We start from the raw sequence: 144179 nt of genomic DNA on the forward strand, positions 1-144179 counted from the left end.
TCGTTGCTAAGCAACGTGATCAACAAATCCTCCGTGCAACTATTAATTCACCGAGAGCTACAAAACTGCTTTCGGAGCGAAGAAGTGAACGTGTGGGTTAAGTGCCTGAAGTGGAAGGATACAACCTTATAGTGATAAGAGATCCCTCAAATTAAGAACATAACACTAGGAGGATATGGTAAAACGATACATTAACAACTCTAGGTATCCATAATGAAACTAGATCGGCTGGAGCATACTGAACTCATCTATCAAGTGCACATATTATGCATGCAGTGTCAGTGAAACTTCAAAAAACAATCCCCAACACAATGTTTCCAACCAAACCTAGAGAGGATACCCAGATCTATAAAAATGTGTTCAATAAACCATAAAATACATGTTAGTATGCATCTGACTTAATCACATGATTACATCATTATAATCCACAATATGGTGTCCTGCATATATTACTATAAACTTAATATTACTCTTGTGGTTTATGTAGCAGAACATATCCTACACCTCTACTCTGTACTAAGGCCATGCTAATGGGAATATACCTCTCATAATAAAAGAATTATATTTATAAGGTGGGAATCGGTAGTGAATCTATCTTATCACAGATTAGGGGTCCAACGTACTAACCCCAATCTAACAATCACCAACCAGCGTATATAGACTAAAGAACCAGATGGACAGGTCTTGAAAAACCATAATAATAATATCTAGTGATATACGAACTATTATCGACTTATGAGAGCTAAACTCTAAACCTCCAATGCACTGGTATATAACAATGTCACAGGAACATCGAATAGGTGTTGTATTCATTAAGACCTCTGGGCGTGACTGTATCCAGAGTGAAGATCCAGTAAGCTTCCCTTTGAAGTAGTGCTCTAGACCTGTCACCCCCACGGGGTAACGGGGGGACATGATCTATGGCCATGAACTTCAATGTGGGGAGTCTATGTGAGACTGCGAGATAATGTTTAGCTACTGGTTTGTCTGTTCTGGAATCTCTGAATGCTGTCATGATGCCAGACCTATGACCTCGGATGCGGTCCCGAAGGGTGAGGTCTGTTTTCCCTACATAGGATAGTCCGCATGGGCAAGTGATCAGGTAAATGACGTGATCCGTCATGCATGTAATATGGTGTGCAATTTTGATTCTTTTCCCACTATGTGGGTGAGCAAATGAATTTCCTGGCATCATGTGACTGCAAGTTACGCAGCCACTGCATTTGTAACATCCCGGTTTCTTAAGGATGGTTTTCTTCTGGTAGCTTTGTATGGGGTCATTGCGAATAAGGATGTCCCTTAAATTCTGACTTCTTCTGTAACTGATGGTGGGTTTTGTATGGAAAACGGTAGGTAATGATTTATCGGAGTGAAGAATATCCCAATGTTTTTCAATTGAATTCCGAATTTGTGTAGTACCGGTGTGGAAAGTAAGTGGTAAATAGATCTTTGGTGTATCTATGTTGGGTCTACCCTGTGTATTTGTTTTCTCCTGTGTCCATTTCTCAATCGCCCATGCTTTAGCTTTATTCAATGTTTGAATCCGGTATCCTCTCTCTTGAAACCTGAGGGTCATTTCTTGTAATTGTGCGTCTCGCTTCTTCTCATCGCTGTTGTACCGAAGTACCCGCATGAATTGGGATATGGGTAACGTGTCTTTAAAATGCTGGGGATGATAGCTGGTGCTAGCCAGGAGAGTGTTTCTATCTGTGCTCTTCCGGTGCAGTGTGTGTCCAAATTTATTGCCATCTTTATATATGGTGATGTCCAAAAATGGTATTTCTTTCTCACTGTAAACCAAAGTGAGTTTAACTGGTGTTGCGAGGTTATTAATACGGATTATCAAATCTTCTAGTTCTTTAGATGTACCTTTCCATATCAAGAGGACATCGTCAACAAACCGGTAGTAAGCCACAATCTTGTCACGATAAGATTTCAAAATGTGTTGCTGTTCAAATTGAAACATGTAGGCATTGGCATATGAGGGTGCCATGGCTGCCCCCATCGCTGTCCCCTCCAATTGTAAATAAAATACTTCTTCGAATTTGAAATAATTACAAGTTAATGCAATGTTCAGAAATTCAAGGAGATATTCTATCGGTGGTCCGTGATATTTATCAGATGTCATAAGTATGTCTCTGAGGGCTTCTATGCCTCCCGTATGGGGTATGATGGTATACAGGCTTTGTACGTCTAAAGTGGCCATTATTATACTATCTGGTTCGTCAAACGAGATATCGTGCAGTTTATTCAGTAAATCTGAGGTATCCCGAATACATGTAGGTAGTTGTTGGACGCTGTCCTTAATGTAGAAATCTACAAATTTTGCTATAGGTTCTAGCAAACTTCCTCTGGCAGACACAATAGGTCTGCCAGGGGGATTCTTGGTGTCTTTGTGAATTTTCGGGATGGTATATAGTACTGGGTATACTGGATGTTCAACAAAAAGATATTTAGATGTAGATATATCAACGTATCCCATTTGAAGTCCTATGGTGATCTGTTCTTTGATTCTCTTTTGAAATTTTATGGTAGGGTTAAACGTTAATCTTTGATACGTCGTAGTATCAGTAATATTAAGTTTATAGTAATATATGCAGGACACCATATTGTGGATTATAATGATGTAATCATGTGATTAAGTCAGATGCATACTAACATGTATTTTATGGTTTATTGAACACATTTTTATAGATCTGGGTATCCTCTCTAGGTTTGGTTGGAAACATTGTGTTGGGGATTGTTTTTTGAAGTTTCACTGACACTGCATGCATAATATGTGCACTTGATAGATGAGTTCAGTATGCTCCAGCCGATCTAGTTTCATTATGGATACCTAGAGTTGTTAATGTATCGTTTTACCATATCCTCCTAGTGTTATGTTCTTAATTTGAGGGATCTCTTATCACTATAAGGTTGTATCCTTCCACTTCAGGCACTTAACCCACACGTTCACTTCTTCGCTCCGAAAGCAGTTTTGTAGCTCTCGGTGAATTAATAGTTGCACGGAGGATTTGTTGATCACGTTGCTTAGCAACGACGCACAGCACCCGCGTCATCACGCCCATTCACGTGACTACACGAGCGCACTTCCGGGTTTCGGATGGCCGGGCGGGAGTTTGTCCTCACACACCGGTAAGTAAGTTCACTTCATTTAGTTACCTATATATTCACATTGATTTCACAGTTAGTTTGATCTTGAAAAAGACCCGAGATGGGGTCGAAACGTTGATTTATTTTATTACACTTGTAAACTACAACTAAGAATAAAAATACCACTTGGATGAAGACCTGTGAGTGCACCTTTTTTCCATTTTTTCCATTTTTTCTATATATATATATATATATATATATATATATATATAGTAAAAGCAATATTTGTAATAACAGTAGCAGTAACAATACTTAGTAGCCAGAGTATGAGGCTGTGTTAAGACCTAACCTAATGCATAGAGTTCTGACTTAGAACATGAATTTGGAAGTGGTGAGAGGACCACCTAGCAGTGTGAGTAGGGCTGATTCTGATGTTGTGCAAATATGCGTCCAGGACTTTAACAGGGTACCAATTATTCTCAGTAGGGTAGAAGGGGACTCATTTACTTTCTTTATGTCTTTGATGGTCAGACACAGATTAATAGCTGTGCTACCACCGTGAATTCTCTAGGTCTTAATAAACTGTAGAAGGAAAGATAAAGGGCTGTTTTGAGGACCATATTTGTAAGGGGGTCGAATGGTTGGGTGTCCAGCATATTTGATAGGGCTCTGAATTTCTCCCCTTCTATAGGTAATCTTTTCTGGGTAATGGAATGATCTGGTTTATTAATGCCTTTTAAGATGTTTTTAATAGGATATAAGGCTAAGAAAGGGTTGTGATTTGGCGTTGAGGTCAATATGAAATGTTGTACACCCGTTAAATAACGTTTGATGGAATTGTATGATAGTTTGAGGTGACGGTGGCAAAATGTGGCAGATGGTACCATGGTTTGAACAGAAAAGTCGTTGGTGTTAAATTCTGCTGATAAGCGATTGGTTATGACTCTGTTATAGGTTTTTGAAGTATTGGTGGATAAGGCCATTTGTGTCCTGCCGTGGGCCAATAATCGGGTCAATCCAGGATTAGATTGTGCAATACCGAGGTGCAGGTTTGGTATCTGTTGGCAGTTGGATGGAATACATAAATTTAGGTTTTATTTTGGGTTTATTTTTAATGACTTTTTCTTTTTCCCCTCTATTGGTCACTTGATCTTTGATGAAAATCAACATTTAATGACAGCCCCCATCGGTCACTTTTTTTTTTGTGCCACAGGTGGAATTCAGAATTCTGAGAGCCCCCTCCTCTCCATGTTCAGCATTGCTTGGTTCGGTTAGATTATGGTCATAAAATCAGGAATTCTGACTAATCAGCCAGTTTAGCTGAATTGCAGTTCGGTCCAAAACGAATCTCCACGTTTCGTTGATATTGTTTGTTTTCACTTGTTTATCAGAAATGTAGGTGGTGAATGGTTTAAAACACTGGGTCACATGATATACGTATGATACCAGCTCGAATGGGTTGATTGTAAGTGGTTTCATAGTGTTTACATTGAACTGGCTGTACCCCCCGAAGTTACCCTACTCCTCTGTACCCCAACATTTGACCCTGCACTCTAGTGAATGTAGAATTATTGCAACAGTGATTGCAGTTTGGACTAATGAACATTTGTCAATGGCAGACTTACATGTGATTAACAGTTTAGTGGGTTTCCCCCCCCTCACTTTCAGGTTATAATAAAAAATACAATAATAAAGTTGGTCCAAGGATCTTTGCTTTGTCATTGAATTTAGTGGCACTGGACAGATTGTATTTGTTGCCTTTTCATTTGAATTGGTCTACATTTGGGGTGATTAATATTTTACTGTGCTTGTATCCTGTTTTAATTCGACACATAACTTCGCTCTGTGTAATACACTCTGGATGGCTCACCAGTAACTTTGTGTGAAAGCAATAAATGAATGCAGACGGGTGCATCGTGTACATTCGAACCGCTTTAAAACCTCATTATAGCAACATCAAAATGTCAAAAACACAACAGTGCCATTACTGCAACAGTTATAGCTGGTGTTTTCACAGCACCGGGTATACTGCTGTATGAGGACCCAGAATACTACAACATACAGCTGTATACCCCCATGATGTAGGGGTGGGGGGTAGTTAGGAAAGTTAAGTTAAAGAGAGATGTTGCTTCAGGATACTGCGAAATGTAACTAGTGTCTCCCCCTGCAGGTTACTTTCTACAAAACCTCATAACAGTATGATCAACCTCAAAATTATACCTTGGCGTTCCAGGGGTGTATTAATAGTTAGAGTCTGTACTTGCACCACATTGTGACAATCCATCTCTAATGCGGACAATTTACAAATCTTGCCAGACTGCAAATGATCCCACAATTATGAAATAAACACAGACGTGAAGATAGTGGATTTATTTTCCAGTTAATGCCATTCATGTTGTCAGACAGGCATAATATCCAACACTACACAAAATAAATACATTTGCAGAATTACATACATCTGGTTACCCACAAACGGATATAAAATTTTCGGCAACACAACACATTCCATTAAGCAGGGCAACAATGTTTTATTAAAATTACAGAATTAGAAATTGGATTTGGGTTAAAGAAGGAAAAAATCCCACTCAAACAGGTTATTGATCAAACTATCAAATTATGCTTAATTCTCAATTGAAATCAGTACTGAAATGAGTGATCTGGGCATTATCGGAAATATCATCAATATATCGTTCTTTCCCTTTTTGATTACTGATGTGTACGTACCTATAATTAGTTTTATAACTTTACCTAGCCCTCAGATAAGAGTTAGGCTTTTCACAACAAGTGAACCATTTTTACTTTTTAAACATTTAAAATGTATTCTGTGACTATATACAAGTAGGACAAACAGGTTAAATAAAATTAATAAAAAAACTTAATGACATTGTATACGTTTCAACAGCTAAACTAGGTTTATGAAGAACTGAAAACCAAATCTGGCAATATTTACCATTATGTTTCAAATTCATTGCACAAAAATAAATAAATGACCTCAGATCTGTTGGTCAGACAATTTTCCAAAAAGATTGAGATTTGTGTTGATGACATAACATAAGTTTTTTTTTTTCCGTTTTTTTTGGGGGGGGGGGGGGAGGAGGAGGAGGAGGGGAGGGTGGGCAGAGAGATAACTATAAAATCTAGGATGAAATGAAAAATACAATTTTCAAACAGAACACATGCAAATTATGTATATTTATAGATGCAGCAGATTCTCTTTAATTTTACAGAATTCAGTGGATCCAATTGTGGTAATGTTTCAAGATGTGATTTTTTTTTATTTCCTCAGGAGATTTTATAAAATCTTAGAGGTAAACAAGGTATACAAAACTCATTTTACAACAAGGTTTTATGTATCTTGTTTGAGGGAAATGAGTTAGACAAATATAATTTAAGGTGCTGTACTACTCTCTCGCTTATGAATATTTTTTTTTGTGTGAATGAGTAGATATTACGAACCAAATCCTCCTTATTAGTGCTGAATATTTATACCTTGCCCAGGAATAATCAAAATCACATTGAATTCATATTTCTGCCATGGGGGTTAATGTAGCCTCGGAGTCATGTAACACCAGGAGATTTCATTGATCCGTTATTCAACATCTATTGCCAAAGCAGCGGATACTACATTAATTCTAAAAATTCAAACGAAGGAACAAATAAATTAACTTATTTTTAGAAGAACTGCACCTTCAACAAGTAAACCGATTGAATGTTTCGATTAGTTCATATTCAAGTGTGACAAGGCCAATAGGTTTTTTACTTCGTTTAACCCCTTAAGGACCAAACTTCTGGAATAAAAGGGAATCATGACATGTCAGACATGCCATGTGTCCTTAAGGGGTAAGGCAAAGGAAAGGTTTTTTTACTGTAAGAACAATCAGGATGTGGAGATCTCTGCCTGAAGAAGTGGTTTTATCAGAGTCCATACAGATGTTCAAACAGCTACTAGATGCATACTTGCAAAAACAGAATATTCAAGGATATAATCTTTCAATGTAGGGTAATAACTGCTTGATCCAAGGATAAATCTGACTGCCATTCTGGGGTCAAGAAGGAATTTTTTTCCTAGCTTGTTGCAAAATTGGAAGCGCTTCAAACTGGGTGTTTTTGCCTTTTTTGGATCAACAGCAAAAAACAAATGTGAGGAAGGCTGAACTTGATGGACGCAAGTCTCTTTTCAGCTATGTAACTATGTAACTGTGTAACTATGTAACTTCAAATGATGCAACAAACATTTTGGTTCTAAACCACATGCGTATTAGTAGGTATTGAATATCTTCTGTATAATCACTGTTTCCCACAGTCCAGGATCCAGGATTCACATGTTATAATCCCTGATCACAGTATTTATATTACATTTTAATGGTTTAACTACGACACATTTTTATACATATTTCAAGTCCTTAAAGTAACAAGCTGGAAAATAAAAATATATTAAGACACCCTTAAAATGGTAAACATCATATGCATCCTTAGCAAATGAAAAAGCTCCAACTTCCCCAAATTAGAAACCTCTTCCTCGTGTTCGGTCAGTAAACTATATTCAGCCAGGGATGTCCGTGTTCCTTCTGTTAATTGAGAAGTGCTATTTGAAATAAAGTTGGCGATGGTTGAGTACCTTCGAGGTTTAGAACTGGTACCCCACGTTAAAAGAAAGAGGGTGTTCTAGATATCATGAAATCTTTATTACGGTATTTCTCAGTGCGCTGTCCATAATTATTAACCTTTCCTTCCAAGTGACTAAAGTATTTTATTTGTTTCCCTTTATCCAGTTTGTTACAATAGCCTCTACAGTACAAATGTATGGCCATTTAAATGTCCCTGGAGACAGATACAAGTAATATTCCCTTTTGCGTGTTTTATTACAGATCAAAATATTTGTAATTTTTTTTTTTTTTTTTTTTTTATCCTTTGGTTGGAAACACCACTTATCTGACCAAATACCATGCAATTAAGTATTTGCTTTTATATATTACAATAATACCATGGATGCTATAATACATGATTTTATTTTAATAAAACAATATCAATTGATTGATCTAACCATGGCAGTATTGACTGATGGGCAGCCCCCCTCCTCACAGCAGGAAAGGGAATAAAACGACTACCATTTACCATCAGGTTAACGTTTCCCCCAATCTTCAATAAACTAAATTGAATATTAAATAGTAATATATAAAGTGCTATATTTGTAAAAAATATTAGTGTTGCTTAAATATTATTAGTGTTACTTAATAAGTGTTTTAGTTGGTTATATTTACATATCTAATTTTTTATTTTATTAAACAAGCAAAATTAATTTTGAATCATTTTTGGAACCTTTCACAGACTATCATGTAATTTCCAAATTAGTGACTCTTTCCTCTCCTAGGAGGGTCAGCTCGGGGAGAGCGTTGCCCCACAAACGTACAAGCAGAAGCTAAATGATTCTTTTATTGAAACGTAAATCTATTATGTAGAGATGCTTTCAAACCAGCGTATTTTCCTTTATATATAAAAAAAAGAAAAAAGGCGAACAGACTATATAGTCCATTAGGCATCGAACCTTTCTTCTTGGAGTAGATGGGGACTTTTTGCATAAAATTTAACTTTTTATTGATTTATATTTTCTCTCTGGGTAACCAACGTTTGGCCACAGTGAGGGGATCATTCACTAAACACGGTTTAACCCCTTAAGGTCCAAACTTCTGGGATAAAAGGGAATCATGACATGCCACACATGTCATGTGTCCTTATGGGGTTAAATGTAATAAATAAACTGCACAATTCAGTTGTGGTGATGGTGTGTTATTGTGGATGCTGACGGGGGTCTGTAGAACAAGCAATTCTGAGTCAATTCTAAAAACGAATCATCTACAGGAATTTTCCATTTGTCTTCACAGTGAGTTAGTTCCACTTTGAGAACAAAATCGCTGTATAATTGCTTGTTATGCAGGAACCCCTGAGTTTTAAATTAGTGGTAACAATAAAATAAATTGGATTTGTGTTTCTATGGCACAATGTGTCCTGTGGTATCTTTAGTTACTTGACAATATTATGAATATCTAAAGCTGGGTTTATAATAGAGAATGGACACACAGAACAACAAAAATAAAATATTGTATAGATGTTTATACGGTATGTAAATAACTTAAAGAATTAACCCAGGATACTCTTTTTGGCACATCGGGTCAGATATATTGGGACATTTAAATATATATTTTCATATTAGTAACTTTTCGATAGAAGCTTTAGGGAGATTTCAGGACTGGCCACAAAGTCACTTTCATATTTTAATGTATTTATTCATTTTGCAAACTCTGCTTTTAGCTCCTTAACAAGTCTGCATATTGTGTTTTGGGTCATGTTAAAAATAAAAATAAATTAATTGTTTTACATTTATTTCTCTTGAATATGTTTTACTTTAGCCTTTACTATTTATTTAATACTAAATAATTAGATCTCCATTGAATTTTATTTAATGTTCTAATAAGACTAGTCCTGTCTACTATGCGAGTGGGGAGTGGTTTGTGAGACAGGAGTATAATAAACAATTAACTGTTTTTTTGTTTTCATTTTCACCTCAAAATATAAATTTTAGTATAAGTGACTTTATTTACTCACTATGGGTTTTGCCAGATTATAGTGTCAGTACAATGCAGGTTTCTGTGCAAGTTATGGTACCTGCGCCATTTGTTTTTAGAAAATCTCTTGAGCCCTGGCCGTGCCACGCTGGCTATCCAGTTACTGGGATCATGTAGATGCTAGATTGTCTCTTAATGTAGGAAGAAGATGACAAGTGAGGCCGAAACTAAGAGGTTTTTTGCAATTTTAGATAATTTTTTTTGTTGCAAACTCTCTGCGTTGAACGGAATAAACTAATTTGTAAAGGAGAAAGTAAAAACAAATTTATCAAAGCTCCATAAACCTGGAATGATCAAAATACAAAACAAAAAAATTTGATCTTTCAATCCCCCTCCCCCCCCCCCCCCAAATTAAAGTGACTCAAGTTCTGAGAGCGTGGGGCACGCAGGGCTTATCCCACAGCAGGACAACTCGGACTTTGCGTTCTGATCCCATCTGAATCTTTCATCGATGTTCAAGCAGGTTATTGATCCGTATTATTAGAATCCCATTTGTAATTTGCATCTGTTTATGGAAATTTATGGCCAGCTGAATTTGCAAATAAGCAAAGCTTGTTCTTTTAGTCAAATGACATCACCCCGGCTTGTTTCGTTTTTTTAACCCTTAACGCTGTTATTCTTTGTTTTTGGCAAATGAAACGCATTTCGCAGAACATATTCCCCTTGTGGTTCTAAACTCTCAGGCGACCAGAGTCCAAAGAGCATGTAGTGTAGATTCTGTTTGTATGAGTTCTCTTACATCCATGAAATCCATTGATAAGTACATCGATACAAGTCATCTAAAGGTAGCCCAGGTTACGTTCATGGGTGGAGGTAAAACAATCCAAAAATGAACCCTGCTTTTTTTAAAACACTTTGCGTTCCTCGACCCACTAGGGAACGATTGTTAAGTGCCGAATGTCTTCGTCTTCCAGTGCCCAAAATCCAGTGTTGAAATCCCATGTTCCCTTTTTATCAAAGCAGCATTACGTATCAGTGTCTGCACAATCTAATTGTGCATCTCATAGTCTCCGTGTCAAGCTGAACTCCTTACCAAAGAGTTCGCCTCGCAAGAGGATCTAGGTGGTGAGTTTGGAGTAACTTGGAGGAGAGAACTTCCTTCTCAGGTATTTAAGAACATACAGCGGGAGACAGCTGACCAGTGTGATTACCGTGACCTTCCACAGGAATGAGAGCGTTGTTATAAAGTAAACATCTGGAATTAAAGGAAAAAGAATTAGATTTTAATGGGAAACTACACCAGAAAATAAAACATTGAATATCTACTAGAAGTTCTGTTAAGTTTTAAAATGTTACGAATTTAGCAGATTAGATCAGACTCCAGCTCAGTCCTGGCACAGTCAGGGCACACATTGCATTGGAGGTGGGGCAATTCTCCTCCTCTCTCTATGCTGATTGTTAGGTGCAAGGGGCGGAGTTTATAGCAATGATTGACAGTGAGCTAAGTTGGCAGATTTCTAATATTAAATGTTATTTTTCAGACCTCAAACATATGGCTAAGTAAACACAACCTCCCAATGTTGGCAAATTTCAATTGCAAAATGTAAGTAAAAACAGCTGATATGGGGGTAAATTCTCAGAAAATGTCATTTTTAGCCTCAGTATCACCATTGGGTTATTTAAATATTAAATAATCCTGATAATATTAAAAATCTTGGAAAGTGAAAGCTCCCCTTTATTAGGTTTTAACAATGTTAACAAAAACACACTTATTTTACCAAGTTAAAGATGTATAAAGCGGGAGTTTCCCCCTGTACACCTTGGGAAGGGGGATCATGACTGCTGCCCATGTATTAAATGGGGGCTGGGCTAAAGTGTATACAATGTTGCAAAGTTATGGGGTTTGGGGAAAGGAGTGGGGAGGAGACTTACCAGTCAGCAGAGACTCTGAAGGAAACTGGTAAAAAATTCCCACCCACCCTCCCCTTGGTTATGTATGTGTTGGTTTGTTTGTTTTGGTGTCTGGCTGTTGTTTCTTGTTTTGTCACAGCTTGGCGGGATCCCTGGACAGTGCAACTGGGAGTAAAGGAGAAAGACACGGAGTCGAGTTGGGGAGACGACAGACCGCACAAGGGCTGATGGCAAGTGCCGGCTGTTGAGGCTCTTGGATAAAAGAGGTGGAGAACTGTCTGTTGGGTTAACCGCCCAACAGCTGACAGGTTATGGTTATTGGTTTTGAATTTTATTTAATAAAGCTGTGGCCGTTGCCCTTATCCACAAGAAAAGTGTGTGGTGTTTTATTGGGAGGGCAACGGGAAGGTATAAGGAGAATGGGTCAGCAGTCATGAGGTTTTATGGTTGTCCTTCTGCAAAACAGAGAACTTTTTCCAATATTTTGTTTTTAGGAAGAGAACGCGTCCCCCATATTTTCCATGGACTGGTAGTATCTGACTCACACCCTTCCCAGGGTTTCCCAGGGGTAAGATGTATGAAGCTGTGGATAGCTGCTGTGTTACATGATGAGCCGTGACAGCACACCGTTATCGTGTAATGTGAGCAAGAAAATTCATTTCTCTCCTGTCGGTGACGCTTTGAGTGATATTTATTCACAATGTGTGAACTTTCACCCAAAGTCGGTAGCAGAAATGATTGGAAATTAAACCTATTGTCTTTTTATGAAGATAATTTTTTTATTTTTTATTTTCCCATTTTTCTGCAGATCTCTTCTGCACAATATTACATCATTACCAAATACCTGCTATTATGTTTATACAAAAAAATAAATTCGCCTTTATTCATATTAAAAAGAAGAGTGAGTATTGTAAAATATAGACTTTTTTCTAGGTTAAATGCTTGTGAATTTATTAATATTTGTCTTTTCCCAGATTGTCTTCTAGTAAAAGTATTGAGGTGTCTGCCTATACAATAAACACAATGTTGTTGGGAGACAAGAACAGATTTGTACGTTTGCAAGCTGTACTCGATTCACAACTTTACGTTTAGGGGAATATACAAATATATTTATTGTTTTACTAATTTTGCCTTACTTAAGCAGCGCTGGGATGTGGAATTAAATCCATTAGCATAAGAACTCCCTAAAATATGGCATAGATCGTCTAGGAAACACGGTTGCCCCTTTTGTACAGCATGCTTCCAATTGCAGGGTTTTGCATTGGCAAAAGCACTAACAGCAGAATTAGGAAGGAAAATTTTAGGAGCCAGCAGTGACTTGCAATGTTCCTAAACACTTCCTGTAAAGTGAGATTTAATGCTTACACTTGCTTTATTGCACAGTCGGTTTAATTTAGAATTTATTTTCTACTGCTATGTACACAGCTTGCTAGACCCTTAAGGAGCCTCCTGTGTGTGATTAAAATTCAGTTTACAGAGCAGGAGATAACTCTAGAGTAAGTTACATCTAATTACAAAATGAACCCATTTTGTTTCATGCAGGCTGTGTCAGTCAGTGTGACTAGGTCTGTATAAATAAAACGGTTTCACTCCTAAATGGCAGAGAATTGAGCAATGAGACCTCAGATGAATGATCTATACTCCAAAACCGCTTCATTAATCTAAAGTTGTTTTGGTGACTAGAATGTCCTTTTAAAACACAATTTATATGCAATGCCCCGGTTTGATCCCTGCCCTGACACTCTACCTCCTTTTGCAGTACGAGTACCATTACAGGAGATCTGTTTCTGGGTTTTAACATAATAGTAAACATTTTGCAATGGAAGCAGTAAAGCGTGCGCCTATGATGGCTCATGGCTACGCGCTATGACATCATATTATGGCAGATTCTAGCACTAGAGGGGTACATTATCAGAGTTCCAGAAGATGGGGGTAAAACCTGCACCCTTGGTCCCAGCTGATCCTTCATCCCACCATATTGTCCGTGTGCTCAATCTGCACCATGCCAACACTCGCACACTCTTACCAATAAATTCATGTAAGAAGACCAGAGACGTGATGTAGCAGGACAAACTCAGCAGCTCCGCTACAATCATGAGCCAATGCCACGTCTGGATGGTCAGCGCCACCATGAGCAGCTCTGTGAGAATCAGAGACGTGAACGAAATCGCTACAATGTGGACGAATTCTGACTCAAACAGCAGCAAGGCTCCATACATGATGATGCTTCCTGTACAGAGAAATAGTAAAACCACGTTACAACTACATCAACGAGTTCATCCAAACACAGCTCCCTTTTACTTCGGGCTGTTAAAGAAGAGATGGGTGTGGATCAGGTTTGTTTATTGTGGGAGAGAATCAATGTGTTGGGTCTAGTCCTAATGATACACAGAGTTACAATAAAAACACAGAATAAATAAAATGAAGGAGATGTGGCCGAGGAAAATCATTTCTGGTTTCTGTATAAACTGTAAAGAAAATGACTGTTACAGCTAACAGATATTGGGATTAGTTCCGTAAACAGTGAATTAAGAACCCGGTAACAAATATCTCACTCTATAGTAAAATCTCGGCTGTCTTAGTCTGAATTTTGCACTTCAAGTTACAATTCAATTTGTAAATATATGGTTCAATACATTAGTTACAATTACTTTGCATTGTTTGGTTTTAACTATATTTTTAAACATTTATGAAACATGCCAAGCTGTAGTGGTTATGGTGCCCCTCCCCCTCCATGTAAGGAGTGAGACGGTTTTAGAAAAGTTTGCTTAACATGGTGTCCATAGCAGGCCGCTCCATGCCTCCACTACTTTATAAGGACAGCTAGAAACACGTAAACGAGAGCTTATTAGCCACCACGAGCCAAGCATTGAAATGCAGGACGAGCTGTGTGTGCATTTTACATTTCCCAAACTGGCTACTGGTAAAAGTATTGAGGGGCCTATACAATAAACACTGTGTTAGAAAATTTGCGAGCTGTATTTGAAAATGTCAGCTGATCGCTCCGCCAGGTAAGAAGTGAAACAGTTCTATTGACTACTTATAATGAAGGGGAGGGGAGACTAGGCACTCCTACAGTGGTTATGGTGTTTTGCCTGTTCCTTAATTACATAGTTCTTCTGTGAACATTCTTACCTTGGTAGATACTGATTAGGACCCAGATTAAAAATGTTTTGTATGACAAAGGTCGACCCTAAAATAAATAAAAACAATATAAAAGGGAATTTACTAAATTACATAAAATCCATATATTTTTCTTAGAAACCAATTCAGTAAGCGATTTATCGGACATGATCACGTTACTTTTCATGCAACATGCTACGAACGGTTACTTCAAGACAAGTGGCATTGCGGATTCAAAATATATCGATCTCCCTGTGTTAATAAAGCCGCAAAGGTAAAAACAGAACATCGCTGGCATTCCAGGTAAATAACAAATATTTAAAAAAGAAAAACGTAATGTTTTTAAAATGTTAGTAAACTAAAAGCACAACGTGTAGCTAAGCTTTAGTTGGGGACTGGGCTTTGCATGGATCTCAGATGTAACAGTTCTGCTCTTAAACGCAGCAGTCACTTAATTAACATATACTGTATTGTTATTAAATTTACTTATTACTTGTTAAACAGACTGAAGAGAAAACAATGAGTTAACATAAACCATGTTTGTTCCTGATATGTAGAATGATTTGCCAGCAGTTATTTAAAGGGACAGTAATATATCAATATGTTTTTATAAAAAACAGAGAACATAAAATAGAAAAAAAATGTAAACCATGCTTTCCTACTTTATTTATTTATTTTTTATATGTGGGATTAACCCTTAGGGGGGAAACATCACTTCCAGCCATAAAAATATAACTTCTTCCTTCTCTATTAGTGCTTTGCAACAAATTAGCTCTAACTCAGCAAGATCCATTTCTTTGTCCAACGTCACACTGTGTAATGAATAAAGTTAATAACCTTTTTTTTCTGGGTGCTGTTAATTCAGGTAACTGAGAACTTACCTTAAGGAGGTCTTTATAGAGCTCGGGATACAACATGGCAACTTCCGACTTCACGTCTTTATCCAGAACCAAAGAAAACACGGGGAACATCGTGTAGATTGTGGAATAGCTGGAAGGACACAGAAAAATAGCCCATTCCAGTTATACGGAGAATTTAGACCAGAAATCAGAACTGAACTCTTAATGAGACATGCAAAAACTAGACATTGTAGAAAATGGATAGAATTTCTATATTATGTGTAAAGAAAACTTCCCCCGATTGCCCCATTTATTTATTTTTATTATTTTGCCGCTGAATTATCCTCTGTTAGCATCGGGGTGTGTTTGTACCCCCTTTCTACACATTTAGGACACCGCGATGCTTGGCTGCTATAAACACAAGTGTCCATAAAAAGGTGTAACACTCGAATCTTTTATTAGGCGCTGTGACTCACTCAATCAGCTTTTCCTGAAATTAATTCCCATAATAATGCCTTGTGTAATATAAAGAGTGCTTGGCGAGTGACCTAGTCTGTATCCTGATTACATTGCTCTGGCCCTCGGGGACCACCAATTCAAAGAGACCTGCACTTGTGCGTGGCGGGGTGGGGTGGCCTTACTCTGACTATGATACGGTCCAGGACCACGCAGGAAGGGTGGATAAAGAGATTTGAAAATAGCAAGCAGTCAGTCCTTTTATGGTTTTCCCGATTCTTCCTGACAAAGTGGCTGAAGAAGGTCCATGATAGATACTGTACTGTTATTACATTGTTACTATAGGAAAGCTCCCACTGAGGACTCAGCCATGGGAGACGGCTTGGTGACTAGTTATTGTATCAGGTTTCTAAGCACCCACAGCAAAGACCTGTTCCTAGAATGAAGTGGATCCATAGTAATGCTCTCCGGTACAGGTGGCAGAAACCGATTAATAGATTGAATACATTTACTATATTGAGGAAGAATAGAAAAAAAAAAAAGGTCCTTCAAGGGACAATTCAGACACCAGCACAGCCTTGCTAACCCCACTGCTGGTTTTCGACCTCATCCATTATAATACACGTCCTTTTTGCGGATTGCTGTACTTTCTGTCCCTACCGCTTTACCTGCAATCTCCGAGAACACAGTTGTACTTCCCATCATGAAGCACAGCAAGGGTTTCTGGGAGTTGTAGTTCAGCTAACTGCGTGCGTAAGTAGGAAGCAGATAACAGAATTATTAGTCCTAGAAATCCCAGCTCTGAGCAGAACGGAGTCAGTGGCTTCCGATACAATGTAACCCTCGCAATGCAGGATTAAACTCCGTAGACATAAATTAGAGGCTTGTGACTGACAAAGATTAGACTTTTTCGTGGGCAAAGCTCACGGCCGACGTTGTAATGTGTGAGGATTTGCATAACTTGTTCCCTGTTTGTCTCAATATTTACAGTGTGGCTACTGCAAGAGAAGGAGACTGATAGTGTGAGGAGGTTGTGGATAAACTTAGTGTTCCAATAATGCGAAGTGTCCTACCCGGATTGGTGGGACGTACGCAGGCAATATATTATAACAAAAACTACGTGGACAGTATCAATGCAACATATCGTGCAGCCAATGAGTGAAGCTGGCCAGCAACGGACATCTTCAATATGTAAATATTTACTTACCCGATGATAAGGAACCCTTGGTAGAGTGGGACCGAGGCGAAGTAAAATACTGAGGAAAACACAGCCTGTAAAATAGAACAAATGCAACTGAGTTATATCTGCAACATGTTAAAGAAATGAATATATTGTGGCTTGAAGAATGTATACACTGTATCCAGGAGCCAGAACAACTGCAGCCACAGGAGTACGATGGTGGGATGTGCCAAGCACGTCCTCCATCAGACAAAGTCATTTGTAATTTCAATGAAACTCTTACACAGTCAACATAAGCAAGTTTTTATCATTCTGAAAAACTGGTCTTTAGGTTGCCGCTTTAAGGTGGATGGGCTGCGGTTTATCTGAGGTCGATGTGAATAGGGAACGCTGCCCAGTGATTGTGTGGACACCTCTCTGGGGAGGAAGTATAGGTTAAAAATCTAAACTATTGAATAAAGAATATAATCGGGGAAATCCTGCTTTGTGGAATGTGATTTATGGAAAGCTCTCTCTGAAGTCCATGGCGTACGTTTAGTACTTTAAAAGCTGTGACTTTGGTGGAATTAAAAACAAAAGTTACAACCTAGCTGCGCTCCACCCCACGGCGCACTATAAAATAAGGTTCATGTGGGTTGAGAAAAATCAAATTACACAAAATCAAGTTACCAAAACTTCCAAAACTTAGACAATGTGTTTAGATGAGTGATTATCATCATATCCAAACTGTACAATAAAATGTTCACTTAAAATGTTTTTTAATCCTGTGAATTTGTATTGCATTAATTCACAAAGCATAAAGCTAGTCTGATTTTAAATGGTTCATTTGAAAGATGAAAGCTATTTGTATAAACTAATGAAACTTACATTCCCTTTTACTTGCATTGAGAACATATTCCCCAAGATGCACCTGGTCATTTTCTTCCTAACTAGCTATACCGCATATTGAATCTTTCTGAGATGGGCTTTAAGTGATACAGAACGTATAGCAGAGAAGGGAGCTATTTCTGTCATTTCACTGGGTAGATTAAAAGGGATTATCAAAATTCATAAATTCAATAAAATACATTTCATGACCTCGGTTTTAAAAATGGAAATATGCATGAAAATAAAAGAGTATTTGGAAAAAAAATTTGCAGGGGGGAGCAGATGAGAACACACACTGGGTTCTGGGGGTACAGGGCCCCCTCCAGCCTCATCTTTACTTGAAAGTCTAGAATTGGGAGCAAGGGATCTGTGTATGTCAGGCAGATACACCCCATAATCCTTGCTCCCTCTCCTCCAGTCTAATATAGTTTAGGTTAATGAGAGGATAGCCTTCTGCCCCACAGTCTCCACCTGAGAGGATAACCATAATGAAATGACCTTCAGAGCTCACGGACCTCTGCGGTTTTTGTAGACACTCGGGTCAGGTCTCCTGAAATCAACACACACTTTCCAAGGAATTGGGCGAGATACCAGGTGGTCTTATCAGGTCTCCAATCCCCTTTTATTATTTTTCCTCTTTCTGTATTAGATTGATTATAAAGACAAAAACTATAACTCATCCAGTTTAAACCTGGTAACTAGTTCAAACACTAAAATTATCCACAGCCCGGAGCAGGACAGCATCACTGCACAGAGCGATTCTATAAAACGCGGTGTAATTAGTCCTCTATTTTGTATTCATGGCCGTATCACGGACTGTTTGTTTATTTGGACTAACATTGTTTGAAGAAAGAATTTCCTTCTATTAAGCCGCATTAGTCATTATATGACGCTTTCTGTCAGCACTTCAATTGTACCGTTTCCTTCTGTTTACAAGCGCGGCTATTTACGGAGTGTTCGCATGGCCTCTCAGAATCCAGCCATTTCCATCTTTACAAAGAAAATATGTCATCGATATCAACACTTTAGTTTTTTTGTGTTTTAAAAGGTTTTATTGTATAATGTCCAATTGGTACATAGAATCACCAACAGGTTGGTTAGAAAATTAACGGTTAGAAGCCAATGGTTTTGCAGCGATTAACAGATATTATCGACAGTCGATGAACATACTGATACAATGTAAAGTGTAGCATAGGGAAAAGCTGATCCATAGCAATAATTGTTATGCTCCGTTTTAACTCTGCTTCGACTAAGACCCAAGGTCCCTGGATCATATACGAACGTGTTTTGTTAATTCCTTAAAATAACACCTATCTGACCACTGGACATTTCTCAGCCAATGCGACCGACAGCTGCGGACTACCCTTGTGAAACTGGGATATATAGGATAAATATAAACATGTTATCTCCCCCCTGCTCCTGAATGCCTGCTATAGATCAGACTCGCCCAACACCCGGTCTGACAGCCCTGCAACTTTGGTAGGGGAGCGATAGCCAGAAATGCCATGTATCTGCTTAAGTGGAGCCTTGTGATTAAGGTTGCATTGTGAGTGGCGCCCATGGTATATACACATGCCAAAGAAGGGGGTGAGGAGGTTTTCAGTGAGGCTGGGTTTCTGCCCCATGTAAGGCTGTCCATGTCCCCCATGTTTCTATACATTTCCTGCATTCTTTTGCCCTGTTGTGTGTGATCTCTTCCATTTGTTTTATACTCTCTACCCTTGCGATCCATTCCCTCACTGTAGGTGGGTTCGGCTGTTTCCACTTTGACGGAATTAGTTGATTCGCCGCTACGAGTAGGTAAGTGCATAGTATGTACCCTTGTCACTGTTGGTTTTGCGGGGGTAGTAAGAATAGCATGTGTTCTGGGGAGAATGGGAGCGTGGTGTAGGTAATGGTCTGTATAAGTGAGTGTATGCGTTTCCAGTACTTCTGAACCATGGGGTATTGCCACCAGATATGTGAGGAATTTGCGTTGGACTGAGGACACCTCCATCACGTATCAGGTGACGAGTTGTGGATCTTATGGATCTTTGCCGGTGTATTAGTTCCAACACGCAATGCGTTTATAATTACTCTCTTGGGATGTAAGGTTTGTGGATGCCTTGTGTGCATGCATAAAGATAGCTTTCCATTGACCTGGTGTGATTGTCAGCGCTAATTCATCCTGCCATTTCTCTGTGAAGTGAGGGAGCCCTGGATTTTGGACTGTGTGCAGTAAGTTATACATGGAGGATAGAAGCTTTCTTTTCAGTGGATGGTGTATGCATAGTTGCTCAAGCTGAGTAGGTTCCCCATTTCCCTCCGGTAGTAGGTTGGTACGTCGTATGAAGTGGGCCAGTTGTGTGTACTGGAGATGTTATATACCGGTGGCGGGCTGTGTCGAGATAATTTGAGTTACCGGTTTCATTCAGCTGCCTTGCGTGATCGTTTGTAGCATGAGAAACAGTGTGTCATGTATGACCTATATGTTGTGCCCGGTTGCCCTTCCGGAAAGAGAGGGTTGTGCGACAGTGAGTACAAGGGCGAGGGGTGGGGTGACAGGTGTTCGCTTTGTCTAATCGATTCCCAGAGTATGATCGTAGCTGTGATAGTCGGGTGGGATTTTTGTGTAATAAATGACCGGACAGATAAACGGGATACGGGATAGTGTGAATAGGTATCTCGAGGACAACTGCCTCAATCTTGACCCATTGTAACTTCCTATTAGTGTCGGTCCACTCGTATAACCTGGCCAGGTATGTGGCTTTCTGATATTGCACTATATCTGGTAACCCCAGTCCCCCCGATTCCCTGTGTTTTACCAGCAGGTTATAAGCTATGCGTGGGTGCTGATGTGACCAGAGAAAGGATGTTAAGATTGATCTTGAGGTTCTAAAAAACACCTGATGGATGGTGATCACCAGCGTGTTATGACAATGGGAGAGAGGTGGTGAGGGGGATGAGAATATGAGCCCCATCTCCCCTAGATCTTCATATTAGACAACCACATTGATATGTTTCCTGTACGCTACCAATCAGGGCGTACTGCTTGGGGACCATATAGTAATACCCTAACATTATAGCATATCATTAAAATCTGCAACATACGACCTGCCTGTTGTCATAAGTGGTTCAAGAGTTCAACTCTTAGCCTAGTGTTCATTGCGTTGTTAATACACCCAGGATCTTAGACCGGCATCCAGACGTCCTTGTGTATACGTCCCTAGGATTATGCAATGAGGTCCCGGAGATAGAGTTCTTGCTTGTCTGGTCATCGGCGAAGTGCTAAGGGGAATTTCGGGTAAGAATCCCAAATGCCATGGTCCATTCACCCAGTCCAGTTAAAGCAGGTTTGTAATCCCAGCAAATGGCGTGTATGTTTAGTGTCCCGTAGATGGGCCTTGGCATAAAGAGCCGGGTCGAGGTTCCGTTCTTTGTTTCTGCCATCTATGCTGCTGGGGAAGGCTCTGAGACCCAGAATCTGGTTAAGGGGAGTACCAGTCTGGGATGTGTGTATCCGGGAGGTCCAAAGCCTGCAGAAATGGCTTCACATCTAGATATGCAGAAATGTGTAGTACCCTTGTGGTTGACAATGAGTGCGAAGCAGAAGCCCCATCTGTACCTCAGGTCTCGGTTCCGTAGATGTTCCGTTATAGGCTTTAGTGTTCTTCTTGCTTGTAGTGTAAGCCAAGAGACATCCGGATAGATTTGGAGTGGGTGGCCACGGAACAATAAGGGTCATGTGGTATTTCTAAATTCTCGTATTTTTCGATCTTTCAGTGTGAAGTAGAGAATGCGGCAAATTACGTCTCTCGGCTCCTCATCGGTCGCGCCTCAGGGTCTGAGGGATCGGTGGACCCTGTCCAGTGCTATGCAAGTCTCACTGGGTTCCACCAATATAAAGTTAAAGAGTTCTGTGAGTGTTGGAAATAGGTCCTTGTGACAGCGATGAGCCTTCCAACGGAGCTAGGCTCTGTGGGGAGGAGGCCGTTGAAGCCTGTGTCGGCGCCATTTTTGTCTGAGGCATCTCCTTCACGGTCTCTGAAGATTTATGCGTGGGGGTTTTCCCTGAAGCGGTGTGAGGGTTATACTGCTTTTTCGGGTTACCCATGTCCTCTTCAAGTTTTCGATTGCAGAGGATTGCCTGTCCGAGTTGGAGGAGCTGAGCTAGTGCACTTCCATTCAGCTCCGCGGCAGGTCACTCCCTTCCGATATCAAGATTTTAACCTTTAAATTGGATCGGTCATCTTAACAAAAACTCTGTTCAGGAGAGTTCAGAAAACATTTAGCAGAATTGTTAATTTCAACTATTTTTAAATAATCATTGTTCTCAACTTGATTGTTTTAATTTATGTATTTATTTTATAGTTCTTACATGGAACACTTTAAAACCATGAATTTCAGTACTACTTCGGGAAGCCACGGTATTGCAGTTTTCTAATTCGAAGTCTGCTTTTTACTGTAATAATTATCTAAATTAAAATGTTATTCAATGCAGCCAAGTGATTTTTTTTCTTTCAGTTTTCTTTTCTTTAAAGTCTCGTGTTAAAAAAAAGGGGAATTTAAAAAAATAAAAATAAAATAAAAACAAGACAAAATCGAGGAACAAAAAAAAGGATACATTTCTAAACAAAGCCTGCAAAGGGAGTCGCTTTAAAGAAACAGCCGTGGTCAATGAGTAGGAAGTAAAAAGGTGTTGGCACGGCCAGATTAGTTTTTACCTGCATTGTGCTGATACACAGACTCCGGTGGATGACGAACTGGCTCAGGGCCGATGATCGCTTGTAGCTGTTCCTCCCATGCACCATAAGTAACCTTCCCAAATGTTTAAACTGTGTGACGGAGAAATCTGCAGCAAGCGATGCCTGCTTCCCTTCCTGAAATCAAACAAACCCACAACAGTAAAAAACTATAGATGCCTTCTATACGACTCAAAAACTTTCTCCCTCAAAACCATGACTGAGACTTTCCATACAACACATGGACTTAACCATTTAAAACGTCTCTGTCAGTAATTTGGGGGATGGGCCAAAGGTACCTCCCTATAGCCCTTTCCAACCATTTCATGCCCAGAGACAACTTACCTTTTCCAATGTTGTGCCAGTTCCACTGGGTCTGCTTTCATGGTGCCACCATCTTTGTTTCTGAGGTGGCTGATAATTTGATGTTCTGTCCTTCGTTGGGTTTGTAAGTCATTTGAAACCCAACGTCTTCCAAAGGAACTGTGCCGATGCCCGCAGTTGCGCAAGAGCCAACACAGTGACACGCCGCTCCCAAAAAATAAACTTAGTTTAAAAAAAAATTTTTTAAATGGGGCGGCAGAGGGTGGATTTGGGACATACCTATAGGGAATAAAAGGTGACAGAGCCACTTTAGGCCAACATGTATCTGCCATTAGTTAATTTTACTCTGTAGACCACGTTAGGCTATTTCTTTTTTTGGTCAATCTTTTTTTATGACTTGTCTCTTGTTTGTATGGAAAGTCTGAAATTCAAATGTTCCTATTACATTTCATTAAAATAAATGTAACTAATCTATTACACTACACTGTAACTCCCATTACTCTCCGTCAATAAATACTCACTTTTCCTTCCACTCCTACTCCGCAGTCAGCTTCTTGGATCATGCTCACATCGTTACCTCCGTCACCTGCAATGCACACAGTGATAATCAAACACAGTATTCATATTAATGAGGACTAGATTCATGACATCTCTGATATGTTTTGGGTACAACTAATAATACAATATGCCTAATTCTAGAATGACAAACGTGAGTGAGAGTCTTCCTAAAAGACAAGTTACCACCTTTCAAAAGGAAATAACGATATATATTTTTTGTGAATATTTTTTTGTGGCCTTGTGTTTACTTCTTAGAGGACAAAATTACATCAAAGGGTACAAACATAATGGCAAAAACAACAGTTAGAACTACGATGTTGTGCATCAGTGAACTGACCATTACCTACATTTAAATTGGAAAGACAACCACCATTACTTCCTGTAAAAACTAACTCTGTAGGAATCAACAAATGAGATATGGAATGTGTACAAGTCTAACACAGTAAAGGAATTTAAGAATGCTCGGGATGTGTATATGGCTAACGCAGTAAAGGAATTGAAGAATGCTCAGGATGTGTACACGGCTAACACAGTAAAGGAATTGAATGCTCGGGATGTGTATAAGGCTAACACAGTAAAGGAATTGAATGCTCGGGATGTGTATAAGGCTAACACAGTAAAGGAATTGAAGAATGCTCAGGATATGTATAAGGCTAACACAGTAAAGGAATTGAAGAATGCTCAGGATATGTATAAGGCTAACGCAGTAAAGGAATTGAAGAATGCTCGGGATGTGTATAAGGCTAACGCAGTAAAGGAATTGAACAATGCTCAGGATGTGTATAAGGCTAACACAGTAAAAGAATTGATGAATGTTCAGGATGTGTATAAGGCTAACACAGTAAATTAATTAAAGAATGCTCGGGATGTGTATAAGGCTAACACAGTAAATGAATTGAAGAATGCTCGGGATGTGTATAAGGCTAACACAGTAAAGGAATTGAAGAATGCTCAGGATGTGTATAAGGCTAACACAGTAATGGAATTAAGGAATGCTCGGGATGTGTATAAGGCTAACAGTAAATGAGTTGAAGAATGCTCGGGATGTGTATAAGGCTAACGCAATAAAGGAATTGAAGAATGTTCAGGATGTGTATAAGGGTAACGCAGTAAAGGAATTGAAGAATGCTCAGGATGTGTACAAGGCTAACACAGTAAAGGAATTGAAGAATACTTAGGATATGTATAAGGACATACAAGATGGGGAAACTGGATAAAATTTGCTGTCACAATTTACTGGTGTGTCTAATGCATTAATTTGATCTTCACGCCTACACATGCCTTAACGTATAAACAGAAAGTAAAGCAAAATACAACCACAACACTTGCAAAGCTACTTCTTGAAAGAGTTCAAGGTTTGTAAATATAATGGATATGGATCTCAAAAGGTGTACATCATCAAATTAACCACGTCTCAACAAACCTAGTTGACATTATCTCTATAATCAGAATTTTATTTTATTTTTAAACCAAAGACCAGAGTCCAAGTCACAGTTCCAAAAAATATATATGATGTGGAGGAAGAGCTGGTTTCAGCGAGCTCTCTTTTTTGACACCACGGGCCAATGCTCTTTGACCCGAGAAACATTCGCCACCCATGTTCGGGAGGTTGGACACATGCACTTCTGGCTACGGAAGGCACTGTACAAGGAGGTCTGCAAGCGGCTGAGATCAGAGTGCACTCCGGATAAGGTCGCCTATATCCCAGAATTTGACCAGATGATGCTGGCCTTCATTGCACGAGGGGCTAGAGACTCAAGGAAAAGAGTTGAGAAAGGGTGCAAGGGAGCCCAGGATAAGCCCCTCGATCATGTCGGGCCACTCGCCCGGGTTCTGACCCTAATAGATGAGGCATACACCCAGGCTCACTCCTTTCCACAGACAACGCACGCGACGGGGCGCACAATGTTCGTGAATGGCCCCAGAGATGTTTTGCTTCCTGGGCAACACAAATATGGCCCTCTTTTCGGAGAGACGCTGGGCAGCCTTATTCCGAATTGATGGCAAATTGGTAAACCTCGGGGCTAAAATCTTAGGCCCACAGGCACATGGAAATTATTTGGTGAGCCTTTCATGAAAGGTTGATGCTTTGTCAGAAGAATCTGCTCAACCCTTGGGGGTCACAGGTTCAATTCCCCAGCAGGGTAACTCAGCCCTTTTGAGGTAGATAAAATTAATACCATTAAATTGGGTAAAAGTTACATCAATAGGATGCACTTGGAAACCAGGAAATATCTGAATGTCTCTTTCCTGGTTAAACATTTTTACATACCACTATTTCAAGATGGAAGGTATCCATCTATTGCGGCACCTCCAGCAAGGAGGAGACTGGTTCACCTGCCTGGACTTAAAGACCACTACCTGCCTGACAATGGCAGTTGTCCCTCCTTACAGTTCCTCTGGAACGGTACACCATTGCATTTCACCTGCCTCCCCGTCGGGGCTCCGTTCGGCACCACAGTGCTTTGCGAAAGTTTCTGAAACCAGTGATGGCTTACTTACAGGGTCAATGCATACGATGGACAACATTCCTGGATGACATTCTACTCTCCGACCAGAATCATAACCACCCTTTTTCACTGGTACCCATGATGGTAAGAAATCAGACAAGAATTTTGATGGTGGCTCGACGGTATACATGTCTGGAATTGTTAGCAGGCGCCTCTGCTATCTGAAGTCTAACGAAAGGGAGATCCAATTGCTGTATCCTGCTATGCATGGACAATTTCTCCGCACTTTATCACATCAACCACTTAGGTGGCATTTGTTCTCAGAAACCAACGTACCTCACAAAGGAAATCTTCGACTATTGCCTACCACGCAATACCACATTGATGGTGGAACATCTTCCAGGGGAAACCTCTCGACACTGGAGGGACATCAATGATTGGCACCTAGCTCCACACACATTGGCAACACTGAACAACCTGAGAGGTCCGCTCACGATCGACTTTTCGCGTCTAGCACAAACCGCCAACTACCGATATTCTACAGCGGATTACCAGACCTGGAGGGTGCAGCGGTAGACACGTTCCTGCAGGCATGGCCATCAGAAGGGACTTATGCATTTCCACCCTTTGCAATGATTGCAAAAATGGTTCAACACATCAGATGGCTAGAAATGGCAAGCCCCCTGGTGACGCCCTGGTGGCAGAGTCAACCTTGGTCCCCAGATCTCCTCTCATTGTCATACCAGGACCCTCCACTATTAACAGACGATCAGATGATACTCATGGATTCCATGGGGAATCCTCATCCCATGCTACAAGAAGGACATCTCTCTTTAGTCGCCTCGAGTCTTTCGGGGGTGCTTGATGCACCGATGACTTATCATCAACGGCTAGAGATATACTCTGGGACGCATGGGCCCCTCTCAGCTTGGAATTCACAGGTCAATTGGTCAGATTTTGGACATTCGACCATTCCACGTGGACGCCTTCTCGTTTTCTCCGAAAGGTGTCCCTCTTCGGGTGTTTCGACGTACAAGATGGACTCAACATCGGCTTTTTACAAATTTTTTCCATCGGAACCCAACTTTTACGTGGTCCAGACACTGCAGGTCTATGTACGGCTGGTATCCTACGTTAAGCCACATGGGCAAATCTTGGTTACCACCATGACCCTCTGGGTACAATGGCTTTTATCTCTTTCCAGGATTGACCCTTCCTTCTGCGTGCACTCTGTTTGGGGTGCGGCTGCCTCTTCCGCCTTCACAGCGGGGGCCTCCTTATGAGATCTATTGCTCTCGGCAGCCTGGTGCCGAGAACCCACCTTTTGGATGATTTACTCTCACCCGTCCTCCATTACCGCTTTCTCTCTATTACCTTAGCGCTAATTCTAAATATAAAGCCTCCTGTCATGTGATAAAATTGAAGATTATGCTAGCTTTAGTGTACTAATAATCCTAATTATAATAACGACAGGAGGCGAGTATTCCCCCCCCCCCTATTGAATTTCCCTCCCATTCAGGTGGGTTCACATCTCCAGGTAGGTGATGTATGTTATCAATAGGGTACTGGTCGTTTTCTTGTGATTACGTAACTGACTCTATTCATTCTAAATGGAAAGTTGGGGTTGTTTTTCTTATATAGTTGATAAATGTATGGATATTCTATATTAGGTAGCTATATTATGGTACGTAGGTTCCATTTTATAGATCATGATAGATCGTGATAGTGCCGAATTATTGCGCACCTTTTATGTGAGGGTTACTCATATTGTTCAGGTTTACATTTCATATCAATAAAACGTGCTCGGTCTCTTTCAGCTTAAAAGACACAAAGGGATCTTCTACATCAAGCGTACAAGGATATTCGTTGTTCCCAGTTCCAACCTGAAATTTGAACTGTCTTCGTTATTCCGTATGGTTCTTCAGTTGATCGTGTGACTTGTGATGTTGCCGTTATTAAGAGAAAATGACTCAGTGGAAGGCGTATCTTATACTCTCTGCCTGTTTCTGATTGGTTCCTTTTTTCCTCTATATGTCTTTGCTGCTATTTAGTAGTAAAGGAAGATTATGCAAAATACTCGCCTCCTGTCATTATTAAAATTAAGATTATTCGTTACACTAAAGCTAAAGCATAATCTTCAGTTTGCATTGGTCAGTTTACAAAGAAATTAAAATCACTTGCGGTGTGTGTAGGACGTGGTAGGAAAAATCTAAACCAAACAAATTGCTCATTCAGATCTCTGGTCTATGTTGAGCTCATCAACCATTTAAAAAAAAAAAAAAAAAATAAGTTTTATAAAATGATTTGACTCCCCCTTTAATCACCTCCAGATTCTCCTGCATTTAACCCCTTAAGGACACATGTCATGATTCCCTTTTATTCCATAAGTTTGGTCCTTAAGGGGTTAAAGGCAGATCTGAAATCTTTGAGATATTTATTACTTTAAATGATGCTTTTGAAAAATATTAAAATATTTCTGTTTACCTCCCTTTTCTGTATTTTGAGCAGCAAACAAGTTCAAGAATTACAAAATAAAAAATAAAAAACAGAAGTTTAGAGAGAAACACATATAAAAACCAGGCATTGTGGGAAATCACAAAATTCAAGTTAGAGTCGAGCTGGAAGAACTCTCCAACCAAGTTGTTAATCTAGTTTATTCAGAGAGTAGATTTGGAGAATCAGTTTGGGCCGAACTGCAATTGATCTGCATTTGGGCCGTTCGGGAGATCACTTGAATTTCCTAAATCCGAGGCAAAGTGACGAACAAAACTTCTTCTGAATTCTGGCACCAAACCCCCACCCAAAATATGAAAGATTATTGATGGCTGGGGGACACATCATGTGAGAAGTGACCAATAGATTTAAAAAAATAAAATAAAAAAAATCTATATTTACATCTTATGTTTAATATATACAGGGAGTGCAGAATTATTAGGCAAATGAGTATTTTGACCACATCATCCTCTTTATGCATGTTGTCTTACTCCAAGCTGTATAGGCTCGAAAGCCTACTACTAATTAAGCATATTAGGTGATGTGCATCTCTGTAATGAGAAGGGGTGTGGTCTAATGACATCAACACCCTATATCAGGTGTGCATAATTATTAGGCAACTTCCTTTCCTTTGGCAAAATGGGTCAAAAGAAGGACTTAACAGGCTCAGAAAAGTCAAAAATAGTGAGATATCTTGCAGAGGGATGCAGCACTCTTAAAATTGCAAAGCTTCTGAAGCGTGATCATCGAACAATCAAGCGTTTCATTCAAAATAGTCAACAGGGTCGCAAGAAGCGTGTGGAGAAACCAAGGCGCAAAATAACTGCCCATGAACTGAGAAAAGTCAAGCGTGCAGCTGCCAAGATGCCACTTGCCACCAGTTTGGCCATATTTCAGAGCTGCAACATCACTGGAGTTCCCAAAAGCACAAGGTGTGCAATACTCAGAGACATGGCCAAGGTAAGAAAGGCTGAAAGGCGACCACCACTGAACAAGACACACAAGCTGAAACGTCAAGACTGGGCCAAGAAATATCTCAAGATTGATTTTTCTAAGGTTTTATGGACTGATGAAATGAGAGTGAGTCTTGATGGGCCAGATGGATGGATTGGTAAAGGGCAGAGAGCTCCAGTCCGACTCAGACGTCAGCAAGGTGGAGGTGGAGTACTGGTTTGGGCTGGTATCATCAAAGATGAGCTTGTGGGGCCTTTTCGGGTTGAGGATGGAGTCAAGCTCAACTCCCAGTCCTACTGCCAGTTTCTGGAAGACACCTTCTTCAAGCAGTGGTACAGGAAGAAGTCTGCATCCTTCAAGAAAAACATGATTTTCATGCAGGACAATGCTCCATCACACGCGTCCAAGTACTCCACAGCGTGGCTGGCAAGAAAGGGTATAAAAGAAGAAAATCTAATGACATGGCCTCCTTGTTCACCTGATCTGAACCCCATTGAGAACCTGTGGTCCATCATCAAATGTGAGATTTACAAGGAGGGAAAACAGTACACCTCTCTGAACAGTGTCTGGGAGGCTGTGGTTGCTTCTGCACGCAATGTTGATGGTGAACAGATCAAAACACTGACAGAATCCATAGATGGCAGGCTTTTGAGTGTCCTTGCAAAGAAAGGTGGCTATATTGGTCACTGATTTGTTTTTGTTTTGTTTTTGAATGTCAGAAATGTATATTTGTGAATGTTGAGATGTTATATTGGTTTCACTGGTAAAAATAAATAATTGAAATGGGTATATATTTGTTTTTTGTTAAGTTGCCTAATAATTCTGCACTCCCTGTATAGATTGATCGATTTTATGGAATAACTTCTAATAAAGGAATGCTTTTTATCTCCAAAGGACTGTGAGTGCAAGCCGTCCTTTACTATATTATATTTTCGGCTATGGCTTATCTTTCAACCGGCATTTTAATATTTGGGTCAGTCTGTGTGCAAGGACTTTTGTGCTTAGATATATATTATGTGTGTATTTCGCAGTACACAGATTGACCCATTTTTGCGCCCTTTTTGTTTGTCTATTTCAGTTCTCGGTACCACTTGGCAGTTCTCTATTCCCATTCGGAGAAAAAAAAATCAATCAGGAAGGATTTCAACAAACAGATAATCCTGCAACATTTCACTATTTTCGGGGGAACATTTCATACCGACAGCACAGGTGAGTTTCCCCGTCCGTTCCTGTAGTAATCGCACAATCTGAGCTTTCTGGGTCGGAGCGCAGCGGCAGCACACCACGGCGGGACACTGACACGCTAACTCCATGAATTCATACTCATAGTACTTCAGACAAACCTAAACAGGAAAACAGAGATTGAAACACCCATTGTGCAGCGCCACGGAATTTGCTAGCGCTATATTAATAATAAAAAAATAATAAGAATTCTGATTAGGAAGAAGAATGCTGATACACCAGCTCGGGCTGACATTTTACAATAAAAACAAAGGTTCAAATGAACAGTCTCATTAATTCCATGTATGAAAGGGACAGTATTGATAAAGACTGATAGGATTTACATATCACACCCTCCCACACATTTCCGTCACAAATACTTTGTTATTTTTGGCAGTGTTTGTAGACTTTGTTATGAATGTGTCTTTCCTGTAAACGGTAATAGTAAAGATTTTGCTTTTCAAACACAGATCTAGAGCATGCACACAATTCTACAATAGGAGGGGGTGAAAAGAAAGATAAATACAAAGTGTATACAACACTGCGGATATATTCTTGGTTCTGTACCCATAAATTAGAGTGTGTCTCCATCTTTTTACCGTATTTACTCGAATCTAATGTGCTCCTCAATGTTTGAAACCTGGAAACTGAAATTTTTTTTTTTTTTTTTTTTTGTTGGTGTATTTAATTTGCATTTATACACGATTCTACTATACAACATTGTGCTACCATGAAAATGTTTTTTTTTGCCTGGGTGAATTCGCCGGAATAAAATTCTCCTGTGTAAATTTGCCAGAATGCAATTCACCGAAAAACGTTCTAATTTTGCCCCGAATGTAATACGGATTCAAATAGTGGAATATTTACGAACGTAAATGCACGTTTTAATTTTAAATTTTCTAAAAAAAAAAAAAATGTAAGTGTCCATATCAAAAATGATACTATTTGTCAGATTATAATTATAGCATATCATTACATAATTGTCTAGGTTGATAAAAAGACAAAAGTCAATTAAGGTCAACTTTGAAACTCATTATTTATGCTGTTGATCCAAAATAAGGAAAACCCCTGATTGTAGCCATTTCTAATTATGCCACAAAAAGGGGGGAGAAAATCCTTCTTGACTCCATAATGGCAACCAGATTTCTCCTTGGATCAACAACCTGTTTACAGGTCTACCAACTATATCCTTGAATATTCTGTTCATGCAACAAAAGCAAGCAAGTCTGTTTAAGCAGTGACAAGAGTTATCACTGTAGCTCCAAGAACCAATGGGATCGAAAAGGTCTGGGGGGATTCTCACAAAGCTTTATACCTTCAGATTATAATTGTAGTAAACAAACCTTTTTCTAGAGGGGGACCGTAGCAAGTGTCATAACCACTTTAATAGTATTGGAAATAAATTAAATCAATCTCCCCCAAACAGTCTACCAGTTACATAAATACTCCGATCATGCACGGCATCCAATACGGCAAAATATATGTCCCACTTATAAACCGCCTCAATTAGAAAATATTCCAGTTAAAATACCCACCTCCAAGGAGTCCCCCGATATAACCAGAGCACAGTCATGCTTCCTCCGAAATGCATTTAATTCCAAGTGGGCTTCTCCTCTGTTCGTTACCTAAGAAAAACCAAACAAAATTAAGTCGAATCTACTGGACATTTTTACAAAATATTTATTGTTGTGGTTCAGGTTCCTCATTGAAATAAACCAATAAAAACACTTTTGTGTTGACTTAACACTTGGCACATCCAGGTAAAATTATAATATAACATATATATATCACTTTGTAATTAGAAAAAAAAATGTGTGCGTTACAACCTCCATAATCTAATAAAAACAAATTGTTTTGGATCTAGAAAATGAACCGTCGGGAAAATGGTTAAGATTTTTATTAATCAAACTCAAGCAAGTCCAACAGTTGGAGTTTAATAAAATACAAGATGGCTGCTCCCAGAGGCATTTATAATACTAACTTTGTTTTTATATATAAAACAATGGATTACAAAATAACATGTGAAAATGTTGGCTGGGAGAGGTTAACGAATGTTATCTGGGTAAACAGGCAGAGTATTGGTCTTCATTTTCACAGTAATCATTGCATGGGAGATCTCGTGTCACGCGGTGTGTACTCACAGATCGGAATGTATGGATGTCCTGGTTTCTGGTCACCAAATGGGCATTCTTTGCGGTGCAGGTGGCAGTTTCTAGCTTGTCTCCTGTTAGCATCCAAACCTACAGATTGCACAAATAAACCCTTCAATGTCACCGAATTAGAGCAATTCTACAAAGAATCAAGAGACACAAACTTTCTCTGCATGAAATACGGATATTCCGTTCTAGGGAGCTTTTGGTGATGGATGTTTCTGCCAAAGTCGATACAAGCAGTTAAGTTCAAGAAGGCCAATTACTTTTTCACACAGGGTCAGCGGATGTTGGATAACTTTTTTACATCAATAAAATAAACATTTAAAAACTGAATTTTGTGTTTACTTGGTTTATATTTTGTAGGAAGCCATTAAACCATTCAGTGTGACAAATATGTAAATATAGAGGAAATCGAGATGGGGCAAATACTTTTTCACAGCAACATCCTCCCTAGATAGCTCAGAGATTGTTCCCCTTATCTAGGATTTCCATGTTTAAGGATACCCAAATTAGAGATCCGTTAATTTTTAGATAGCACCCTAATTGGCAAACTAACGTGGGATTGCTATATTTAAAGATTCCAAATAATGGGGCTATCTACTAAATAGCTTTCTAATTTGTTATTCCTGGCAATCCCACACACGGTTACCAAATTAGGAGTTTATCTACTAAACAGTTGGAAAATCAAAATTAAGAAAAGATTGAGAATGCATAATTGGATTTGTATAAATAAACAAACTAAATTAATTTGGAGAAACGAAGCCGCTCACTGGACGTAATTCAGTGTAGCTGAACTTTTTATCTAATGTTTCACTCATGCACAAGTTTCCAGAGAGGACCGTTTGTTAAATGTAATCTCAGTAGCCTGCAGCCCAAGCTGAAAAATGAAAAATCAAGCTCCGGCAAGAGTTTGTGTTCAATTGTGAATGATCTAACAGAGGATGTGATGCGCTGTACCTTCATGCCAGCATTCCTTAACATTTCCAAGGTAGGGCGGACATCAGCTTGCAGCTGGTCTTCAACTCCCGTAAGACACAGTAACTCCATCTCCATTTCCAAACTCTCTATCACAGTCGCTACTTTCAGGGAACGATCGTGAACACTGAGCTTTGCCTGGACATATCGAGCCTGTAGCAAACAAACAGAATCCCGTAAATCCAAAATAATAATGAGTAGAGGTGGATCACTCACATTGTCTACGACTCTTACTGATCTAATTAGGAGACACTAAATATGGGCATGGATTGATGGACCTGAAGAATCAATGGTTTAAATCATATGGAAGCCCCAGATTCTGCTTCCTGTGCTCTCGGTCCTCTTTTCCTGACCTACTTTGAGGAAACCAGGAGAACAAATTCTGTTTAGGTGCAATGAGCAAGATCACATTGAAACAGACATTTGATAACAGTTTTTAGGCCTTTGTCTACTTTCTCTCTTTTGGTCGTTAGAGAAGCACCACTGCTGAGAAATGCATGTTTCGGGTGATCCTTTTCAGTTGAGCAGCCCGTACGGCCCCTTAGTTTCGGCCCATTTGGAAGTGACCTTATAAAAATTTCAGGAGGTTATGGATAGCCACTAAAGACACTTTTATAATTATAACTTTTTACAGTTATATTTTGTATTTGGTATAGAGCATATTTTGTATCTACATATTGTACAAAAAAACCAAGGTCTCCCTAGACACCCAACATGATTTTGTTTTCCTATTTTTAAAATAAAATCAGAATTTGCTTTCGAGAGAAAAGCCTAAAATGACGAACTTCTGTGTGAAATAAACCCATCTAAAAGCTGTATCTGTCCATCAACCTGATCTCTGTGCATTCAAATTTATTTGTTTCGTGTACCTTTTTCTCATTTTCAAAAAATGTTTTAAAAGCACTAATGTACCGAGATAGATCTAAACAACCTCACCTCAAAATCCTGGTACTGTTCTTCAGTGAGTGATTTTTTGGCCACGACTAGTACTCTTAGACCCTCCCGAGCCATATTCCCACACTGAAACATCAGAACATACATGTTTTAAGAATACCGAACGCAAGCGGCTATCACAGAGACCAATAAAATATTGCAAAAGGATTACATATTAAGAGGAAAGAAAACAAAAACACAATCTAAACACAAAGAAACATTGACAGGATTAAGGTTAATTTCAAATTTAATGTCAAATTAGCTGAACCGAATGTTTCCAGTCCAGATATATTTACCTTGAATTTGCAATACAGATTCGAATTCTCCCTTTACTAAAAAAAACCCTGACTTCTGCGTGTTAAAAAGCTTGCCAACCAGTAGATTGTTATTATTTATAAAAAGCCAACAAATTCTGCAGCGCTGTACAATGTCCTACAAGAGCTATTGGTCAGCCCAACTTTCTAATGATAATGATAATAAATGACAGCAAACGGTGCATGTCAGTCAGTGGAAGGCCTGGATCCAGGGCTGGTAAGATGCTGATTGATATCTGTTTTCTACACGCCTAGAACTGAACAATAATACACTCAAAGGAGTTGGCATTAGACTTGAGCATTCAGTTTTGCACGAACATGTTTTTGTCCGAACTTCAGCTATTCATCCGAAAGACAAAGAAACAAATTGGTCGTTGGATGAAATTTCACCCTGCAATTCGTTCTTTCGTTTGTTTTTCGTTTATTACAAGGAGGGAGCTACCGGCTCTTGTAATCTTATAATATTTAAAAATATAACTGCTCGGAACTTCCTAAATTGCCCCATGCTCCCCCTCACCCTATTGGGGTCAATATGACCACATATTACTATAAGGAAAGTTAAATTCTCCCTCCTGCCCCTACCACCATGTCGCGAGTTGGAGCATGTCTACTACAGCAAGCCATCAGTAGTTGCTCACTGTCATAAGAAAAAGACTAGCAACTGGACTGGGCCCCGCCTGTCAGTCTCACGATTTACCTGTCACGAAGACGGTTTTTTAAAGCAGCACACTCTCAGTCAAACATAGGTCCACCTCTCACTTTCTTTATTTTTTAGGGCCCCACGCACCACCAATGTGTAGGGGGCTGGGGGTCAATAGATACACATCCCCCATTATTATTTAAGGCCCCCACTCACAGAGGTCCCAACATTGCATTTAAGAGCTGGGTTGGGGCTGGAGGGGGACACTAGGTTCCCAGTTTAGTTTAATTGCCCTCATACTATATCGCACCCAGTTAATTATTTAAATAAGTGCCCACAATGGAGGCCTGGCGGACCTTTACCAGGCCCCCCTTTATTGGATTAGTGACTGGTCAGCAGTAGTTGCCCACTCGCTAGTCTTTTTTTTTGTCAATCTCTTTTTTATTGAGGCATAAAAGTATATGGGATACAGAATGAGAGAGGGGAGACGATAATGCTTCATACATAATGGGTATAATACAATGCAGTATATATCATCTGTGCTTAACTTTGAGCCTCATTTTTTATTAATAGGAGTTGGTCTAGTAAGTTTAACGTAGTAGTAAAGAGAGTAGTGGTTGGACTTAAGTGAGAAATTAGGCAGCGTCATAGCAATAACACTAAACAGGCAAATAAGGTAAGCATATGTTAAGCTACGTTACCACTTATAGTCGAGTCGTAAAAGTCTACAAGGTGTTAAAGTGAGTTAGAAATAATTCTTATTACTTGCTCTCGTGCCTACTATGTGATTAATACGGCTTAAACAGTGGAGATTAATACTCGAGTGCCAGTCAGTCTGGTTCAGCTCCTTTATATTGGTACATTAATAAACAGGCTTGTGGCGTTTGTCCAATTGAACGTCACTAAGGTTAAAGTGAGAGCAGGCATAAAACATTTAGCGATAGGGACCTCGCTTGGTACACGTTATCAGGAAAAACAAGATTAATAAGCAGATCTTAAACTTCAGCTGGCTGACCAGGCTAACCCATGATATGCAGGCATAATTCATGCTCCACTTGTTAGTGCTGGCTATAAAACTTGTTGGGAGCATTCAAGGCTTGGGAGTGGGGTTAGAGGAGGTAGCGACAGTAAAAAATGCCTGCCCCTTTCTGGGGCCTATCGGGCTACCGTGAAAACATGTGCAGAGTGAGACAGTAAACAATATGAGCCATTTAACAAAACTACAAAATCAATGTAACTCTTTCTCAGAGCTAAACTGTGGTATAACAGCAGTCCAACATTCAGACTTTACATGCTTGAGAACCGCCGTGGTTCGGGGCTGCTTGTATATTTGCCCTCTGCTCTCTGTGGGTGTCAGTCCCGGTCGTGCAGTCTGTCAGATGAAGCTGCTAGTTGGCGGGCCCGGCTGACCTTATAGAGGCTTTGTGTGGTGTGGCTCTTTCATCCGATGCCGTCTCTGTGGGAGCAGCTAGCGTTTGGTGGTGAGGTATTTGGGGCCGCTAGAGCAGTGGACAGTATGGCGGCATCCCTCCTGCCCCAGGCTGTTGTATGGGCCTGCATCTCTGTGCCACGAACTCTGCAGCTTCTGGAGCTCGAGTTTTCGCCCCGTTCGGGGGTAGTGGAGGGCCTGATGTACTTGGGCCACTTACGGCGCTGAAGCCTCCGTGGATGTGGGCGATGCTTCTGGGTCTTCACCCCTGTGGCCTCCAGCCCGGGTAGGCTCTGTGGTATGGGGTTGCGTGGGTTGTCTGTCGCTGTGCCCAAGGGTATGCCTCCCTGTCTCCGCTGCCGGCCGACCCGTTCACCCGCTGTTTGTGCAGGTCCCTGCCTGGGTTGCGTAGTTTGCTGGCGGTCTTTCAACCTTCGTCGGGAGGCCGCCCTGGGAGCTGCTGGTGGGTGTCTGCGTAGTTGGCGGCGGATGGTGGGGCGTATCCATGCCGCTGCTCGTTTCATAGCTAGCTGAAAGATCTGGCTTTTGGTGTGGAGTGCTGACCAGAGGCTTTCGCCAAGCCGGTCAAAGAACTCCAGAGTGTGTATAGGTGGTTTGATGCGGGTTTTCACCTGCACGGATTGCGTCCGAGCCGCCATTTTGGTTGGGCCCTGGCAGTTTTGCTTGTCTTCAGGCTCTATCGCTTGTTTGGGGGTAACCGTCCCCAGCGAGGACCGGGATGACCCCCGCCGGTCCAGGGGGGGGGGTAGCAGGGTTGAGTGTGTTTCTCTTGTGTGAGCGGGTCCCTTGCCGGGTGATCGGCCGCCTCCCCCATGCTGCAGGCTCCGCTCCGTTGTAGGCCGCATGGCCGATACAGGCTCTCTTAGTGCCAGTCTGTGCGGGACTGGTATCAATCTGGTCTCTGTAAGGTTCTGTGTCGTAATCCAAGCACCTTGTGTTGCTGGCTCCTGTGGTTTGGACAGGATTAGTGTAGTTGTGTCTGCCGGTGCTGGAGCTTTCAGATTGCACGTCCTGCCATCTTGGCTGTCAGGCCCCGCCCCCCAGAACAAATCTATTTGAATGTGGCAGCATGCACTTTTCTGTGTCTGGATCGGTTGTTCATGCAGCATGCATCCTTATCTAGTGCCAGGCAGTGGGTAGGTAACACGGACATGCAGCAGGTACAGCAGGACTTACTACCTAGCATAGCCGCTAGTCTTTTTTTTTATTTATTTTTTTATAACAGTCACTTGCTGCTTGCTGTTTAGTAGACATGCCCCTACTCGCAGCATTCTGGGTAGGTGTAAGAGAGGACACCCTCCCTCATTTACCAATACTTAGTATTATTTCTTAGTATTAGTATAGTTGTCTGAAAGCTTTCATCTTTTTAGTCGATAGCTCCCTCATCCTTGTGGGATTGCCATAAAGATACCAAAAATGATAGATATAATAAATAGAGCTCCCTTATCTGGCACCCTTGAAAATAGCAATCCCACAATGGTACCCGTTTAGGGAGTTATCTACTAAATGGCTGTAAGAAGCAGCTGTGGCCCGCAACACGGATTTGAATTTCATTAATCAAATGACATTTTGAAATAAAACATATTTTTTTCCAAATTTAGTCTAAAAACGAATGAACAAATGGACGAAATTCAGTTCAGATGAAGCTAATTTTTTTTTCTGCAGATGAAACTAAAATTTCGGTGGCACCAAAGTCTAGTTGCCAATTGCTAACTTTGGATTATTTTTATGTATAACTGTCTTACAGTGCCACCTAGTGTCCATCTAAACCAATTACAATAGGTTGTGTTACTTCTATAAAAATACAGCATCACATTCACTTTACCTCTTCTTCCAGCCAATCGTTATATTGCACAATTCCTGCCATTACCACATCGGCCCCTTTCATATAGAACGTGATGTCTCCCGTAGTGTCCTCCTAATGGACAAAGTACAGAAAGAAGGAAATGTTTTGGTTTTGCTTAATTTTGTAAATTTATAAAACAGGAGACATTCTGTACAAACGAACAAAAACAATGTAACTGGGGTCAAATAAATTGAGCAAAAAGGTATAGAAAGCCTCAGTCTTGTGGGTTGGATGATGAGAGTTGCAGTCTAACGGTAACCTTAAAGAACTACTGTAGGCACTATAACCATTTCATTGAAGTGGTTATAGTGTCTGGAGTCCCCTGGCTCTGTCCCTCCATTTACTGTTAAACACTTTTTGAGCCGTTTGACAGTGAACAAGGGTCCCTGACCACCCACAGCCTGGCCCCTACTGAAGGCGTGGTTAAGGCAGAGATTACACACTTCCGTCCTGCCATAGCGATTCATAGCAGGATTGGGCGTTGTGATAAATGAAGCTGCAATGCTTCCTTATTAACCCAAGCAGCACAAAGGGGATGGGCTGCTGGGAGATTTCATTTAGCATTAAAACATTTGAAATAGTTTAACCAGGAATGGAAGAACAGCGCCAGGGGACTCCAGACACTATAACTACTTCATTGAGATAATGCAGTAATTGTGCCTACAGTGTCCCTTTAAACCTGATTTCCACCGTTCTCAGCTTTCAGAGAGTGAGGTTTGTGTTTAATTGTTGACATTATTAAAGGTGTTTAAAGACATCTACATAGGAAATGGTGCACAGCCCTTACTTCCCGTGAATGAATACCGGCCAATCAAATCTTATAGCGTTGGGTCCAACATAAATACTATGTCAACTCTCTCAGTCATGAGTCATTTCCTTTGGAGTGGGTTCAGGAGAAGGTTAGGGCTTTCTCATATGGTGGATGAATCACAACATCAATCTGCTCAAAATCATTTAACCAACATGTATTGTTTGGACAGGACAGCCTTTCCACGCATGCTCCGAGATGGCCACCATCCAGGCGTTTGTCTGGAATTCAATTCTCAAAGCCCTCATCTCTCGACCACAAACAATTGTTGGGAGGTGGTTTGGAAGATGAAAGAATACATCGTGCTAGAACATCAAAGCCTCCAGGCATAGGACCGGACGTGTATTCTAAGACATCACAGTAAAGCCACCTTGTGACCAGAAAATACAAATGGGACTATTCTGAGGGAGGTAGCCACTTTCCAGTACAATAAAGTTAAAGAGAGCTGAATATGTGGATGCTGTGCAGTGGTTGTATTATTACTTTGTATAATGTGTGTTTATGGCAATGTGTTTTAATGGAGTAAAATAGTCTTTGCAAATATCTTAAAAATATTTCTAAAATAAAATAAAAAAACCTTTCCTTGCTCTTTAAACCCCTTAAGGACCAAACTTCTGGAATAAAAGGGAATCATGACATGTCACACATGTCATGTGTCCTTAAGGGGTTAAAACCGGGTTCTTGAAGATCGAGATCCATAAGAAAAAACAGGGAGGCTATCGCACATGCACCGATCGGATGGTCTTTCTAGAAATGGGTATTCCTAATGTTCTAGTGCTCTAGACACGGTTAGGAGACCAGGCCAGCACTGCCAGGGTTAAGAAACGGTAGTTAACGCCTGCTTTTCCCCCAGAGAGCGCCAGTTCCCTTGCTCAAACGCTGACTCTTTGGCCGAGATCACGGATCTCAGCCAATCCAATACTTTCCCAAAGGACAGCATTGGGAGGCTAGTGTGTCAATCAGTCTGCCTGAGACCATTTTAATCTGCTATTTTACTGAAGCGCCTCTAGTGGGCGTCTGTTTTATTGACAGCCATTAGAAGCAAGTTAACCCTGCGAGGAAAACATTGCCGGTCCTGCAGAATAGCTGTGAGTTAAATGGGGGAACATGGCATTCAGACCTTTTATTAGCGGGACACTCCAGACCCTTAAAGCAATTTATCTTGTTGAAGTGCTTTTTTTGTGAAGATTGTGTCCTCTTTTTTTTTTTTCCCATTTTAAAAAAAGTGCAGATTCCAATTGAAATTGACACTTTTAGAAATGAACCTTGTTCCACCCCCCTGTCTGTCAATCAGACACCCAGTCCTGTTACTTCCTGGTTTGTTTAGCTCAGTGGAGATAAACTCAAGAGGCAGCAATTGCCCAGAGCACCTGCCGTGCAAAGACTTCTCATTGAGCTGCATTGGGAAGTCTGTGATTGGACAGCCACAGAAAGTCTGGAGGGGGTTAGAAAGGGAGGGTTTGCAAAGGCAGAAGACAAGAGAGATCAGCGATGTGATGTTTACATACATTGGCCGGGAATGCTAGCTGACAATAGTGGGTTGTAGTGGTTATGGTGCTTAGAGTCCCTTTTTAAGGTATAAATCTGGAAGGCGCTCACTAACCACCAACTTCAAAGCTCACAGAATTTAATAGTTTATTTTTTTCTAAAAAGTTTGGGCAAAAAAAGATTGGAATTTAGCTACAATGTACGATGATGTATTGCATAAACCTGGGACAGAAAACGGTTTACCAACCTTGACAATTATACCCATCCGTTTGCTTTCATATGTGAAGGGGAAGATTTGCAAAATGGTGAAGTTTAGAATTTGGCCACTAGGTGTCCTCAGCTGCATGGAAGATTGATCTCTTCCAACCAGAGTCAAACCAACACTCTCCGTCCATTGCACAAGCGCCACCTGGGTCACAGAAAGCGTAACAGGTCATTAATGTACAGAGGAAACAAAAGATACATTGAAACACAACAATCCTAGTCATAGCTCCTCCATTGTACAGCGCTATGGAATCTGATGGCGCTATATAAATAAATAATAATTGTTATCTCCCCACAAGGTCCTATTACACTCAATGAAGCCTGGCAGACGTTGGCTTTTATTAAGGATAGCATACGTTGGCCAACTAAGGCCCTATGTATTTATTGAATTAAAATTCCCATCATTCTCAGAACGACCTGCTAGATAACAGAAGGGCAGGTGAAATGAGGCTTTTGGAGGCAGGAGAGCTCCAGGTTTTTTAATATCATTCCAACCGTCCAACCAAAAAAGGACCCAAACACTTCTGGCCCAATAATTACTATAATAAACTGAAATAGTTCAACAAACAGTAACGGTGCTTAGAGTGTCCCTTTAATTAGTGTATTCCAGTGTATATATATAGGGACAGTGAAAGGGGAATATCACCGACTGCTGGAGGAAGATTGCCCTAAAATATTGGTGTACATAGAGCCACACACACACCAACACACAGATTGGCCGCGCTGTCAATCAGCCTGATACTTTGTATATGTTAAGACACACGCTCCTGATTACAAGGGTGGGCTAATCACATCACTTAGTATAAAGGGGTCGCTTGTCAGAATGAGCCTTCTGCAGGCAATGTGAATTGGCTTCCTAAATACAGACATGTAGCCGGATTTGGACGTGGTCTCTGTACATGTTACGAACATGTGGGAACCCACACTCACTCCCTCCCTCTAAGAATAATTATTAGGATATATACATTAATGCATATTTTTAACATTTTGGTTTTCATGAATAGAAAACCCAACCGTGTCCTTTAAAAGGAAATGAAATTATCGAGAAAACACTTAATCATAGGATTTGGTCAGTCACCAGTTTCAAGCAGATATGACACTGCGACAGATACATATGATTTACTTTGTGGATAAATATTATAAGAGAACTTTAGAATAATTATAAAAATAATTTAAGTTTAAGTGAAACATAATAAAAATGATTAAATTGTGTATTGACTAAACCACGGTGCAGAATTGATAAAAAAAATGTTAGATTAAATAAAAATCTGGACTGGAAAAAAGTCCTGTTTGCTTAATTTGCCCTAAACATGGTTATTCCCTTGTGTCAGTTTAGTGATTAACCCAATATGCTCAGTCTATTTCCAGCCTTATATTCTTATTCTAACAGAGTCGTGTTAAGCAATGGGGATGGTGCTAGATATCTGAATGTCGTCTGAAAGAGCCACCAGGTCCCTTATCTGCAATCTGTTTATATCGATTTCACTCCCCTGATAGGTACCCCGGGGCCGTAACCGATACGGCAATGAGAAAGTATTTTGGAGGGAGGGAAAGCACAGGAAACCAATTTAGGAAATCCTGAGGTCTGTTTCAGGAAACAAATTGCAAACCGACTGGTAAAATATATTTAAAATTATTGTAAAGAAGTGAAAGAACAAACAATGCCCACTTAATTGATGGCAGTGACTTCCTGAACACAGAGAGATCTGATACAATTACACTGTAAAAACGCATTGCAGAGCCTGTATTGTCAGCACCAACGTGGACTTAGGAACGGGATAGTTACATCTAATATTCATTACATTCAGCTATTCGTAAAGAGAGCCGAAAAAACCCACTTTTAAATGATTTGCATAAATGGACAGAATGTTTAGGTAGAATGTGCGGATCTAGCTTTGTATTTAGCAGTATATGTTTCTGTGATATGTACAGATCCTTTCTCTATACATTGGATCAATTAATAAATCGATAGATTTCGGATTAAACCCGCCTGCAGTCATGTGATGTGTCTAAATGTGCCATGTAGTATGGATAGAATTTATAGCATTGTATGAAATGATATGTATTTACAATAATAAAACACATTTCGCGCTGTTGAATGCTTCCATTATGTGAGCACTTTGCACAATCCAATTTCATAGGTTTGTTACTTAATAAAAGCCAAAACTCTATCGAAGAAGCGTTTTCATTAATTAAAATAATACTTTACAAAAGTTACAAAACATTAATGGTTCCATCCTTTACAGCGGCACGGCCCCCTCCTTATGGACACACACTAACACAGTATACGGACACGCACTAACGCGGTATATGGACACGCACTAACACAATATACGGACACACGCACTAATACGATATACGGACACACACACTAACACGATATACGGACACGCACTAACGTGGTATAAGGACACGCACTAACACAATATACGGACACACGCACTAACACGATATACGGACACACACACTAACACGATATACGGACACGCACTAACGTGGTATAAGGACACGCACTAACACAATATACGGACACACGCACTAACACGATATACGGACACACGCACTAACACGATATACGGACACACACACTAACACGATATACGGACACGCACTAACGTGGTATAAGGACACGCACTAACGTGGTATAAGGACACGCACTAACACAATATATGGACACACGCACTAACACGATATACGGACACACGCACTAACACGATATACGGACACACACACTAACACGATATACGGACACACACACTAACACGATATACGGACACGCACTAACGTGGTATAAGGACACGCACTAACACAATATACGGACACACGCACTAACACGATATACGGACACACGCACTAACACGATATACGGACACACGCACTAACACGATACATGGACACACACGCACTAACACGATACATGGACACACACACACACTAACACAATATAGCGACACCCACTAACACAATATAGCGACACCCACTAACACAATATAGCGACACCCACTAACACAATATAGCGACACCCACTAACACAATATAGCGACACCCACTAACACAATATAGCGACACCCACTAACACAATATAGCGACACCCACTAACACAATATAGCGACACCCACTAACACAATATAGCGACTCCCACTAACACAATATAGCGACACCCACTAACACAATATAGCGACACCCACTAACACAATATAGCGACACTCACCAACACAATATAGCGACACTCACCAACACAATATAGCGACACACAATAACACGATACACGGACACACACTAACACAATATAGCGACACACACTAACACAATATAGCGACACACACTAACACAATATAGCGACACCCACTAACACAATATAGCGACACCCACTAACACAATATAGCGACACCCACTAACACAATATAGCGACACTCACTAACACAATATAGCGACACTCACTAACACAATATAGCGACACACAATAACACGATACACGGACACACACTAACACAATATAGCGACACCCACTAACACAATATAGCGACACCCACTAACACAATATAGCGACACCCACTAACACAATATAGCGACACCCACTAACACAATATAGCGACACCCACTAACACAATATAGCGACACTCACTAACACAATATAGCGACACACAATAACACGATACACGGACACACACTAACGCGGTATACGGACACACACTAACACAAGATAGCAACACACACTAACACAATATACCGACACACACTAACACAATATACCGACACACACTAACACAATATACCGACACACACTAACACAATATACCGACACACACTAACACAATATACCGACACACACTAACACAATATACCGACACACACTAACACAATAACACAATATACCAACACACACTAACACGGTATACGGACACACACTAACACAAGATAGCAACACACACTAACACAATATACCGACACACACTAACACAATATACCGACACACACACAATAACACAATATACCGTCACACACTATCACGGTATACGGACACACACTAACACAAGATAGCGACACACACTAACACAATATACTGACACACACTAACACAATATACCGACACACACTAACACGATACATGGACACACTAACACGATCGGACGTATAGTGACATGATCCACAGGATCGAGCATATAATCATAATTGTAAGTTTGTATCTATTGCTATAAAGCACGGAATATCAACATTTCATTAAATATTCACCCTACACGAGAAATATTATAGAAGCAGATTACCTAACTGTACAAACACATGGCATTCTCCAAGAAATGTCATAAATAATCCTGTGGGTTTTTACTTCGGGATGCAAGTCTTTTGAGGTTCCATATTCCAAAACCATTTACTTGGACAAATCACACAGGCCAAGATCAACTGGCACTCTCTGATGTTTTTTAAAGATATTGTAGGACTCAGACAATCTATGTCTTGGAGATTTCAACTCCAGCTAGGACCTCAGACTAAAAATGCCAAGTAGGTCTTACAGCCTCTACGGAGACACCAAGAATTAATTACCGTACATTCAAACGAGAGATCAGTACTCAGTCTCAGAGTATGATGGCTGTAAAACATTACATAATATTCTAGTGATCCACCATCACTACATCAAGACATTACACAATGAAGACAAAAAGCCCACTAATGTTTCTGTTCAGATACAGCGAATCTCTTGGCATTAGACTAACTATGAGGAGTTATTCTGACATACAAACTCACACAGGATATTTTATAATTGCAAACATCAGAACCCATGGTGTCTCTGTCTGAATACCTCATCAGGGCTTGAAGCCTGATACACTCTGCAGGAATCCTCAAACTGGCGTTCAGCCTCGGCCTGGTCAGTCACGCCATTAGATTCATAGGAAGGCGTCACATTGTGGCACAGAGCGATGCCCTTCACGGCCTCATACACCCGGCTGCTCATAGTTTTCCGTACTTTGGTGGTCAGGCCTTTCTGAGCAGGAGGGTCTTGAGAAGGCTGGAGGAAGACAGAGCAAAACACAATAAAAAACAAATGAGAAAATAAAATAAACATTCTGGCATTACACAATGAGTCCAAACGCTCAAACAAATATAGGCAAATATAACAAAGGACAGTCTAAATTTCATTGTAAATCTTATTGTATACGCACGTTTTAAAATATCCCGGCAATGTGTGAAACAATCTGGATATTTATGTTTAGATGTCTTTCCCAGGGACACTTACTGGCAATGTGGTCTGACCAGGATACGACCCTGGGGACACTGACATTACAACAGATAAGTCGGGAGACGAGCTGAAAGCGAGAGATTACATCTCTGTCTCCCCATTCCCTCTACCTGCATTACGCAACATGGAAAGGGTCAGAATTAACTTTAGCAGCTGCAAATTGAAATCACTGGCAGGTTGGGATAGATCTGTCCCAATGCCAGCAATCTGTGCCCGGGATACGTACGTCCCAATGCTAGCAATATCTGGCCAGAATATGTACGTCCCAATGCTAGCAATCTGTGCCCGGGATACGTACTGTATGTCTCAAAGCTAGCAATCTCTGGTCAGAATACATACGTCCCAATGCTCGCAATATCTGGCTGGAATACGTACGTCCCAATGCTAGCAATCTCTGGCCAGAATACGTACGTCCCAATGCTAGCAATATCTGGCTGGAATATGTACGTCCCAATGCTAGCAATCTCTGGCCAGACTAGGTACGTCCTAATGCTAGCAATCTCTGGCCAGAATACGAACGCCCCAATGCTAGCAATATCTGGCTGGAATATGTACGTCCCAATGCTAGCAATCTCTGGCAAGAATGCGTACGTTCCAATGCTAGCAATCTCTGGCCGGGATGTGTACATCCCAATGCTAGAAATCTCTGGCCGGGATGTGTACGTCCCAATGTTAGCAATCTCTGCCCGGAATACGTACGTCCCAATGCTAGCAATCTCTGGCCGGATTGTGGACGTCCCAATGCTAGCAATCTCTGGCCGGATTGTGGACGTCCCAATGCTGCAATCTCTGGCCAGATTGTGGACGTCCCAATGCTAGCAATCTCTGGCCAGATTGTGGATGTCCCAATGCTAGCAATCTCTGGCCAGATTGTGGACATCCCAATGCTAGCAATCTCTGGACAGATTGTGGACATCCCAATGCTAGCAATCTCTGGCCAGATTGTGGACATCCCAATGCTAGCAATCTCTGGCCAGATTGTGGACGTCCCAATGCTAGCAATCTCTGGCCGGATTGTGGACGTCCCAATGCTGCAATCTCTGGCCAGATTGTGGACGTCCCAATGCTAGCAATCTCTGGCCAGATTGTGGATGTCCCAATGCTAGCAATCTCTGGCCAGATTGTGGACATCCCAATGCTAGCAATCTCTGGACAGATTGTGGACATCCCAATGCTAGCAATCTCTGGACAGATTGTGGACATCCCAATGCTAGCAATCTCTGGACAGATTGTGGACATCCCAATGCTAGCAATCTCTGGCCAGATTGTGGACGTCCCAATGCTAGCAATCTCTGGCCAGATTGTGGACGTCCCAATGCTAGCAATCTCTGGCCAGATTGTGGACGTCCCAATGCTAGCAATCTCTGGCCAGATTGTGGACGTCCCAATGCTAGCAATCTCTGGCCAGATTGTGGACGTCCCAATGCTAGCAATCTCTGGCCAGATTGTGGACGTCCCAATGCTAGCAATCTCTGGCCAGATTGTGGACGTCCCAATGTTAGCAATCTCCGTTTGGGATTCGTACGGCCCAGTAGTCACTCACACCATACATTACAGTTTTTATTACGTGGTGTGATATTTCACCCTGTGTCTAGATCACGTCATATATATCTCACACACCTACACTCATAAATACCCATAAACGCTGCAGAGCATAATATTTTCATTATTAATTCTTTTCCCTATGAGTAACAGAAGCTGAATCACATATTTACAATAAGTTGTCCGGTTATGTGCTCCATTAAAAACACATTGAAATGAGTCAAAGACCAGGTGACCTTTTTCTTTGGAAAAGCTTGACCTTTATGGATAGGATTAATGTAAACGCATTCCAGATGGCACAATATGAGAAACTAGCCCACTCCTCTCCATTAAATAATACAGGACTATTTTTAGTATTGGCTTCCAACTCCTCATGTAATTAGGCAATTACTTAATTAGGCTGGTCACACAGCGGACAGAGAGACTATGTTTCCTGCTCTGTTAACCTCTCGTGTCAGAGCCACCAAAAAAAAGTTTCACTTCCAGATCACGGGGTCACAGAATGGAAATAATAATTGAAGTAATGAATCAGATCTACAGTTCCAATGAATTGGAATTGAACAAATGGTTCCAATTAAAAAAAAAAAAAAAAAATAGCCCATATTGTGGCCTTAATTGAGTTGCCACTGATGGCCCCTAGGCCGTGTCCCACCTGCAAATGATCAGAACGTACATCTACTTCATGATCTTTTCTAAATGGACACCAAAAATATTTCTACTTACGGGATTCTGTATCACAGCTACCAAATCATTCTCCCCACTCCCGCCCCATGTAACCAGTCTGACATATCCTCCCCCTCCTCAGCTCTTTAATTGAAAACACTTTAAAACATCCATTAATATTATTATTTTCCTTTGGAAGTCTTTTTTATTGTGGTGGAAAAAAATATTTATTGTCTATCTAACAATTCTTTCCTTGTGTGGCCAGAATGTCAGATGTCTGAATAGCATTGCGATGATGTCTTTATTGTAAGTAGTTCTCATTCGTAATGTACGTTCAAATTAAACATTAAATCTTAGAAGTAATTCTTGTTCAGTGCTTAATGCGGTTGTGTTGGAAAAACCCAAATCCAAAACAGTCTATCTAAACTGTCCAGCTTCTAGTCTTTAGGAGGAGACATAATCTATCCTTCTACAATGTATCTGTATGTCTAACTGAAAAACCCTAAGCGGGACTGACCAACTGCCTAGTTAAATATATTAACCTACCATGTTTTCTAGCGCATGTTTTATGTCATACAGAAAGATCATTTCACAGTCCAATCATCGTTGGAAATAGAGAATAGAGAAATAATTTTTCATATCATGTAGATTCCTAATCACCCATCCACGGATCTTGTTCAGTTCAAAACATTTATTTTATATGAGATATACACTATACATATTTTATTTTTTATTTTATATTTTTTTTAGAAATGGTTTGCCTTCACTAAAATGGAATTCTTTTACTCATTTAAATAATTTTAGCACATTTGTAGTAGGATAAAACATAAAATATAAGATCAGACCTGGGTGTAGATGCTGAAGATATGGCTCTGTACTTCGTCCATCGAGTCCATGCCGTAGGCCACCGTGCCCAAGTGGAGTCGCTTGAAAACCATTTCATTCTGAGTCAGAGTCCCTGAGAGAATAAACAGGTCATTCACTTCCTGCTGAATCCAACTCTAATCCCACTCTCCATCAGGTAAAAAAAAAAAAAAAAAAAAAATATATATATATAAAGTTGTAGTCTCAGGCCTGGGCCTTCAACCGCTTCTAAAAATAAAAAATAGATAAAAAAAAAAAAACCAAAAAAACAGAACTACAAAAACTATAATTGTATTCTTAGAATACGTGGAAGCTTGTAATCAGAGCAAAAACAAGCTCTTAACAAAAGTTGTAAAACGTGGATAGAGTCAGACTAGACTAGGAAATAAGCTTGGAAAACCAATTAGGATTAAAGCTTACTAAGGCAGCTAAAAAAAAAAAAAAAAAAAAAGCTAGTCCCTAGCTGCCAATGTGTAGAATTTATAGCCTGCACTACTAGAACGGAATTCAAGACTAATAGAAGTTACAAGTTACCGGTTTTATCGGTCAGTAAATAAGAAATACGCCCCAGTTGCTCTGGAATGGTGCTTGATCTAACCACCGTCCCCGGAATCTTCGAATCTCTACGGATCATCCAACTGTACACGATCTTCCCCATATCTAAATTTACTCGCAAACTGCAAAACAGAAGCAATATGTTTATAAATACAATTTAAAAAAAACCAAACAAACAAAAAAAACACAAATTTAAATTATATTACGAAAGGACCTGACACATGCAAGATCGAACTCTAAAAATGCTACAGTTCAACATCAATGCCCCATGACTTGGATATGGCTGCACAACCATATAACAAGTACTCCTGGCATGCTAGTTTGTAGCGTGATGCTTTTTATCTCAAAATAATATTTAGGATCATTTTCACATTTAAAAATTTTTTTTGCGTGATGCAAGGACGACATGGTGGGTTCTCCTGCTATAAGCATACATTTGATAGTGGGTCACTGCGGAATTCAGATATCACTTAGTTAGGGTGAAACGTCCATGTGTGGACACCAAATGCACTTTGTCTACAGCAGTACATCCGCAGATTTATTAATGTTCTTTTCGGGGAATGTTCGATTGGAAATCGGAAGTCTCTGGCCAGAATTCAGTAGTCCAGTTTTTGTGATCAGCAACATATACCTACCTTTCCGTCTGGTCCAGAAATTGTCACATTGTACATTTCGTGACATTTTTATTAACAAGTAGTTTGATTTAAATACTGCAGTGAATGCAAAGAATTGGTGTCTTCTTTAAATGTTAGGCTTAATAACATGTGCTGCATGCATGAAGAGCTATTTAGAGTTGGCATTCAAGTCCTTACGACAGGGATCTCAAACTCTGGACCTTCACATGTTGATAGCCACCAACCACCAGAATTCTTTGAATGTAATAGATAGCCAGAGAATCATAACAACAGCTCAGCAACATCTGGGGGGAAAGAGTTTGGGACACCTACCCTAATGACTTTATATGCAATCTAAGACTTACGTTGTAGAACCACAAAGTCAGCGTGAATTCCGTGGAGATATTTGTTGGTAGCACTTGTATCATAATTGCATTAATATAGTTTACAGCAGCAAAGCATTGTGTGGTGAGGTTGCTGGGCACAGTAGGTTAATGTCACACTTGCTGGGCACAATAACCCATCGGGCAGCCGTCAACAAACAGTAATGATGCACAGTGTAGGTGCCACTGAGAAGGCGCACGTGGCCATGGCACACTTGCTGGACACAGTTCTTTAAGAAAGGAGACTCTAGCAATGGATCCTCAAATTTCCGCACAGGACCGTAACAGTATATGTCCAACTTTACACAATGTTTGTGTGTTCCTTGCTACTAGGAACGGTCCATGACGGTTATCCATTTTTTTTGTGAGCAATCCATGAAAGTGTGCAGAGGAAATCGTGAACATTCTTTTGAATGATAATCCATAACTAAAATCCAGTAGACTCAAAATCATTTTGTAAAGGAAAAAAAGTGTGAACTCGAGTTTCGCTACAGACTCTAAATTGAGCTGAACGGCCAGTCACTGGATGCGATCACACCAGACTTGGTTTCCGAGATGCTCCATCCACTATATCCCACCACAACAACTTCAAATAATTCTAATTAAATTATCTGTAGAGTAATCAAGATTGCCGGCTATGGAGCGATAGAGAATGATTATTAGTGTTTAAAAACAAGATTCAACAAGTGTATCTGTCTGTCTGAGATCAATCACAGAGTATTGTTTGACCCTAGAATGCCTCTCTTCATTAGTGATGACATTGGTAAATTAAAAAAATGTTGTACAAAATGTTGTAGATTTGGGGTGATTTAATATTCTAAAAATTGATTGCAGGATCAAGATCGACTGGTTTCTCCCAGGGAAGCTCCTATAATGGCGGTCAGGAAGGCAGCCGCAAGAGGTGTATTTAGTACTGCAATGTAAATTGCAGGACCGCTGCATTGAGATGAAGTGATCCCGGTGACTCTGTGACTATTGGTCCTTTATATATTTCAACAAAACTCTCAATATATTAATATCGCTGATAAAGTCAGGTGCAGATTCTCATTATTTCGGACATTAACCCCCCGCACACACCTGATCGGGATGATGTTAGAGAAGAGGAGCAAGAATCGGATAATCTGCAGATACCATCGACCTGCGAAGTGCTGCAGCGCCACCATAACTAGAGACACGACAATGAGTGCGCTGAACAGGATCTTCGTCAGACAGTTCACCTCCAAGTCAAAGAGTCCGATCTATAAGGAGAGCGCCGGGAGAGGACATTATTATCACCATGCACACAGCCACACAGATAAATATTAACATCACGGATACCATCACCAGAATAAGCAGCACAGCAGAGGGGATTTGTTTCATGTAAACAAACAAAAAAAATGTATGCATTTTTTGTGGTGTAACAATATTATCCCAGAAATCCACAGCAATAAAACTCACATCCAAGTGAAGTGTCTATGATTGTATCTCAGAGCTCCACAGCAGTAAAACTCACAGTAAAGTAGTGTGTATGAGTGTATCACAGAGCTCCAAAAAAATAAAACTTACAGTAATGTGCAGTGTGTATCAGTGTATCACAGAGCTCCACAGCAATAAAACTCACAGTAATGGGCAGTGTGTACGAGTATCACAGTGTTAAAAAATTAAAGAGAAATAAAAGTGATCACAGTGCCTTACAGACAGCTTGGTAAATGTGACGGTTTTAGTCAGTCTGTACCTTGCTCCTTGGATTTGAGGCGTTCATTACACTGCGCTGTTCTCGACCAGTATATAAAACTACGCCAACAACGGTTCCTGAAAGGAAACGCGAATTACAGAATGTTACAGCGTGCTTAAAGCAAACACAAAAGATTCATCAACAGGAGTTTTGGAAACAGGAATTTTAAAAAAGGAGTTTAATAACTTGAACCAGGCAGTGTCCCTGGCACCATATGTGGCATAGTGTAAGTGCATGTGATTCCCAGCTACTGATTGGTTATTAACCTCTAGGGCATGGCATCATGCCAGCATTATGGAGCATTATGGGATATGTAGTCTGCAACAGCTGGAGTGCCCACGGTTGCCTACCCCTGGTCTAGGGGATTAAAAGCCAAGAAGAATAAGCAAAATGAGGTTATCCCTGCTCACTGGGATCAATAAATCAATAAACAGGGAATTGTAGTTACTTTAACATGTTGGCAAAAATGGCGGATTTGGGGGAGAATCCCCAGTTCAGCTCTAGTCACAGCTTAGCTAGGTTAGCCTGAACTGTGAACCCATTACACGTGGGAGGGAGCTGGTTTGGCCCAAGTGGATTATAATCCAAGATTTTACAACAACAGCTTCGGTAAGTGAGATTTGCAGTCCATTCTAAACTAATGCAGAATGTTTAACCCTTTATCACAAATATCTATCATTTAGCCAAGACATCGAAAGTTAGAGACAAGGAATCTTCAAACCACACCTGGAACAACTGCAAAAGGTTATCATTTGTTTTGTGTTATATAAATTATTTATATTGAATTTCCAAAGATACTTTGTATAATGTATTCGCTGTTAACTCCTGGGTCAAGACCCAAACGTGGTTCCCAAATAACAGGAACAGATACAGAGGGGGATATTTACCAACGTGATCTGAAATCCAGACATTATTTACCTCCTGTTTATGAAAGGGATTTAAAATCTTTCTTCACAGAAAATGTTGCCAGTTTACACAAAAAACATTGATAGTGGTGGAACAAGTGGCAGAAATATTAATAAATCTGTTGCATTGGTGACAAAATGGCAGTTAGGGAGCAAACACCGCAATAACTGGCAAATTGCTAAAAAAATTCACAGAAAATTAAAATTTTGAAAAGTGGACGTGACACATTGATAAATCTCCCCATAGTACCAGGCAACGTCCCAAACTAAAATGATTTCTGCAGCAATCCTAACTTTAGAAGACCCCTCTGACACGGAGAATTCATCTCACCACATATTAGATTTCAGTTGGATATTTGTCCCCCACATATCGCCATGTACATTATTTAGGTCTTAGCCAGAAATGTTTTAGAATCCGTGGTGTAACAGGACTGAGGACCTGGACCCAGTGACGGAACGGTGTCCACAAAACACTCGTTAAACGTATATAGTTATATACAGGTAATATATGGCTGGAACAAACGTCAGGTTTCAAATTAGAGCTCTTATTGCATCCTTTGCTTTAGAGTAAAGATAAATAATGTCTTTTTTCTTTTTATAATTTGAAGCTTGCATGCATTAATTGGCTTATAATAAAGAGATTTCCATTTATAAATCACGTTAATCTGGTAGTTGGTGCCAATGATGCCATGTTCATAAAATTGCTGCTTAAATATAAATAAATTGATTTTACAATCTGAACTGAACCGCAGGGCCAGCGACATCCCAGGACTGTCACTCAAACAAAAGATTTGCTCACCCGGGTCCTGAACGGGTTAAGAAACACATCTAATAACGTAAAAAGGACTGGAAAGGGTTAATCTGCACCGGGGATTGACAAGCTGTGTCCAGAACTCCTATAGCCAAGGGGCAATTTCATAAAGGGATCCGTCTGTAAGAAAGCCAACCTGGATATGGTCTAATGTTGGCCAAGTCTCTCAACTTAAGGACAAAAGGTTTAAAAATAATATCAGGAAGTATTACTTTACTGAGAGGGTAGTGGATGCATGGAATAGCCTTCTAGCTGAAGTGGTAGAGGTTAACACAGTAAAGGAGTTTAAACATGCGTGGGATAGGCATAAGGCTATCCTAACTATAAGATAAGGCCAGGGACTAATGAAAGTATTTAGAAAACTGGGCAGACTAGATGGGCCGAATGGTTCTTATCTGCCGTCACATTCTATGTTTCTATGTAACACTTTCAAAATGTAAGCTGGTCAGCAATGAAGCTGCAGCAGTGCATTCTGGGACATGTAGTTTGCATACATTTGCAGTGTTGAGGTTAACCATAACTGACCAAGCAGATTTCGGCATTACCAATGATCGTGAATTGTAAGTTGTTCACAAACAGAAGCCTTTGTAGGTTTACTGTATATTAACGAACTGCACAAACATTGTATGGTACTGCGCTACAAAACATGTTGGCGCTTTCTAAATGTTAACAACATCGTAATCAATATGTTTGTTAATGGGAGAAAATGATTAGAAGTCATGGCTAATTAAAGGGCCTTTAGAAATGTCCAGTTGTAGCCCTCATCTGGACTTCCAGGCGGTATATGCCTGGTAAATGCAGGGTTTTGTCTAATTTTATTTTGAACAAATCAAACAAACAGGGTGGCTCTCTTGGAAATTAAACCTTTTTTTTTTTTTTAAATTACATTTATAGAAAGACAAAAAAGAAACATGTAAGTTGCAGTAAGGCAGTCTGAGCATGATAGGAGTGAGAGGTCTACTTAGGATCATACAAAAATTTCTCTGCATTTTTTTCTGTTAATCTTTGTTTAGAAATGTCTGGGGGCTGGAGGTGGAGGGATGCCATTTTTCATTCCCTTGTGAAGTCAAAACAGTTGTCAAAAACAAAAATTTGACACTAATTTTCTCAATGACAGACACAATTATTTTCAATTGCAGACAGATAAACGAGGGATTAAATTGCTAACATGCCCATTTAAAGAGAAAGAATGTGTGTCGTTACCGGAAGCAATGACCGTGCTTGCCCACAGTGTGTTCTCAATGCTTAAACTCTCGTTTATGGGGGGGTCGCTGTCCTCCTAAAACATAAATGGAGAAAAATTTAGCATCTTTACAAACACGGAACATTCCATCACAGTGAGTGAAACATAAAGGATCGGTCTCAAAGTGACATTTATCCCACAATGCTCCCCTAAGCAGAAAGTGGGGGGATCGCTTACTATGAAAATACAAACAAGATATTGATAACAAAGGGGGATCAGTATAAATTCATCAAAAAGAGACGGAATAGACCATAAAGGGATATTAACTACTAAACCTCGAATTAAAAAATAAATTACAGGGAATTTCAAATTTAAGGCCAAAAAAGCTGAGCACAGCTAACAAACAGTTCTACCAAGCTGATTACTTTGGCCTTAAATGTGACAATTCTTGTTGAATTCCCAGCGGTTTAGTGAACAACCCCCATTAGTAAACACAATGCCTCACAGGGAATTGTGGACAATCGTCTTTAACGTGTGATTCCCTTTCAATTCTCTGCAGGTTCCGAGAAACTTCTTAAACAACATTTTGATTAAAAAAAAATTTAAATAAAAACAATTAAAAATCACAGAACATAAGGCGATAATCTAATTATAATAAATATTTTACTATTTATTAAAACAGGAAAATGGAGAGAATTTATATTTTAGGTTATATTTCCAATTAGATAATATACCAAAACACATAGATGTAGATAATATTACAATTATATGAATTAAGCAAACACTATGTGATTGGTAACTATATCTTAGAGAGCTTAAAATATCATGTAGTGAATTTAAAACCCTGTTAAACGAATGCCAAGGACGAGTTTTCTTCGTTTTCTGTTGTGTGTGACAAGGGCCGATGTCGGCAGATGATTTTTGTAATTAATGGAATTTTAGTGACGGTTACTCACTCGGGTGAAAGTACCGGCAAAATTGTGAATGTCTATATTTGGTTCCTCTGCGTACACGTAGGATCGGATCTGAAGCAGGTCCTACAGGATAGAATCAGGAAAATAAAGTGAGTAAATATATAGCGATTTTGGAACAATACGCACCTAAAGGGGGCAGATTACTTTGTGTTCCCAGCACATATTTATACAGATTATTGTACAAACTCGAGGCAGCATAACTTCAAGATACAGAGACTGCAAATCCATTTAATTACAGAGATGATTATCCCAAAATGAATATGACAGGGAATTAATCAAATTTAATGGGAAACTATAATCACCAACACCATTACAGCTTAATATAGTGGTTCTGAGGCATATAGCAAGTCCAAGAAGGCTGAGGAGGGTAAACACAGTCTTTTCTGAGAAAAGGCAATGTGTATCCTGCTGCCTAATGCCACCTCTAATAGCGGTCACTCGATCAGTCACTCTGACAGCCACTAGTTGGTCTTCCTGGATGAGGTCCTGAGGGAGATGCTGATTGGCGCATCGAATCCAAATGCTTTTCTAGGGGAGAGCAATGGATTGGCTGAGATCATCAAGGTTGATGATCTCAGTCAGGGAGGTATGGTGGCTGCGGTGAGACTAGAGTATCGCGAGTGGAAAGGTAATTAAATCTGCTTTTTCATTCACATGGGAGAGGGGTGAAATAATCTAAATAGTTGGTAGGACACTATAGCAGTAGGAATACAAACATTTTACCTAATGCTATAATGTTCCTTTAAAGTACATAAAAAAAGAGTAAGAAAAATATTTAGGCTTAAAATTAGCAACAATATTGTCAGTTCACTACGATTCAATGTCCAATATCTATCGTTCCATCGGTATTCAGATTTTGTTTTTTTTATGGACAGAATTTTGAACCATTCATACCAATAACAGGCTGTCAATGTTAGCACTTTGTGTGATGTTCTACTTATTAATTAACTCTGTAATCCATTTAGACAACTTAACGCTCATTCATAAATACATACAAATTCACGGTCAGAATTTATAGATTTAAACAATACCTTTCGACTGACTCACAAAACTACTGCTTTAGGGAGCGCAATGTGAATTCAGATGGATTTAAAATGTTAAGACAAAAATAACCAAAATGAAAACATTGGTGATTTGGTGAATTTTTTCCAATTCAGCTATTTCGATCTAAATTTCCAAATTCGTAGTTGATTCAGTTTTCATTTTTGCCAATTTCCATTTTACTGACTACACCCACTTGTTTATGAAGACATTAAAAAACAATGTATTTGAAGATAATATAAATAACAAAATTGATTTCTCTTCTAGAAAGGGACAGACACCACATTTCCTGGTGCAGAACATTCTACCTTAAGGGATCATTATCATTCGTACGTGGCATGTGTGCAGCCAGAAATTCCCTCTTCAATATGTACAGTACAAAACGCACTGACGTGCGTCTGTCAGGGAGAATGTTGGGGTGCTGCGAACGCAGTGTGTTTTCCGGTCAACAACCAAGTGTGACTAAAGCAGCATGTTTAGATCAATGTAGGGATCAAATAGTGTCACCTATAGCGTGACGCCAGGCCATGTTTGAAATGACAGGTGCACATTATATGTACGAATAAAATGAAACACGCACTTTACTAATGGTCTTTTTCCCGGAATAAGAAATGATAAGTGTTGAACTAACATGTATTGGTCAAACGAGAAGAAAAGTGACATTGAGGTGTCAAAAATACAGACCAAAGAAATGTAATGCTTGTCACATACACATGATAAACATTTAGTGGCAAAATGGCAAGAGCTGTATTCCAGAGGCCTTGGTCTGTCCTTGATAAAAGAACCAAAGTCCAATATTTAAACAGCCCAGAATAAATTCTACGCACTGTGCCTGTTTGTTCAGTAGGCCACACGTAAACATTCCTGTGTAATCACAGCGAGCGCAGTGTCATTCCCAAAACAAACTTATTTTTACATTTCCATAAACAGAACAAAGAAAATTAGAAAACATCTGGACAGCCTCGGGCAAGGGGTTGATTATTGGCAGATGACGTTCTCTAGGTCTCCAGTCATCCTACATTTTAGTCTGTGGTGCCAGAAACTCGCGTCATTGACCCCTCTGGCACTCAAGGTGTTAATATTTTTTTTCAATGCTCACTGCAGGCATTCAGAGTGTTACACCCCCCCCCCCCCCCCCATTCCAAAATGAACCAAGTGCTTAGCTAGGCAAAATTAGCAGCTTTTTGAATTTTCTTTTTTTTTTTTTTTTTTGTTACCCAACAGCTTAAGAAACGGGAACATAATGGAACTTTGAGATTAATTTGAATTCCCAAACTCCGAGCTGAAATGCAATCAAATCACAAACCTCCCAAATCACGCCATTCTAAACATGTTGGGTTTACTTTGCGATTATAATTCCGCCCATGGCACCAAACAAGAGACTGATGGGAAAATATATATATATATAACTGATGGGATAAATAGGATCTAAAATTATGAAATTTGGCAGATTCAGTAAAACTGCATCTTAAATGCGACACAATTTTATTTCCCCAGATTTAAGCATTAAGTGAAAGAAGTCTCCAAATATATAAAGCAGCCAAACAGACGAGACGTCTAGATATTTTGACATTACTCTCGGTAACTGGACTGGATTGCACAATTCAGGGTTTTATTATCGAGCCCGGGATGTGATGATATAAAGTAGTCGTGTGTGATAGTATAGATATGAATATGGGATCTGAACTTACTGCAGCCGTGGGCAGCCTCTGGGTACAGGCTACAGGCAGACGCAGCTTCCAGTCAGTCTCTCCGTCCAGCTGATCCGTGCGCAGAAAGCAGGAACCTACAGATATACACATTGCGTTAACAAATGGGAGCCACTTCCAGTCTGAGAAAGAGGTTACTTTGGATGGCAGAGAGAGACAGACAGCAGGAGAAGGTCTCTGTGTGACATAAAACTACAGAAAGGAATACATTAAATAGTCCTTTAATAAGAAAAGAAATATATATATATATTTTTTTTAAAGTAGTACAATTAATAATTTTTTTGTTAATTCTAAATATGCTGCCATGTAATGAACTGGCTCTTAATGAACTGGCTTTTCTCCCTACTGGCCGGATTCACAAATAATAATTCCAAAAAGGCGCAGACTGAGCAATATTTGTCTGGGAGCTTTTTTTTTTTTTTTTTTTTATCAAAATGGGACTTTGGTTCTGTTTATTTCCGTGTAGCGCAAAACCCATAAAAAATATGACTAAATTTTTTTCTTGTACTTTTCTCATATTTCTTGCCCCCCCAAAAACAAACAATTTTGCCCATGTGGACTTTTCTGAGGCCAAAAAATATAAGCAAACTCCAGCACACAATGTCCTACTGCTCAGTTGTAGGACGAGTCGAGGACTGCGTGCAGGAAACCCAATTCTTATACCACTAAATGGTGCTACAGCAACACATACATACACACAGACATACAAAGACACACACACACAGACAGGCACACATACAGACACACATACAAAGAAACATACATACATACACAAACAGACACATACACACAAATACAAAATATTTTAGTCACCCTCCTGTTTCCTACCTTTTAGGTACAGGAGGGTGACATTCCCTGGGGTCCAGTGGTGGCTCAGGCTGGTGGGACTCCATCTCCTTCATCCCGCGCGGGCTCTCTGACAGCTGAGAGGAGTGACCGGGGCAGTCACTTCCTCCCAGCAGTGATGTCATCACAGGGGGCCTGGTCACGCTTTTAAAGCGCCCAGCGCTGACCGGGCCACCTGAAAATCCATCTCCATCGTGTGCCCCTAACTGCATGGGCCACCCGATGGACCCCTTGAACAGCGGCCCCAGCGGGCTGCGGCCGCAAAACGTGGCGGCTGGTACCCGATTGCAGGGGCCCGCAGGGCGGCCAGGCCCCCTGGAGTGACGGGCCCGGTTGCCGCTGCGACCGCTATATGTACGCCATTGGTACGCAGTACTGGAGACTGTATCTCCAGAAGGATATTGATACCTTAGAGAGAGTTCAGAGAAGGGCTACTAAACTGGTTCATGGATTGCAGGATAAAACTTACCAGGAAAGGTTAAAGGATCTTAACATGTATAGCTTGGTGGAAAGACGAGACAGGGGGGATATGATAGAAACATTTAAATTCATAAAGGGAATCAACACAGTAAAGGAGGAGACGATATTTAAAAGAAGAAAAACTACCACAACAAGAGGACATGGTCTTAAATTAGAGGGACAAAGGTTTAAAAATAATATCAGGAAGTATTACTTTACTGAGAGGGTAGTGGATGCATGGAATAGCCTTCCAGCTGAAGTGGTAGAGGTTAACACATTGAGGGAGTTTAAGCATGCGTGGGATAGGCATAAGGCTATCCTAACTATAAGATAAGGCCAGGGACTAATGAAAGTATTTAGAAAATTGGGCAGACTAGATGGGCCGAATGGTTCTTATAAAGAAAGAATGGAAAATGCAAATTCTGTGATTTTTAATAGAACTCTGAAATCGTAAATGGCAAAAATTTCTATTTAACAGTCACATTGTATTCTTAAAATATTTTAAGCATAAAAACAATGATTTAGTAAATAAAAAATATTTGAACAAAAGCAAAAAAAAAAAAAAACCAATAATCCAACAAGCATCGCCAGTCATCTACCAACATTTCAGAGCGAATATTGATGTCTAAGGAAAATTGCAGCGTTTCTTGTATAGTTACCATTTTTTTCTGATGTTCTCAAAAATATCATGTCAGCTGGTATCCTCTGGTTCTATATATTTATTTAAAAAAATACATATATTAACATTTTTACAGAACAGAACATTCATGCCATAATAATAACATATACATTGTTTCATGTTCTGGCCACAGCTGAATTTTTGCTGGTGAATTATTTGTATTTAACCTCTTTAGAACTAATGACATTCCCAGAATGTCCTGCTCATATACTGACTACAGTCCCATAGATTCGACCCATAGGGTCGGCATCCTTTGTCACTACAGATATTATGGACCACATCTCCCCAAATGCCTACACAGAGTCGCTGATGGAAAATTACGGTCACATTCTACACACGGACTAAAAGGACATCAGGCAGTAGGGACCAGTCTGAGATAACAAAAAAAACAATGAATCGGTGTCCAAGGGGTTAAAGTGAAGCCTAAATATATCTGTTTATCCTGATGGATAATTTTGTGAAATCACTAGAAAACAATAAAAAAAAATGTGATAGAAGAAAAACAAACAAACTTGGAAGTGCAACTGTAGCAAAAATCAAAAATGCCGAGGATTTCCTTCTACATATGCGATACACACACCTCCAACATTGAAAGATATGAGTTTGGGTAGTGCGTGGGCCCATAGGGGGTGTCACTGGCGATGCTCATAATGGGCAGCTTCCAACATAGAGGACCTTAACAGAAGTTATCTCTGCAATGTCCTAGTGCCCTTTAACAGTGTGTCCAATGATGACATTTCTCTGTGCTACCCAAGGACAGTCCGCTGGTGTCCATGGACTCTGGACACCAGGGAACTAAATCGGGACTGCCCCACTGAAAACAGGACTGTTGGGGGCCTGGAAACAGCAACCACAGACAATTATTTTGGCCTTCACTAGGCCGCTTCACCCCCTCTAGACAAAGTGGTCAAAGGACAGGTCTGGAAAACCCTTCTGACATAGGGAGACCCTGGTCAGAGTTTCGGATCCGAACATGCACATGTACACACAGTCACACAAACCTTTTCTACAATAATCAGATCTCCTACTTGAATGCTGGAACTTCTGATTTTAACAGTACCTAAAAGAAAAAAGAATACAAAAGACATTTGATTCAAGTATTTTTCTTTATGTTGTATTTTTAACCCTATTTAATCCTAACTTCATCATGTAATTCAGTTGTGTAGTTCCATCGGAGAACAAGTGTATTTGATCGGCTCCTTGTTGCAGTATGAGGTTCAGTGAAGGCCAATAGATAGAACTCATGACCAAGCGTGAGGATTACTGAATTCGATACCAGTCAGAATAGTCAGACCAACATTAAATACAGAGAGTGTGTGTACAGAGAAGGGGGGCTTTATACCATGCTTAGTCTTGCTCACTCACATTCTGACTCATTCAGGTTACACATGTGCATTCATTTTCGGACAATTTGAAAAGTTTACCAAAAAGGTTGGTTTTCGTTTATTTCATTCAAAAACAAATAATGGTCAGAATATTAACGAATGAACGAACGTATGGGTGAACAAATTTAATTCGATGCCATTTGTTGAATATACTGCTGCTGTTCTGAGTAAATTAATATCCATCGCCCTTTAGGGGGCGGTGACCAAAATATTTTAGCTTTATTCATTTTAAATAGAGATGAATAATTTTACTGAATTTCGGACGAACCAAAACAAACATTTCTAATATTTGATTGGGAAGTCCCCAAATCCTGGACAGAGGCTGGGCTTCCAGGACGCGGTTAGGAAAATTGGTTCTAGACTACATCTGTCCGAGTGATTGCCACAATTCTGTTCTCCACCTTTTCCTGCAAGTGAACATGACATTCTAATTCAGAACCTTCTGAAATCTCCAGACACCTATCAATGTGCCTCTAAATAAAAAAACATTTCTTTTTGAATTTACCACCATTAATTCTTGAAAAGTATAGCTTCCATCCAAACCATCTCAATGTCAACTACAGACTCCCAAAAACCGTACTTCAAGCCTTTTAATAATAAGTGAGACAAAGATTCATTCATTGTAGCAAAGAAAAAGGAACCCCCCCGGTATAACATTCTAATTTTTATTTTAGTATCGTTAATCGGATTCCTGATTGGCGTTCCCCACTAGAGGCATGGGGTTTATAATAGCCAGTAATGTGAACCCAGTCTTAATAAGTTAGGTCTGTTTTATTTCAATAAGTGCCTGCTGTAATAGGCTTTCATGCAATGGGGCCCCCCAACATGCCAGCTCCTCTGACACCGAGGTCATACGTACGGTACCCTCTGATTCATGGGCTAGCAGACTGCAGCAGGATATGAACAGCAGTCAGAGGTAAATGTCATTTTACCATGTCAGAGTCCTTGCTGAGATTATTATGGGAAGCTGAGGTTCTAGATACAAATGGTTATTAAAATAATAACCAAACAAAAAATGCCATGCAGGGATTGACTGAGCTGACCAGGCAGGTTAAACATTGCCTCAATTCCCCTTCCAGATTTTAACATCCATGGAGCAGGAATTGAAAGAATTGGCAGAGTGGAAGTAAAATTGTAACCCTGCATGGGAATATAGAGAGATAATTCTTACAGAGGGAGTATTGGCAGCCATCGCACAGCTTTATGGAATAGTCTACGGTCTAAGGTTCCCACAAACACCCAGGGAATTTAGGGAGTCTTTATACCAGACACAGGATGCCGCTGCCAAAGGGAGCTCCCCAAAAATCTTAGCTCTCAGCTTTCATCTCTCTGGTTTGAAATTCCCAACAATTCACCCTTTAGAATCCTGTGTGAGTGACATCTTTCCAGTTTCCAGAGAAGCTCTCCTACATCCAGGGAAAATACTGAGAGAGCAAGTCCCCGAATACTTTGTGCATGGACAGGGGACGAGAGCCCAGCACCCAAACAAGGAATAATAACAATAACATAAAGTTCATTAGCCGAACATTACTCAATCACTTATAGAAAAAAACCCGGCCTCTGTCAACGGCATTTTAAATTAAACAAAAAAAATTTAAATATCTGAACGTAATGTACAAGCAAGCGAAAATATTAATCTGCAGGAGGAACGTGAGCACATAACCAGTTAAGGTAACATTATAGCGTTAGGCATGTATCAGTAAACCCACACATCTCTAGTGTCTAGAGATTAACACAGAGCTCTGTCATGTATGACAGCGTCCTTTTAATGGATTCATTCTTAATAAAGTGCTTTTAGTAATCCCCAGCTGTGTAGGCCATGTGGACCAGCTTAGCTCCAGATTAATATTACAGATTTTCAGTAAAAGTTCTAAGACCTTGTTTTTCGGTTACTTTCCAATGTGACCATATTGGTTCTGATACTTTCTGACAATAAACGGGTTCGATGTTGACCAGATGTAACGTAACAATAAGACGAACAGACGTTCAATGGAGTCAGGAGCATCAGACCATCAATCAGGACACCTGCCCGCACCAACTCTGCACTCAGCTCCCTTGGCTGCTTCTCTGAGCTGTCAGCAGTAATCACCCAGCCAAAACTTCCCTACTGTTCCCCTACCCTTAGAGAGGAAGCAACAAAATCAGCTAAGGGCCAACAACCTGACCTCTGGCTGTGAGCTTGCTGTAGATCTGCGAGTTGACTTCCTTATCACGTACAAAACATCGAATCTCCTCCACTGCCTCTCGAATGATGGTGACCGCAACCACAAACCCCTATAAACAGAGATAAACAAAACACTCAATTAATTCCGATAAAAAAAAAAAAAACTTTCTCTTGTTTGTTTTTTCTGTAAAATATTTAACTTGAATCAGATTACTATTTTTAAATATTTACCTTTTATGGCTTCTATTGTGTGTGTGTTTTTTTTTTTTTTTTTAAGAAAGAGGAAAACAAGGGATTTGCACACCTGAAGTCTTAATGTCTAAGCTTAAAAAATGCCTGAATTAAGGGGGGAGGGGATTTTTCCTGGTTTATAATTCTGGTTTAAAAAGTGCAAATCTCCATAACATCTGGTTTAGTGATCACATCTCAGAGTTTCAGTAGCTGCTCATAGGGAATAGTTTCTAATTGTGAATTCAATGAAACGTTAGCACAAGGGTGGAAATGTATAAAATTAAATGTGATTTAAATAAAACATTTATTTAGAAAATGTGTTTTTGTAAACACATAACTAAACACAAACTAATATAATTACCACAAAAAAAGTAATATTAATAAAACATTCTCATCACTGGATACATTTCGGGTGCTCTATCACTAGGTCTATCACCAGGCCCCATTTAGGAGTTATAGATGTCGGGCCGTTTATTCACTATTTTCAGGACCCATTCATAAAGTTCATTCATAGAGCAATGGTGTATCCTGATGACTTTGTTCTGAGTTTGCAGCCATTATTTAAACGCTAATCTGGGTTTTGGGTTTAGACCAGGTGAATCCAGACAAATTAAAATGAGCAATCTGTCCTAGTTACAGCAAAGGCTGAAAGAAGACGTGCATAGCCAGCGATGTGTGAAACCCATCAGTATAGCGTGCTTGCCATGGTGGCCAGTTGGATGGATGCAGAGAACAAACAATCCGGTCTACCTCCTTAAATACATTACTCTGCAGGCTTCTGTAGCCAGACTGAAGAGATCCACTTCGTCATGACTGGCTGGGCCGTAGCTGCCATTGAAGGATTCCCATCATAGCAGATTACAGACTTTGCATGTAACAGGTTGTATGGGACAGTGTGTCGAAGCGACACATTATATGGAAGGGCTACACCAGAGATAGACTATGGATTGAGCACAATTTTAGTTCAAATATCGATTTGGTTTGAACCGGAAAAAAAAAATGAACATTTTCATGATTTAACAAATTTCTGTTTGAACTATTTATCATTATAGGGAATGGATATATTCAGAAATGGCAGTCACAATAATCCTATAAGTGGAGATATCAAAATGGGAAGATTAAGAAATAGTTTTTAATGAAAATTTTAATTTAAATGATTCCATCAGTTTCAAACACCGAAAATAAGTTATAGTGAAGGAACACTATAGGGTCAGGAACACAAGCATGTATTCCTGATATTACAGTGTTAAAACAACCATGTAGGTGGCTTGCCCCCTTAGAAAGTGTCAAAACGTACCTTTTTTCAAGGGCCACGTGGGTCCGCCGGTGCTGGCCCTGCCCCTTTGGCTGACATAATCAGAATTGATTATCACAGTCAAGTCAATGCTTTCCCATAGAGGGAATCACCAAGGAGGCACGGTCAAACACTTCCCTGACCAATCAGCATTTCCTCATAGAGATGCATTGAATTATTGTATCTCTATGTTTAAAGTCAGTCACACTGTGCAGCACTGCCCCAAAAAGCACCTCTAGCAGCCATCTGAGGAGTGGCCAGTGAGGTTATCACTAGGCTGTAATGTAAACACTGCATTTTCTCTGAAAAGACAGTGTTTACAGCAAAAAGCCTGAAGGTAATGATTCTACTCACCAGAACAAATTCAATAAGCTGTATACCGTACATTAAGCTGTATACCGTACATTAAGCTGTATACCGTACATTAAGCTGTATACCGTACATTAAGCTGTATACTGTACATTAAGCTGTAGTTGTTCTAGTGACTATAGTGTTCCTTTACATTACTTATATTTATTTTTACAATATAAATAAAGAATAGATTTTACTCATTCGTGCACCCAGAAAGGCAGCAGTGATTAACGAATGAATGAATGTCACCGAACAAATTTTGGTTGTAGTTCTATTTGATCACTCATTAATTTACCAACATATATTTGTTTTCATCCAAGATTGATAAAAAATAAAATATCTGTTAGATTTGTGCAATCGTTTTCAGACAAAAAGAAAATGTTAACATATTAGGGACATGGTATATCATTAGGAAGTTGTGTTGTGGATTAAGAAAACAGTATACCCGAAGTACCTAAATGGACCAGTTGAGCGCACAGAAATACAGCGTATACAGTTTCTCTCTATAGAAGTTTTTGTTAGAGCATAAATATTGCAATTCTATGTACATTGGTATAACATTATTTTACATCACTGAAGGCTAAAACGTTTTCAAAGCAAAAAGTACAGCTTAGAAATCTAGAATTTGCTACTCACCAAAGGAACCCAGAATGTATATAGAGGTCCAAGTCGCATCTCAGGTACAAATTGAGAACAGGCCAACAACAAGAAGTAGAGATTGAAAAAGTATTTGAACTGGTTAAAGAGGATCTAAAGTCAAGAAAGAGAATATTTCATTTAATTAAATTTTGTCAAATTACATAATATTTATTTTGTCATTAAATATAAAAAATACAGCGGTGCAGAAATTTTTTTAAATATAAAATGGTTAAAAAAGTATTTTTTAAAATATATACTATATATTAAATACAAAAAGAATGAAACATTTCAGTAACTATGTAAGATTTTTGGATACATATGTGTTTTAACATAGTTATATAATTATATATATTAATTATATATATATATATATTTTTTTTTTTTAAATGGTCACTGGAGACACTTGTTTAATAACTGAAGGATTATTTTGCATAGACTTAGTTTGGTTGGTATATATTAAGTTATATTTTTATCCAACTACACAATGTTTTTACGGATTTTTTTTTTTCCTCCATAAAAAGGTCAAAAACTCAAACAATTATTTCTAGGAAGTCCACATCTGCTCGCCCCTTACTGTCCAGCAATTAAACTCAATTTGCAGGATTGGTACCACCCTCCAGTGTAAGGGGGCCCGGAGGATTTACCAGCAGGGTATCAAGCACAGGGAATGTGGCATTTGTAAAGCTAATTAGCATATTTATTATCACACACAAAATGTTCACAAAAACAACTGTAAGACAACTCTTGCGTTACAATGAAAACGGCACATGGAGAATGCTGGCTCCCAGCCTGTCCAATGAAATTATTAGACATTTTCAATGCCCTGCTGGGCTGGAAGGGCAGGGGGTGAATGCTAAAGGTTAAGACAGAATAAAGAATTACAGTTACAAGATAAAGCTGTAGAATAAGGTCTGGGAACTCCTGGAAGGCCTCAGAATTCCATAATGGAATAGTTGTGTTTATTGTATTTTGCAGCTTAGTCCGTATATAATGCACTGCCTGCACAGGGGAATCCAGTCTTCTTTTAGATAACTGAATGGGGATTAAAGAGTATGAAGGTTAATAAGCAAAGAAACCTAAAGGCGTATTCACTAAACTGTGAGTTGCAGAGAGATGACGGTTAAATAACACCATCTCCAATCACAGCCATGCTCCGCGGAGCACATACATGTCTATACTTAACTATTTTCCAACTAAACATTGCCCCCACCATATTGGGGAGAGATTTTTGCTGTTCCTGCATTGTAATATTTATATTCCGTGGGAATGAGAAGCTCCAGTTTGTAGAATGTTTTGAAGGTTTTTTTTTTTTTCAAAAAACCATAACCACTTCAGTGATTTAACGTGATCATGGTGTCTGGAGTGAGTATGTGCACCATTTTGCTATGAAACGCTACAGAGTTTAATCCCTCTACCGCCATAGATATAACTCCACCTCAGGCAGCGCCATTGGGGCGTCATTAGTCACCCTGGCTAATGACAATTCTGTGCCTATTCTCAGAATCATTGGCCGAGTGCGGTCAGCTGAGGCTCTCAGCAGACGAATGGCTGGCAGAATCGACTTCTGGCTTTCCAGGAGCTGGATGTCGTCACCGGCCGTATAGGACCCTCACAGCCGGCAAGAGGGCAAAGTGTTGAAAAACATTTGTTTTGGCACTGTTGGCGCGTTATAAATAAAACCTACAGCAGGCTATATAGTTATGATTCCAATGGGAAAATGGAATTAATTATTATAAATGCAGTTCCACCCAAAACTAGTTATAGAGTTCTGTGAGAATGTAATTAATATTCCGTTAATTCTTATTTAATCTCGAGTTTGTAGAATTTCTTGGGTTTTGCTTCTGTCGGGGGACGATGTACGGAGACGGTGCTTACCCCGGGAAGGAATGTGAAGAAGTTGTATTTCTGATTGTTGATGACATTTCGGGGGTATCTCTGCTCTCTTTTTTCGGGGTGACCAAGCCAGACTGTTCGAGGCTTTAATTCTCTGCGTCCACAACACCTCAAACACTCGCAGCACCTGAGAACATAAAATATAAGGATTAGACTCTACAATATATCAAAGCCAAATAAAATTATATGTTTTATGGTTTCTATTTTCCATAAAGTAAAAAAAAGACATCATTTTGTGTAAAAATAAATCTATGCATAGCAGTTTTCTTGGGGTTATTGACTAGAGAGAGAATTGTACATTGCTTGGGAATATGTTGCCGCTATATGAACAATTACCGTATTCAGGTTAATAATTAATTGAAAATAATTAACATTTTTACCTCATTAGATTTCCATATTAATATACAGAGGGGAAATTGATCAAAGCCTCTTGTTATCCTTTGTTGGAGGAAATGGGACAATCCCTAATGTCATTCTAGAACAGCAATTAATTATTCAGGAATATGGAACACTTTGATGGTTAAACCCTTTCACAATACAGGAGAATAGATTTTATTCACACGGATCGCGTTATACACAAACACTGAATTAGCAGACGAAGCAGTTTTACTCTGCAGGATTTAGTCCATAGAGAGGGTTTGGCACGGGCAATGTTAGAACTTCCATAAATAATCCGAAAAATATTACCTCTTCAATAACTGTACGCTCATTATGGCAAGGCCCTCTCCACCTGTTTTAGTATGTCAAACATGTTTTGCTTGTCTTATTTACTGATTGTACAGCACTGCGGAATATGTTGGTGATATACATAATAGCAATGTAATAGCCCATCACAAATACTCACTAACTGTGGTCATTCGGTGTTTTAATACCAGTAGATATTCTTAGGTGCCGAGAATTAAAGGTACCGAGTAATTTGTATTGCAGTAGGTAAGCCATTCATAACAAATCACAGTATAATGTGACGTACTCGCTATGTAACCGGTCATTAATGGGTTAACAGTAAAAGCACTGAGAGGTGTGAATGTATCATCAGACCAGTATAAAAACAAATCATAGGTCTACTATAAATCTGCTCCTTCACAAAATGAATAAAATTAACCCCGTCCCATTACCCTGAGACTGAAGTAAGGCCCTAGGTGTATTTTTTTTTTTTTTTGGCCAAAGTTGCTGACCTTGGCCAGAAACCATTTAATAACTGCAGGAGTCTCCATGCAAAACATGTGTTGAGGGGCTCCAATACCTGACGACAGTCACAGATTAGTACCCATTTAGACCTATGTCCTTCTTTAACATCAGAAAACATAGGATGGATGTGTCATCCTAGGAGCACACAGCCACCAGCAAGTATTCTGGGCCTCTCTGCATGGATTGCCCAGTTGGCTGTCCGTGGTCTATGGGAGCACAGCCCACCACGCTGAAATGTCCTGGATTTGGCGGTGTCTCCAGTAGTACATCATCATAATGCACACTGGATCTTAAATAAACATGTACTTTTTGTGCACATAGGAGGTACGGTGCAGCATTTCTCCCAATGTTGGGAGGTATGACATCATTATCTGACATGCAAACTCGCAGAGCTATGTCTCTCTGCCTCACGCACAGACTGCAATTTACACCGGGCCTTTAGTTACCACAACAGAGCAGTTCTGGACACCAGTGTTGTTTTTGGACTACTTGCCCAGTTTAGGCCAACGTGTCCCATTCATATCTTGGTCCATATGACATCACACACCAGTTAGCAGGATACAATGTATGCTCCAGGATGCAAGAAAAAAAAAATCTTTTAAGGTTAAACAAACTGTTTACACAATGAGCTGGCCCGGTCTGAACATCACAGCTAGTAATGTCACTTAGCAAGTCTCCCTTCCCGTGCGAGAATCCATTTCCAGCATCACATAGCATTTACGCTCACCTTCCATTAGTGGACAAACAGGCTTTGCAGGTTTATCTCCTCACATTGGACGCTACACAGTTATAATCTTTCAGAACTCTGTGTAGCCATGCAAAAATAATAAAAAAAAATAAAGATTAATTGTTCTTGCTGCCCTTATCTGTAGATTATTTTAAGTCTCAGCATTTATGAAACTTAATCTCTCCACAATTAAATAGGAAAACAAAGACTTTTAAAGGGGCACTGTCACTGTCCAGAATTCTTAATATATATTTTATCCATCCCCTAGAATTCACAAAATGTGTTTCTGAAGCATGAAATTTATAATGAAATGTAGAAATTCCGAACTCTGTAATTACTTCAATCCCGGAACTGGGAGCCTCCATCTTGTCAGTCAGCAGACAGGAAGTATAGAGAAAGACAAATAGAAACATTGTTTCTTGTCTCCTCCTCCAATGCAATCTGTGCCCTGGGTGTGCCAGGACTGAACTGGATTGTGAGGTCAATTGCTAAATCTTTCACATATATTTACAATACAACGGAGCTTCACATAAAAAATAAAAATAAAATTAAATATTAACACGAGTTATAGGTGTTCTCTGTTTATTCAGTGACGTAATTTCCCAGGGAGTCCTGGTTTCCTTTAATAAGACGATGGGGATACGATATAGTCAGGTACAGTATGTGACACACAGCTAAATGTTCACCAGCTCCTCTCTGACACATTGTGCAAGCTGTCAGGACGGGGACCACTCAAGGCAAGGACATTTTGTTTTACCAAATCTACTTTTTTCTTTAGTCACATCAATTTTGAAATACGGATTTTAACATTGATTTAGATTTTTTTATTCTAGTAAAAGCCATGGATGGACTGTCCCTTTAAGGGAGGAAGAAAATACTGTATGTTCCGATTGTGGATCTCTGTAATACGTAATTATAAGACAATGAAAGACACTGACTGGGAAGACTTGAATTTCTAGTGTAACCAGATGAAGAAATCAATTCTCACAGTGTGGTGGAATCTCGGTAAAAATAAATTTAGTAGGCCGAGATTACCACGTGGCATGTGTACGTGCATATGCTGACGTATCGATCAGTTGGTTGCACGAGGCAAGATACGATCAGTAGTGTACGGAGCATGTGCAAGAATACAGGATATAGTATTCCCCCTCCTCCATTGTGCTGGACAAGCCATGCGGTCAAACAGGAAGTTAATTCTTATTTGTATTGATTGGTTAAGAGAATGTGCGGGTGGAGCTTAATATGGGAGGAGTTATATGCCTATATAAGGAGCCTGCACTATTGTCCGGGGCTCAGAACTTGTGGTATTTTGGTGACGCTAGTCCCTCTGAGTCCCGATCGGTGATCCAATAAAGAATCTCTTCCTTCCTGAAGAAACCTGTGTCCATCTCTCTGTGCTTGGCTTCCGTCAGTTTCTCCGGTATCATTTGGTGCATTGGCCGGGAAGCTCATCGTTCAACGGTAGCTGAGAGGCAGAGGCGTGAGACGGTCTATCTTTGCCCACGTTCTCTACGGCTGCACCCCTGAACTTCTGCGTGGACCTCCCTTCGTCTCGGCGCCACTGGTCTGTTGTCCAGGAGATCATCGGCCTCTACGTGAGAAGTGCTGGGGTGTCCCCGTCGATGAGTGTGAACTCAGGTTCAGGAACGAGGAGGTAAGACAACTGCTGTTTTAGACGGCAGGACCCACTAGGGGTATACCGATTGTGCGGTAGGCCCAAAGGGGTTTTTGAATCTGTATCTGCCCCCTCTGTCGGAGGGAAGGAGCGAAGGCGCACCGCTCGATCGAACGCTCTTTAGTCAGACCGTTTGATTCTGTTAGTCAGGCAGGGCGCTCTGGTGTAAAATAAGCCCTAGCCGGACACCGGTGTCTTGTCTAGACTAGCGTTCTAGGGTGTATATTTTGTTCGCTAGGTCGGAGGGACCGGGAGACTAAGCGGCGTCTGTGTAAATTCGGTTCGCTAGTTCTCATCCTATCTGGGCTAAGTGGGAAGGCGTGTAAATTTGGAACCCACTAGACTTTTGATAGTACGACTAAGAGGCGTCTGTGTAAATTCGGTCCTCTAGCTCGTTGTATAGTGCGACTAAGAGGCGTCTGTGTAAATTCGGTCCTCTAGCTCGCTATATATGTGGTGATTGGGCAGTGTGGCTAACCAAAACGTATGTAGATTGTTTTTAGGTAGTCCATTCAAGGTACTGGCCAATAGTTTAGTTGGGAATTGTAAATGTGTTAGCGATTGTTTAGTAAAGTGTATATCTTGTTAGATAGCGCGAGCTCAGCCGTCTAGCGAGAGTGTTAATAGTGTGTTGCTGTATTATAGTGCACGGTACCATAACCCTGTATATTTACTGACATTGCATAATAAGTACTAATCATTGTCGTCCATTGCATGTTTAACACCATAACCACTAATAATTGTATTGTGACCTTAACTTGTGCTTTGACCTATGCTAACCGTACTGTAACCGCTATTTGTAAAAGACGATGTTACTGGGGTGTGTTATAGACGGGTAATTCGTATATAGAGAATTATAGCGTGGGTGACTGTATAGTTACGCCAAAGGGCATAATATTGATTATATAGTGACTGGTGTAACAGCTGTGTGTGTACGGGAATTCCCTGAGTGTTTATTGTGTTATTGTGTACGTTTCACTTGGTAACCGTACCACGTGGTGCTGTTGCCAGAGGAAACGGGTGTGACTGTTGAATAGTACGCGTGTATAGTAATCGTTGTCGACGACGTTCCATTGTTAAAAATGGGTGCGTCGCAGTCAACGATTCCGGATCCCTTAGGATGTATGGTTAAGAATTTTAAAAAGGGATTCAAAACCTGTGATTTTGGGGTTAAGATGTCTTCTGTGCGTTTAGTTACTTTGTGCACTAGGGAGTGGCCTACTTTGGTTGCGGCATGGCCGCCACGTGGCAGTTTGGATCTAACTCTGGTACAGCGCTTACACGTGGCTGTATCAGGTAGGCCTGAACTTTACGGCCAGTTTCCTTATATTGACTGTTGGAGACAGGCCGTAAATGACTCGCCAAAATGGCTCCAGACATGCCACGAGGAGCAGTGTCGCCTCATGGTAGCTAGGACTTGTTCGTCCACTAGGACTGGTGTTAGGCCCATTTTGGACACGCCCCCTGAGTCCGAGATCCCTTTGCCGCCCCCTTACTTTCCGTTAAGAGGAAGTGACGCAAACGCAGGAAGTCCTGCACCCCTCCCCTCATTACCCTCATCCACTTCCGCTTCCTCCTCCAGTACAGGATCCACCCCCCCTCGTACTAAATCTCCCCTTCCGGAACCAGAACCCACCCCCATTAGAAACGAATATCCTGATTTGGCGCCACTTCAGACTTCCGGTCAAGCTTCATCTAGCTCGGCTCGAAGTGTTCTATTTACGACCTTTTCCCAAAACCAACCTCCCATATCCCCATACCCTATCTCTCCCCGACCGGAAACCATGACTGACGCTTCCCTACGTAGCCCCATCCAAACCCGACAGTTGACTGGTGCCCAACAATTAAAGCATTATCAGATGCCTCTTCGCCTAAATCCCGGGTCAGCTTATATCGATGCCGCAGGTCAAATGGCACACGCTGACCCAGTCTTCGTATATGTCCCATTTACCACTACCGACCTTTTAAACTGGAAGACCCATAATTCCTCGTATACTGAGAAACCACAAGCCATGACTGATCTGTTCACCTCAATAGTACAGACGCATAATCCGACATGGGCTGATTGCCAGCAGTTACTAATGACTTTATTTAACAATGAGGAAAGGACAAGAATAAATCAAGCAGCCATTAAAGCATTAGAAGATAGAGCCCGTGCTTTGAACCAAGCTAATCCAGCAGCATGGGCCGCAACACACTATCCCAATACCGATCCCGATTGGAACGTAAATGGTGCTGATATGGTTCAACTCAGAGCCTATAGAGACGCTATAATTGCTGGCATGAAAGCAGGAGGAAAGAAAGCCATTAACATGTCGAAGACAGTTGAGGTGATTCAGAAAAGCGATGAAGCACCCAGTGTCTTTTATGACCGATTATTGGAGGCATACCGCTTGTATACCCCCTTTAATCCGGAAGACGCAGACAATTCCCGAATGGTTAACTCCGCCTTTGTCAGCCAAGCATACGGAGATATTAAGCGCAAGCTACAAAAGTTAGAAGGGTTTGCAGGTATGTCCATCACCCAACTAATGGAGGTAGCAAATAAGGTCTATATGAACAGGGATACAGAAAGTAAGAAAGAGGAAGAGCGCAAGATGCGTAAAAAGGCTGATATGCTAGCGGTAGCGATCGCAGGCGTAGATAGACGGGGCCCAGATAGAGGCGATAGTAAGTGGAATGAGGAACCTCTAAGTAGAAATCAGTGCGCTTACTGTAGGGAAGAAGGGCATTGGAGAAATGAGTGTCCGCGAAGAGAACAGTCTGAGAAAGACAGACCTAGGACAGGTTATGGAAATTTTAGAGGCAGAGCGAGAGGTAGAGGAGGCCCCGGAGGGAGTAATGGTTATAGAGGGAGTAATGGGAACAGAGGAAGTGTTAGGGAAGATAGATATATTCCAGCAGCGCAAAGGTCCCGCGATAGAGAAGGTAGGGACTTCGTAGGATTGGCTGACACGGTCATGGAGGACTATTGATACCGACCGGGCTCCATCCCCCTTGGTCGAGCGGAGCCTATGGTCGATGTATCAATAGGGGGGAAAAGGAGTGCGTTCATGATCGACACTGGTGCCGAACATTCAGTGGTGACTAATCTAGTTGCTCCTCCATCTGGAAGGACTATTACTGTGATAGGAGCAACTGGAAGAAGTGCTGAAAAACCGGTTCTTAAAAGTCGACTCTGTACATTGGGAGGCCACGTAGTAAAACACCAATTCCTTTATATGCCTGAATGTCCAGTCCAATTGCTGGGACGTGATATGCTATCAAAATTACAAGCGCAGATTACGTTCCTACCAAATGGAACAACATCTTTAAAGTTTAATGGACCTTCAGGTATTATGACTTTATCCGTACCTAAGGAAGAAGAGTGGCGACTTTATACAGTGTTGACTAGCCAAAACCCTAGGAGTGATGAGACATTGTTTAACATACCAGGAGTTTGGGCAGAGAACAACCCACCAGGACTGGCCCGCAATATTCCACCTATAAAAATTGAACTGAAACTTGGGGTTTATCCAGTAAGCCTAAGACAATACCACATCCCACAGAAGGCTAAGAAGAACATCCAATCCTATCTGGATAAGTTCATACGGTATGGTATCCTAAAATTCTGTACTTCCCCCTGGAACACCCCATTGCTGCCTGTTCAAAAGCCCGGTACAGATGAGTATCGACCTGTACAGGACTTAAGAGCAGTCAATGATGCGGTTGTTAGTATACATCCAGTTGTACCCAATCCATATAACCTGCTTGCTTTAATTCCGGGCGGGGCTACTTACTTCACAGTCTTAGATCTCAAAGATGCCTTCTTTTGCCTCCGAATTGCCGCAGAAAGTCAATGTATTTTCGCTTTCCAATGGGAGAACGCTGTAACGGGCTCAAAACGCCAAATGACTTGGACAAGACTGCCCCAAGGGTTTAAAAATTCACCTACCCTATTTGGTTCAGCCCTAAGTCAAGATTTATTGGATTTCGAGTCTATCCCAGGAGAATGTGTATTGTTACAATATGTAGATGACTTGTTGATAGCAGCAGTTACAAAAGAAAAATGTCAGCAAGCAACGCACGATCTACTACATATTCTCTGGAAGGCAGGATACAAGGTGTCTAGAAAGAAGGCTCAGTTGTGTTTGCCAACTGTCAAGTATCTGGGATTCCATATCTCTGAAGGTCAAAGGATTATGGGGCCAGAGAGAAAAGAAGCTGTCTGCCAAATACCAATACCCAAGAATAGAAGACAAGTGCGAGAATTCTTGGGGGCAGCGGGCTTCTGTAGGATATGGATTCCCAGCTATGCGATACTAGCAAAACCTCTGTACGCAGCCATCAAAGGTACAGAGCACGACCCCTTCTTATGGACCCAAGAACAGCAAACGGCATTTGAAGATGTGAAGAAGGCTTTGATGAGTGCCCCAGCATTAGGTCTACCTGATCACACACGACCATTCTACTTATATGTACACGAGCAAAGAAGAATGGCTGTGGGAGTATTGACACAGTACTTGGGATCATGGCAAAGACCTGTTGCCTACATGTCTAAGCAATTGGATGCAGTGGCCAGCGGACTTCCACCTTGTCTAAGAGCCGTAGCTGCAGCCGCCCTGCTAGTAGCTGAAGCCGATAAACTCACTCTGGGTCAAGAACTTTATGTACGAGTTCCACATGCAGTACAGACGTTGTTGGATTACAAAGGAAATCATTGGTTTAGTAACAGCCGTATGACCAAGTATCAAGCAATGTTGTGTGAAAACCCAAGAGTGCATTTAGAGACTGTAAACACCTTAAATCCAGCTACCCTTTTGCCACAACCTACTGAAAGTCAACATGATTGTTTGGAAGTAATGGATGAAGTATTCTCAAGTAGACCAGATCTTCGTGATTTTCCCATCCAGAACCCCGATGTTCAATATTATACCGACGGCAGTAGTTATGTGAAAGAAGGGATCCGCTATGCAGGATATGCAGTAACAACAATAGACAAGGTGATAGAAGCCCGGCCACTGGCGAAAGGAACATCAGCACAAAAGGCAGAATTAATAGCACTAACACGAGCGTTACAATTGGCTGAAGGTTTAAGAGTAAATATCTATACGGACTCTAAGTATGCGTTTTTAACCACTCATGCCCACGGAGCTCTGTATAAAGAAAGAGGACTACTGAATTCAGAAGGCAAAGAAATCAAGTACGCAGCTGAAATCCTACAGCTATTGGAAGCAGTGTGGGAGCCGAAAGAAGTCGGTATTATACATTGTCGAGCGCATCTGAGAGGAGATGGTGATGTAACTAAGGGAAATCGGATGGCAGATAGTGCAGCTAAGCGTGCTGCTGAATCAGGAAGACAGGAGTATGTGGGGCATATAGCTGCTCTAATACCAACCCCACTGTCTCAATGGACTCCAGTTTATACAACTCAAGAAGAGGAGTGGTTAAAGACTGAACCGGGAAAGTATTTGGAGAACAAGTGGTATCAGCTAGAAGATGGAAGAATAGTTATACCAGCATCGCTAGCGGTAGAAATTGTCCAAAATTATCATAACGGGACACATTCTGGGAGAGACAGTACTGAAGAATCTCTCCGGAAACATTTCTACATACCAAGATTGTCCAACTTGACTCAGGCCATTGTACGCAGATGTGTAACGTGTGCTAAGAATAATGCAAGACAAGGACCAGTAAAGCCACCAGGAGTCCAGTTTATGGGGGGACTCCCCATGTCCGATCTACAAATAGACTTTACAGTGATGCCTAAATCGGGTGGACATCGTTACCTGCTGGTAATTGTGTGCACCTATTCAGGCTGGGTAGAAGCATGTCCTACTCGTACAGAGAAAGCAGGAGAAGTTGTGAGATTCCTGCTACGAGAAATAATACCCCGATATGGACTACCCTGTTCTATAGGATCGGACAATGGTCCAGCTTTTGTTCACCAGTGCCTACAACAACTGACTCATATGCTTGGTATAAAGTGGAGGCTTCATACTGCATATAGACCCCAGAGTTCTGGTAAGGTAGAGAGAATGAATAGAACTATAAAGAACCAGTTGGCTAAAATGTGTCAGGAAACCCAACTTAAGTGGAACGTTCTCTTACCTATAGCTCTATTGCGAATCCGCAGTACCCCTACCAGAAGGATGGGCCTGTCTCCTTTTGAAATTATGTATGGGCGACCACCTCCCGTACTTGGTAACTTAAGGGGGGATTTGAGTCAGTTGGGAGAAGGAATTACCCGGCAGCAGGTTGTAGAGTTGGGTAAGACTATGGAGGAGGTACAGAAATGGGTACAAGATAGATTACCTGTGAATATTTATCCCCCTGTTCATAATTATCATCCAGGAGACCAAGTGTGGATTAAAGAGTGGAATAATGTACCGTTAGGGCCCAAGTGGAGAGGTCCTTATGTTGTTCTTTTGTCTACCCCTACAGCGATAAAAGTAGCAGAAGTGACTCCGTGGATACATCACTCCAGGGTTAAACCAGCAGCAGTCGATTCTTGGCAAGTTACAGCAGATCCAGAGAATCCCTGCAAGATCCGGTTGAAACGCACTACTCAGTCGGAGTAACGAGGAATTATTGTGGATTACAAATTTTATTGTTACAGGTGTAAGTGAGAAGGCCATAATAAAGCCTGTCCTCTTACCATCACATAGTGTATAAGCCAGGAAAGTCCCGAAGGGACACCTGTGAAGACGAGCAGAACTCCATTCCCTGCAGCCCTCACATCCTGGAAGCTGAGGTTCCATCGCACGGACGAAGACTGAGGATGACGGCGAAAGATGTGCTTTTGATTGTGTTTATTTATATGTGTTTTTATATTCAGGAAGGTAGAGGTACCGACACTCCTAGCTGTGAGGTATGCATTAAGACTACGAGAACAGGTAACCATATTTCCCAAACCCTAATTTGGCATTCACAATACGAATGTAAAGGAGATGTATCAAGATGTAGATACCTAAATATAGACTATAGTGTATGCCATTTAGGAGTAGGAGAACCTAAGTGCTTCAGTCCGGAGTATCAGCCTCGTACAATTTGGTTGACTCTCAGGAATGGAGATCCTCAGGGGACCCTAATTAATAAGACGGTGTTAGAATCCGTACATTCTTCGGGTGTTCTGCTATTTGATGCATGTAAGGCGATATCAAGTGGTAGAAAGCCGTGGAATGTATGTGGGGATCTTAGATGGGAGAGGACGTATGGATCTAACGATAAATATATTTGTCCCAGTAGTAAAAATAAATATGTGAGTCCTAGATGCCCAAATAAAGACTATAACTTTTGCCCATATTGGTCTTGTGTGGGGTGGGCGACTTGGGGACAGACAGTAGATAAAGACATGATAGTGACTAAGTTGCCGACTAGCCCATATTGTAAGTCTATGGAATGCAACCCAGTCCATATACTTATTAATAACCCCGACAAGTTCCTAGATAAGTATGGCAATTTATTTGGGTTTCAGATATACGGGACGGGTTTAGATCCTGGGACATTATTGTTTATAGGGATAGAGACTGATACGGTATCCTCCCAGACTCATCAAGTATACCACTCCTTTTATGAAGAGATGAGTATAGATAATAAGATCCCCCATAGCGCTAAGAACCTGTTCATTGACCTAGCTGAAAGTATTGCCGGTAGTCTTAATGTTACCAACTGCTATGTGTGTGGAGGTACTAACATGGGAGACCAATGGCCTTGGGAAGCAAAGGAGGTAATGTCCGGTTCTGAGGCAGTTGACCAACTAATATCTGCACCAGCCGATTATCATTTGAGTGTTAGAGGTAAATCTGAGTGGAGATTAAAGACCTCCATCATAGGTTATGTTTGCATAGCAAGGAAAGGAATAATGTATAACACTTCTGTAGGAGAATTAACTTGTCTAGGGCAAAAAGCTTATGATGATGATACAAAGAATACAACTTGGTGGTCGGCTTCAAATGTCTCAGAACCATCTAACCCGTTTGCTAGATACGCCAATTTAAAGGATGTGTGGTTTGATTTATCCATCACATCTACCTGGAGAGCCCCAGCAAATTTGTACTGGATCTGTGGTAAGAAAGCCTATTCGGAGCTGCCACAGGACTGGGAAGGGGCATGTGTGTTGGGTATGCTCAAACCATCCTTCTTCTTGTTACCGATTGAAACAGGTGAGACTTTAGGTGTTAAAGTGTATGATGTGAATCATAGGAAGAAAAGGGGACCCTTAGAGATAGGTACCTGGGAAGATAATGAATGGCCTCCCCAGCGTATCATAGATTATTATGGGCCAGCCACGTGGGCTGAGGATGGTACCTTTGGTTATAGAACCCCTATTTATATGCTCAACCGTATTATAAGATTACAGGCGGTGGTTGAGATTATCACAAATGAGACATCACAAGCGCTCAATCTTCTAGTGAAACATAATACCAGGATGAGGACAGCAGTATACCAGAATAGATTAGCCTTGGATTACCTTTTGGCAGTAGAGGGAGGTGTATGTGGGAAGTTTAACCTAAGCAATTGCTGTCTTCAAATAGATGACGAAGGGCAAGCAATAGCTGAGCTTACTAGCCATATGGTTAAACTAGCGCATGTGCCTACTCAGGTATGGAAAGGGTACAATCCAAGTAGTTGGTTTGGTAGCTGATATGAGTGGTTTGGAGGGCTTAAGGCAGTGGTAGGTGGAGTCCTACTGATTTTACTGTTGTGTCTACTCCTACCGTGTCTTATACCCCTAGTAGTTAGGTCTGTGCAAAGCCTAATAGGAAGTATAGCAGAGAGGAAGGCTGCTGCACAGATAATGGCGATATATAAATATAAGGCTCTAGATCAGGGAGAACCAATGCAAGAAGATGAATGTTGAAGATTCACATCATAAGATAAGTCTGGTCTGGTTCAAGGTAACTTGCGGTGTAAGAAAAACTAAGGTTATGTGATGCCTCAAGTAATTGTAAAATATCAAGAGGCATCAAAGGGGGGAATGTGGTGGAATCTCGGTAAAAATAAATTTAGTAGGCCGAGATTACCACGTGGCATGTGTACGTGCATATGCTGACGTATCGATCAGTTGGTTGCACGAGGCAAGATACGATCAGTAGTGTACGGAGCATGTGCAAGAATACAGGATATAGTATTCCCCCTCCTCCATTGTGCTGGACAAGCCATGCGGTCAAACAGGAAGTTAATTCTTATTTGTATTGATTGGTTAAGAGAATGTGCGGGTGGAGCTTAATATGGGAGGAGTTATATGCCTATATAAGGAGCCTGCACTATTGTCCGGGGCTCAGAACTTGTGGTATTTTGGTGACGCTAGTCCCTCTGAGTCCCGATCGGTGATCCAATAAAGAATCTCTTCCTTCCTGAAGAAACCTGTGTCCATCTCTCTGTGCTTGGCTTCCGTCAGTTTCTCCGGTATCAACAGCTGATACAAGATGAGGTTCTTAAAATTATCTCCATTAACAGTTAGGACTTGTCAGAGAGATTCAATAATCCGTGATACACAAACTGAGAAATGGAGAAACACGACGCTCTGATAACTGGACCTCATCCACAGCTAGATATATTAATAAACCGTTAGAGCCATTAATATCCGAGCTACAGCCCGGGCTGTGGGAGAATGGAAACAGTGTCACTGGTTTACAAGGGTGAACAGTTCTTCAAATAAATAATAAAATGCAAAGCTTCCCAGTTAAAATATTCACGCATTGCACCGGATAATTGTCGTTCAGTTATTATTATAATTATTATTATTATTGGTATTTATAGTCCAAAAGAAGAGAGTCAGGTAAGCAGGAAATTTCACGGTCAGATCTAGAGGCTACAATAGATCAGTAACGAGTAGACTTAATAATAATTTGCAAAATCGGACGAATTTGGGACGATCGGCCAATCTGTCGAACTTCTGAACTCCAAGCCAAAACTTACCCAATTCACAAACCACCCGAAACGTGGGTGCTGAGCGTGTTCGGTTTGTTATTTTGTATTCTGCACGTGGCACAAAAAACAAAAAAGATAAAAAATGTAAAAAGCTGATTGGTGGTTTGGAGATGGTAAATTAATGTTGATTTTATTCACAGATCAAGAGAGGTCAACGGAGGGAAAGAAGAAGCAATAAAAATAAATTAGAAACCTATATGAATTAAATATTTACATTTAGATTTTTACTGCTCCAGGTGTTTTTGTACTTTATTTGAAACTTTTTCACTTGATCTGTGAACCAAATGGAAATAATATTATTTATTTTTTGCAGTACACCGATTGGCCCATTTCACACAGTTTTCTGTTCTTGTGATTGGTTTCCCAAATCATAACCCCGGAACAGAAATTCTTCCAAGCTGAACCGATATTTAGCACAAAGCTGGTAGCGAGTTTGTGGACTCCGTGAGGGACATTTATCAATGTGTTCAATAAAATACATCATTTTGATTATATTTATTAAGTGACCTAAACAGTGACTGTTTTCTTTATTGTACGTTCTGCCAGTTTTCAAAGAAGTTACCATTTCAGAAGGCGGAAAAACATACAGTTGAAAGAAAAATTCCACCACATCACTGTTGGGGGGGGAGGGGGGGGAGAGAAATGACTGAAAATGTAAAGACTGTTGCATCACTGATATAATGATGAATATTCAAAAATGACGATTAGGAGAAAATAAATGAAAAATATTGAATAGATTTAATAAATTGCGCAAAAAATTTAATGAAAAATCCACATAAAACTGTTGTGGACACTTTGATAAATCTCCTAACCTCCTGCAATACATCAGTTGTGACTGTCCGGACATTGCCCATTGTGCTAGTCTCTGACCTAGTTCCAGAAACAATGAGTGCACCTGGCAGGCAGCACCATTCATTTTTCATGACAGTAACTACAGCTAGTTCCTTAGTAGTGATGCACCGAACTGTTCGCAGGCGAATAGTTCCGGGAGAACATAGCGTGTTCGCGTTCGCCACGGCGGGCGAACACATGCACGGTTCGATCCGCCCCCTATTCATCATTGAGTAAACTTTGACCCTGTGCCTCACGGTCAGCAGACACATTCCAGCAAATTAGCAGCAGACCCTCCCTTCCAGATCCTCCCACCTCCTGTACAGCATCCATTTTAGATTCATTCGGAAGCTGCATTCTTAGATAGAGGAGGGAAAGTGTAGCTGCTGCTCATTTGATAGGGAAATGTATAGCTAGGCTAGGGTATTCAGTGTCCACTACAGTCCTGAAGGACTCATCTGATCTCTGCTGTAAGGACAGCACCCCAAAAAGCCCTTTTTAGGGCTAGAACATCAGGCTGCTTTTTTTTTTTGTGTGTGTAATCTAATTGCAGTTGCCTGCCTGCCAGCTTCTGTGTCAGGCTCACAGTGGATACTGTCCCACTTGCCCAGTGCCACCACTCATATCTGGTGGCACAATAGCGTGCATTTAAAAACAAAAAAAAAATGTTTTCACTGTAATAGATTGAATAGCAGTTAGTTGTCTGCAAGCGTCTGTGTGTCAGGCCAACAGCGTGTACTCTGCCAACCTCTGCCAGTGTGCACATTGCCACTAATATCTGGTGTCACAATAGCGTGCATTTAAAACCAAAACACTTTTTTCACTGTTATAGATTGAATAGCAGTTAGTTGTCTTCAAGCAGGTGTGTCAGGCCTACAGCGTGTACTCTGCAAACCTCTGCCACTCATATCTGGTCTCACAGTAGCTTGCATGCATAGTACCACTAATCCAAAAAAAAGCAGAGGCAGGCCACCCCGCAGGGGCCATCGTGGTCGTGGTGCTGTGATTCCCTTTTGCCCTAGAATAATGCCCAGTTTTCAGAGGCCACATACCCTGAACTTGAAAAGTTCTGAGGACATAGTTGACTGGCTAACACAGGACACCCAATCTTCTACAGCTTCCGCTCAGAACCTTGACGCACCATCCTCCTCCAGCTTAGCTTCGGGAACCTCTCAAGATACCACTCACCCGCCTGCCGCCACCACCAACACTAGCACCACAGCCGCTTCACTTGGTATGTCAGATAAGTTATTTACACATCCGTTTGAAGAAATGAGTGATGCTCAACCATTATTGCCAGAGGATGTAGATAACAGGGATATGTCTCAGGCAGGCAGCATTACACACATGGACGTACGGTGTGATGATGATGATGATGATGTTGTACCTGCTGCTGCTTCCTTTGCGGAGTTGTCAGATACAAGTGAAGCAGTTGATGATGACGATGCGTCCATGGATGTCACGTGGGTGCCCGCTCGGCAAGAAGAAGAACAGGGCGAAAGTTCAGATGGGGAGACAGAGAGGAGGAGGAGGCGACGAGTTGGAAGCAGGGGGAGGTCGTCGCAAGAAGCTAGTGGCACAGTCAGACAGCATGCATCGGCACCCGGGGTCATGCTGTGTCCACCAACAGAATGCCGTCATTGCAGAGCTCAGCAGTGTGGCATTTTTTGTGTATGTCTGCCTCTGACAACAGCGATGCCATTTGCAACCTGTGCCAAAAGAAACTGAGTCATGGGAAGTCCAACACCCACCTAGGTACAACTGCTTTGCGTAGGCACATGATCGCACATCACAAACGCCTATGGGATCAACACATGAGTACAAGCAGCACACAAACTCAAAGCCGCCATCCTCCTCCTGGTCCAGCATCTTCAGCCACGTCAACCACTGCTGTCCTCCTCGCCCCCTCTCAACCATCCGCCACTCCGTCTCTCGCCTTGAGCAGTTCCCGCTCATCTGCCCACAGTCAGGTGTCTGTCAAGGACATGTTTGAGCGTAAGAAGCCAATGTCAGAAAATCACCCCCTTGCCCAGCGTCTGACAGCTGGCTTGTCTGAACTATTAGCCCGCCAGCTTTTACCATACAAGCTGGTGGAGTCTGAGGCGTTCAAAAGATTAGTGGCTATTGGGATACCGCAGTGGAAGATACCCGGACGAAATTTCTTTGCACAAAAGGCAATCCCCAACCTGTACTCAATTGTGCAAAAGGAAGTAATGGCATGTCTGGCACACAGTGTTGGGGCAAGGGTCCATCTGACCACTGATACCTGGTCTGCAAAGCATGTCAGGGCAGGTATATCACCTACACTGCGCATTGGGTAAACCTGCTGACGGCTGCCAAGCATGGAATGCGTGGCTCTGCAGAGGAGTTGGTGACACCGCCACGACTTGCAGGCAGGCCTGCTGCCACCTCCTCTACTCCTCCTACTCCATCCTCTTCCATAACCTCCTCGGCTGAGTCCTCTTCTGCTGCTGCGTCTTGCTCCACATCAACTGCACCCTCCCCATTTCCCCAGGTACTATTCCACATCCAGGATACGGCAGTATCACGCCGTCTTGGGTTTGACTTGCTTGAAAGCAGAGAGTCACACCGGACAAGCACTCCTGTCTGCCCTGAACGCACAGGTGGAAAAGTGGCTGACTCCGCAGCAACTGGATATCGGCAAAGTGGTTTGTGACAACGGAACAAATTTGTTGGCGGCATTGAAGTTGGGCAAGTTGACACATGTGCCGTGCATGGCACATGTGTGTAATCTGATCGTACAACACTTTGTGCATAAGTACACAGGCTTACAGGACATCCTGAAGCAGGCCAGGAAGGTGTGTGGCCAATTCAGGCGTTCCTACACAGCCATGGCGCACTTTGCAGATATCCAGCGGCGAAACAACATGTCAGTGAGGCGCTTGATTTGCGACAGCCCGACACGTTGGAATTCAACACTCCTAATGTTCGACCGCCTGCTCCAACAAGAAAAAGCTGTTAATGAATATTTGTATGACCGGGGTGCTAGGACAGCCTCTGGGGAGCTGGGAATTTTTTTGCCACGTTAATGGACGCTCATGCGCAATGCCTGTAGGCTCATGCGTCCTTTTGAGGAGGTGACAAACCTAGTCAGTCGCATCGAAGGCACCACCAGCGACATCACACCATTTGTTTTCTTCCTGGAGCGTGCCCTGCGAAGAGTGCTGGATCAGGCCGTAGATGAGCGTGAAGAGGAAGAGGAAGAGTTGTGGTCACCATCACCACCAGAAACGCTTGCTGGAGCTGCGGCAACGCTGGAAGAGGATTGTGAGGAAGAGGAGTCAGAGGAGGAATGTGGCTTTGAGGAGGAGTAGGAAGACCAACCACAACAGGCATCCCAGGGTGCTTGTTGTCACCTATCTGGTACCCGTGGTGTTGTACGTGGCTGGGGGGAAGAACATACCTTCATTGAGATCACTGAGGAGGAGGAGGAGCGGGAAATGAGTAGCTCGGCATCCAACCTTGTGCAAATGGGGTCTTTCATGCTGTCGTGCCTGTTGAGGGACCCTCGTATATATGGGTTGAAGGAGAACGACCTGTACTGGGTGTCCACGCTACTAGACCCCCGGTATAAGCAGAAAGTGCCTGAAATTTTACCGAATTACCGCAAGTCGGAAAGAATGCATCATTTGCAAAATAAATTAAAAAGTATGCTTTACAAAGCGTATAAGGGTGATGTCACAGCACAACGGGAATCTAACAGGGGAAGAGGTGAAAGTAATCCTCCTCCTCCCATGACCACGCCGGCAAGGACAGGACGCTTTAAAGATGTTGATGGAGGACATGCAGAGCTTTTTAAGTCCTAAGCATCGCCACAGCCCTTCGGGATCCACCCTCAGAGAACGACTCGACCGACAGGTAGCAGACTACCTCGCCTTAACTGCAGATATCGACACTCTGAGGAGCGATGAACCCCTTGACTACTGGGTGTGCAGGCTTGACCTGTGGCCTGAGCTATCCCAATTTGCGATAGAACTTCTGGCCTGCCCCGCTTCAAGTGTCCTGTCAGAAAGGACCTTCAGTGCAGCAGGAGGTATTGTCACTGAGAAGAGAAGTCACCTAGGTCAAAAAAGTCTAGATTACCTCACCTTTATTAAGATGAATGAGGGATGGATCCCGAAGGGACTGACAGTGGGCGATACATTCGACTAAAAAAGGCCTGATGAGATGAGCTGCCTTGGGCTAAAAATGGTGACCCTATGTAGGAGGAACAGTCCCTATTCTGCTCTGTGTCTGTGTGTATCAGGGTCCCTGAGGACAGGTGTCAATCCATATCTGCCAAGTGACCCTATGTAGGGGGAACAGTCCCTATTCTGCTCTGTGTCAGTGTGTATCAGGGTCCCTGAGGACAGGTGTCAATCCATATCTGCCAAGTGACCCTATGTAGGGGGAACAGTCCCTATTCTGCTCTGTGTCAGTGTGTATCAGGGTCCCTGAGGACAGGTGTCAATCCATATCTGCCAAGTGACCCTATGTAGGGGGAACAGTCCCTATTCTGCTCTGTGTCAGTGTATATCAGGGTCCCTGAGGACAGGTGTTAATCCATATCTGCCAAGTGACCCTATGTAGGGGAAACAGTCCCTATTCTGCTCTGTGTCAGTGTGTATCAGGGTCTCTGAGGACAGGTGTCATTCCATATCTGCCAAGTTACCCTATGTAGGGGGAACAGTCCCTATTCTGCTCTGTGTCAGTGTGTATCAGGGGCTCTGAGGACAGGTGTCAATCCATATGTCAAGGTGTCAATATGTCATATGTCAGGTGTCAATCCATATCCATTGTGATTTAGGAATGTAAGGTGATTTCTGCCCTTTATGGATTAAAACCAGACTCTGCATCAACTGTGTAAATTTCCATGGGAGTTTTGCCATGGATCCCCCTCCGGCATGCCACAGTCCAGGTGTTAGTCCCCTTGAAACAACTTATCCATCACTATTGTGGCCAGAAAGAGTCCCTGTGGGTTTTAAAATTCGCCTGCCCATTGAAGTCAATGGCAGTTCACCCGGTTCGCCGGCTCGCAAACGTTTGAGGAAGTTTGCGTTCGCCGTTCGCGAACCGAAAATTTTATGTTCGCGACATCACTAATCCTTAATAACAATGTAAAACGGACCCAGCACTTTCCAGGATTATTCATCCTTTATATTATATAAATACATGTTTGTGAAGTCTGAAAATGATATTTAATGTAGAAATTCATGCAACTGTATTCATCCCCAATCCTGGAACTGGGCGTCTCCATCTTGGCTGCTACAAGTTATGCTCTTTATACTCAGCATAGAAATAGCTTAGAGAGGGAAGCAGAAACCAATAGAATGGTTCCTCCTCTGGTGTGATCAGGGCCAGATTTTCCTATAGGCTAACTGGGCTTCAGCCTAGGGCCTCAAGATCAAGAGGGGCCTACATTCAAATTGTTAGCAAAATTAAAAATTACACTATTCTAAAGACAGTGAACACTAAAACACTGAACCGAAAATAAGGAGAAATTCTACGCATATGATATGACCAGTGGCGTACTAAGGGGGGGGGGGCGATCTGCCCCAGGCGCCACTTACTAGGGGAGTGCCCGGGGCAGACTGCAATGCCCCTCCTGCCGCGATCGCCGAGACTGGCGGTCTGCAGCTCCGCAATGTGCAGAGTTGCAGACCATGGATCTTGCGTGCACTGCCCAATCAGAGCGTTGCCACGGGTTACCGCGGCAACGCTCTGATTGGGTCTCGTGAGATCCATGGTCTGCAGTAATGTGTCTGAGTGTATAACAGAGCTCCACAGCAATAATATTCCCAGTAATGTGCCTGAGTGTATAACAGAGCTCCACAGCAATAATACTCCCAGTAATGTGTCTGTGTATAACGGAGCTCCACAGTAATAATACTCCCAGTAATGTGTCTTCAAACTACAATAAATGTGTTTAGAAATCAGTCTGTAAATAAGATAAGATACATTATTGGCGGACAAGTATACAGATACAGAACTAATGATAGGCACAGGTATACAGACACGCACCCAAACACAGGCCGGCACAAACACAGGCCGCAAGCCTTCAGTTGTTAGAGCACACAGCTATGTTATTTATGACAAATTAATTCTAATTCTTAGTAGAAATGCCAGATCTGCCAGGTTTGATTGGGACATGTCATGTTGTGGTGCTAATGGGTGCCACATGAAAAGGTCTGCCCCACAGTATGAAGCATTCATGTGCTGTAAGGGGGTTTCTAATCAATTGATCGAGGGAATCTATTCACGATTCCTCCGATACGTGAATCGCTTTCCATGCAGCACTTTTCATGAACAGACCATCATTATGATGTACTGATGTCAAGAACAGACAATAACAACATTTTGTATTCGCTTTGTTCCACAATCCCAGGATTGTCCGACCATGACAACATGTCTAAATCAACGATATTCCGGACTCCAGACTGCCGCGCTAGATCATTAAATTCCATTCCACTGCGATAGGGGTTTATTAAATACAAAACAATCCCTCATTGCACTGCCGCATGACGGTGGTCCTACTGGATTACAGCTCACATCATCCTCAGCTGACAGTTCCGGCAATAAAACGATAAATTCCCTAGAAATAATTAACCCCTTCCTCTCACAGGAACAAGACTCTGCAGACACTCACTCACCGACAGAGCAAACTGGGGAAAAGCTGAATCACACAGGGGAATCCACACCTAGAACAGTCGCAACTCCCATGATGCTCTGCTCACCTTAAAGGGTTACTCCAACCTCCATGAGCACTTCTGCTTTTTGAAGTGGTCCGTGTGGTACAAGGGGGATGTGCAGTGTTTAAGCTCAGGGGTTAGTTATACCCCAGCACGTGTGACTTGGCTGCCCAGAACTTTGTTCCTTGGATGCCTAATGTTAATTCTGTGCATATTTTAAACCTGGTGTCAGCACGCACTGCATCCTGGCAATGAACGGTTACTGCTTCTCCATCATGTCTCCCTTCCCTCCCTCCCTGTCAACATTTATGGCGTCTCTGTCCTCCCTCCCTTTACATACCCCCCTTGCGCATGTAGTGTGAGTTTATTAAATGGTTGAATCAATTACCCAATAGATGTGCACCCATGGCAATAGATGTGCAAATGATTGCTACTAAAAACTTGCAGAATAATTGTAATTGGTTAACTCAAGGTGCTGCAGCAACTAAAGAAAGTTAATATAAACAAAGCTCCAGGGCCTGACGGTATCCATCCACGTGTACTTAAGGAACTAAGTGTAGAAATAAGTAAACCTCTGTTTTTAATCTTTCAAGATTCTTTTCTTTCAGGAAGTCTTCTTGAGGATTGGAGGAAGGCAGATGTGGTTCCTATATTCAAAAAGGGTTCAAAATCCTTGCCTGGAAATTATAGACCTGTGAGCTTAACTTCTGTGGCTGGTAAAATATTTGAAAGGTTATTAAGGGATAATATTCAAGAATTCCTTGAGAAGAACATGGTTATCAGCAAAAATCAGCACGGTTTTATGATGCACAGGTCATGTCAAACTAACTTGACTGCGTTCTACGAAGAAGTAAGTAGAAGTATAGATCAGGGTGTTGCAGTGGATGTGATCTATTTGGATTTTGCCAAGGCATTTGATACAGTTCCACACAGAAGATTAGTGTTCAAACTCAAGGAAATCGGTCTAGATGAAAATGCTTGTTCTTGGGTATAACATTGGCTTAAAAACAGAGTACAAAGAGTTGTCGTTAATGGTAAATTTTCAAGCTAGACAGAGGTGGCAAGTGGTGTCCCTCAGGGGTCTGTTCTGGGACCCCTTCTATTTAACATTTTTATAAATGATCTTGAAGACAGCATTGAAAGTCATGTTTCAGTGTTTGCAGATGACACAAAACTTTGTAAAATAATACAATGTGAGCAAGCTAATACTTTGCTGCAGAGGGATTTAGATAGACTGGAGGACTGGGCACTCAAATGGCAGATGAAATTTAATGTTGAAAAGGACTTGGGAATTGTTATAGACAACAAACTATGCAACAATGTGCAATGTCAATCAGCAGTGGCCAAGGCCAGTAAGGTATTGTCATGCATGAAAAAGGGACGAGAATATCATTTTGCCTCTTTATAAATCACCGGTAAGCAGGGGTGTATCCTGGTTTTGTGCTGCCCTAGGCAGGACAAAACTCAGGCGCCCCCCTCACCCCCCCCCCCCCCCGCCACCCCCACCCAACCCTTCCCCCGCCTTCTAAATACACACACACTGACAGATACGCATCCATTAGCTAACTGTTAGCTAATGGATGCGTATCTGTCAGTGTGTGTGTGTGAGTGTATCTGTTAGTGAGTGTGTCTGTTAGTGAGTGTGTCTGTTAGTGAGTGTGTCTGTTAGTGAGTGTGTCTGTTAGTGAGTGAGTGTGTCTGTTAGCTGCTAACAGACACACTCACACACTCACTAACAGACACACTCACACACACTGACATACACACACTAACAGACACACACAGTCAGACACACACACACTCTAACAGACACACTCTCACACACACACACTCTAACAGACAAACAGACACACTCACACTCACTAACAGACACACACTAACAGACACACTCACACACACCCACCAACAGACACACTCACACACACTAACAGACACACTCACACACTAACAGACACACACAGTCAGACACACACACACACTAACAGACACACTCACTCACATTAACTCATTTTTTTTTTTTTTTTAATTTACCCCCCCAGCCTCCTTACCTTTGGGAATGCTGGGGGGGGTTCTCCCTCTCCCTGGGGTCTAGTGGGGCTGCCGGTCGGGCTGCTGGGCTGGTTGCTGGCGAGGGAGCACTTCCTCTGAGCTGTCTGCTCAGCTCCCTCGCGCGCCGCAGAGTGAGGCTGGGAGGCGGAGCCGGAATATGACGTCATATTCCGGCTCCCAGCCTCACTCTGCGGCGCGCGAGGGAGCTGAGCAGACAGCTCAGAGGAAGTGCTCCCTCGCCAGCCGCCCGCCAGCCCAGCAGCCACCAGCCCAGGGTGTCTGTTAGCCGCAAGGCTAACAAGGCATTTGCCCTGGGCGTTTGGGGGCGGCTTTTTTTGCCGCCCCCTGGAAAATGCCGCCCAAGGCAAATGCCTTGTTTGCCTCGCGGCAAATACACCCCTGCCGGTAAGACCACATATTGAATATGCTGTGCAATTTTGAGCACCTGTTCTAAAGAAGGATATTATGGCACTCAGGGCCGGACTGGGAGAAAAATTCGGCCCGGGCATTTTTCTATCACAGCGGCCCACAAAGGGGGCGGGGCAGAGAAGGTGTGTTTTGTCATCACCAATGACAAGCACGCCCCCTCTCAAAGTGAGCATGTTGGTTCAATGCTCTTCCAGGGCAGACCATGCGCAGAGCTCTGTTGAAGAAAATAGCATGAGAAAAAAAGCCCTGTATTTGTTCTGCACAGTGCAAGCAAATTTAATAACATGCTTGCACTGTCTCTCCTTGCAATTTGTCTCTGGTGTCTCTATAAATGGATACCCGGAGACAAAAATGCTAGGAAAGAGTATTATGCTGTGTTTGGAGCCTGCTTGTGGGATTGTGTGTGTGTGTGTGTGTGTGTGTAGAGTGAGCTGATTGTGGTGTGGTATTGTGTAATAAGGTTGGTTTTAGTCATGTTGTGTTTGTGGTGTTATGTGATGCATATGTGGCTAGGGGCTGTGCATACAGGCTATAGTGTGTGTGTATAGGTGGTGTAGTGTTTGTAGAAAGTGTGTGTTTAGGGGTGTAGTATGCGTTTGCTTACAAGGAATCTAGTGTGTGTATAGGGGATCCAGAGTGTGTGTGTGTGTGTGTTAAGAGTGTAGTGTGTGTATATGTGTATATATTTGGAAGTATTGTGTATGTGTGTGGTGCAGTGTGTTGGGGGGGGGGGTCTGTGTGTATGTAAGGGGTGCAGTATGTGTGTGTGATGGATGCTGTTTGTGATGTGTGTGACAGTGATGTGTGTCAGAGTGCTGTGTATGCTGTGTGTGACAGTGCTGTGTGTCAGAGTGCTGTGAGTGCTGTCAGGGCTGTCTTTAATATTGATTGGACCCTGGGCAAGCATTTGCTTGGGCCCCCTGGACCTTGCCATCTTAAAGGGGTTACTGTGCAAGGTGAGTGTGCTAGGGCGGTGTGAATGAGACAAAGTTGGGCAGTGAGTGTGACAGGCTTGGGGGCATTAAATTGACACGGTGGTGTGGTATGGTTGCGGGGTGAGTGTTCCAGGGTTGGGATGAATGTGGCATGGTTAGAGGAGGACGTGGGACACGATTAGGGATTGATTCATGTGACAGGGTGTGTACAGCATGATTTGGGGGATGAGTGTGACAGAGTTGGGGGGGTTAATGTGATTGGGTGTGTGGCAGGGTGAAAGGGGGTGAGTGTGACAGAGTGATGGAGGATGAGTGTGAAAGCATGGAAGGGTGTTTGTGACAGTGCGAGAGAAGGTGAGTGTGACAGGATTAGGTGGATTAATGTGATAGGGTAAGTGTGGCAGAGTGAAAGAGGGTGAGTGTGACAGCATTAGGGGAGTTAAAGGATCACTATAGTGTCAGGAAAACAAGGAGGTTTTCCTGACACTATAGTGCCCTGAGAGTGCCCCCACCCACAGGGTCCCTCTCCCGTGGCGCTGAAGGGGTTAAAACCCCTTCAGTTACTTATTTTAATCCAGCGCCGGGCTCCCTCTGCGCTGGCAACCTCTCCTTCCCTGCCAACGTCAGCTCTCATGTCAGACATCAGCGGAGCCAAATGCGCATGCGCGGCAAGTGCCACGCGCGCATTCAAAGTGTCCATAGGAAAGCATTTCTTAATGCTTTCTTATGGACGCTCTGCGTAATGGAGGCATAATATGCCTCCAGCGTCGCAGATGCGCCGCTAGTGGCTGTCCGGAAGACAGCCACTAGAGGCTGGATTAACCCCAAATGTAAACATAGCAGTTTCTCTGCAACAGCTATGTTTGCATCTGAAGGGTTAAAACCTGAGGGACCTGGCACCCAAACCACTTAATTGAGCTGAAGTGGTCTGGGTGACTATAGTGTCCCTTTTAATGTGAGTTTTGTTGGGTGAAAGGGGTGGCATTGTGTGGAGGGTGACATGAGTGTATGTGTGCAGTGTTGAACATGCAGGGGTGTATGTATTGCCACACACAGATACACCCTTACACACACAGGTGCAGGGGTGTATTTGTGTGCAGTGTTGGCATTGAAATACTGGGATACATGCACTGCCACATGCACAGGTATGCACACACACTTAGAAACACACAGATACACAGGAGCAAAAAAAACACTGACAAATAGATACACATGCAAAAGCAAATATACTGACGCACAGCTGCACATACATACAGGTATATAAACACACATGTACACATACATACACGACGATACAAAGACATACATATACACACAAGTACATACAAACACGGACACATAGGTACATACAAACACAGGTACACATATACTCTGACACACAGATAAACATACACTATGACACACGTACACAGACACTCTGACACACAGATACACATACACCGACATACAGATACACATACACCGACATACAGATACACATACACCGACATACAGATACACATACACCGACATACAGATACACATACACCGACATACAGACACTCTGACACACAATTACATACAAACACACATGCACTATGACACACAGGTACACATGCACTATGACACACAGGTACACATGCACTATGACACACAGGTACACATGCACTATGACACACAGGTACACATGCATTCTGACAACACAGGTACACATGTACTCTGACACACAAATACATACAAACACAGACACATCGGTACACATGTACTCTGACACACAAATACATACAAACACAGACACATCGGTACACATACACTGTGACACACAGACACACAAACACACATACACTATAACAGACAGATACACATACACTCTGACACACAAACACACATACACTCTGGCACATGGGTACACAAACACACAGGTACACATACACACACACACACACAGATATGCACAAAGTACATATATAAATAATACATTTTTTCTTACTTTTGCTGCAGTGGCTGACCTAAGGTGATGGGTGTCAGACTTCTTTTAAATACCTCTTGTGTCTGCCACTTCCTCCTCTTCCTTCCCCCATCCCCGGCGGCTCTCTATTAGCTGGCCGGGAGGAAGTGAATGGAACTCACTCCACCCAGCAGGCAATGCGATCCCAGCCATGATCCGCAAGGGAGAGGGGCCCGGCCACGGAGAAACACATTGTTAGGGGCCCAGCCGCGGCCCTCATGATTAAAGGGCCCGCTGGAAATATGATATGAGTCTGGCCGCGGTCTGTCTGAGAAGGGGCCCGGTCCGGTGAAAAATGTAAGTGCCCGCGGGGCTCAAGGGGCAAATGCTTTGGGCCCCCCAGGAATAAATGGGCCCGGGGCAACTGCCCCTTTTGCCCCGCGTTAAAGACGGCCCTGAGTGCTGTGTGTGAGTGCTGTGTGTCAGAGTGCTGTGTGTCAGAGTGCTGTGTGTCAGAGTGCTGTGTGTCAGAGTGCTGTGTGTGTGAGTGCTGTGTGTGTGAGTGCTGTGTGTGTGAGTGCTGTGTGTGAGTGCTGTGTGTGAGAGTGCTGTGTGTGAGAGTGCTGAGTGTGAGAGTGCTGAGTGTGAGAGTGCTGAGTGTGAGAGTGCTGAGTGTGAGAGTGCTGAGTGTGATGGGTGTGAGAGTGCTGAGTGTGATGGGTGTGAGAGTGCTGAGTGCGCTGTGTGTGATGGGTGTGAGAGTGCTGTGTGTGATGGGTGTGAGAGTGCTGTGTGTGATGGGTGTGAGAGTGCTGTGTGTGATGGGTGTGAGAGTGCTGTGTGTGATGGGTGTGAGAGTGCTGAGTGTGATGGGTGTGAGAGTGCTGAGTGTGATGGGTGTGAGAGTGCTGCTGTGTATAAATGTTAGAATGGATTGTAGGTAAAGGGGGGGGCGGCTGTAAATAAATAAAGGGCATTATTTCCTCCCCCTCCCTTCTTACCTTTAGCCTGGGAGGGGGGGACTGGGAGGCAGAGTGGCAGTGTTCCCTGGTGGTCCTCGTGGTGAGTGAACTCTAGCCTGCGGGCTAGAGTTCACTCTCGCGAGATCCGGTCGTTGCCATGGCAACGCTCCGGATCTCACGAGAGGAACCCGGCAGAGCTGCAAGTTAGAGCTCCGCTGGGTCCTCTCTCCGTGCAGGCTGGCTCCCTCCCTCTCTCTCCCCGCCGGCGGCCGCATTGGATAGCATGTGGGCCGGTGAGGGAGATCTTTGATCTCCCCACCGGCCCGCCATGGAATACAGCGGGGCCGGCGCTCGGATAGTGCCAGCCCTGCATAGACCGGCAGGGGAGATCCTGGGACTTCCCCTGCCGGCCTCAGCACATGGCCACCGCGGCCCACCGGGCATTTGCCCGGTGTGCCCGATGGCCAGTCCGGGCCTGATGGCACTAGAAAAAGTGCAGAGGCGGGCTACAAAATTAATAAAAGGAATGGAACATATCAGCTATGAAGAGAGGTTAACAAATTTAAACCTATTTAGTTTAGAAAAACGTCGCCTAAGATGATAACATTATACAAATATATTCGGGGCCAATACAAACCATTGTGTGGAAGTCTATTCACAAATCGGACTTTACATAGGACACGAGGCCATGCGTTTAGACTGGAAGAAAGAAGATTTTGTTCTTCTTCTAAGGCAAAGGAAAGGTTTTTTTTTTTTTTTACTGTAAGAACAATCAGGATGTGGAATTCTCTGCCTGAATAGGTGCTTTTATCAGAGTCCATACAGATGTTCAAACAGCTACTGGATGCATACTTGCAAAAACAGAATATTCAAGGATATAATCTTTCAATGTAGGGTAATAACTGCTTGATCCAAGGATAAATCTGACTGCCATTCTGGGGTCAAGAAGGAATTTTTTCCTAGCTTGTTGCAAAATTGGAAGTGCTTCAAACTGGGTTTTTTTGCCTTCTTTTGGATCAACTGCAAAAAACAAATGTGAGGAAGGCTGAACTTGATGGACGCAAGTCTCTTTTCAGCTATGTAACTATGTAACAGCTCCTCTATTATAAAGCCTTGAATGGACCTCCATGATCTTCCATGATGACAGAAATGGGTGGGTGCAGAGCACGTCGGGAGCTTTGCCCAGCGTTGGATTAACAGAAGTTAAACTTATTTTTAAAAGATTTCAATGGATTTTTGGGAACCTTAAGAATAGTGCCCAATGGGACATTAGGCAAAGATGGCAAAAAGGCACCATAAGCACTGCAGAGTATTGTAAGTATGGTGCTACTAGATTTTTTTCAGGTATTTTGAGAAAAAAAAAAATTAAATAAAAGGGAATTCATTGCCGTCCAAAACCCACCTTCCGGTTGCACTCAGCTGTAAATAGTTGGTGAGGGTCTACATGGAGCCCATTTTCTGATTTTCAAGGGTAAGCCACGTACAGTACAGATAAAAACACTGTCACTCACTAGCCTATATTAGGAGACAGGAGCTTGGGCCGAGGGGTTAGGGTCGATCCAGATAAGGGACCATGCACAGGGCATTGAAGACGTGCTCCCTCGTGGTACTTTGCACTGAATGCTACATATTGCAGGGCAGCACTTTTCCTGTACTGTCCATACATATGGGAAAGTGATGTGTGTCCAGTAAAGTATGGTTGATATAGAAATCTTACAAGCAGAACAAGTTAGGTCCAGGAGGTCCATATAACTATTTTAGCTTCAGAGATTTGCAGACAATGCCAATTCACAGCTGGCAGAGCTGGGCAGACAAATCTAATGTTACACTTTTAGAATCGTAATTTTAGTTTGTAACTACGTCTCTTATTAACCATATTCTGTCCAACGGTACCAAGCTCCCGGCAGGATCCTTCTTAGTAATTAGTGAATGCTCAGTATATTTATTCAGTTTTGCCATATTTTATTCACGTATAGTCACACGTTTCACTGACTTTACCTGTAGTAGATACAAGTCTCTCACCTGGCCCCCTTGCCTCCCGACAGATTCTTCGCTCTTAGATTCTCAGATCCACTTATTACTAGATTGTAAGCTCATTTGACTAGAGTCCTAGTCATCACTCAGTTTCACATTAATTTGTCATTTTCTTTTTTTAACACCATTTTAGTGGAAAAGTGCGGAGGAACGTGCAATAAAATAATTATAAAAAAAAAAACATAATTCCCCTGAATTTCTTGAAATATATTTTAATTCTGAGCATTTCCTGAAATCTATTGGAAGAAATTGATCCCATCTTACCAATCCCCAAATCATTGAGTAACAGGACTCCAAATCTAGGCCAAAAAAGCCGAGCTGGAGAGTATTTATAGTTTGGACTTTTTTGACCAAATAATTAGATTTCCTCCAAATCTCCCATTTAAATAACTTTACCCCTACACAGCGACAGGTTTATTTGTGTCGGTTTCAGTGAGACGAGAGGCTGTGAGCTCCACAGCTGATTACACTGTGTGCTGACACATGACTACAGCTCACACCCTGCGTAAACAATAAAACCATAACACAACCTCTAATAAGAAACAAAAGTACAGTATACAGGAACACACAACTACCGTCTATTCTAAACCACATGGAACAATACTTTAACGTAGAACAGGTATTTAACAGGAGAGATACGTTTAGCTCAAAGTATATTATTATTTTATGTTTTTTATTTATTTTATTTCTGTCTATCTGGATATTCACAAAATATACTTTGAGCTAAACGTATCTCTCCTGTTAAATACCTGTTCTACGTTAAAGTATTGTTCCATATGGTTTAGAATAGACGGTAGTTGTGTGTTCCTGTATACTGTACTTCCAGTGACCCAGTTTCCTAGAAAGATGATGAAGTAATTCACTCACAATGTAAGCAACAATCCAGCACGTCTGAATGATGTCATAGCAGGCGGGGCACTAACTTTAGAGATAAACCAAATCTGGCCAAGCACCATAACTACCACGGGACTGTCACTGTGCTGCAACATTTCTAGGATTTACAACGGATTAATGCTCTAGTGCTGGATTATTAACGAACATTAGCTTTATTTGTGCGCACACAATGTAAATGAATTATTAATCAGGAACCATTCCTGGTAAACGCTGCTTGTATAAAATTATTGAATTTCAATAACACAGACGCTGGTCAACTTACTAAGAAACAAGCAGGGTGACCCACGTAACTGAGAATTTGGGGAATTTAGTTTTAAATAGAAAAACAAAGACAAAAATAGCCAATCCCGAGCATTCTCCAATTCCTTTACTGTGTTAGCCTTATACACATCCTGAGCATTCTTCAATTCCTTTACTGTGTTACCTTATACACATCCTGAGCATTCTTCAATTCCTTTACTGTGTTACCTTATACACATCCTGAGCATTCTTCAATTCCTTTACTGTGTTGGCTTTATACACATCCAGAGCATTCTTCAATTCCTTTACTGTGTTGGCCTTATACACATCCTGAGCATTCTCCAATTCCTTTACTGTGTTAGCCTTATACACATCCTGAGCATTCTCCAATTCCTTTACTGTGTTAGCCTTATACACATACTGAGCATTCTTCAATTCCTTTACTGTGTTGGCTTTATACACATCCAGAGCATTCTTCAATTCCTTTACTGTGTTAGCCTTATACACATCCTGAGCATTCTTCAATTCCTTTACTGTGTTGGCTTTATACACATCCAGAGCATTCTTCAATTCCTTTACTGTGTTAGCCTTATACACATCCTGAGCATTCTTCAATTCCTTTACTGTGTTAGCCTTATACACATCCTGAGCATTCTTCAATTCCTTTACTGTGTTGGCTTTATACACATCCAGAGCATTCTTCAATTCCTTTACTGTGTTAGCCTTATACACATCCCGAGCATTCTTCAATTCCTTTACTGTGTTAACCTTATACACATCCTGAGCATTCCTCAATTCCATTACTGCGTTAGCCTTATACACATCCCGAGCATTCTTCAATTCCTTTACTGCGTTAGCCTTATACACATCCTGAGTATTCTTCAATTCCTTTACGGTGTTAGCCTTATACACATCCTGAACATTCTTCAATTCCATTACTGCGTTACCCTTATACACATCCAGAGCATTCTTCAATTCCTTTACTGTGTTAGCCTTATACACATACTGAGCATTCTTCAATTCCTTTACTGTGTTGGCTTTATACACATCCAGAGCATTCTTCAATTCCTTTACTGTGTTAGCCTTATACACATCCCAAGCATTCTTCAATTCCTTTACTGCGTTATCCTTATACACATCCTGAGCATTCTTCAATTCCTTTACTGTGCTAGCCTTATACACAGCCCGAGCATTCTTCAATTCCTTTACTGTGTTAGCCTTATACACATCCTGAGCATTCTTCAATTCCTTTACTGTGTTCGCCTTATACACATACTGAGCATTCTTCAATTCCTTTACTGTGTTGGCTTTATACACATCCAGAGCATTCTTCAATACCTTTACTGTGTTAGCCTTATACACATCCCAAGCATTCTTCAATTCCTTTACTGCGTTATCCTTATACACATCCTGAGCATTCTTCAATTCCTTTACTGTGCTAGCCTTATACACAGCCCGAGCATTCTTCAATTCCTTTACTGTGTTAGCCTTATACACATCCTGAGCATTCTTCAATTCCTTTACTGTGTTCGCCTTATACAAATCCCGAGCATTCTTCAATTCCTTTACTGCGTTAGCCTTATACACATCCCGAGCATTCTTCAATTCCTTTACTGCGTTAGCCTTATACACATTCTGAGCATTCTTCAATACCTTTACTGTGTTAGCCTTATACACATCCTGAGCATTCTTCAATTCCTTTACTGTGTTAGCCTTATACACATCCTGAGCATTCTTCAATTCCTTTACTGTGTTAGCCTTATACACATCCTGAGCATTCTTCGATTCCTTTACTGCATTAGCCTTATACATATCCTGAGCATTCTTCAATACCTTTACTGTGTTAGCCTTATACACATCCCAAGCATTCTTCAATTCCTTTACTGCGTTATCCTTATACACATCCTGAGCATTCTTCAATTCCTTTACTGTGCTAGCCTTATACACAGCCCGAGCATTCTTCAATTCCTTTACTGTGTTAGCCTTATACACATCCTGAGCATTCTTCAATTCCTTTACTGTGTTAGCCTTATACAAATCCCGAGCATTCTTTAATTCCTTTACTGCGTTAGCCTTATACACATCCCGAGCATTCTTCAATTCCTTTACTGCGTTAGCCTTATACACATCCGGAGCATTCTTCAATTTCTTTACTGTGTTAGCCTTATACACATCCTGAGCATTCTTCAATTCCTTTACTGTGTTACCCTTATACACATCCTGAGCATTCTTCAATACCTTTACTGTGTTAGCCTTATACACATCCTGAACATTCTTCAATACCTTTACTGTGTTAGCCTTATACACATCCTGAGCATTCTTCAATACCTTTACTGTGTTAGCCTTATACACATCCTGAGCATTCTTCAATTCCTTTACTGTGTTAGCCTTATACACATCCTGAGCATTCTTCAATACCTTTATTGTGTTAGCCTTATACAAATCCCGAGCATTCTTCAATTCCTTTACTGTGTTAGCCTTATACACATCCTGAGCATTCTTCAATTCCTTTACTGTGTTAGCCTTATACACATCCCGAGCATTCTTCGATTCCTTTACTGCATTAGCCTTATTATTATTTATATAGCGTCATCACATTCCGTAGCGCTGTACATTGGGTGGACTAACAGACATGTAATTTTAACCAGACAATTGGACGTACAGGAACAGAGAGGTGGAGGGCCCTGCTTAATGAGCTTACATTCTTGTACACATACCGAGTGTGACAAAAGCACCTTCGTCACTGGGATTTGGAGAGGCCTGCGATTATGGCCCCTGGGATATATTGTCCTTTAAAAACACTATTTGGGCATATTGGATTTTAAAGGCACTGTATCTGCCCCTTGGACTTTAAACTGGAACAGATTCAAACATGTGGCGGCGGCCATCTTAAATTGTCCAGCGGTGTTTTGTCGTCGAGTGTATGGAACTGTTTTGGGCATGGGACCATGTGCACGGTGGGGCAAAAAAAAAGACTTCCAGGATATTCCTGAACCGATCTGGGTAATTTTTGGATGTTGTTCACCCAGATCAGGGCTATCAGGGGATGTGACTTTTGTGGCGATATGTTGTATTTTGGGGCATATAAGAGCTGTTCTTGTTCTTGTTCCTGCTCTCTGGACTAAGGAGAGGTTCACCCACTGGAAGCTGGAGCCTGCTCTTGGGCCCAGGGTGGGTGGAGGATGGCGAAACCTCAACTAAGCTGCGGTGGTTATGGTGTTGAGTGCAGTGCTGATGGTCCTTGGCGAGCACTAGGAGCATCATTTGATGGAGGCACCCAGTCGGGGTGGCAGGCGATCCGTCACACCGAGCATTCTTAAATTCCTTTACTGTGCTAGCCTTATCCACATCCCGAGCATTCTTCAATTCCTTTACTGTGTTAGCCTTATACACATACTGAGCATTCTTCAATTCCTTTACTGTGTTAGCCCTATACACATCCCGAGCATTCTACAATTCCTTTACTGTGTTAGCCTTATACACATCCCGAGCATTCTTCAATTCCTTTACTGTGTTAGCTTTATACACATCCTGAGCATTCTTCAATTCCTAGCTGTGTTAGCCCTATTCACATCCCGAGCATTCTTCAATTCCTTTACTGTGTTAGCCTTATACACATCCTGAGCATTCTTCAATTCCTTTACTGTGCTAGCCTTATCCACATCCCGAGCATTCTTCAATTCCTTTACTGTGCTAGCCTTATACACATCCTGAGCATTCTTCAATTCCTTTACTGTGTTAGCCTTATCCACATCCCGAGCATTCTTCAATTCCTTTACTGTGTTAGCTTTATACACATCCCGAGCATTCTTCAATTCCTTTACTGTGTTAGCTTTATACACATCCCGAGCATTCTTCAATTCCTTTACTGTGTTAGCTTTATACACATCCTGAGCATTCTTCAATTCCTAGCTGTGTTAGCCCTATTCACATCCCGAGCATTCTTCAATTCCTTTACTGTGTTAGCCTTATACACATCCTGAGCATTCTTCAATTCCTTTACTGTGCTAGCCTTATCCACATCCCGAGCATTCTTCAATTCCTTTACTGTGTTCGCCTTATACACATACCGAGCATTCTTCAATTCCTTTACTGTGTTAGCCTTATACACATCCTGAGCATTCTTCAATTCCTTTACTGTGTTATCCTTACACACATCCTGAGCATTCTTCAATTCCTTTACTGCGTTAGCCTTATACACATCCTGAGCATTCTTCAATTCCTTTACTGCGTTAGCCTTATACACATCCTGAGCATTCTTCAATTCCTTTACTGTGTTAGCCTTATACACATCCCGAGCATTCTTCAATTCCTTTACTGTGTTAGCCTTATACACATCCTGAGCATTCTTCAATTCCTTTACTGTGTTACCTTATACACATCCTGAGCATTCTTCAATTCCTTCACTGTCTTACATAGAGACATAGAATGTTACGGCAGATAAGAACCATTCGGCCCATCTAGTCTGCCCAATGTTCAAAATACTTTCATTAGTTCCTGTCCTTATCTTATAGTTAGGATGGCCTTATGCCTATCCCACGCATGCTTAAACTCCCTCACTGTGTTAACGTCTACCACTTCAGCTGGAAGGGTATTCCTTGCATCCACTACCCTCTCAGTAAAGTAATACTTCCTGATATTTTGTGTGATGGCTTGACAGAGAGTGGGGGGGGTGGGGGAGAGAGGGGTGAAGATCCAGGGGGCCCAGGGAAATGTTTGCCCAGGGTCCAATCTACATTAAAGATAGTCCTGATCCCATGTATTTCAGTTATTTTATTGCATACAGTTTTAGACTCCAAGCAGCATAGATTACTACGGTCTGCTGCAGTGGGTATGGTACCAAGATTACCCTTGTGTTTACTTGGAGTAAGTAGTCAAACTGTTTGAAATCTTACCAGGGTTCCCTCTAGGTGCCAGCAGTTATACTCCTACTTGTGGATTCTCTTAAAGAAGAATTCAGTTAGCTCCACATAGCTGAGGGCGATGCAGGGACATTCTCATTGGCCTAGAGTGTTAGCTCTGCGCTCTTAGTCAATGTTGGCCATGGAAAGAAGTTGGATGAGGCCCTGGCAGCCGAATGAGCACCTGAGCTAAGGTGTCCCAAACCATTCATAAATAGTTGAATGGCTTACTCTGGGAGGGCACAAGGGTACTCCTGGTACCATGACCATTACAGCAGGCTAGAGTAGCTATGGTGTTTGGGGTGTTACTTCAAATATATTTGCCATTCTGTTAGCCTTGGCCAAGCTTTTTTTGTGTAAATTTAATTTAACACAAATTTTACATTTGTCATTAACTATGACAGAAATAGTAAAAGACAGACATGACATATGAGTTAATAGGGGTATCTGAGTGGGTATGAGTTGTTTTGGTGACTGGAGGTTATACGCGCTTTGCTACCTTAAGGGGGTTAAAACACTTACAATTTGTTTAACCTCGAAGTGCTCCAGACAGCAACCATCCACCAGGTCCTCGTATCTCCTTCTCTAGCTCCGACTTCAATGCGGAAGCTTTGGACTAGGCGCTAGTGATAGGCTGAGATTGGTAGCCAACTACCTTAGTCTATCAATCACCACCCATTGAAGAAAATAAAAATTAGAAAAAATGTACCTTTCACCATCTGCAGCAGTTTGGGACTAAACCGTTCATCATCAGGTTATTCCCATAATATAAGATGGCCTTAGGACCTCCAAGTACCATAACAACTTTATGGAGATAAAGTTGCTATGTTGCCTTTTAGTCTTCCTTTAAAGTCATTTTAATGTGAATTTAAAGTACGAGGCCACAATATGTAAACTATAATGCTGGAGGGTTATTCAGTAAGAGTAAACTGTCACAGTGAATAGCTAACGTCAAGTTATGTAAAATGAGGATATAGATGACTTAGGGATTTTTTTTCCCTACCAGCCACTCTTTGGCCTGAAATGTACATTTTTCTATGAATTCCTGACAATACATAGTTTAATGTATCAACCTGAAGTTATTTGCCAACATTGTAGCAGTAAAATCAGTTAATTTACAAAAACACAAAATTGAATTAATTAAGTGTGGGGGGGAGGGGGGGCGGCAGGTTTATAAAACACTAAAACATATTTTATATAGGCGGATGTTTAATTATCTCATAGACCTTGCTCAATAACAAACTGATCTATTACTGTGTAATAAAATCTAAATACAACGAAATAAAACACACGCACACAACACTTCCTTTAAATCTGCACTCAGATAATAGGTAACAGAGTATAATGATACGACAACACATTGTCTACAATTAATACCATCCTCTTTGGTCTATGGAAGGCTATAAACACATCGCATGATTATATTATTATTATTATTATTATTATTATTAAATAGATAATGACACATGGTGGGGTTAAAAGTAAACAATATACATTATCATACAGGAATAAAGCTTACATTGGATTTCAGTTGATGTTTGTGAATAAAATCTGTAGGTTTACTTTGCATTTGTTACTCAGTAGATCTTAAATGAATGAAGTTTGTTTAGGGTCTCCATGACTATGATAGGGACTGTGTGACTATATTTACATTATTTAGGCTAAAATGGCTACTTCAAACAAAGCTGGAGAAATGTGAAGATTTTTCCCATAACTAAATGTTGAATTCATTTTTCATTTGACAATAGGTGATAGTAAATAACCTTCAATACAGTTTTTATTATTTTATGTAGAGATTGTCCCCAGTATGAGTGACCAGAATGTAGACATCCAGCATATAATGATTTGATCAATATGAGGGCTGAACCTGGCAAAGCATCATGGGAGTTGTAGTTTTAGAACACCTAAGGGGTGCTATTCCTGGATTACAATATTACCCTTTCGACATTATTAAATACACCATACAATCATGATTAAAAATACAAAGAGAAGACGACCTACAATGAGTACATGCAGATAGAATAATAAAGAGACAGTCAGACAGCAATCCTAGCTGTGGGAATGGAAGAGACAGTCAGGCTGTAGGAATGGAATAAAGAGACAGACAGACAGAGACAGACAGCAATCCTGGCTGTGGGAATGGAATAAAGAGACAGTCAGGCTGTGGGAAGGGCTTGGCCAGATACACTGAGATCAAGGAAAACTGTCTATAAACACAGGGCCTGCATGTAGTGCCAACCATTGTGGCATGGAATGGGTTACACAGCCCCCCCCCCCCTCTCTCTCTCTCTCTCTCTCTCTCTCTCTCTCTCTCTGCTCACAGCCCCCTGTCTCTCTCTCTCTCTCTCTCTGCTCACAGCCCCTGTCTCTCTCTCTCTGCTCACAGCCCCCTCTCTCTCTCTCTCTCTCTCTCTGCTCACAGCCCCCTCTCTCTCTCTGCTCACAGCCCCCTCTCTCTCTCTGCTCACAGCCCCCTCTCTCTCTCTCTCTGCTCACAGCCCCCCCTCTCTCTCTCTCTGCTCACAGCCCCCTGTCTCTCTCTCTGCTCACAGCCCCCTGTCTCTCTCTCTGCTCACAGCCCCCTGTCTCTCTCTCTGCTCACAGCCCCCTGTCTCTCTCTCTGCTCACAGCCCCTCTCTCTCTCTCTCTGCTCACAGCCCCTCTCTCTCTCTCTCTCTGCTCACAGCCCCCTGTCTGTCTCTCTCTGCTCACAGCCCCCTGTCTCTCTCTCTGCTCACAGCCCCCTGTCTGTCTCTCTCTGCTCACAGCCCCCTGTCTGTCTCTCTCTGCTCACAGCCCCTTGTCTCTCTCTCTCTGCTCACAGCCCCCTGTCTCTCTCTCTCTCTCTGCTCACAGCCCCCTGTCTCTCTCTCTCTCTCTGCTCACAGCCCCCTGTCTCTCTCTCTCTGCTCACAGCCCCCTGTCTCTCTCTCTCTGCTCACAGCCCCCTGTCTCTCTCTCTCTGCTCACAGCCCCCTGTCTCTCTCTCTCTGCTCACAGCCCCCTGTCTCTCTCTCTCTGCTCACAGCCCCCTGTCTCTCTCTCTGCTCACAGCCCCCTGTCTCTCTCTCTCTCTGCTCACAGCCCCCTGTCTCTCTCTCTCTGCTCACAGCCCCCTGTCTCTCTCTCTCTCTGCTCACAGCCCCCTGTCTCTCTCTCTCTCTGCTCACAGCCCCCTGTCTCTCTCTCTCTCTGCTCACAGCCCCCTGTCTCTCTCTCTCTCTGCTCACAGCCCCCTGTCTCTCTCTCTCTCTGCTCACAGCCCCCTGTCTCTCTCTGCTCACAGCCCCCTGTCTCTCTCTCTCTCTGCTCACAGCCCCCTGTCTCTCTCTCTCTCTGCTCACAGCCCCCGGTCTCTCTCTCTCTCTCTGCTCACAGCCCCCTGTCTCTGCCTGATACCTGGGCAGGCTATTTCCTTTGATGTGGCCATGACCAGCAGCTCCACACCTGCACCTATACCAGCACACAGAGCCATGGCAGCTGCCCCCCACCCCTCCATGGGGGCACTAACCACTGCACCCCCCAGCTCCTTACCCTGCCTTCTGCTTGCCATCCATTCTCTTTTTGTGCCTGACAGGTTGCAGGGGGATGTTGTCAGTCATGCTGGTTGCTGTAAGGCTGAGGGTGTAGCAGAGAATGTCAGTCCTGACTGCAGGAGGAAGGTGGAGCAATCCCTATCAGCTCTATGTGAATAGGCTTGTCTTCCCTGAATTACCACGTCTGGCCGCTAGGTGGCGCTGCACTGCCTTTGTCATTGCCCTACCCATGCTGCGCCTACTTTAACTCTTTACTGACAGGCTTTGTTATTCCACAATGGTTAATGTCAGGTTTAACCCTTTAGAGATCAATGCCATCATGAGACCCCAATGCCAGCCCATAATGCCCTGTGTGTTGGCATTTGCAGATTAGTGCAGTCCTGTCTGGGTTAATGGAAGGGGAGGGTTCATTCTCATAACAGGAGATATAGAGGTGTGTTATGATGTCATTATAACGTCATTGGTCCTTTTAAACAGCCAAATCAGTGTGTAGTATGATCCCTGCCATGAGTGTATCAGGAAATGTTACTGTGTGTGTTACATTGTGTATACTGTGTGTTACATTGTGTACCATGTGTGTTACATTGTGTATACTATGTATACTGTGTGTGTTACATTGTGTTTATACTCTGTGTTTATATTGTGTATACTGTGTGTCACTGTGGTGTTACATTGTGTTTATACTGTGTGTAACTGTGTGTGTGTGTGTTACACTGTTATACTGTGTATACTGTGTCAAAGAGTGTGTTATATTGTGTATGCCGTGTCATTGTGTTTATACTGTGTATACTGAGTTTCACTGTGCATGTGTGTTACATTGTGTATACTGTGTCAAAGACTGTGTTATACTGTTATATTGTGTATGCTGTGTCATTGTGTGTGTTACATTGTGTTTATACTGTGTATACTGAGTGTCAATGTGCATGTGTGTTACATTGTGTATACTGTGTGTGTGTTACATTGTGTATACTATGTATACTGTGTGTGTTACATTGTGTATACTGTGTGTTACATTGTGTATACTATGTATACTGTGTGTGTTACATTGTGTATACTGTGTGTGTGTGTGTTACATTGTGTATACTATGTATACTGTGTGTGTTACATTGTGTATACTGTGTGTGTTACATTGTGTTTATACTCTGTGTCACTGTGTGTGTTACATTGTGTTTATATTGTGTATACTGTGTGTCACTGTGTGTTACATTGTGTTTATACTGTGTGTCACTGTGTGTGTGTTACACTGTTATACTGTGTATACTGTGTGTGTGTGTGTTTTACATTGTGTTTATTATGTGTATACTGTGTGTTACATTGTGTTTATACTGTGTGTCACTGTGTGTGTTATAATGTGTCACTGTGTGTGTTACATTGTGTTTATACTGTGTGTCACTGTGTGTGTTTATACTGTGTATACTGAGTGTCACTGTGTGTGTTACATTGTGTTTATACTGTTATTGTGTGTCACTGTGTGTTACATTGTGTTTATACTGTGTTATTGCGTGTCACTGTGTGTGTTACATTGTGTTTATACTGTGTTATTGTGTGTCACTGTGTGTGTTACATTGTGTTTATACTGTGTATACTGTGTGTCACTGTGTGTGTGTTACATTGTGTTTATACTGTGTATACTGAGTGTCACTGTGTGTGTTACGTTGTGTTTATACTGTGTATACTGTGTCACTGTGTGTGTGTTACATTGTGTTTATACTGTGTATACTGTGTGTCACTGTGTGTGTGTTATATTGTGTTTATACTGTGTATACTGAGTGTCACTGTGTGTGTTACATTGTGTTTATACAGTGTATACTGTGTGTCACTGTGTGTGTGTGTTATACTGAGTGTCACTGTGTGTGTTACATTGTGTTTATACTGTGTATACTGAGTGTCACTGTGTGTTTATACTGTGTATACTGTGTGTCACTGTGTGTGTGGTACATTGTGTTTATACTGAGTATACTGAGTGTCACTGTGTGTGTTACATTGTGTTTATACCGTTATTGTGTGTCATTGCGTGTGTTACATTGTGTTTATACTGTGTTATTGTGTCACTGTGTGTGTTACATTGTGCTTATAGTGTGTATACTGTGTGTCACTGTGTGTGTTACATTGTGTTTATACTGTGTATACTGTGTGTCACTGTGTGTGTTACATTGTGTTTATACTGTGTATACTGAGTGTCACTGTGTGTGTTACATTGTGTTTATACTGTGTATACTGTGTGTGTTACATTGTGTTTATACTGAGTATACTGAGTGTCACTGTGTGTGTTACATTGTGTTTATACCATTATTGTGTGTCATTGTGTGTGTTACATTGTGTTTATACTGTGTTATTGTGTCACTGTGTGTGTTACATTGTGTTTATACTGTGTATACTAAGTGTCACTGTGTGTGTTACATTGTGTGTGTGTATACTTTGTGTCACTGTGTGTTTGTTACATTGTGTTTATACTGTGTATACTGTGTGTCACTGTGTGTGTTACATTGTGTTTATACTGTGTATACTGAGTGTCACTGTGTGTGTTACATTGTGTTTATACTGTGTATACTGAGTGTCACTGTGTGTGTTACATTGTGTTTATACTGTGTATACTGTGTGTGTTACATTGTGTTTATACTGAGTATACTGAGTGTCACTGTGTGTGTTACATTGTGTTTATACCATTATTGTGTGTCATTGTGTGTGTTACATTGTGTTTATACTGTGTTATTGTGTCACTGTGTGTGTTACATTGTGTTTATACTGTGTATACTAAGTGTCACTGTGTGTGTTACATTGTGTGTGTGTATACTTTGTGTCACTGTGTGTTTGTTACATTGTGTTTATACTGTGTATACTGAGTGTCACTGTGTGTTACATTGTGTTTATACTGTTATTGTGTGTCACTGTGTGTGTTACATTGTGTTATTGTGTCACTGTGTGTGTTACATTGTGCTTATACTGTGTATACTGTGTGTCACTGTGTGTGTGTTACATTGTGTTTATACTGTGTATACTGAGTGTCACTGTGTGTGTTACAATGTGTTTATATTGTGTATACTGAGTGTCACTGTGTGTGTTACAATGTGTTTATACTGTGTATACTGAGTGTCACTGTGTGTGTTATCAATCTTGTGTTATTCTGGCTCTCTTGACCTCGGCTTTCCCTTTGACCATTCTCTGTCTTTCAACTTATTAATCCGGCCATTCTAGGGACCAATTTACCTTCTGTCTGTTTTCTGTTTTATTTAGATGTTACATAGTTTTGCTTGTTGGATCACATTAGTAGTCATGACATTACAACAGGGCTATGGATCCTGCAGAACTATGTAAACATATGATAGCCTGTGAGAGTAGGGTGGAGGATATTGATCATAGGCTAGACCAATTCGCCCAAGCATTCTAAATCTTGCTCCAACGAACGGCTCATCTTGAGTCGCCTCAGGTACAGCCAGTTACTCCGCCACCGGTACCTATGGTAAATAAAGCTCCGTCCATAACCCTTTCACCTCCTCCTCGTTTTGGAGGTGATCCTAAAGAGTGTAGGAGGTTTCTCAACCAAATTGAATATCATTTTGAGGCTTCTCCTGGTTAATTTCCATCAGATAGGTTAAAAAAAAAAAAGGCATTAACCTGGGCCAACACTTTTTGGGAAAGCGGCAACTCCATCGCCCATGATTACAATGAATTTTTAGCGGAGTTCAAAGTGACCTTTGAACCTACGGGAAGAAAAAGAATGCAGCCAAAGCCTTGATGAGAATCAAGCAAGGTAATCGTTCTGTGGCTGATTACGCTATCGAGTTTAGAACGTTAGCCTCTGAAGTAGACTGGACCAACAGCGGACTAGTTACTGCTGTCTATAATTTGATGAGACCGCAGCTAGAGACCTTCCTGTCAATCTTAACAAATTTATCACCTATATGACTGACAAAGATAACAGGTTGAGAGAAAGAGAGAAAAATAAACAATAGATTAGACGTACTACCCTGTCTCTAGCCCCTGGTTTCTCTAATCCTGTCATATCTGTTCCTGTTCCGCCTTCAGAAACTGAACCCATGCAGTTGGGGGTAATCAAACCTACAGAAGCAGAGAGACAGTTTAGAAGAAATGAGGGCTTATTCCTATATTGTGGCAAAAAGGGTAATCTTAGGATTTCATGCCCTGTATGTCCAGAAACTTGCGCACCTAAGGTATGTTCAGGGACCGACCTTAGGTGTAATGTATATGTCCCCTAAATTGACTAAGAACAGTTTCCTGGTAAAACTTAACATTAGGTTTAATGAGACTACTATTCAGTGTCAGGCTATGATTGACTTTGGGGCAGCGGAGAATTTCATTGACAGGAAGTTCTCTGCCAAACACCTCTCGCCATTAAGGCAGAGAGACAGGCCTATAGCAGTTGAAACCATTGATAGGAAACCTCTTTCTCAACTTCTCATCACCCAGGAAATCTTTCCTATTACTGTTTTAGTAGGTATCTTACACTCTGAGGAAATGGTTTTCCAGGTTGTGGCAGAACCCACCTCGCCACTGGGCATTGGAGGGGCCTGGCTGCCTGCCTCTTACCCGCTGACTATGGCCCCTGGAAAACTGGTACATTTAAAGATTTATATTTGGGCTTGTTATACTGTATATTGCTGCTACTGGCCCTTTTAACAGCATCTATGGACACATTGTGACTTTTGGGACTACTGTCCCTTTAAGACTGTGAAGCATATTCGAGTGTACTGCCTGTAATATTATATATGTATTTATATATGTGTTAAGTTTATCCTGGGTGATTTGTATGCAGCATTCATCTGATTGTTCGGTAGAATCACTCCATTCAGTATATTGAGTGAAACTACCGAACAACCAGACCACCCAGGAATGAGTGTGCCTCCAATTACCGTTTGCAACAATGTTGCAAATGGGTAATTGGCAATCAGTGCAGTGTGGTCTGTGTCCTCTGGGTGGCCGCCATTCGGGAGCCGAACACGTGGCGGCGGCCATCTTAAACTACCGAACAGCGGTGTTTTGCCGTCGAGCGTCTGGAACTAAAATCGGACACTCGACTAGGCAAACACCGCTGAGACCTCCAGACTTCCAGGATTTCGTGGGGAAACTACCGAACGGCCCGCCGTTCGGTAGAAAGAAACTCACGAACTAGGGGATTCATGCGAATCCCCCTTAGTCTCTATAACACCAGTAATTCGTCTGTTTCATTCACTTGTTTGTGACCGACCGCAGGGCCAAAATGCATGGAACTGTTTTCGGATACTTTACCCATGCGGTCGGTCAAATCTTTGGAACCTCATATCTCCCGAACCATTCATCCGAATGACTTGAATTTTGGAAATGTTGTCCCCCTGAATAAGGGCTATCCAGCGATGCTGGATTTAAAGGTGTACCCCCGGTTTTTGGGGTACATCCAGAACTTGGCTGGAAAAGTGTACCGGATAATTGGGTTTAATGTTATCTGAGGGGAGGGGATGTGTGGGCTGAACCATGTATGTGATTGGTTAATTTCATCCTCCCCCTGGGAGTGTCCTGTATGTATCTGTTTGTAATAAAAGCCAGGCTGGATGTGCCAGTCAGGAGTTCCTGTTTTACCCTCAAAGTGAAGTGTCGTCTCATTATTGGGGGAAGGATTTATTGCATGCTGTTCCAGTTGACTGCTAGGAGTGTAAGCCTATTCGTATGGTTCCTATTCAACGGTCTACAGCATTCATATGCTTGAGAAGGTTCATATGCTGAATCGGTTTGGTGATTGTGGTGTCTGCCAGAGTGCTTGGAGTCCTCAGGAAACGCTAGGAGCATCCATTAACGGAGGTACCAAGTCGGGGTGCCAGGTGATCCGTTACATTGGTGGCAAGCGGTGGGATGGCGTCCTGGTGTGAGAGGAACAACACCCTGGAGACACAGGAATTATTATGGAGCGGCATAGAACCAGCGAGTCCCTGGACAGTGCTCCAAGTGGAAGAGGAGTTTAACTGGAGATTACAGAGCATCTTGGCCACACTGGATAAGCCGATAGCAGAGGCATCCAGGTTGGCATGCAGAGAGGATGCCCGACAGGGGATGTGGGAAGAAACCCTAGAGGGTGTCCAGCGTTGGCGAGGTGAGCGTCTCCCCAGCAAGGAGCAGCGATTACAAGCCAGAGTGGCCCTACGGATACCTATGCTGGGAGAACAGGCTCAGGAGGAATGGGTGATGCAACTTGATTCACTGGCATGGAGAGAACTGGGTCTCGAGGACGCATACCAAGCGCTACGTTGGTACGCGGTTCAGCGGGTGCCTGGAATGACCAAATTTGGCAAACCCGAGGGCGAGGATTATAATGGCCCTGGCTTATTATGGGGGACATTTGCAGAACCAGAATTTGGGAGTGCGGCAGAGTCACGGCTTTGGGACATATTTGACTACAGAGAAGCCGTGCTGGATCTCCCTATGGCCGAGGACCTAAGGCCAGACTTGACTGAACTGGCTGTCCAGGAATGGGAGCTGGAGCAGGATTACCAACACCTGTTCAGCGCCAGTCAGTTACCATATACCCCACAAGTACCACCAGAGCAGTGGGAGATCGAACAGAATTATGCGGACTTATATGATCCAGTGACACCACCTGTCTCTAACCTGATGGGGCTTCTGGACTGTACACCATTGGGAGCGGTGAGTTTTGTTCCCCCTCCCCAACAACTAAGCCCGCCAGTAGGAGACCTGCATTTAGTACCTCCTACTGCCCAACCAGCCCCAGAAATGGGGGACCTTATCGACTGGTCCTGGGAAGACCCACAGATGGCAGGTGGAGATGGGACCGTGGTCTCTGTGCCCAAGCTACAGGGAGCTGAAGGAGATGTCCTTGCTCCCCAGCGGCAGTCTACGGTTCAGGGAGAGGGGTTTGTTATTTCCTCTCCCCAGCGGCAGCACAGCTCACCAAGGGGAGACAGTAAGCCCCTCACCAGTATAGATGGGACCGTGATCTCTGTGCCCAAGTTACAGGGAGCTGAAGGAGACGTCCGTGCTCCCCAGCGGCAGTCTACGGTTCAGGGAGAGGAGGTTGTTATTCCCTCTCCCTAGCGGCAGCACAGCTCACCAAGGGGAGACAGTAAGCCCCACAACAGCACAGATGGGACCGTGGTCTCTGTGCCCAAGTTACAGGGAGCTGAAGGAGCCGTCCTTGCTCCCCAGCGGCAGTCTACGGTTCAGGGAGAGGAGTTTGTCATTCCCTCTCCCCAGCGGCAGCTTAGCACACCAAGGGGAGACAGTAAACCCCACAACCGTGCAGATGGGACCGTAGTCTCTGTACCTACACCACTGGGGATAGGGACAGTCGGTCCTAGTCCACAACAGCCAGACAAAATATCGGAAGGGGAGACAGTCGTTTTTCCCCAACAACAGCTGTGTTCAACCAGGGGAGAGGACACCCTGGTTACTTTTTCCCCAAGCCTTGGACTTACAACTGGACATGAGTGGCAGGGGGCCATCTGGACAACTACCCCCTGTAAGGACAGCCAGCCGACTATCAGAGCCCCAGACCGACTGGAGGTCTGGAGTCTGGATAGTCTAAATGGGAAAGGGGAGAAATGTGGCGGAACCCACCTCGCCACTGGGCATTGGAGGGGCCTGGCTGCCTGCCTCTTACCCGCTGACTATGGCCCCTGGAAAACTGGTACATTTAAAGATTTATATTTGGGCTTGTTATACTGTATATTGCTGCTACTGGCCCTTTTAACAGCATCTATGGACACATTGGGACTTTTGGGACTACTGTCCCTTTAAGACTGTGAAGCATATTCGAGTGTACTGCCTGTAATATTATATATGTATTTATATATGTGTTAAGTTTATCCTGGGTGATTTGTATGCAGCATTCATCTGATTGTTCGGTAGAATCACTCCATTCAGTATATTGAGTGAAACTACCGAACAACCAGACCATCCAGGAATGAGTGTGCCTCCAATTACCGTTTGCAACAATGTTGCAAACGGGTAATTGGCAATCAGTGCAGTGTGGTCTGTGTCCTCTGGGTGGCCGCCATTCGGGAGCCGAACACGTGGCGGCGGCCATCTTAAACTACCGAACAGCGGTGTTTTGCCGTCGAGCGTCTGGAACTAAAATCGGACACTCGACTAGGCAAACACCGCTGAGACCTCCAGACTTCCAGGATTTCGTGGGGAAACTACCGAACGGCCCGCCGTTCGGTAGAAAGAAACTCACGAACTAGGGGATTCATGCGAATCCCCCTTAGTCTCTATAATACCAGTAATTCGTCTGTTTCATTCACTTGTTTGTGACCGACCGCAGGGCCAAAATGCATGGAACTGTTTTCGGATACTTTACCCATGCGGTCGGTCAAATCTTTGGAACCTCATATCTCCCGAACCATTCATCCGAATGACTTGAATTTTGGAAATGTTGTCCCCCTGAATAAGGGCTATCCAGCGATGCTGGATTTAAAGGTGTACCCCTGGTTTTTGGGGTACATCCAGAACTTGGCTGGACAAGTGTACCGGATAATTGGGTTTAATGTTATCTGAGGGGAGGGGATGTGTGGGCTGAACCATGTATGTGATTGGTTAATTTCATCCTCCCCCTGGGAGTGTCCTGTATGTATCTGTTTGTAATAAAAGCCAGGCTGGATGTGCCAGTCAGGAGTTCCTGTTTTACCCTCAAAGTGAAGTGTCGTCTCATTATTATGGGAAGGATTTATTGCATGCTGTTCCAGTTGACTGCTAGGAGTGTAAGCCTATTCGTATGGTTCCTATTCAACGGTCTACAGCATTCATATGCTTGAGAAGGTTCATATGCTGAATCGGTTCGGTGATTGTGGTGTCTGCCAGAGTGCTTGGAGTCCTCAGGAAATGCTAGGAGCATCCATTAACGGAGGTACCAAGTCGGGGTGCCAGGTGATCCGTTACACAGGTTATCTCATCTCCTTCATGTCCCATAATCCTCGGCTTCCCATGGCTCCGAAACACAACCCTTACCTAGACTGAACCAAAGGGGAGATAGTGGGATGTGGAGAGGACTGCAGGGGTCATTGTAAGAGCCTTATTCCACAACGTATTGGCACTATCAATGTACCTACTACACCTCACTTGTCAACAGAGATACCACCTCATCGGTCTTATGACTGTTCTATTGACATTTTACCAGGAACCATGCCTCCCAAAGGAGGAGTCTACGCAGTATCTCCCCAAGAAACCATTTGTTTGGAGGAATACATTAAAGATTCTCTGAGGAAAGGGCACATACAGAGATCCTCCTCTCCTGCTGGGGCTGGGTATTTCTTTGTCTTTAAAAAAGAGGGAGACCTATGCCCCCGCATTGATTATAGATGTCTCAATAAAATTACTATCAAGAACGCTTACCCCATTCCCCTTATTTCAGAAATTTTTGACAGGCTCAAAGGTGCCAGAGTGTTCACCAAGCTCGACCTTAGGAGCGTATTTAATTTAGTCAGAATTAAGGATGGGCATGAGTGGAAGACTGAGTTGAATACCTGAATGGGGCATTATGAGTATCTGGTTATGCCATTTGATTTGTGCAATGTGTAGCGGAGAGCTGATATTCCACAGCTATTCTCCACTTAAGATCCCAGTGAGGCTCAGGAACAAGTATTATAGATCCATAGAGTAGTAAATCCAGCAGGCAAAATAATCCAACAATATCCCAACAGCACTCCCAATAACTGGACGACACACAGCATCAGGAGCAGAACTGAACTTTTATTCCCACAGTCTCCTTTTAAGAGTTTCTCCCATGCAAGGGAGGGATTTACAAACATTAGGACATCAACCAATACAGTAATAGTTAACTCCCACACATCTCCTCCCCTCAATGTGACTCATAATCCTATTACATGTACCATACAATTCCCCAAAACCTGGATGTACCCCTAAACCAGTGGATAGCATAATTCTTAGGGTACCGCCAGGTAGCCCTGATCTGGGTGAAGAATATATCCAGAATTCACCCAGATTGGACCAGGGGTTCGGGAGTTAGGTGGAGGGTGAAGTTTGACCGACCGCACACGGGGTAGTATCCAAAAAGGGTTCCATGTGTTTGGGCCCTGTGGTCGGTCTCCGTTTGGCAGTAAAAACATATAGCAATCCTTGCCATCCATACTTAATATTACATGCATTAGAGTTCCCTTGTTCGGTACTCTGTTTCTACCGAACGGGAAGTAGTTTGGTCCCTCCGTTCGGTAGTTACGGAACTCTGGAGGTCTCAGCGGTGTTCAGTTGTTTGAGTGTCCGATTTGAGTTCCAGACACTCAACGACCAAACACCGCTGAGATTTTTATGCGTAAGATGGCCTCCGCGCGTGGTTCGTATACCGAACAGCGGCCACCCAGGCATTAACAGTTACACATTAAGCTGCGGTTTGTGAGAAGTGTGAACGCTTAATGAGGCGCAAACTTCTCACTGGGGTGGTCTGATGGTTCGGTAGTTTCATTCCTATGAGACTACCGAACCCACATACGAAATTACACATATACACGGATACAATAAAACGAATGCAGTATTATATGAATATTCTAGGACAGGCTTAATACAATCCGCTACACTGCTCCCCCTTGCCCACAAGCCGGCATACACAGTCTGATCCAACACGGATCGGCTTGGGGATGTCCGGGGTGCTCACGGATCATTTCTCCAAATCAGTTTGTCTCGACAACCCGTCAGCGTTTCCATTTTGTTTACCCATGCGGTACTGAATGTTAAAGTCAAAAGGCTGCAGTGCCAAACTCCAGCGCAGCAGCCTGGCATTGTCCCCAGCCACCCGGTTCAGCCAGACTAACGGGTTGTGATCCGTGAGCAGGGAAAAACGGCTGCAACTATAAATACGGCTACAACTTTTTTAGGGCCCACACCACAGCCAGGCATTCCTTCTCGATGGCAGCGTAGCTTACTTCCCTGGGTAACAGCTTGCAACTGATGTAAGCCACGGGATGTTCTCCGCCATCGGCCCCGACTTGGCTCAGTACTGCCCCCAATCCAAACATAGAAGCGTCTGTGTGTACAAGAAAATGTTTAGTTGGATTGGGAGCTGCCAAGACAGGGGCATTAACAAGTGCATTTTTCAATTGTTGGAATGCCTGCTCACACTCCGGGGTCCAGGTTACTTGACGTGGAAGGTTTTTACGGGTCAGGTCAGTGAGGGGTTTGGCCAGGGCGCTATAATTGGGGACAAACTTCCCGAATTGGGGACGAACTTCCTTGCCCACAAGCCGGCATACACAGTCTGATCCAACACGGATTGGCTTGGGGATGTCCGGGGGGCTCACGGATCATTTATCCAAATCAGTTTGTCCCGACAACCCATCAGCGTTTCCATTTTGTTTACCCATGCGGTACTGAATGTTAAAGTCAAAAGGCTACAGCGCCAAACTCCAGCGCAGCAGCCTGGCATTGTCCCCAGCCACTCGGTTCAGCCAGACTAACGGGTTGTGATCCGTGAGCAGGGAAAAAGCCTGTCCATATAAATACGGCTGCAACTTCTTTAGGGCCCACACCACAGCCAGGCATTCCTTCTCGATGGCGGCGTAGCTTACTTCCCTGGGTAACAGCTTGCAACTGATGTAAGCCACGGGATGTTCTCCGCCATCGGCCCCGACTTGGCGCAGTACTGCCCCCAATCCAAACATAGAAGCGTCTGTGTGTACAAGAAAATGTTTAGTTGGATTGGGAGCTGCCAAGACAGGGGCATTAACAAGTGCATTTTTCAGATGTTGGAATGCCTGCTCACACTCCGGGGTCCAGGTTACTTGGCGTTGAAGGTTTTTATGGGTCAGGTCAGTGAGGGGTTTGGCCAGGGCGCTATAATTGGGGACGAACTTCCTATAGTACCCTGCTGTCCCTAGAAAAGCTAACACCTGGGTCTTAGTCTTAGGGGTAGGCCACTGGGCTACAGCCTCTATTTTGGCTGGTTCTGGCTTCTGCTTGCCACAGCCCACTTGATGGCCCAGGTACTGTACCTCGGCCATCCCAATACTACATTTAGCCAGTTTCAACGTCAGACCGGCTTCCCTGATCCTGTCTAGAACCGCTCCTACATGGGCCAAGTGCTCCTGCCAGGTATTGCTGACTATGGCAATATCGTCGAGATATGCACAGGTGTAGTCTTGTAACCCATCTAGGAGCCGGTCCACCATTCACTGAAAGGTAGCCGGAGCGTTTTTCATCCCAAACGGCATAACTTTGAAGTGGTACAAGCCGAATGGGGTGACAAAGGCAGACTTAGGAATGGCGTCCGGAGCCAACGGAATCTGCCAATACCCCTTACACAGATCAATAGTAGTGAGGTATTGGCCTCTGGCCATCCGGTCTAGCAGTTCATCTATACTAGGCATAGGGTATGCGTCGGATATAGTTTTTTTCGTTCAATCTCCTGTAGTCCACGCAAAAGCGGGTCGTACCGTCTCGCTTTAGTACGAGGACCACGGGAGAAGCCCAGGGACTATCTGAGGGTTCAATCACCCCCAGTTGGAGCATCTCATTGATCTCCTTGCGCAAATTCTCCCGCACCGCATCAGGGATGCGGTATGGGGTCTGGCGCATGGGAAGTTGCCCTGCGGTTTATACCCGATGGGTAGCCAGGCACATTAGAGAAGGTCTCCTGCTTCTCTTGTAGTAGTTGTTGTACCTCAATACGCTCCTGTGGACTCAACCGGTCCCCCAGTACAACCTCTCCTAAATCTCCAGACAGCTGTCCGTCTCCCAGCAGATTGGGGAGGGGCAGTCTGTCACACTCGTCAGAGGTGGGTGCACAAATAGCCGTCACCTCTTCCGAGCGTTCCTGGTAAGGTTTCATCATGTTCACGTAGATCATGCGTCGCCCTCCAGTCCCTGCGCAGGGGCCAATTATATAAGTGGTGTCACATCTCTGTTCCACCACTCTATAAGGGCCTTGCCAGGCGGCCTGTAGCTTATCATGTCGGACAGGATTTAAAATTAAAACTTTCTGTCCCACCTGGAAGCTACGGTCCCTGGCTCCCCGTCGGATCCAGGTGGGTCAGTCTCTAGACTGTGGGCATTCTCGCTGGTAGTGTCCCCACTTCTGGCACCGGTGGCATTGCACGGAAGCAGTTGAGCGATATCTCGGTTGAGCTGCTGCAGGTGCTGGTGAGGGTAGTTGTCTCGGTGGGGGGTGAGTGTTAGTGGAGAAAGAGTTTCATCCTAGCGGTCGCATAGCAGGTTTAACACTCACTACCTTGTGCTGCCGGCGGGCATCCATAAAGTCATCTGCCTTTTTAGCTGCTTCTGTGAGGGACGTGGGGTTACGGTCTCTCACCCATTCCTGCAGCTCTGCGGGGATCCCCTCATAAAACTGTTCCAATAGCAGCATTTGTAATATGTCCTCCATGGACCGTGCCTGGTTCGCCTGTACCCATCCGAGGGCTGCCCTTTTTAAACGGCAAGCCCATTCTGCATGCGAGTCCTTTTCCGTTTTTTTCAACTCCCTGAAGCGCCTCCGGTATGCTTCTGGTGTCATAGCATACCGGGCTAGGATAACCTCTTTCACACGGCTGTAATCCCTGATTTCTGTATCCGGTATGGTACAGTAGGCTTCAGCTGCTCTCCCCGTTAACCGTCCTGCTAAGATGGGTACCCAATCCTCCCTATGGATTTTATGCAACGTCTTTCAAAGTCTTGGAGGAAGGCATATATATCCTCCTCCGCTTCTACATACATTTTAAATGCCTGGTATGGGATTTTTTGCTTACCCTCTTGCACCATAGATACTGCTGGACTTCTCTCTGGCGCTTGTGGCCTCCTTTGTCGCATTACAAATTCTTGCACCTCCGTCATTGTTTTGGAGATGATTTCCGTTGGTGGGTTCTCCCCATAAAATGACAGTCTGAATTGGAGTTGTCTTTGGAACTCCTCTTGCTCTGTACTGTCTGTCTCATTCCTTTGTTCAGCAACCGAACCATCCTCTGTTCGGTATTCTGCCATTACTTCAGCGATAAGTGTTGCCTTTGTTTTGTTGCTGGCTGGAATACCTCTTGCTTCCAGAAGATCTTTCAGTGTGGATCGCTTTAATGTAGCGTAATCAATCTCCATTAATCCTTGTTCCTTTGTGAGTCTGGATGCCAGTGCTGCCAACCAATGTAGCGGAGAGCTGATATTCCACAGCTATTCTCCAATTAAGATCCCAGTGAGGCTCAGGAACAAGTATTATAGATCCATAGAGTAGTAAATCCAGCAGGCAAAATAATCCAACAATATCCCAACAGTACTCCCAATAACTGGACGACACACAGCATCAGGAGCAGAACTGAACTTTTATTCCCACAGTCTCCTTTTAAGAGTTTCTCCCATGCAAGGGAGGGATTTACAAACATTAAGACATCAACCAATACAGTAATAGTTAACTCCCACACATCTCCTCCCCTCAATGTGACTCATAATCCTATTACTTGTACTATACAATTTCCCAAAACCTGGATGTACCCCTAAACCAGTGGATAGCATAATTCTTAGGGTACCGCCAGGTAGCCCTGATCTGGGTGAAGAATATATCCAGAATTCACCCAGATCGGACCAGGGGTTCGGGAGTTAGGTGGAGGGTGAAGTTTGACCGACCGCACACGAGGTAGTATCCGAAAAGGGTTCCATGTGTTTGGGCCCTGCGGTCGGTCTCCGTTCGGCAGTAAAAACATTTGTGGTCGGTTAATATCGTATAGTGAAGTACCTTGTGATTGGAATTAAGTCGGTGTGGTGTGCCGGAACCGACGTAGAGGGTAGGCCTGAAAAAGAGGGCCCCCCTGAATGAATTGTATAAGAGGGAGAGGTGGGTGGGGTGAACAGCGTGCGTACGGCAGGTAGGAAGGGGGGGAGTAGCGTTTATATGGAACGCTTAACTCCTCCCACAAATACAGGCCTTACGGCCTTAAAACTTGTGGTCGGTTAATATCGTATAGTGAAGTACCTTGTGATTGGAATTAAGTCGGTGTGGTGTGCCGGAACCGACGTAGAGGGTAGGCCTGAAAAAGAGGGCAAAAGGAAATGCCAGAAAAACACACTTATAGCACTATATAAAATCCATGTCTTGCTACTCCTGTGTTGGGAATGTTCCTGTATAATATATAGCCGATTCCTAGTGCCTCTAATGTTTGTTCCGGCGTACTGCTACTGGATGTCGATCTTATAGAATGGATGTAAAAATAGCAGCTAGTGGTCCTACTTGCTCTAATGACGGAATGTGAATGTAGAATCGTATTTAGAAGTAGATAGGGAGTGATTAGTGGTTAAGTGTCTCGATTGACTGGTTCGAACGTTGACGTGACGCGGTGTAGTGTTTGTACCTTCTTAAATTTTCCTTGGGGAGACATGACTTACCTGTCTGATTAGTTGTGATCGTGGAGTTGTAGGGTTCCCGAACCCTTGTATGGTTGCAGGCACATAGATTTACGTACGTTACTGTGAAGCGATAACCAATTATCTTTGATATCTTGTGTAAAAAATGGGGTATGGTTTGAAAGGCTTGTCAGAACGTGTATGTCAGTTCAGAATAGTGCGATCATGTACGTATGAAGGTTTGAATAAAAGGTGGCAAAAATGTAGAAAAGACTACAGGGTGATCAGTATGCCTGTGGAAGTCCTGCTCCACTGCTTCTTGGAAGAATGTCACGATTCTGTTATATGTATCTTAGAGCAAACGAATAATGTTCTAGATGATAACTTGTGTCGAGCCCCAACAGCCGAGTGACCGGAAGGGGATGCCAAAATGCAGATTATGCCTGAGAGATGTGAGTTGGGTGAGGTACGAGACTGAGCGACTCATGGATAGTCGGCCCTAATAGACACGAAAATGCTGCGATCCCTCGTCTGACGTTGCGTATGTAGGACATCCTGAAAAAGAACATGACAACAACAATGAACTCAAACAACAACAATATGGTTAAGTAAAATAGAACTGGCTTGCTAACTAGTGCCGAAGCGAAAAGCTCACTACCCCGTGACAAGTGAGGCCCTGCTAGTAGCCAAGCGGCTGGTGAGAGGCTCTACCTATGATTTGGGCGTGGGGCTCGAGCCACTAGCGTGGTGGCGGGGTGGTGGCCTCTCGGTGACAGTAAAGATCCAAAACGTGTGGCCGTGTCAGGTGAGGCCCTAACTATAAACCCGATAGGTGGGTGAATGCGAGGCACTAACTATGATTTGGGCCGAGGGGCGAAATCTCTGTGTTGAGATTGGGGAGTTGGCCTCGCGGGACCAGCTACGGTGTACAGCTAAGGCCAGCTCCTAACCCTAGATAGCCAGTTCTCTGACCCTAGACGGGGGCTTGATAAGGGGGTAACGTAACGTGCTTGGAAACCCAAGTTGTAGTAAATGATAGATACCCGGATATTCCCAGATAGAGACAGAGGAAACGAAGGGAGAGAAAGGAGGAAGAAAGAAGAAGGAACTGAAGTCGAGGGAAGGAAAATAATGTGCAGTATAGTGAAGTACTATGGAGATATAGCTGATAGTGCAGTATCGATAGACCCTGAGGGTGCTGAAGATTCTCATGATGGTTACTATATAAACCTGAAAGGAGATGAAATGAAGGCGTTGTGCCAAGAAAACGTTGTAGCAGCTGACTGAGAGAGGAGGGTGAAATTAGCAAGGCAGTGAGTAACAAAACGATTGTTACGGGTAGTGAGTACGAATGAAGAGTTGTGGAGTGGAGCCGTGGCCTGACGAGGCAAGGCAGGAATCAAGCCCCCGTACCCCAAACATATAACAACGTGGCCTGGTAGAGGCAGTTGTTAGGAAAGACAATGAAACCAAACCTGATAGAAACAGGTGATAATCGTTTAACAAAGGCCAATTGTGTAACAATTGTAGGAAATGTGAACGAAAACACATTTATACCAGATAGAAACAGGCGGCAATAGTGAACCAGTAATTGTCTACTGCTAGATGACAAAATGAAACAAATGGTAACTGTGATTGTCGGTTCGATACCTCATCGTGTAACAACGTGGCCTTGTCGAGGCGGTTGTTTGAAGTGTGGATGAAACAAAATTGTACCTGATAGAAATAGGCGATAATAGCGACCTAGTGATTGTCTAATGGTAACAAATGACAGTATGCAACATTAATAGAAATCAGCGGGGAATGTCAAATGGCGGTTACGCCTGAACCTGAGGTAATTCGATGCATGTATAACAGGAGATGCGTAAGTGTAAGCGTAATCTGGGAGATAAAACAAATCCAACATATACACAGTGTTTAGTTAGTTAGATTAACTCGACCCAATAAAATAGTACATGCATAGCGTCAGGCATTTAGTGGTATTACATGGGATGCACCAATAGAAGAATCACCATTAACAACCTGAAAACAGGACGGCAGAGAAGCTACACATTATACAGAATAAAACAGCAAATGCCATCAAACCGCTAGGTGGAGATACCGGCCGAATGACTATGACTTTGCACTGATACATTAAAACATAATGGAAAGTATGCCCAAAACCTCCAATTTAGAAATATTGCGCTGATATACGAAAAACATTATGGAAAGTAGGAGTGAAAACTTACGTAGCCAATATGTCGTGCATGATATAATAAAATTACTGGCATCCCTTCCTTTACCCCCTCCGTAGAAAAGCATAGCCACTATAACAACATGAGTCTGAACCCAAGTGGATTAATATATAAATAACCATAGCAAGATTAACGTTTGGACCGGAAATTAATGAGTCCGTGAAGGGGTGAGGGGGGTGTAGGACCCCGACCCCCCCAGACGGGTGATTGAAAGTGACCGCCTAGGTGCTGGCGAGAGGGGAGCGTGGGTGGTCCCTGGTAAGATTTATGTGACTACCAAGTAGCAACAAAATTCATAAAATACAACCTAACCTTAGCATAGATTAAGTTGACAAGACTGTTGTGCATTAACCATGTTTGGTAATAATTGGCCACCTGCATGCACAGTGAATCCATGGGGCATGTAAAAATGTGTAAGCTGTTCCGCATTATATTGTGATAACTTTAAAAATGTCTGCAGACTTGCAGTTCCTGATAAAGTGCATACTGCATGGAATGTAGGAATGAATATTTAAAGCAGTTATTGCACATGTGTATATTGTATATAATGATTATCTGGGCACTTGTAATAAACACTACACTTACTATAATGAGGATTAGGGTTTAGGAGACCAGTGAGCTCACTGCAACCTTACCTGCTAAAGAAGCATAGCTTTTGGTGCTTGGACTTACCCTGCACAGCTAGAAACATAGTATTTGCATGTGTGTTCCGGTCCCCCATGAGACCACAGCGATGTGGAGGGGACCGGAATGAGACTCACGGTTAGCAGGCAAGCCGGACCGCTGATAATACGGCTGGAGGTTTGTCGAACAGCAAATAGCCCGAGCGCGGCTATTTGCTGATTACCTAGCATTCGGATGTTAGTTGCCCAAAAGGAGGAGCAGGGGGAACGGAGAGGAAGCCGGACCGGAAGAGGCGAGGACCGGAGGAGCCTGAGTGAGGACCGGAAGTCTGGCTGTCACTGAGTGAACAGCATGCGTACGGCAGGTAGGAAGGGGGGGAGTAGCGTTTATATGGAACGCTTAACTCCTCCCACAAATACAGGCCTTACGGCCTTAAAACATATCAATCCTTGCCATCCATAATTAATATTACATGCATTAGAGTTCCCTTGTTCGGTACTCTGTTTCTACCGAACGGGAAGTAGTTTGGTCCCTCCGTTCGGTAGTTACGGAACTCTGGAGGTCTCAGCGGTGTTCGGTTGTTTGAGTGTCCGATTTGAGTTCCAGACACTCGACGACCAAACACCGCTGAGATCTGTATGCGTAAGATGGCCGCCGCACGTGGTTCGTATACAGTATTAACAGTTACACATTAAGCTGCGGTTTGTGAGAAGTGTGAACGCTTAACGAGGCGCACACTTCTCACTGGGGTGGTCTGATGGTTTGGTAGTTTCATTCCTATGAACCCACATACGAAATTACACATATACACGGATACAATAAAACGAATGCAGTATTATATGAATATTCCAGGACAGGCTTAATACAATCCGCTACACAATGCTCCAGCTGTATTTCAAGACCTGATTAATTATGTCCTTAGAGAAAACCTCCACACGTTCGTGTTGGTGTACCTGGATGATATTCTCATCTACTCTCCAGATCTTTGTACCCATCACGAACATGTGAAAACTGTGCTTAAAACCCTGCTAAAAAATGGCTTATCCTGTAAGTTAGAAAAGTGCCAGTTTGACCAAACCGAAGTACAGTTCCTGGGATATGTGATATCCCCCTCTGGTTTTAAGATGGACCCACGCAAACTGGAAGCAGTGTTACAGTGGCCATTACCCAAGGGTCTTAAAGCCGTACAACGCTTTATTGGATTTGCTAATTATTATTGCAGGTTCATCAAAGGCTTCTCGTCTGAAATTGCTGCGATCAATTAGCCGAAAAGGAGCGAACAGTTATTCATGGGCAAAGGAAGCAATTGAGGCATTTGAAAAACTTTAATCTTTATTTGTCTCAGCACCCGTTTTAGCACATCCAGATCCCGCCAAACCTTTTATTTATAGAGGTCAATGCGTCCAAGAGAGGTGTAGGAGCCATCCTGTCTCAACAAGAAAACCCTGATAAATCTCCTGGTGGGTTTTTCTCCAAAAAGTTATCACCTGCTGAGAGAAACTACGACATTGGAAATAGGGAATTATTGGCCATTATTCTAGCTCTTAAAGAATGGAGGCAACTCTTCGAAGGTTCCTAAGAGCCACTTTTGATTTTCACAGATCGTAAGAATCTGGCTTACATTAGGGACGCTAAGAGATTGTCTTCCAGACAGGCTAGATGGTCACTTTTCCTTTCATGTTTTAATTTTGTTATTACTTACAGACCAGGCACTGTATCCAAGATCAATAAGGCCGATGCTTTGTCTAGACAGTATGATACAGAGGAAATTCCAGACCAAAAGACAACTTATATCATACCCAATGAATGTCTAATGGCTACGACAGTATTGGAATTGTCTTCTCTGCTACTTTGTGCCATAATAGCAGATCAAACTCAGGCACCAGCAGAGTAGCCATCTAATAAACTATTTGTTTCGCCATCACAGAGATCTGAGATACTCCGGTTATACCATGATAACATGACAGCTGGACATCCTGGTATACACAAAACTCTCTCTGCCATTACTAGAACGTTTTGGTAGCCGTCACTTAGAGGTGATGTCAAGGATTATGTGGGGGCATGTAGAATCTGTGCTCTGTCCAAGGTTTTCCACAAATCCCCTCCTGGGTTGTTGCAGCCACTTCCAATTCCAGATGCTTCGTGGACCCACTTGGCCATGGATTTCATTGTTGATCTCCCAAGTTCTAATGGGTATAATACAATCCTTATGGTGGTGGACCATTTCTCCAAGATGGCACATTTTATATGTCTCAAAAAGTGCCATCATCCCAGGATCTTGTCCAAGTATTCTTACGTGAAATCTTTAGGCTACATGGAATACCAAAAAAAAGTCTCTGACAGAGGTACCCAATTTATATCTAGATGTTGGCATACTTTCTGCAAACAGTTGGGCATAGAACTTTCATTTTCTTCACGGGGTGGCTGAAAGACCCAATCAAGCCTTAGAGTCTTATTTACATTGCTTTATTAATGTCAGTCAGGCTAACTGGTCAGAACTTCTGCCCATGGCTAAATTTGTTAGAAACAATGCAACCCACAAATCCTCTAATCTTAGTCCTTTTTTTGTAAATGATGGTTATCACCTCACTGTATTACCTTCTAATTTCTCAGACACTGACATTCCAGCTTTAGACATCTTTGGCTTCTATCCATGACACTTGGGCTTCGGTACATGAAGCGTTGCAGTCGGCCTCCAGACGTACTAAGGTTCAGGCAGATAAGCGGCGTAGTGCCAATCCTGTCTATCAAGTTGGGGACAGGGTCTGGCTTTCCACACACCATATGAAGTTGAAAGTACCTTCCATGAAACTGACTCCTCGCTTTATAGGTCCTTTCTGAGTCCTTCGGCGCATTAATCCTGTTTTGTACTCTCTCACCATTCCTTCACATTTGCGGATATTGTACACACTTCATGTGTCTTTGTTGAAACTGCTTACTTGCAACCGGTACACCAAGCAGTTCGTTACTCCTCCCCCTCGGGTTGTCGGTGGCTGAGAGGAATTTGAGGTCCATTCCATACTGGATTCCAGGCTATCTGCGGTTCTGTCTTATTTGGTGGATTGGAAAGGTATGTCCCCCGTGCTACGAATACCCTCCAGCATGCGTTAGTGGTGGATTTGTGCATCTTATAGAGTTTGACCGGGTCGTATACCAGTGGAACATCATCTTAAACAATTGTTCCTGTAGGGTGACACAGACGGAGGCCGTGTTGCTAGCTTCCCAGATCTCCTGCCATTCCTAATCCGGCCATTCTAAGGACCAGTTTACGTTCTGTCTGTTTTCTGTTCTATGTAGATGTTACATAGTTTTGCGTGTTGGATCCCCTGAGTAGTCGTGACAGTATGTTACTCTGTGTAATATTGGGTGTCACTGTGTGTGTTACTCTGTGTTATTGGTTGTCACTGTGTGTGTTACTCTGTGTTATTGGGTGTCACTGTGTGTGTTATTGGGTGTCACTGTGTGTGTTACTCTGTGTTACTGGAAATCACTGTGTGTTACTCTGTGTTATTGGGTGTCACTGTGTGTGTTACTCTGTGTTAATGCAATGTATCGCTGTGTGTCAGCTGATTTCTGTTGTTGCTCTGTTGTATTGCATTGTGGAATTTGCTGGGGTTTTAAAAAAGAAATGTGACAGTTGTTTGTACAGCCAGTGGCTCTGCCCAAAGCTGGGTTCACAAAAGCATGTTTAAACTGATCACAACGGCAGTATGGCTGCTGTCAATTTATTGAACAGCATCCCATGTGATATGTGAAACAAAAACCAGAGCTATAACGCATTTAACTCCTGCTGTAGAGGTTTATGGGATATAATAAGACCCTATACAGAGCAGAATGAAAGGCTCCTGATTGGTAGAGACTTGAGCGGATATGCTGACGATTGCCAAAGAAAGTTGGTGAGACTTGTGACTGGTTGACTCACTTCCTGATCTAGGCAAAGCGCACTGCAGAAGTTGTAAGCCTGAAGGTTTACTCCAAATTCATACAATTCACAAACAAGTATCTCTTATCTTCAATTGTTAATTTATTGTTTTTGAATATGTTTTGCAAAGCATTAAAAAAATCAACAAAGAATCAGTCAAAGTCAGCCTGGACTTTCTCTTTAAGAATAATAAATAATACTTGGTGCCCTTCTTTGGTATCAGCCTGTGACAGTCTATCGGCAAGCTGGATAACGGGATGCTACTTCTGTAATGTTCCACTCAGGCCTTCAATTCGTACAACTTGCTGTTTGTTGTGAATAAACCAGAAAATGTCCCAAAACACACAGTTTAATAAAGTGTGAATTCAATAAAGTGTAAATTACAAAGAATTTAAATTAGAATTCACAATTTAGGCATCAATAGCCAAATCTGGAGAAAAAAAACAAATCAGCATTTATTTTCCGTTTTTTACTGCAGTTTTAAATTCAGTTTGACAAATCATACTTTATTAAATAACTCTGTGATTAATGCTGCCCTGCTGAATCAGAGGGATTGCAATAAAAAATATAATAAAATTATTAATAATATTAAAGGAATTGAGTAGAATTGACGTGGGGAACTGAGAATCCTAAACCAGAATATTCCGAACTGGAATATTTTTCAAGTCCCCTATTTTTGAGGCCGTCTATTTTGGATTAAAATGTGCAATTCTATCCTTAATCCCATTTTCATTAATATTAAACTCTGGATTGTCAACCTGTTTCAGAATGCCCTGATTACCCTCTAGCCCAGTGGTTCCCAAATCCTCGAGGTACCAGTCCAGGGTTTAGGGATTACCCAGTTGTGTCTAAGTTGTTTTTTCCCCTCTAAATTGTGTAATCACTAAATCCTGGACTGTTAGCGGTGCCTTGAGGACTGGTCTGGGATGGTAATGTTTCCAATAGTTTGATCCTTAATTTGGGCTACATTCACTTAGAATGATGTGGGCCGTGTTGCCGCTACATGTATATCAATAATAATCGAATGTCTCTTGTAATATGTTAATCTGTCTATACATTTTGCATTTAAGTTCACAGCTAGTTCACAGCTTTGAGATGCAGTTCCATAAATGACTTTTCTTCTGTTATGGACACTGGTGAAACAGTGATGGTTGTTGTAGAATAGATCTGCTTTTTTCTGGACCAGAAGAGCTCTTTCAAGCTGTACAGAAGACTTCAAGGGAATGTTCAGCATTAAATAAGCTCAGGGTTATTTACTAACGGGAGTTTTACCAGTTCGGCTATTTTGACTTTAAATTTTAAATTCACTTGGATCTCTCACTTTGGTGAATAACCCTGAGTGAGATTTGTCTACACAGGGAATTGGGATGAATTGAAATCTTGATTTAAAATTTGTGAACTCGCTATAGTCAGTGCAAAGCTACAGAATGTTTAATCGATCACCGCTCAGCCATTAGGTGCAGTTATTATTTGCGTAAATGAAGGCTCTTTTCTCCCGTCACCCAGTGACACAACATCTCCGTATCGGGGGGCAGTATTCTTGGGGTGCAGTATTCTCGGGATGCAGTATTCTCAGGGTGCAGTATTGTCGGGACGCAGTATTCACGGGGTGCAGTATTCTCGGGGTGCAGTATTGTCGGGACGCAGTATTGTCGGGACGCAGTATTGTCGGGACGCAGAATTGTCGGGGTGCAGTATTGTCGGGGTGCAGTATTGTCGGGACGCAGTATTGTCGGGACGCAGTATTGTCGGGGTGCAGTATTCTCGGGTGAAGTATTGTCGGGACGCAGTATTCTCGGGACGCAGTATTCTCGGGGTGCAGTATTCTCGGGGTGCAGTATTCTCGGGACGCAGTATTGTCGGGACGCAGTATTGTCGGGACGCAGAATTGTCGGGGTGCAGTATTGTCGGGGTGCAGTATTGTCGGGACGCAGTATTCTCGGGGTGCAGTATTCTCGGGACGCAGTATTGTCGGGACGCAGTATTGTCGGGACGCAGAATTGTTGGGGTGCAGTATTGTCGGGGTGAAGTATTGTCGGGACGCAGTATTCTCGGGGTGCAGTATTCTCGGGGTGCAGTGTTCCCGGGACGCAGTATTCCCGGGACGCAGTATTCTCGGGACGCAGTATTCTCGGAGTGCAGTATTCTCGGAGTGCAGTATTCTCGGAGTGCAGTATTCTCGGGACGCAGTATTGTCGGGACGCAATATTGTCGGAACGCAGTATTGTTGGGACGCAGTATTCTCGGGACGCAGTATTGCAAAATGTAGATAATTAAATTCTATGATTTCGCTACAGTCACAGTTGGGTTATTTTAGCCGTAAAAAAAAGAATCGTTAGGGGTTTATTTACTGAACACTGAATTGCAGTGAATTGAAAACAAAATAATCACACTAACTATACAGGAGTCCAAGTATTGTTCCAAAACCGGCCCTCTTTTGCCTTAATACTACAGTTCAATTTTAATTCGCTAAACATCACTCTTTAACCCCTTAAGGACCGCGGATGTACCTAGTACGGCAAAAATGAGCACTGGAAGTGACTGTGATCACTTGCAGCCGCTCTAAGGGTATTACAGTAATACCTCTCCTGACAGTCCCCTCCCTCCCCCCGGCAAATTAGGCCCCCACGGGCCATGTGATCGCTTTGAAAGAACGATCACATGGCCGCAATAGGCGTCCAAAGTGCTGCCTGCAGAGGGACTACCTAAACTGACAGGCAGTCTCCGTGCATCTGTAAAATATTTTTTTTTTTTTTTATAAATTAAAAATATATATATATATAGATGAGATATATATATATATATATATATATACATTATACATTAATTATATCTATATATAATATGTATGTCATACTAAGTGTATTTTTATATTAATATATGCATATATTACTATAAAAATACACTTATAATTAAATTACACACATATATATATATATATATATATATATAATAACTATATATTGTGTAAATATATTATAAAATATAAATAAGTAAATAAAAAAATTAAATTTAATTTAAAAAATTATATGTTTGTCATTTTATTCTAACTGTATTTTGATTATATATAAATATATTTACACTTAGAATGAAATTATATGTATATCTATGTATATATAAATAAAATAATACAAAATCTATACATATACATAAATATATAAATCTGTATATTTAATTCCATTTTACGTGCATATTTATGTAATATTTTTACATAATTAAGTAATTTTATTGATATCACTTCCATAATTCAAATAATGTCTAGGAGTGACCGTGCCGTACAGAATAATATGATGGTTATTTTATTTACCGATCAAGTGAGAAGGAGGAGAAACAATCCCTAAAGTGTATATGTAGAGAAAATCCATTTTCTTCCTTTGTTACTTTTTCTAACTTGGTCGTGTACCAATTGGTGGGAATATCTTTCTGTAACATAGATACACAATACGTTTATTATCTATATATTTAGCAGAGCAGTCATTGGCCCATTTTCTCTCCCTTTTGATGAATTTTCCCAAATCATATTCCGGTTTGCTGTTACACCACATGCACATTATTCAGCCGTCCTGAACGTGGCTCGGTTTAGGTTTTCTGCCATGTACAACCCAACCAATGCATCACCAAAATGTATGCACCACGCTCATAGCGTATTGGGCTCCTTTCTGTAAACAGGGATTGTCTCCTGTGAGTTAGAGTATGGCTGAGGATCATAGGTTCGGTAGTTTAATAGCTACTTGCCGGAATCTGACAGCCATAGAAGACAGCCTCAGTGAGAGCTCTGGTATTTGCAGCTGAGCCATCGTGGCTATTTCCCACAGCGCCATAGCTGGGACCTTTGTATGTCACAGTCAGTACTTATAGTACCTGTGTAATCGTACATTCTCCGCTCAGCATCCAATCACTGCTTCGGCTATTTAAACTGTGTTTCTTGATCATTAGGTGAGATACTGAATTAATGAACGTACAAATGTGTGATTACATAAAGTTATGGAAAGATTCATATACTACAGAATGCACACTATAACCACTGTGAGTAAAAAATGCAATTTATTATCTACATTAATAGTACCATATAGAAACGATAAAAAAATTAATAAACAAAATGACAGCGCCAAATATTGCAACAAAGCTTCACATAGCGCTAGGACAGAAACACGAGCCACCAAACCCCCCAACGTTTCAGCAACCAACCGCTGCCTTTATCAAGGGTACCCCTATCCCAATCCCAATGTGCTCCTTGCAGCTGGCTGTGGACACTTCATGGTGGTATGATTATATACTATGGATCCTTTATGTATTTGTTATTATTAGATTGGTGATGGTTTTACTGCCAGTAGAATTTATTGCCCTATGTATTATTAAGGTACACTTAGTTCCAGCACCTATGCTGTTATTTTAGCATTGTGCCAGCACTTGAAGTGATGATGTCACTTCCGAAGGTCGTGACAATCTTATGCTGATGGCCATCAGCTGCAAGGAGAGATTTATTAACGGGCACATTGGGATTGGGATACAGGTACCCTTGATAAAGGCAGCGGTTGGTTGCCGAAACGTTGGGGGGGGAGGGGGGGGGGGTTTGGTGGCTCGTCTTTCTGTCCTAGGGCTATGTGAAGCTTTGTTGTACTATTTGCTGCTGTCATTTTGTTTATTCATTTTTGTATTGTTTCTATGTGGTACTATTTATGTAGATAATAAATTGCATTTAGTTTTTTACTCATAGTGGTTATAGTGTGCATTCTGTGAATGTTTGGATACCTTGAACCCTTGAGGGAGTGTATATATGGTTTGCACCTAGCTCTTTGATGTGTTTTGTCTCTCCATGTGCCTCTTATTTGTAAATAAAGTTATGGCCCAGGCTGATGTATTTAGTAAACATTGAACGGTCAGGCAGACTTTCACCGGTACATTGTACATTTAAGGCCTAAGAGAAATCGAAAGATCTCAAAAATAGAGAGATACTTTATTGCTTAATATAAACAAAACGTGTAATTACTTTCAATCTATCCAAAAAAACCAGAAATAAAAAAATAAAGACAAACCCCCCCCCCCCCCCCCCCAAATAAACTAAAAACAGAGAATGTAATCCCCTCCCCCAACTTTAACTATAAAGTTTAGATCTCTCTGTATAGAGTGTAAGATATGGTAAAATGGGTGGGCGAGATGGGGTACAGCGAGGAGCTTTTAAATCATTGAAAGGATAATTTATGGAAGTGGTTATGGTGGTCAGAGTCCCATGGCGCGGCCCCTGCAGGTTATTTCACGGCCTATAGTTCGGTTTTTTTTTTTATCTCTAGCAGTGTGGGGGGGGGGGGGGGGGAGGAGGAAGGGTATTCACTTAACTGAAAGGACCCCATTTCAAATCAGCAATAAACAAAACTTGCCTATTTTTGTCTGAATGTTCACATTTGCCTTTTAAAAAAATAAAACCCCAAGAAATATTGCCCCCTATTAACCCCTTAAGGACCAAGCTTCTGGAATAAAAGGGAATCATGGCATGTCACGTGTCCTTAAGGGGTTAAAGGCAACACATAGACAATGGACCCACAGTATTTTATCTGTTGGGATAGTCTGTTAGGATTTTTACCCAGGAATGGTTAAAGTGAGATTGCATGGTACACGTCGAAATTGCCAACTTGGAAGAGTTAACGTGAAGGGACACTATAGTCACCAGAGCTACCACAGCTTACTGTATTTGTTCTGGTGAGTAGAATCAGGGGCGTATTAGCCGTGAGGCAAACAAGGCATTTGCCTTGGGCGGCATTTTCCATGGAGCGGCAAAAAAAGCCGCCCCCAAATGCCCAGGGCAAATGCCTTGTTAGCCTTGCGGCTAACTGACATGCCGTGCGGGCGGGCGGTCTGCTGGGCAGTGCTGGCGGGCGGGCGGGCGGCCGGCCGGCGAGGGAGCACTTCCTCTGAGCTGTCTGCTCAGCTCCCTCGCACGCCGCAGAGTGAGGCTGGGAGCCGGAATATGACGTCATATTCCGGCTCTGCCTCCCAGCCTCACTGTGCGGTGCGCGAGGGAGCTGAGCAGACAGCTCAGAGGAAGTGCTCCCTCGCCAGCCGCCCGCCAGCAGCCACTGGACCACCAGGGAGAGAGGGACCCCCCCCCCCAGCATTCCCAAAGGTAAGGAGGCTGGGGGGGGGGGGGTAAATTTAAAAAAAAAAAAAGTGTTAAATATGTGAGTGTGTGTGTGTATGTCTGTTAGTGTGTCTGTGTATGTCTGTTAGTGTGTGTCTGTATGTCGTGTGTGTGTGTGTGTGAATGTCAGTGTGTCTGTGTATGTCTGTTAGTGTGTCTGTTAGTGTGTGTGTATGTCTGTTAGTGTGTATGTCTGTTAGTGTGTGTGTGTATGTATGTCAGTGCGTGTGAGTGTGTGTGTATCTGCTAGTGAGTGTGAGTGTGTCTGTAAGTGTGTGTGTTTCTGTTAGCGAGTGTGTTTCTGTTAGCTAGTGTATGCGTATCTGTAAGTGAATGTGTGTGTGTGTGTGTATTTAGAAGGCGGGGCGGGGGAAGGGTGGGGGTGGTGCGGGCGGGGGGAAGGGGCGCCTAGGGCAGCACAAAACCAGGATACACCACGGAGTAGAATCATTACCTTCAGGCTTTCCCCCCTCCCCCGAGAAAAAGCAGTGTTTACATTACAGCCTAGGGATAACTTCACTGGCCACTCCTCAGATGGCTGCTAGAGGTGCTTCCTGGGGCAGTGCTGCACAGTGTGACTGACATTCAGTGTCTCCACCTTCTGCATGCAGACACTGAACTTTCCTCATAGAGTTACATTGAATCAATGTATCTCTGTGAGCAGATGCTGATTGGCCAGTGCTGTGTTTGGCTTGTGCTGGCTCTGCCCTTGATCCACTTCCTTGACAAGCTCAGCCAATCCAATGCGAAAGCGTAGTGATTGGCCGAGATGATCACTTCTAATAATGCCAGCCAAGCAGGCAGATTAAAGGCAGAGCCAGCAGAAGCAGACTGGAAGGGCAAGAAACTAGCTGGAACTTTTAGTACTATAGGTTCGGGAATATGTTCGTGTTCCTGTTCCTTTAAGCATGGCTAATTAGTCCTAAAACATTCCACTGGATTGTAAATCCTACACAATCCCTTGTTCCGAGAATAAAATTATTTTGTTACAAGTTAATATGATCTAGTAACTTATGTTCTACATGCACTACAGATAGACCTAGATATCGTGCAGCCCCTACCCGATCCTGCTCTACGGTCACAGGTTGGATTTTAAGATTTTTAATATATCTGTGAGCTAATTTATGCTAGACTGCTAAAACTGTCACCCAGGGAATCTCTCACATTGAGAGATGTAACAGGTCTGTCCCACTGCACTATCGAAGTCTAATCTATTAAACAAAGGACATAGTTTGGGACAGTCGTGGATTAGTTGGAGTTCTAAGACAGAATCCTTTTCATGGAGGGAAGGGACAGGTTTCAATCATATGATTTTTTTTATCTGCTGCCTTATCAATATTCCATCATGCAAAAAGTTAATTATCACATTGGTAAACATGAAGCACTGGATGACAGGTCAATGTTGCCACACAGAGTATGCTTCAAATCACAAGTTCGAAGACAAGAAATGTTAGAGAATAAAAAAAGTCTACTTTGACCAATTTTCCATCTACTACCCATCCCCTAGTAGTGTTGAAATTAATTGAGGAGGGTTACGTGATGTCTGAAATCATTGTAATTCCCTACAATTCTTATACACAGTCGACATCTCTAAACCTTCGTTAATACATTTTAATCCATAAAAAATGTCGGAAAAGGACACGTTTTGGCGATTACATGTAGACGTAAAGGAGGGATGGGGGAAATCGCCCCCAAGATTAATTCTTTCAAATTTAGTTTAATCCAGTCACTCTTCAGTAGTAAGTTTTTCCAGAAGCCATAAAAAAAAAAAAAACACCCCACAGAAACCAACAGTATTTCCGATGAATAATACATTCATGAAGAGACCAAAAGCTAGAGGCCATAATAGGCATATATTACATTCACATCACAGAAACAGGTTACTTCAATGCCGGTCGCATAATACGATTTACAATGTAAACAGGAACTGCGTTCATAGGACACCAGTCCACCAGGAAAGGCACAAAATGGCAAGTTAACACACGTGCAGTCTTTTTGGTAATGTGAGTATTTTGGCTTCCGGGATATCAAAGAACCGAAGAAAAAGAAAAAAGAAAAAAAATACCCCACACATTTTATATTTACAAGGGAATGGTGGTGAAAGAATAAAATAAAATAAAAAATAAAGTTTGTAATACCAAGAGTTCCAGTGCCAAATATTGTACAGTATAAAGATCTTGGGTTAAAATAGTGTAGAGGTAGGTCATGTAAACAGTTCTTCCTGCAACCAAAGTAAATGGTTAAGGTAGATCACAATTTAATACTGCTAGTTTTAAGTTTTTTTTTAAGTTTTTTAAAGCTTGATACATCTCAGTTTTTCTGAATCCCATGTCAAAAAGAACCACCCAACACAGGGTGCGTGTGGAAGGAGGGAGGGTGAGACAGAGCAGTTACAGAAAGAAAGATTCTGCGAGAACGCGTAGGCCTTACATGGTTACTTCCTGGCTGCCAGAAAAAAATAAATCCAGAAATAAATTGGCAGGTCTTCCAAGTAGAGCGTCTTCAGACTAGACTACGGCATTCTCAGCTTCGCATGCAGCGTCGTGTATCAGAAATCAGGTAGCCGGACGGACTTCTAGTCTTGGCTGCCAATAACAAAAAAGTCTTACATTCAAGAAGTCTATGTCTACAAGTTTTATACATATATTTACCCGCATATTTTGTATTAAACACAAGCAGTAAACTGTTCTCACAATTATAAACAGTTTTTTTGTTTTTTTTAATTCAACCTTATTTAGGATTTGTGTCAAAGAGGTAAACATTTTGACCTTTGGAAACCAACTATAGAGTTTAAAGAAAGGTGGCAGATCTGGGTCAGTCTGTCCATCATTTAATGTTATCCAGAAAATGAAAAAAAAAAATACCCAAACCCAAAACAAAAAAAAATGATCGATAACCCTAGACGGCCAGTTGGGGGTGATGCCAGAAAGATAACCATTTGTTAATCTGGCACTAGGGAAGGTTTCTGGTGACGAGCCAGCCGTAGAGAAGGGGAAAAATAAAACCCCACAAATGAAATGTCAAGTGACCATTTAGAAGTTTCCCACCCAAAGTAAGTGTTCCTTGTTTGTTTCAGTTCACAGCTATATTTTCTTCCATAAAGTGAGTAAATTGGTGTTTCGGTGCATTTTCAGTGCCAACCTCCTCCATTCCAGAAAGGATTCTGTTTACACCAGACTGTGAGGCCTCGATAGTAGACACTGTTGCTGTACTCATTGCCCCATTGCTCACAGGAAGTGTGGGTACACCACTTGGAATGCCTCCTGTTTGTATAACAGAGATTTCATTGGTCTTCATGGCCAAGCCATTGGTAAAAGCAGCGGCATATTTATTCCACATAGTTGGGTCCATGCTTACTGAAGAAGGAACAAGATACTTCGGAAGTAGATCCCCCGCTTTGCCGTCACTTGCTAGTGAAGGCAACGTACTATCCATTGATAGTCTTCTTCCTCTCCGAGCAGCATTATTCCACATATGAGTACCAACATGAACCTGTATGAGGGAGGAGAAGAAGATAATAATTAGGAGAATCAATGCATATCGTGAGGAACCAAAAAATAAAAACCCTTGCACTGGTGATAGAACAGAGTCCACCCAAATCAGTGACAAAATAAAAATACATCTATCCTAAAATATATAATTAAAAAAAAATTATATAAATAAATTTACGGTATTTAAAACCTCATTGTGACAGGCCTCCAAATGTAAATAATTTACTTTAAGGAGACTTTCTATATTCACAGCATATAGACCCTATCAACAAACCTGAATGAATAATTCACATTTGGAATAGTTTGGATTCTGAAATGATCAAATTGTGCCAAGAATACAGGTTTAGAATATTTGGACTATACAACACATGAAACACTGGTAAATAAAAATAAAAATATAATCTGCAAACCTTCAGATTTCCTTTGGTGGTGAAAGCTCTTCCACATACTTGACATGCAAAAGGCTTCTCCCCCGTATGGGTCCTTTCGTGAATCTGAAGGGCGGATGCAGAGGAGAAGTGCTTGCCACATGTCTGACAAAGATGCTGCCTTGCTGAGCGCCGTTGAGGAACAAGAAGCGGCATTAGTCCAGGTGCAAGAATTGGTGGTGCTATAAACTGCGCAGTTCCCATAATGCGGTCTGCAGGTCTCTCCATTTTGATAAGTGCTGGTGGTGCACTGACAGGCAGGTTTGCACTCTTGCCTGCAAGGAAATTAAACAAAGAAAGTGGTTAATCTTCTGTGGATGTAAAGAGACAACTTGACAGATAAAAACGCCAAGGTATCATGTACAGCCAAGGCGGTCACACTCCCGCAATAGGACATCGCTCTCCAAAACAAGGGGGGAGGAATGGAAAACCCACACACATATGGTGTGTTGCACAGTGCAGGAGATAATTGTTCTATACTATAGGTTTTAAGATAGATTTACAAATTAACACAGCAGTAAAATATGAAAAAACAAAACAAAAACACATCTCAATTACCAAATTCTCCATTCTGCACCAGGCCTGGTTCTTCTTTAATTTTCCGAGATAAGCCACCATTTGTGAGATCCAAGGCCCCATCATCTGGATCATGCAAGTCATTTTCTGACACTTCTCTATTGGTCATACTGATGTCATCGTTGCCATTGTAAGAAGGGGGAGACTTTGATGGAATGCTGTCATGACTATTCGTGGGTGAAAGTGCCCTAGATTCAGACTCCATAGGACTTTTAGCATTAAGAGTGTCTTGATCTCCAGAGGTTGACGAATCTGTCAGGTCATCACATTCCAGTGAAACGTTATCACTGGATCTTACACTGTTTTGCCAGTGCAAATTCAGAGCTGGTGGCATATTTGTTTGGCTCTCGTCAGGTGCAAGAGGGGTTAACTGGCTGGCTGGCAATTCTGCAGCTGTTTCACTTTGGGGTGAAGAAGGCTTAGACCCCAAGGAAGCATTTGTATTTTCTAAATCTTCCATCTCTTGATCGTCATCAACATTCTCTTCTGCAAATATTTTGCTCAATTCACGGATCTTTTCTTCAAGCATGACTGGGTCAATATCTTCACCAGCACCATCATTTGTGAGGCTGTTTGGGAGACGGCCCTCCATGTGCATCCGTATATGTTGTTGCAAAACTACAGCATTTGTGAATTTCTTCTGACAGATTGGACATGAATGCTGCATCTTCAGAGTGGCATTTGTACGGTGAACATTGTAGTGCGTTTTGAGATTGCTTCTTGTACTAAATGCTCTTCCACAAATCTTGCACGTGTGAGGTCTTTCACCGGTGTGTGTACGGTAATGCATTTTTAGTGAACTAGGGCAGCTCAAGATTCTATGGCATACTGTGCACTCATTGGGATCAGATCCAGATTTATCAATGTTCTCCACCATTTGCTGAAGCTTGCTGGTCTCTGATCCCTGCTCACTTGATCCACTCATAGGTGGGGAATTTAAGCTGTGTTCGGTTCCAGACTCGTGTCCAAAAGCCCCAGATGATACAGATTCTCCTTCACTTCCAGGGGATGGCTTGGACTGCATGTTAGGTGGTATAAGGACAGATGATGGATCTACGAATCCAGTGTTTATCCCAGAGTTGGGAAGTTGTGTCAGGATTGGTTTTATATCTACAAGTACATTCGACTCATCCATTGGTACAGACATGCCATATGGAATTCCGCTTGCTGTAGGCACATTATCCAAGTCCTCAGGCACAGGGTGTGGATTCATTCTTATATGTGGATATTTATCCCGATGTCGTTGGAAGTGAACTTTTAAGTTCCCTTTGGTGGTAAACCGATTCCCACAAATGTTACATTTATAAGGTCGCTCTCCAGTATGAGAACGCAAGTGTATTTGAAGAGCACTATCATTGCCAAACACCTTGCCACAGAACTTACATTTATGTTTGAACAGTTGGTCTTCACCATTGGGTTTGTTCTCAGCTATAGAAATGCTTGGAAACTTCCCTTTGAGTTTCTTCATTTGGTCTGCTGCTGAAAGTGGATTCTGGAAAATAACAGTCCCTGGTGAAAGAGGTAACACAGGGTTTGAAAACCGAGGAACAGCAGCAGGTATTCCCCGAGGAGGCTCAGTTTTCAGAAGCGAGTTGGAGAGAGTGATGGGTACAGTTCCCAGTGGTATAGATAGGTGATTAGGAGGAAGCTTAGCTTGCTTTAGAGACTCCAGGGCAAGATTTTGCGTTCCGGCTTTCTGTCCTAGCAAAGCAACAGCAGCAGAAAGCTGCTGAGATAGGTGTGCACCCAAACTCTTGATTGGCTCAGTGGCCGCAGCGATTGATGGATGCACAGAGTTGGGAGCCATCCTGGCTATCTGAAGGCGAATTTGCTCAGTGAGTTGGATTTGTTGCAGTTGCTGCTGTTGTAAACATACCAATTGCTCAAGAATCATGGAAATGGTATTGGTATTTGTGTTCACACTTGGAACACCATCGGACGTATGTTGATTAACAGCTACTTTAGTGGTATTGATAGTCTGTAAAGTCACGTTAGTGTTGGATACACTGGTTTTTGGCAAGCAGCCATGACCATTAGTCTTCGGAGTAGGTAAAGGGACAGTTTTTAGATTAGTAGAATCCATCTTTACTTCTGGTTTCTCAGTGGAACAAACTGAGCTACTGGTCTTAAAAACCTTTGTGTCTTGACCCTCCAATAGCTCAGAGGAGGCACCTTCAGCAGTTGGTGGGACAAAGGAGTCAGACATCCCTGCTTCACTGTCAGTCACAATAAGAACTCGTGCCTTTTTTTCACACGTCTGTTGATGGGCTGAAAACTCAGAATGGTCAAAGAATTCACCGCAGCATTTCTCACAGACATGAGTTTCTTCTCTCCGACACATTATCACTTTCCCGTCACCATCCACATCGTCATTTGGACTGTTTTGCTGGTCTGTGACAAAAAAAAAGGAAAAAGAAAGTCATAAGTTTATATACAAGACCAAAAAAACACAAAGCAAACATTTTATTTCAGAATGGCATGTTTTTCCAGGAGGTGTACATAGCCCTGGAATGGTTTATTTTTGTAAAAAAAAAAAAAAAAAAAAAAAAAAAAAGAAAAAAAAGAGAAGACACCCAAATATAAAAATAATCCATCCAAATAAATATGAACTCTACAAAATTACTACCGAACCCTTGCTGGCATACTCCCTGCATAAAGATAACCCCTTTCCATGCTATGCCAAGGCTACGTTTTCCTTCTGCTTGATCCGCTGACCTCAAACCTTCTCCCCAGAGACAGACAGACTTTGTTATTCCCCCCAACCTGTCAATCAGACACCGGTCCTGTTACTTCCAGGTTTGTTTAGC

At 42.2% G+C, this 144179-nt stretch overlaps 2 protein-coding genes across 2 annotated transcripts in view; both read right to left on the bottom strand.

Annotated features, from left to right (window-relative positions):
- Nucleotides 1-6940: 6940 nt before the first annotated feature.
- On the bottom strand, nucleotides 6941-108852 carry ATP9A (ATPase phospholipid transporting 9A (putative)). Its single transcript, XM_063459699.1, has 28 exons — nucleotides 108690-108852; nucleotides 69742-69886; nucleotides 67864-67977; nucleotides 65353-65461; nucleotides 62804-62862; nucleotides 61783-61834; nucleotides 59801-59895; nucleotides 57051-57131; nucleotides 56115-56190; nucleotides 53196-53272; nucleotides 52559-52719; nucleotides 50464-50606; nucleotides 49911-50023; nucleotides 46423-46629; nucleotides 41608-41769; nucleotides 39044-39136; nucleotides 34818-34901; nucleotides 33864-34034; nucleotides 32895-32993; nucleotides 32289-32378; nucleotides 30731-30875; nucleotides 23599-23663; nucleotides 22736-22891; nucleotides 17193-17257; nucleotides 15572-15680; nucleotides 14703-14760; nucleotides 13594-13797; nucleotides 6941-10911 (listed from the first exon to the last, which is right to left on the bottom strand). Exons 1-28 carry the CDS (start codon nucleotides 108755-108757, stop codon nucleotides 10775-10777), a joined length of 3138 nt encoding a protein of 1045 aa, XP_063315769.1. The 5' UTR covers nucleotides 108758-108852; the 3' UTR covers nucleotides 6941-10774.
- Nucleotides 108853-139867: 31015 nt separating this feature from the next.
- Nucleotides 139868-144179, bottom strand: part of SALL4 (spalt like transcription factor 4) — an 8076-nt gene continuing 3764 nt past the window's right edge. Inside the window, exons 2-4 of the mRNA XM_063425683.1 lie at nucleotides 141355-143763; nucleotides 140779-141071; nucleotides 139868-140369 (exon numbers count right to left, since the gene is read on the bottom strand). Of these exons, the coding sequence (XP_063281753.1) occupies nucleotides 139950-140369; nucleotides 140779-141071; nucleotides 141355-143763 (3122 nt within the window). The 3' untranslated portion in view covers nucleotides 139868-139949. The remainder of the gene's footprint in view (nucleotides 140370-140778; nucleotides 141072-141354; nucleotides 143764-144179) is intronic.

Source organism: Pelobates fuscus, chromosome 6 (assembly GCF_036172605.1).
Source record: "Pelobates fuscus isolate aPelFus1 chromosome 6, aPelFus1.pri, whole genome shotgun sequence".
NCBI lineage: Eukaryota > Metazoa > Chordata > Amphibia > Anura > Pelobatidae > Pelobates > Pelobates fuscus.

What these genes read in the sequence shown, in the direction of transcription:
- ATP9A (XM_063459699.1), bottom strand. Translation starts at nt 108,757, where the DNA reads ATGACTGACAACATCCCCCTGCAACCTGTCAGGCACAAAAAGAGAATG. An exon ending in ATCTGATTATTGTAGAAAAG is followed by an intron (nt 61,835 to 62,803) that starts GTTTGTGTGACT and finishes ATAAATATATAG; the next exon opens with AACCAGAGGATACCAGCTGA. An exon ending in TCTTCAGCATCTACACCCAG is followed by an intron (nt 46,630 to 49,910) that starts GTCTGATCTTAT and finishes GTCTTCCTCCAG; the next exon opens with CCTTCTCAAGACCCTCCTGC.